General features: G+C 38.0%; 2 protein-coding genes across 8 annotated transcripts in view; both read left to right on the top strand.

Moving 5' to 3' along the window:
* The first annotated feature begins 23595 nt into the window (after positions 1 to 23595).
* On the top strand, positions 23596 to 94825 carry LOC115215865 (telomere-associated protein RIF1-like). 7 transcript variants are annotated; one of them, XM_036506100.1, is made up of 36 exons: positions 23596 to 23789; positions 28258 to 28386; positions 35540 to 35707; positions 35920 to 36061; positions 37639 to 37733; positions 39724 to 39913; positions 40627 to 40719; positions 40863 to 40995; positions 41885 to 42036; positions 43545 to 43617; positions 45227 to 45376; positions 46514 to 46618; positions 46752 to 46909; positions 47658 to 47741; positions 49490 to 49575; positions 50459 to 50639; positions 52198 to 52302; positions 53679 to 53831; positions 55289 to 55391; positions 56786 to 56934; positions 59172 to 59360; positions 61801 to 62003; positions 64886 to 64991; positions 67573 to 67743; positions 68817 to 68896; positions 69853 to 69906; positions 72413 to 72482; positions 73533 to 75911; positions 79315 to 79443; positions 80838 to 81016; positions 84358 to 84716; positions 89432 to 89515; positions 89621 to 89655; positions 89986 to 90451; positions 91317 to 91760; positions 94150 to 94825. In XM_036506100.1, the coding sequence occupies exons 2-36, from the start codon at positions 28274 to 28276 to the stop codon at positions 94581 to 94583; spliced, it is 7815 nt and encodes a 2604-aa protein (XP_036361993.1). In that variant the 5' UTR covers positions 23596 to 23789; positions 28258 to 28273; the 3' UTR covers positions 94584 to 94825. The 7 variants fall into 7 exon arrangements, with proteins under 7 accessions (XP_036361993.1, XP_036361989.1, XP_036361990.1 ...); XM_036506096.1 differs by having other exon boundaries at positions 89689 to 90451; XM_036506097.1 differs by having other exon boundaries at positions 89621 to 89733; positions 89866 to 90451.
* A 26990-nt stretch (positions 94826 to 121815) lies between these two features.
* LOC115215470 (organic cation transporter protein-like) overlaps positions 121816 to 140000 on the top strand; it is a 48937-nt gene continuing 30752 nt past the window's right edge. Inside the window, exons 1-3 of the mRNA XM_036506094.1 lie at positions 121816 to 121982; positions 131622 to 131844; positions 139947 to 140000. The exon at positions 139947 to 140000 is cut by the window's right edge and continues 50 nt beyond it. Of these exons, the coding sequence (XP_036361987.1) occupies positions 121840 to 121982; positions 131622 to 131844; positions 139947 to 140000 (420 nt within the window). The 5' untranslated portion in view covers positions 121816 to 121839. The remainder of the gene's footprint in view (positions 121983 to 131621; positions 131845 to 139946) is intronic.

The following is a 140000-nucleotide window of genomic DNA, read 5'->3' as shown; positions in this document are numbered from 1 at the left end:
AGTACCAGTAATGATAAGGCTGTTGACTGGGAGAACACAAACATGATTTAAACAGTTCTTTTCATTAAAAAATAATTAAGCATGTCTTTATTTCAATAAAATTTTTGGTTTTGTTAAACGAAGTTAAGGCAAAAAAAAAACTTCTTGAGAAACCAAATAGTCTTTCCTTCCTTCATGCCAAGTTTGAAGAAAATATCTCTTTTGCATCTTACTTTTTTGGTCTCTTAAATATGCTGCATTTTGTGGTATTATTTCAAGCCAGCCAGCTTTTTTTGCACAAACTGCATGTGCATTTTTCTCACATACGCATAGTATCAGTCGCAACAACTGATGTATTTGCACATACAAATGCACGTTCCCACGGCTTTATCGATCACATTCTCACCTGGAATCGATTTTTGTAATTTTTCGAAGACTTATACATGCTTAGATACCGTCAGTATCTACATATCAAATTTGAGCGCAATCGGATGGAGGATGCACAAGACCCTAGAAGACACACACACAGACAGACAGAATGGATTTTATATAATATATATATATATATGATTGATTGATTGATTGATTGATTCTAGTTTCAGCTTATGAGCTGTGGCCATGCTGGGGCACCGCCATTTAGTGTTGCTACTTGGTTTCACTTCATGGAGGCTTTCTAGCAACTGCTATTTGGTGCATGAGAGAGTTCGATGCAGCTGCCCTCATCTGCCCCTCCTGCCGTGAAGTTGGTTCATCTGGGACACCTGACAGGAAGAGATCCAGCTTCATTTTAAAGACATCTGTATCCACCCCATGCAGGTCTCTCAGGTCTTCGGGAGGATATTGAAGAGCTGTGGGCCTCGGAAGCCCAGGCTATCACAGAATCTTGTCCTACATCTTGATGGCAAGTTTGGAGTCCTAGGCACCACGCAGTGGCGCCCAGTTCTGGCATTTGCGTAACTCTCGATGCCAAAGTTCAGGACACTTCCCTCCAGGATCTTCCAGATGTATATTATGGCATATCTTTCCCGCCTACGCTCCAGGGAATATAATTTTAATCTCTTGAGTCTTTCCCAGTAGCTTACATTCTGCATAGAGGCTATCTTCTTTGTGTAGCTTCGTTGGATCGCCTCAAGTTCTGTGATCAACTTGACACTGGATGGTGACCATAGCTGAGAGCAATAGTCAAAGTGGCTTAGGACAAGTGTCTTCCAGAGGACCATCATGGTTTCTTGTTCTCTTGTTCTAAAGGTTCTAAGAATCCAGCCAGCCAGCCGTCTACATTTCATTGTCAGTTTAGCAACATGTACATGAAAGGTCGCGTCATCACTCATGTGAATACCCAGGTCATGCACTGATTGTGCCTCTGGGATTGCAATCCCTCCCGGTCCAGTGTATTCATTGGGTATTGCATTCAGTTTTGCATGCTGATAGTATAAAGCTTGAAACTTTCCAGCATTGAACTGCATGCTATTCTTTTCAGCCCACTTGTATATTTCGTCCAGCTCACATTGCAGGTGTTTAGTGTCCTCAGGGTTCTGTATTGCCTGTGAAACTTTTGTATCATCTGCATAACTTGTGATCGTGGCTCTCTGCGTGGCTGAGGGCATGTCTGAGAGGGCCATTATGAACAGTAGTGGTCCCAAAACAGTGCCCTGTGGAACACCGCTCACTATTTGCGTGCTAATGGAAGTGGCCCCATTGGCTACTACCACCTGACTTCTATTCTTCAGAAAGTTGTGAAGCCATTCTCCTAGTTTTCAACTATGCCAAGATCACGCAGTTTGTGACATATCATTCCATGATCGACTTTATCGAAGGCCTTTGCGAAGTCGAGATATATGACTTCCACATTTGAGTGGTTGAGCAGTTGTTTCAGCACCCAGTCATAGTGCTGCAGGAGCTGAGTTAAGCAGCTTCTTCCTGGTCGGAAACCATGTTGGGTGTCAGGCAGCAAGTTATTTTCTTCAAGGAAGGTGATTAGTTTCCTTCTGACTATTCGTTCCATGACCTTGCTGATGTGTGAGGTCAGAGAGATAGGTCTGTAGTTCTTGGCCTCCGCTCTGCTACCTCCTTTATGAATAGGGCATATTTTACCTTCCTTCAGTCCCCTTGGAAGTTTGCCAGCTGCAAGGAAGCTCTGAAAGAGGAACTGCAGTGGTCTTGCTAAGACTCTCTTACATACTTTTAGGAGGATTGCCGGGAATCCATCGGGGCCAATAGCTGAGTCTATTTTCATTTCATCTATAGCCTTTATTACATCGTCTTCCTTTATATCGATGTAATTTATCGTCGCCGCCTCTGATTCTATATCTGCAGTGGTAAAGAAGTCAGTTGGATTGCTGATTTGGAAATGCCCAAGGGGTGGAGTGAAAACACTCTTGAATTGTTCATTCAGTATTTCACTTACCCTCATTGGTTTTCCTGTGAGTGTGCCATCCTTTTCAAGGAGTGGCCCTATCCTACAGTGCACCGTAGCTGTTTCTTTGGCATACCTGTAGAAAGCTCTGGGGTTAGTTTTTATGTTGTCTATAGCCCAGGCTTCTTTGTCTGCTCTTTCCTTCTCATGGGAGAGTTGCAGACAATTTTCAATTTCCAACAGTTTTATTTTCAGGCGGGACTTTTCACTGCTTTCAATTTGTTTGTTTAGGCGATTTGAAATTTTTGTACGCCGTCTCATTAAAATTTTCCTCTCTCTGGGGATTTTGTTCTTGTGTACAGTGGCCTTTCTCTCTGGGACACATTTGTAGCATATGGCTTGCATTACAGACATGAATTGTTGAAGTATCATGTCGATGTCCGGCGAGGAGAGACATTCAGGCCAGTTTTGTTTGAGGATCTCTTTCTCAATTTGTTTCCAGTTTGCCTTATTGAAGTTCAAGCTGGAAAGATTCTGAGGGTTTCTTGTAGGCTGCATGTCCGTGCTCTCTTTTGACCCGTACATGGTCAGCTCTACCATGTTGTGATCTGAGAGTAGTGTCGGTGTCACTTTCACATTATTGATGAGATCCATATTATTTGTGAAGCAGAGATCCAGTGTGTTACCTGCTCTGGTTGGTTGCAGTATTACTTGCTCCATGTACAGGGTGTTGGTGAGGTTCAGGAGGGACCTCGCCTGTCCACGTTCACATCTTGTCATTCCTGGGAGAGAAAGGCCCTCGGGCCATCTGACATATATATATATATATGTATGTGTATATGCACATGTATGTATGTGTATACTGACACTGGCTTTGACCATTTCAAGTTCGACAACCCTTTGAGAGTACAGTTCTATATTTAAGAGATGAGGAATTATGTACATTATTTACATTTCATGGATATTTGTCCTCATCTTGTTTGTTGTTAACACAACGTTTCAGCTGATATACCCTCCAGCCTTCATCAGGTGTTTTGGGGAAATTTCAAACCTGGGTTCTCATTCCTAAGGTATTTTTCGAACCTGGGTTCTCATTCCTAAGGTATTTTTCGAAGTTGTTAATATTATTATTATTATTGAGTGAGAGAGCAGTGCATGCCATCAAAGTGACACTGGGGTAAAATATACGAAGCCTAGTATACCCATCATGACTACCCATCTGATAAGGGTACACTAGGCACATGCATCACAACCATATGTGCGCAACATGGTGATCTCATATCAAGATAAACAGCACATGACCTTGCAAGTGGGGCCCAGTTAGAATTTTCTTCTGGTCGAGTAGCCCATCCCGCTCAAATGGTCCCTGAATAAGGATTAAGGATGTGCAGTGAACCACCCATGTTTCCAAAGGTGAATTATCCAAACCTCCAAGAATTCCTTTCAATACATGGCTATGATGCTCCCCCACTACTTCTGCTCATGGTAAGAAATGCACATGTTGTCAGCCACTAAGGGACATGCTCAACTGGTTACGGTCAAACAACTGACAAGCAAATCTGTGGTATTAAGCAGAATATTTGCTGTAGCCCATCTTTTATACCATTATTATTATTATCATTGTTATTATTATTATTATTATTATTATTATTATTCAGGTCACTGCCTGGAATTGAACTCGTAATCTTGGGGTTAGTAGCCCGTGCTCTTAACCACTTTGGGCATATGGTGTAGTGATTAAGGGCGCGGGCTACTAACCCCAAAATTACGAGTTCGATTCCAGGCAGTGACCTGAATGATAATAATAATAATAATTATAATAATAATGATAACATCGAAAAATACCTTGGAATGAGAACCTAAGTTCGAAATTTCCCCAAGACACCTGAAGAAGGCTGGAGGGTATATCAGCCGAAACATGTTAACAACAAACAAGATGAGGACAAATATCCGTCTAATGTAAATAATGTAAATAATACCCTTTGAGAGGTTTTGTCTTTCATTCTGCAGAGTATCAATAATTCCTCATCCTCCTCCTCTTCTATTCCAAGCTAGCTTCGTCGGGTGTTGCCATTTCAGTTGCTGGCATCCTGACCATGCATGCATTTATTCTTAGCTTACATAAATACGAACAGCAAATCTTTGTTTATTATAGAGTTGACGTGACATATAAATACATGCACACATTATATATATATATATATATCATAAGTATATGTGTATCTGAGATTTGACTCAATAAACGTGTGTGTATGCATGTGTGTGCTTGCATGCATACTTGATATCAGGCAGAAACGTGTTTGTGTGTGTGTATGCATGTGAGAATTGATTTTATGGTTCCTATGTTCTGCATATATGTTCTGCAATGTTTGTGGTTAATACTAACCATCAGCTTTTAGACATTATACTTCAACTTATTGATTCAAAAGACTGCTTCCAAGTGTCTCTTCCAAATCTCACAGTTAATGGAATTCAAATATTCATTTATGCCAATAAATAGATAGAGAAAGAAAGAATGAAAGGAGGAAATTGGAAAAAATAAATAAAAATGTAAACTTCAGCCGTTTTCTGGAATTAATTTTCTTGTATTATGTTGTATATTCAATAGCTTACGAAAGTTCTACATTGGCAAAACTGGTGAATTCTTTCCATAGAATTGTGTGTGTGTATGTGTGTGTGTGTGTGTGTGTACATGTGTGTATATATGCATGTATGTATGTATATATGAGTGTATATATATATATATGTGTATATGTGTGTGCGTGTATATATAATTGTGTGTATATATATATTATTTTATTTTATAAGTGTTTGATTCAGTTCCATGCAACTTAAAATCTCACCAAACGGTTTGTTTGACAAGCCTGTGAAACTGAGTTGCATGGTACCCAAATCAAATTATCATTAAATAAATTATATATGTAACTTCTACCAAATGTGTTGAGTGCCACTTTCTTTTATTTGTCCCCTCACTTGTGTAAGTATATAGACAGGATGTTCAGGTTAAATCTGACAGTTTGCATAAAAGGAAAAGAAAACACATGATCCCATCCAAAAATAAAGTATTTGAAAAAATCAAAGATTTCAACTCGGTTGGCTCTCCTCATTACATAGGACTTGTATCAAATGTCACGATGTACCACAGTTCTTATTTCTTTACTGTCCACAAGGGGCTACACACAGAGGGGACAAACAAGGACAGACAAACGGGTTAAGTCAATTATATCAACCCCTGTGCATAACTGGTACTTATTTAATCGACCCCGAAAAGATGAAAGGCAAAGTCGACTTCAGAGGAATTTGGACTCAGAATGTAACGGCAGACGAAATACCTATTTATTTACTGCCCACAAGGGGCTACACACAGAGGGGACGAACAAAGACAGACAAATGGATTAAGTTAATTATATCAACCACCGTGCGTAACTGGTACTTATTTAATCGACCCCGAAAGGATGAAGGGCAAAGTTCACCCTGACACCCAAAGTTCTTTAGCAATGGATCTCATTGGTCGGGGTTTTCATCTTTTATTCTTTTATTTGTTTCAGTCATATGACAGAGTCCATGCTGGAGCACCGCCTTTAGTAGAGCAACTCAACCCCAAGACTTATGCTTTGTAAGCCTAGTACTTATTCTATCGGTCTCTTTTGCCGAACTGCTATATATATATATCTACGATGGGCTTCTTTCATTTTCTATCTACCAAATCCACTCACAAGGCTTTGGTCGGCCCAAGGCTATAGTAGAAGACACTTCCCCAAGGTGCCATGCAATAGGACTGAACTCAGAACCATGTGGTTGGTAAGCAAGCTATTTACCACACAGCCTCTCCTGTGCCTATAATTGACAATGTTTTGAACATGTCGTATAAATTCTGGTGTTCTTTTAATGTCTGAATATTGTGAATGTTGTTTTCTCTTTGATACAGGTGAAACATTACCATCACATGCCTCCAATTCTAACCAAACTTTGTGTACAAATGATCTTGCAACATTTAGAAAGTTGCCAATTTCTAAATCACTGTGGTTTGCACGTATAGCAACTATGACTGTTTTTTCATTTCTTGAGTCAGCATGATGTCTTGAAAGGGTTATCTGAAAAAAAAACAAAAAACAAATGATACATTAAATAATTTAAAGGTGTAATGAGCTAAAAACAAAATGTCCTCAAATACTCCTCAGGAGTGGCTGTGTGGTAAGTAGCTTGCTTACCAACCACATGGTTCCAGGTTCATCCCCACTACATGGCACCTTGGGCAAGTATCTTCTACTATAACCTCAGGCTGACCAAACTATAACACTCAGGCCTTGTGAGTGGATTTGGTAGACGGAAACTGGAAGAAGCCCGTCATATATATATATATATATATATCATCATCATCATCATCATTTAACGTCCGCTTTGATGATGATGATGATATATATATATATATATATATATGTATGTATGTGTGTGTATATGTTTGCTTGACAACCGATGGTGGTGTGTTTACGTCCCTGTAACTTACCGGTTCAGCAAAAGAGACCGATAGAATAAGTACTAGGCTTACAAAGAATAAGTCCTGGGGTCGATTTGCTTGACTAAAGGCAGTGCTCCGGCATGGCCACAGTCAAAATGACTGAAACAAGTAAAAGAGAATAAAAGAGAGTGCCCTGTATATTTAGATTCTTAAAGAAATTGGTCAGCTTTTTGATTCTGATGTCAACAGGCAACTCAAAGAATCTAAATATTTATTGAGAATTTACTGACAAGAAAAATACAAGTTCCAGTTTCAACTTGAAACAGAGATCAGCTACAGATTCATCAAAAAGGTGTATTTCTAGATACACAGCTTCTGATTAAAAGACAGGAGGATGTCAATGATGAAAATATTTTGATCGTAATTTTGCTGGATCAGGGCTGAGAATAAACAACAGCAGCAACAAATTAGAAGATAAGAAATAAAAATATGACATTCTGCTGTATATGTTTAAGTTTAGGAAGCATGTGGATTGGTGTAGGTTTCAGTTGAGGGAAACATAGCTTTCCAACCCTTCCACTGGTTTAGGGTTTCAATTTGTGTATAAGAAGTTGATAGTGAAATGGGTTTTACTGAATTTGTCGTGTGGGGGCTTCTAGATGTTGTTGAATTGTTTGTTTTAAGAGATGCAAGAAGCTGGAAAGTCTATTTAAATATAAACATACATACACACACATAGCATCAAAAGTGTTATCATTTTGATTGAAGATATTTTGAGGACATGTATGAGTGTATGTATCACAATATATATATATATATATATATATATATATATACAAGCACACACATACATGTATACATATGTGTGTATAATATGTGTATGTGTGTATATACATGTATATGTGTATATACAAATATGTGTGTGTGTGTGCATATGTGTGTATAGACGTGTGTGTATGTTTGCATGTGTATGTTTATGCATGCATACATGTGTGTGTGGGTGTGTGTATGTAGCATGCTCCTATACATTGGCATACCTGGGTGTCATGTTTGGCTTTTGTGAGCACGTGGTGGGTGTTGAAGAGAAATTCAGAGGGAGTCAGTGGGATGAACACTTGCTGTTTCTGTGTGTGTATATGTGAGTGTGTGTGTGTATGTATGTATACCTGTGTATTTAATTATCTACCTATGAATGTGTATACACATATATTGTTACGTATAATTATATATAACATATTTATGTTTAAAACAAAAGCTTATCTACCTACCTGCCCAATTATATAATACATTATTTCCTTATCTTCTTCTCTCCTTTCAATGCATGTATGTATACATATATACATGTATACATACATGCATACATGTATATATGCATATCACATACACATATACACACGAAAACTATTGTACTACATTAATGCTAAAGAAGTATATATATATATATATATATACACACACACATATAAAACATACATATATGTGTGTATATATTAAGGGTGCAATGGGTAAATTGTTGCCATTTTATATTTTTAATATTGCACATGTGCATTGCTTGTTGTTGATTCTGTCAACTACACAGTATAGTAGGGTCAGTTGGGCACTCTGTGTGAAAAACAGCACCATGGCACAATTCACTTTGCCAGAAATTTGGAAACGACTTTCTGTATTGCTTGGCATTCACACTGGAAGCTGCAATATGAACATTTCACAGTGTTTGGGTGTCAATTTGAGGACATGCACCAAGAGTGATAAAAATCAAACATCCACTCAACATCTTGGTGTTTGGAGGGATCACTAATGATGGAGACGTTATGCCTCCATTCATCTTACCACGCAGCCTCAGACTCAACATGAAGGCCTACATCAAGTGCTTGGAGGCGGTAGTGCTGCCCTGGGTCAAGAGGGTGGCTGCTGGAAGACCCTGTCTGGCAACACGACTCTGCACCATGCCACACAAGCAGGAGAACCCAGTCATATATATATATATACACACACACATACATACATATACGTACATACACACATACACACACATGCATACATATCTATAAATATGGTTGTCAGACGATTTCCTAGACCACATCACCCCTAACATCTGGCCAGCTAACTCCCCAGACTGCAACACCCTTGATTATTATGTGTGGGGTACAGTTGAGTGAGAGACCAACAAAAATTCCTTGTAACACCAAAGATGAACTGAAGGCAAGGATTATGGCAGTATTCACCAGTTTAAACAAGGAGACCGCCCAAAAGAGTTGCAGGAGATTCTGAAGTCGTCTGGAGGCTATTGATGAAGCCAATGGCGATTTTATTGAATAAATTTACTCTTTAGCATTCCAAGATATTTTTATGTAATTTTGGTAAATATATCTTTTAAAATGAGATGTGAGTGTTATTTTCATTTTTGCATAATTTAGATGACAATTTATTCATCGCACCTTAAATGCTGTTTTTACTGAGATCTCCCTTTTTAGTAGAAGAAATAGCTATAACCCTTTGACTGCTATTTCTAAATTCGGTATGTGGTAAGGCAACTCGTTGCTAAACCCTTATTGCTTAGTATTACTTATATATATTATATATATATATATAATATATATATATATTATATATATATATACACACACACACACACGTTTGTATATATATATATGTGTTTATGTATTTATATTTATAGATATGTATGCATGTGTGTGTATGTGTGTATGTACGTATATGTATGTATGTGTGTGTGTGTGTGTGTGTATATATATATATATATATATATATGCAATGTGTATATATACATATGTATGTATGTATGTGTACATATATGTGTGAGTGTATGTAATCTTGTATGTCTAAATGTGTATATGTCTTACACGTATAAACACATAAGTGTGATATGTATGCATGTTGTATCAGGATATCATGGTGAGTGACAGAGAGTAAGAAGTGAAGTTCCCACTGAACCAAATCTGTGACCCAGTTTCCCTTCTCAGTCGTAGCTCATTTTTTCCCTTCTGCTAATCCGTTAATAGGCCTGGGAAAAAGCCTGCTACAAAAAAACTATTTCTCTCTCCTTCCTACCTCTGAAGCCTTATTGAATAAATCACCAATAGATGGATAGTTCTGCCAATGAAAGTATTCTGCAGTCCTGCTTCTCTCCAACTCCACCTTGCCAAAATTTGGAGCATTATGTTAATACTGGTGAGGGTGAGTGGCCTGGTGGTTAAGATGCTGCACTCACAATTACTAGACTGTGGGTTCGATTCCTGGACCATGCAGTACATTCTGTTCTTGAGCAAAACACTTCATTTCATTTTGCTCCAAGCAACTCAGCTGCAATCGGGTCACCCTCCGGTGATGGACTAGCCTTCTGATCAGTGGCCGGGGGTGGAATGTTGGCCTGCTCACCTAGTTAGTGGGGTGGCATCATTCAAAAGCTAAAATGATGCAAAGTGCATTGTGACTAGTGATGTATAACAACAGGTGATAGTCTGGTCGATCAGGTGATCACATGATGCTCATACTAGAAATCCTCTTCCTGCACTTCATCCTCCTCCTCCTCATCATCATCTTTGTTATTGTCGTAATGATAATCATCATCATCATCATCATCATCATCAACAACATCATCATCATAATCATCATAAACATCATCATCATCATTATCACCATCTTCATCATTATCTTATGCCGGTATTTCCAGTGCTGAATGTGCCTGATTGTAAGATTGTGGTTTCAATTCCTTGGTAGTGTGCTTGTGTTCTTGAGCAAAACACTTCATTCCACATAGCTCCAGTCCACTCAGCTGATAAAAATGAGTCATCCTCCAACAGACTGGGGTGCCGTCCAAGGAAGTATACACACACCAGAGAAACTGAGAAACCAGCCCCATTCTCCTTATGGAGTGATGTGAACTAACCATTTCCAGTGCTGGCATGGGTTGGATAGGTTGTTACAATCTGAGCCAGATCTTATTTAGGGTCAGTGCCCTTTTCATCAAAACCATGTTCCTGTTTGTCATGCTGGGATAGAAACAGTTTAATAACCTTCTGTATATTCCAGGAATAAAGGCACTTCGAAATTCACAGCAATTACCAATTGCTGCCACCACTCTCATGGATACTGTGGAATTACTGTCCACACATCAATTTAACATGGCTGGCAATGTACAAACATTTCTTGGTTGTTTACTTCTGATGATGGGCTTTTGTGCCTGAAAGACATAGGAGTTAATTATATTCTTTTTGTTATCCCATTGTTAGAAGCTCTCCGCCTTCCCTATAACTTATTATCTGCATGTGATGACTTGTTGAGTATCAAAGATCCTGTTATCTAAATCATGAAGATTTGGTTTCATTTCGGTTTCCTGCCATTCCCACTTATTAACACTTATAGTGTTAATAAGAGCAAAGATGTCAAAGTCATTATGGCGCTAAACAACCAGTTATCAGATGAGTGGGTTGTATCTTGATTTTGATTCCCAGACTAGTCAGTGATGTTTTGTTCTAGAGCAAAACACTTTATTTCACGTTGCTCTGCAATCTTTTCAATATCCGATGTGTCCTCACTTTCTGCACTTCTATCAGCAATGTTGGTGCGATGGAAGGAAAGAGCGAATGTACAGTAAAAACATTTGATCCCTATAAACAAATCATCTGCAGATTGTTTGCTAAGAAATTGCAGAATTGTCTTTCTCAAACTTCACCTTACTGGCACCTGTGCCAGTGACATGTGTAAAAAGATTCGAGCAAGATCATTGCTAGTACCACCTGACTGGCCCAGTGCTGGTGGCATGTAAAAAGCACCCACTACACTCTTGGAGTGGTTGGTGTTAGGAAGGGCATCCAGCTGTAGAAACTCTGCCAGATCAAGATTTGAGCCTGGTGCAGCCATCTGGTTTGACTGCTCTCAGTCAAAATCGTCCAATCCATGCTAGCATGGAAAGCAGACGTTAAACGGTGATGATGATGATGATGAAACTCAGGAGACTACCAAGAGTCTTGTTACTAACGCTGTGCTGTATCTTTATCTGTGTCCAACATCTCAAGCTCTTGTTGATACGAGTCTACCAGTTATCATATTGGAGCTTTGCATCCTATTCCTACAGTGTCCAATATATTTTGCTCTTGCTGATACAAGAATACGAATACCAGAGTTACCACAAAGGCACACACACACAATGAGCTACATTGTAAAAATCAGCAAGCAATTTGAACTCTGAATATAAAGACGAGCAAAATGCCAGCAAGCATTTTGTCCAACCTGCTAACAGTTCTGCCAACTTGCCCCCCCTTTTTTTTACTTCTTTATTTATTGCAATAATGTATTTTGAATACAATATCCAAAGTCTGCTTTCAGATTAGTAAGGGGCAGCTGCTACTTCAATTACAATTATCATTATCAAGTTAACAGTTAACATTATCACATAACTGACAAAAATGGTAAAACTCCAGATTAGTTACCAAGAAAACAGCATTTAGATTTTGACTTTATATCTTTTCTGTTCTGTGCTCAAACCAATTTTATTGCAAGTACCAGTCATACACTGGGATCAATTCAGTTGCTGTTTACACTTTCTGCTACAAAAGTTAGTTTGTGTTTTACCTAAAGAAATAACTATTTCTATAAGAAGAGTGTTGTGGCTAGCATGAAGCATTTTGATAACAAAGGAATAACGAAGACAGATGGCATGTAATAATCTGAAGAGGAAACGGTTTAATAATAAGCTTTAGATAATCCAGACAGAAAGTCACATCATCAGAATTAAACAGTAATCACCCTTTGGTGCCACCATCAATGGCACGGACATTATGGAGTCACAGTCCACACAACAACCAACAGTGGAAGCACATGGTCTAGTGGTTAGAGCAGCAGACTCGCAGTCGAGGGATCGCAGGTTCAAATCTCAGACCAGGTGATGTGTGTGTTTATGAGCGAAACACCTAAGCTCCACGCGACTCCGGCAGAAGGTAATGGTGAACTTCTGCTGACTCTTTCGCCACAACTTTCTCTCACTCTTTCCTCCCTGCATCTTGCAGCTCACCTGCGACAGATTGGCGTCTCATCCAGATGGGGAACTTATACGCCAAGGAAACTGGGAAACCAGCCCTTATGAGCCAGGCATGGCTTGAGAAGGATCACAACAACCAACACAGCTCGTACAATACAGACTAACGTTTCTTGGGTCTTATCTTTTATCTTTTACTTGTTTCACTCATTAGGCTGCGACCATGCTGGGGCACCACCTGGAGGAATTTTAGTTGAATGAACTGATCCCAGCACTTTTTTTTTCAAGCCTAGTAATTATTCTATGGGGTCTCTTTTATGAAACCACTAAGTTAAGGGGACATAAACACACCAATGCTGGTTGTCAAGTGGTGGTGGGGAACAAACACACACACACATACAAGACAGGCTTCTTTCAGTTTCCATCTACCAAATCCACTCACGAGGCTTTAGTTGGTCTGAGGCTATAGTAAAAGATATTTGCCCAAGGTGTCATGAAGTGGGACTGAACCCAGAACCATGTGGTTGGAAAGCAAACTTCTTACCACACGACCTTAACTGCACCTGTTACTTCTCTTTACTTTGTTTACTCCTAACAACGAACCTTTTGTCCCTGAAATATACAAAGGTCAATAAACATTTTCCTACTCACATTGTAAGAAGCTCCCTGCCTTTACTATTATCCTTTGTATGCACATGATGACTCCCTAAGTAGATAGAGTATCATGGTGTTAAGCATCAATCACAGAGTAAAGCGCAAGATCCTGTTCAGTGTGCTGCCATTCCACATTCACTTATAATGAGAGCAGAGATGTCAAAGTCATTTTGATTCTAAATAACCAGTTATCAGACTGCTGGGCTGCATCCTGTTCTTTCCCTGTGGCATGTCCTTATCAGTGTCCAACATATTCTGCTCTTAATACAAGTATACCAGAGTTACCACTTCAATGTGGTATCAATCATTACTGTAACCAATGGCTCCACTGTGAACAACTCACTGACGTAAAATACTGGGTTTAAGTCATTCCACAGACAAAAGGTTTGTAGTGTACGCTTAGTTAAATTCCTCTCTCTTTCTGTTATATACACACAAATATGGACGTAGTAGATAACAGCTAACCTTCGGCCACCCTTTTGGACCCTGTTGTGTCCACTACTCTGATTGGTTGGTATTGGTGCAAGTTGTCTCTTGCTCTATTGCACACCAATATGCAACCCAACCAACCGCAGCCTTCTGATAAGGTCACATGAGACAGTCTCTTCTAAACCTCAGTTTGCACCGACTGCTCCCTATAAAACTTCAGCGACACATCAAGTTGATGTCTTTCAGTTCCAGACCTTTTGAGGTCTAGCCACTGACCACACAGGACACAGCCAGTTCCAGCAGCAACACAACAGCAGCCACATGGAGACTCATCAACTTCGTCCAGCAGCATTCAGGATCTCCATCTCTGTCGCCATCATCTTCTTAATGTCGTCAACATCATCTCTCTACGTACACAGCAATAAGCAACATTCACACAGGTTCCAACACAACACTGTTCGTGAATCACTTCACCATGGCTAACAGCAAATACAACCTGCGAGAAATCCTTGTACCAAGTGACCGGCAGCAGCATCGTAGCCACAACTTCTTGTACGACACGTACCGCACAGGCTCTGCTTCTTCGCCTCAACTTCTTGTTACAGCATTTTGACTATCATGTACCTTGACTACGAACTGGTATTTATCATCCTTGTGTCTGAACATTCTTCTAACGTCATGTTATAGACTCTTTCAATGCTTTGTACTTATCGCACACGCATACGTCCATGTTTGTACACACACTTTGTTCTCATGACGGCCTGTCTATTATCATGTATATATGACGCATACACACACGTTATCACCTAAATAAAATCTTTCTCTTAAACATTCTATTCGGTTGTGTCTCTCTTTTCCTTCTGGCACCTGTACTCATTCATCCTTTTCGTATTTATTATAGTCGACCGTGTGGTGTACTAAAGGAGCCACTCTCTTCACCTCTTCTTCGCACGGTCGTTTGCAGGTTACTAACAACAGACAGATGTTCAATACATAGAAACTAATTGTTTTATATGACTAAAGAATATATTAGAAGCACCATAGCCAAAGTATTATACAATATTATATATGTGTGTGTGTGTGTGTGTGTGTGTATGGAGGTAATGCAAGCAGAAACCAGAGGAACATAATAACCACACTCAAAATCAAATAGATACATATATTCTTCTACATTTATAAAACGTATATAAACATTCCAAATATAAAAATATGAAAATAAATATATTTGGAATGTTTATATCCGTTTTATAAATGTAGAAGAATATATGTATCTATTTGATTTTGAGTGTGGTTATTAATTATGTTCCTCTGGTTTCTGCTTGCATTGCCACCATTCTGATTATTAAGCAGAATATAGCTCACTTGGAGCGCTACAACTCCAGTCTGTATTTCATTTGCGAGTATTGTCAACATTAGCAATCTCAAAATAAAGCTGTGTATTTCATATGTATGTTATATATATATATGTACGTACATACACACACATATGTATATATATATACATACTTCTCATATACACACACGTATATATATCAGGACCATTTTTACTGTCCAATTCTCTATGCTTGCATGGCTCAAATCAAATTTTTCTATGGCTAGATGTGCAACCTATCACAAAGCTTCAGCTGATACATGTTACTACCAAGCCGTATTCATGAATGGGTGACAGATGGCTCTAAATTATAGGCCAAAAATTATTCTGTTTTGTGATTTGATGATTCAATCACTTCCCACTTTCTTTATCTATGACGAGCAAATCATTTGAGCAGATGGCATCTTAACAATGTCTCTCTCCTCCATTCTCTCCTGACAATACAGAAACAAGATATAGGCACTAAATCTAGATGAGTGTTTTTCAAGGTGAGACAAGATAATAAGATTATGCTGAGGTATGAAACTTCAGTTACAAGTGATAAAACTTGCAAAGAAGTTTGAATTAAAATTTCATTTCAATACACACACACACACTATGAAGCTATTGTTTCCCTTCTGACAAACTATATATATGCATACATTTGAGTTTCACTCATCATATGATGGGTAACTTATACATTAACACAGTGGTGTCTGAATATGGCAATCATTCAATAATTCAACACTCATCAAATTTTTAGGTGCTTAAACAAAAAGATTAAATGAATGTTAATTTTCAAAAGAGAAATATCTTCTATTGCATTATAAGAATTTAGAATTTCAAGATAATAGCTTGAAGAGTATTGGGTTTAAAAATCCTTTGGATGGGAAAAAGGTGAAGGTTGCTTGTGAGACAGGACAGACTTCAAGTGTTTTTCCAACACAATATTCTACATAATATTGTTTATAGCTTTACATATTTCAAGTTCCACTATTAAAAAAATTATCATTTATTCTGTCACTTATTCCTTCTACAATCCCTCCTCCTCCTGTTTCTCTCTCATTGTAAGTGTTTGTGTAGTGTTCTTTTGCTCCATGCTTCCCTCCAAGCCTAAAATGTTCATAAAGTGTATATATATATATATATACATATCATCATCATCATCATTGTTTAACGTCCGCTTTCCATGCTAGCATGGGTTGGACGAGTTTCACTGAGGGCTGGCGAACCAGATGGCTGCACCAGGCTCCAATCTTGATCTGGCAGAGTTTCTACAGCTGGATGCCCTTCTTAACGCGAACCACTCCGAGAGTGTAGTGGGTGCTTTTTACGTGCCACCGGCATGGAAGCCAGGTGGCTGCTCTGGCAACGATCACATTGGATGGTGCTCTTGGCACCCTACTAGCACGGGCACAAGTGCCAGTAAGTTGACGCTGGTAATGATCAGACTCAATTGGTGCTTTTTATGTGCCACTGGCACGGAAGCCGGTTAGCCGCTCTGTCAACGATCACACTTGTATGGTGCTCAGAGAGAGAGAGAGAGAAATGTTGGATTCAGCCTGAGAGAAATGCTGGACATAAGAAGCATCGGATGTGGCGTGCAGGAGAGACGTTTGCGTTGGTATGGTCATGTACAACAGATTGATGAGGAAAGATGTGTAAAGAAGTGCCATTCCCAAACTGTTGAAGGAATCCGGGGGAGAGGTAGACCCAGGAAGACATGGGATGAGGTGGTCAAGCATGACCTTCATACAGAGGTTGATGAAAGACTGAGACCTCTAGAGATATGCTGTGACTTTGAAGACCCGACAAATGAAGTGAGTTCATGGCTTGAAGGACGACCTGCCATGCTAACCTTGGATCGTAGGGCGACCTGCTGTGCTTGAGAAGACCTATTGAGTCAAGTACATCAACATCAAAATAAAAGTCAAATGGATGTTGTAGTTGTGATACCTGTGCCGGTGACACGGGCCTCACAGAGGAAATGATGAAAGACTGAGACCTCTGGAGATATGCTGTGACTGTGAAGACCCGACAAATGAAGTGAGTTCATGGCTCGCAGGACAACCTGCTGTGATAACCTTGGTTTGTAGAGTCACCCGCTATTCTTGAGGAGGCATATTGAGTCAAGTACGTCAACATCAAAATGAAAAGCAAATGGAAATTATAGTTAAGATACCAGTGCCAGTGGCACGTAAAAAGCACCCACTACACTCATGGAGTGGTTGACGTCAGGAAGGGCATCCAGCTGTAGAAACACTGCCAGATCAAACTGGTGCCTGGTGCAGCTTCCTAGCTTCCCAGGCCCCGGTAAAACCGTCCAACCCATGCTAGCATGGAAAATGGACAATAAACGATGATGATGATGATATATACATACACACACACACACACACATATATATATATATATATATATATATATATATATTGGCATTAAGAAGCACATCCAGTTGTAGAAATCATACCACAACAGACAGTTGGAGCGTGGATGGACAGCTCACTGCTCGTCAGCTCCATGTCAACTCATCCAACCCATGCCAGCATGGAGAGTAGACATTAAACGATGATGATGATGATCTCACACACACACACATCACAGTTATTACTGAAGGATTATCGATTTGTGCAAAATACTTTATAAACTCTCCGTTAATATGCCAGGCAAACAATATTTTTTAGATTAGTCAAGAACTTTGAGTATTCTTGTGGCAGCTTTTCAAACTTTGGTATACTTTTATTATTACACCCATTTTCAAATTTTGACAGGCAAACTTTCAGGATCGTTATCACTACTTCATGAAGAACAGAAATGGCATGAAATTGGGTTGACTGTTTCGTTCAATTTCTAGTATTCCTGAGTTTCATACCATGGAAATTACAGTTGTGAAAGAATATTTTGTTAAAAAAATTAAATTTTTTACATTTTGAAACTTTTAATCATCTGACACCCACCCACCTCACTCCGCTGCCCAGTTTTTGTGTGAAATATTTTCCGAAAATTGTTTTATTGTTATGTGGGTGCTGAGGTGGGGAGCAGGAGATTCCACGTGAAAAAATATGGAGATTACGATTCTAGAAAACGTAATTAAAAATTTCAGTTCTTTAAAAATATCAATGTTGATTGCTTATAGCACTTTTCCACTTCCAGTTTATGACCATAAACCAAACAAATACCCGCCAACTCAAATACAGTAAGTCATAAATTGACCGTTGAAAAACCTGTCACTAACCACACTTCATAAAAGCGTTTGAGGTTTTCGCTTAGTTAGTCAAAGTTATCTCCCTTGCAACAGAAGCCGTATCAAGAATTTAGCGAAGAAATTTTTGTTTGATTTTCATCAGAAAAGTTATATTTTAAATAAGAGTCATTCAACTACAGCCACATGAACACATACTGTCTATAACCCAAAGGCATTTTATGAAATTTAGGATGGCTAGAATCGCTGCATACCAATTTTGTTCTTCAATAAACATCGCTTTATTTTTCGTTTATCACGAAAAAAAGGGAACAGAAATTAAAGGAGTTCCGTAGTCCCTATTGTATTATTTTCCCCTTGACATGTAATATCTTCATCATGGTTACAACCTGTATCTATTATGGCCAGCTGAGATAAATTAAATACGAATTTCCACGCAAATACCTTTGTTACATTACGTAAATAGAAAGATTACAAAAAAAGATCCTTTAAACTGAGGTACCTAAATTTAAAATAATCTTCTGGTAATTTTTTAATCCTTGCTTTTCTATTGTTTATTTTCGTTGACGATGCCGTTCTTTACTTGTATTTCCAATATAAACCAAAATCGTTGCCATTAATTTAAATTATAAAGGCGGCGAGCCAGCAAAACCCTTAACACACCCAACAAAATGCTTACGGGCATTTCTTGCAACTCTATACGTTGAGTTCAAATTTTGCCGAGGTTGCCTTTGCGTTTCATTGTGAATCAGCCCTTGAGATTCAGTGTGGAAAATGACATCAATACACCAGATTTGAAATGTTTCACTAAACCTTAAAATTTCCTACAGGTGCAGCCAAACAGAAAAGAGGCACTATATGTATGAAGTTTGCAAACATGATGTAGATTTATTGTTGGAATATAGAATGCAGGTAACATCAAATAATGTTGCGTAATTACAATAATAATAATTTTCACTTTTTTCAAATTTCATTGTGCTTTCTTTTCTTCTTTCTCTTTTTTCTCTCCCCTTTTTCCTTTTCTTTGTCTTTCTTTTGTAAAAACTTGTTATGGGAGAATCGTGACTATTGTTTAAGATTTGTATTTCAATGTGATTTCGTATCATTCATTTATCATATATATGTGTTATTTCTTTATTGCCCACAAATGGCTAAACATAGAGGGAACAAACAAGGACAGACAAAGGGATTAAGTCGATTACATCGATCCCAGCGTGTAACTGGTGCTTAATTTATCGACCCCGAAAGGATGAAAGGCAAAGTCGACCTCGGCGGAATTTGAACTCAGAACGTAACGGGTGACGAAATACCGCTAAGCATTTCGCCCGGCGTGCTAACGTTTCTGCCAGCTTGCCGCCTTATCATATACATATGTGTTATCTGTTATGAGGAAGAAAGAGAGAGAGAGAGAGAGAGAGAGAGAGAGAGAGAGAGAGAGAGAGAGAAATTACGAGACAAACGATTTATGAAAACAATCCTTCGCTTCGTGTCAAAAACTTGGGATTGAAAGTAAACAGTGTCGTTATTTAAGTGTGTAAGCGCAGCATGGCTGATTGGTCAAATTCGCTTTGCCTCAACAAGGTCGCGGGTTTGATTCTAAGGCGTGGGGCAAATGTAATCTGTAATCATAAACTATTTAAAAGCCCATTGGTGGATTATGCATGTAATTCAGAAGGCATAGTTAATCACACACTGTGTCATGCTGATTCTGTTTGAGAATTACGTTAAAGATACGTATATCTGTGAAATGTTCAGCCACATAGACATTAATTTAAACAGTTGATCGAACGAATGAATCTTCGTTGTCAAGCGACGGAGATCCACCACTGCCATAAGTTACAGGTACACAACACAGTGACCTCCCTTGTATCGCTGAACGTTATATTTGCGTCATTTCAAGTGAGGTAACTCTGTAAAACCTTTCGTTGATGACTAAAACAAATAATTACATCATTATTGTTTTCCGCTCCTAAACAATCCAGTTATTATTCTATTATTTGAATTACTCACCTTCCTGCTCATTGATCCAGTGATGGTGTATTCCATAGATTCGTATACACATAACGGACGCTTTTCAGGCAGAATCAGCGTGATAGTGTGTGACAAGGCTGGCCTTTGGTCCATCAGTTACACTCATGAGACCCAAGTCGAGTGGACGATCTCTTAACTGACATTTAACTGACCGTTATCGTGACACTATTGTTTCTGCTCTAAGCAAAAAAATTCAATCACTATTAGGTAAGCACTATTGCTGCATAAAACATCAACAAAGTACTCGACCGTGTCTGACATGTGAGTGTCTTGGGTTCCCCCTGACACTAATGTTTTGGATCGTGGCTTCTTGTTGATCCCATTATCACAGCAACGGTTGATAGAATTCTTTCTGACTCACACTCAAGAATGGCGTGCCCCAATGTTAGGTTATAACCCCCTTTGCTCTTTCTCTTCAACTTGCCAGTCTAATTGTCGTCATTGCCGACAGCCCGGATGATGCTATCCTTATTCCACCTTCGTCATACATATATACATCTTAGATGCCCCCTGCAATACTTCCCCTTACAGAGCGAGACCTCTCGTGCTTCCTCCAATGGTGGCATGTCAATTGTTTCCTTTGTCAGGATGGAGTTATTTTTTATGGTCTTGTGTCGCTCCATAGGACTCAATACCCTGCACATATCAAGCAAACACTACCGCCCTTTCCCCTGAATACGAATAACTTGCAACTAGAACCCACAAGATAGCTTCAGGTGCTCGAACTCATGATCACCAAAAATGTCTCCCCACACTTTGGGTACAGGCTGTTTAGAGTCAGAAAATACTTTATCGCTACTATTTTGGCATCTATTCCTTAAAACCAGCTGGGTTTTTTTTTCATGTCACCGCCACCCACGCATTCCTGAATCCAGATGTCTCTCTGTATTCGTTTTATGTCCATTCCATTCTCAGGCCCCGCACTAACTGTTTCCTCATTTCTTATTCTCTGGATTTCTTTTTCCTGAACATGTTTTACTTGCAGCCATTGAATTGTAATCAATAAAACAGTGGCGTTAACTGCAGTTGGTCTCATTGCTAACTGGGATGTCGATATAACTCTTTCCTCTGGAACAAATAAGTGACATGGAAGGGAGCAGAGCGACTGCTCTCTGTTCCTATAGAATAGAGAGCAGTCACCATATTTCCTTCTATATCGCTAACTCTGATGAGCGTAAAGTTATATAATCGGTTTGTTACCTAACACTCCTTTGTATTCTTCACTCGAAACCGACTGGTAAGATCAGCTGTGATGGATGTTTAATACTATACATTTCGAATACTATATATATATATAAAATCAAAATAAGCAACAAGGCTATCGAGAGGTAATGCAGTACGATCATTTCAGGCAACTCCATTTAATTGAACAATGCAATCATTACATCAATTTAAATGCAGAGCAATCCTCAGCTGCATAAAGACATAGAATTTAATTAAAACAGATGGACACATTAGTATAATTTTACCTAAAGTCTCCAAGAAGGTGAGGAGATAGGAGTAGCTTCTAAGCTGAAGTGAAGACAGCATGTTCTTTGTCTATGTCCTTACCTTCTTGGAGGTTTTAGATAAAAGTATACTAATGTGTCCATCTGTTTTAATTTAATTAAATTCTATGCAGCCGAGGATTGCTCTGCATTTAAATTGATGTAATTGTTGCATTGTTCAATTAAGTGGAGTTGCTTGAAACGATTGTACTGTATTACCTCTGGATATCCTTGTTGCTTATTTTGATTTTAATCACCTTATTTTGAAATTGTATGAATAATACCGTACTAAATTCTGGTGCCTCAACTTAAGCAACATATTGATCTGAATCTTTCTATCTATCTGTATGTATGTGTGTGTGTGTATATGTCCGACGAACGGAAACATGAAGCTCCGAGTAACAGGTTTTGTTGAATTTCTGCTGCTTTTAAATAAAGTATGTATATATATATATATATATATATATATATATTATATATATATATATATATATATATATATATATATATATATATATGAATTTCTAATCTCCTTACTCAGCTATTGAGGGAACGTCTCTAAAAACCCCTTTCACTTCTATTTTCAAATAACCATTACAGCCTTTAGTTAACACCTAACTAGACTCACATCTTTTTTTCTCATAAGGATAAATAGGAAGCTCCTAGATCCTTTTCCACTATTTCCTTTCTCAAGTTCTTTGTAAAAATTTAATGTATTTATGTATGTATGTATGTATATGTATGTATGTATGTATGTATGTATGTACGTACGTATGTATTTGTGTATGTATGTATGTATGTATGTATGCATGCATGCATGTATGTCAGTGAATCGTATATATAGACAGAGATAGGCAGATAGATAGATAGAAAGAAAGTAATGTAAGTGATAAAACTTATTAGAAACATTTAACTGGGTGTAAACATAATCTGATATTGAACTCAATTTGTTCGATAAACTAAATAGTCGTGTTTATTGTATAAAAAGTTGACAGTCTAATCCAAGTTTTGCCGCAGGCAAACCCTTTCTCCATTCGACAGTCGTGAATAGCTCAGCTGTTAATTTTAAGTATATATGTCGTGTCTAGACACATCAAGTGTTGTGTCTGCTGTTACCGACTTTGTTTTCTTATAACTTGCTAAAAAAATGTCTTTTATTCTTTAATGGAATTTTGCAGATATGTTTTTGAAGTTATACACTTCGATTAGGTTGATAACATTAATTTTTTTTTTATATAGGAGGAATTTTGGATCATTCCTCCTCTTCCGAGTTTGTTTCCTCATAACTTTCTTTAAAATGCATATTTTTAAATGATATTTTGAAGAAATACGTTTTCGAGAGCGTAGATTATGTAATGCTGATGTTTCAAATATAGAAATCTAAAAAAAAATGTAAAAAACGCTAAAGCTACGTAAATTGTGGTAACAAAGGAGGAGTAGAGAATGATCTAAATCGCTTCTAAAAGTGGTCTTTCTAGATTCTAGATTCAGCGTAATCCGTTATCTATACTCCCGAAGTCGTATTTCTGAAACGTTTCATAAAAATAATATGCATTTAAAGAAAAATTATGAAAAAAGGAAGTCTAAGTAGTACGAAGCACTAAACTGCAGTTATGCCCTTTATATTAAACTGTTTACATATATTTGTGTATATATGTGTGACCGTCATTTATTAGTATATTTACTAGCACATGCGTAGATCGTAAGTCACCTGACAGATTCTGACCAATCAAATATTCAGTTTATTGGCGCTGAATATTGTTTTACCGCGAAAAGCAAGCATGGAAGTAATGTGACAAGTTATGTCGGTTTGTTCGTGTATAACGTTTGTATATTTAATTTACACGTAAGTTTTATGTTATCTTTTGTTATAATTAATTCTTAATTAGCAATTTTCATTATTGGTCATTCGACTTCTTCGCATTTTACTTAGATTACTCACTTGACTGTGTTTTTTTCCTATCCTTGTTAAGGCCGACCTTTGGTGTTATGTTTTGTTAAATGAATAGAAATTATTTTCTGAATCAACGAAAGTCTTTTATCTCTTCACTTCTATCATCTCAGATGGAAGCTGGAAATATAATTAACATCATATTAATATATATATGTAATGTTGCTTCTTCGAGCTTTGTTGAAAAGGAGTTTTAAATAATTGGAGATATTTTGTTGGGGAAAATTACTTTCAACAAATTGGGATAACTTTTGTTATTTACCAGAAAGTCGTAAAAACTAAATTTTTTGTAAACAGTATCGTGATTAATCTCTTTAAAATTGTTTTTTATATGTTCTCACCGTTATTTCCTATTATTTTTATTAAACATTTACGCATAAGGCATATTTAGTCATTTTTTACTTTAGGAGAAAATTTCAGCAATGCATTAAAAAAGTTTACTATTAAATATCGGTTGCAAAACTTTTGGGAGCATTTGTGCTTTTAGAATATAAAACTCTCAATAAACAAAACAAAAGATTTCTAAAGAATATTTCAGTAATATTTAATTTGGCGGACTTCAATATAATGTCTTCAACTGTTTATTTACTAATTAGGGTGTTTATAATGAAGCATTAATTGCCAAAAATTTAGACTCGGCTGATGTTTAGAACATTAAAATCCATTAAAGCTGATACACTTCAAAATATTCCCGAAAACTATTTATTGACTTTATATTTTATTTAATGTCTTCAATTATTTATTTACTACATAAAAAAAAAAAAAACGAAGCGGGAGAAGAAAATAAATATCTTTGTCACGAATGGTTAACTTATAGGTAGTTTAATGAATTGAGTTAAAATATCTTTTTTTAGATTTAGTATTTTCAATATTTGGTGGGGGTAATAAGGTGAAGGAAGGATATTTATGTACATGTTTTTTTATTTGGAACATTGGCGATTTCCCGCAATTTTTTATAAAAACGTATTTGTGTGTGTGTGTGTGTTTATGTATCCATATTTCTCTCATTTTTAAAATCCCTCCCAATTTGATAGCCATTTCTTCTGATACATTTATTTTCAACATTAATATTAATTCTCAAAAAGGTTATCGTTCCTCCGCAGCAGATTTTTTCCTGGGTTGTAGTCAGTGTCTGTATGCTAAAATTCAGGCAGTTCTAGGTGCCATCTTATTTTTGCGTATAAATCTCTCCGACCTTTCATTGTCCTGCAGTGGGTGTCATTCGCTGAATTTCCCGGAGGAGTTCTAGAAGCTCCACACCTACCACAGTTTTTTCATATATGTATGTTTTTCCTGATTTCTTTCTGCCATTGGACAGAAACAGATTTAGAGGAGAGAATGTTTTCACTTAGTCTAATTAAAAAATTAATGCCACTCGAACCACCCTAACTAGAGAAGGCACTGCATTACTGCTTAATAGTCTGTATTCATTACAAAGTTAAACCCTATTTTAGTACAAATTAATTCCTCTTATGAAGCTTGTTCTCGAGTTATCTTTTTCTTCATGCGAGACATTTTCACAGGGCAGAACAATGGTCTATTCTATGCAACTTTCCATCAAAACCCCAGCTATGTTTTGATATAGCGACGTAAAAGCTCTTGTCCATTTTTCTCTATTATAGCAGATTAAATCATTTACTTGGATCAGTGGATAGGATGTTTGCAATAATGCTGGTTTCAATCTTGTTTTCATTCATGTAGACCAAACTTGAAGTGAGCAGAATTACAATTTGAAAGAAAAAAAACAAACAAAAGTGTAGAATGATAGAATTACAGTAAAAAAGAAAAATATATAAATGCTTTTTTTTTACGTTTTTATTAATGGCTTAGTCTGACGAGGAAAGGCATTGTTTTGGAAACTGGTGAGAGAAAGGGAGAGAGAAACTATGGGTCCTGAGTTGTCCTCACATTGGAGTCTTGGTCTAAATTCTTCTAACAGAATGGACTCTAAATGGGAACTCAGAAGGAAGCAACGGGTGTTGAGAAAGGTTGATTTTTCTTGGAAAATTCTAACCATGTACAATACTTAATTTTTTAAACACCCCCAGCTGAGAAGTCTTTGCCTTTCAAGTGACTTGGGAACACCACTGGTGTTGGTGCCACATAAAAAGTACCCAGTGCACTCTGTAAAGTGGTTGGCGTCAGAAAGGGCATCCAACCGTAAAAACATCCAGTGCAGCTTTCCAGCTCCTGTCAGGTTGTCCAAGACATGCCAGCATAGAAGATGGATGTAAAATGATTTTCAAAAAAATACCTTTGTTGGAATTAGAATGTAATAAATTGTTATTAGTGATAAGCTAGAGTATAATGTAAAACTTTATCACTGCTTCTAATTCTAAGTGTGTGGTGGGGTGCTAGTCTAGAACGAGGTATATGCTTGGTGGTATAAAGAATTATGGCTAATAAGCCATTATGTAAAAATAGCAGCCGATGAAAGAGATCGTTCTACAAAAGCTTCATCACTACTACTTAAGATGATAGCCTTAAGATTACTCTGTTAAATCTAATGGTTATTTGACATTGTTTTGAATTTATCATACATTATTGTGTAGCTTCGAGATTTAACGATGTGATTGTTAATTTTTAGAATGATATTGTAGGGTAGGTATGAGAAGCTGGATTTGACTGCTTTGAGCATGAAATGGGTAAAATATTTTGGCTGGTCTAAGTGCTAAAGAGTTAAACTTATCTAAGTAAACGTTAGAGAAGATGGTAGCATCCTTAACCTGTTACAAGATTCTGAGATGGTTGGGAAGGAGATAATCTCAAACTGAAGACCAGACCCAAATGTTTGCAACAGTATAAATTCTATTAAAGAACATGTCAGGTGGTGGTTTATAAGCTGGGTGATTGGTTAAGTCTACCATGGTATGATTTGAGCTCTGTGTAAAGAGATGAAACCAATGTATTCCGTCCAACATTCTTACAGCTCTGCTGGTGACTGTCCTGGATTCGTACCTTTTTATTGGAAGGCATGGAGATGCGTGTGTGTTGCTGGAGTAGAATACTTTGAAACCAAATAGGGGACTGCATGAAGAGAGATGGAAACATCTTCAGTCCCCTACAGCTATTTTTCAGGGTCACTTTCAGTGCCACAAGATTTGCTTGTCATATATTAGCTTTTCCAGCCATGTCTGCTCCTATGAGAAACAATGTGCTGGAGGCAGAGGTGGATGAATGTCTTGGGTCGACACTATCATCACCTTTGATGGGCTGTCATGAGCAAGCAAGGAAAGAAAGTTGGAAGGCAAAATTGAACTCAAAGTGCAGAGAATGTGAACAGACACTGCCAAACATCCTGCCTGAGGTTCTTACATTTACACCAATCTGTTTTCCTGGATGGCACTTTATTTTTATCAACCCCCAGTAAAGATAAAAGGGCAATGTTGACCTTAGTGTAACTTGAACTCATTGCAGAGACTCAGAACAGTCTGTCAGTTGCCACCTGTAAACTGCACATCATCCCACTACTTTCTGTTCTCTTTTCTGAGCCATTCCTATATCTCCCTCCTTCCCCATCTCCATATTGGTATTTCAAATCTGCACCCCCCACCTTTGTACATCACTCAATACATTTTTACCTCCACCTGTTTACTCTCCCACCCACACTTTTATGAAAGCATCCACTTCTCTTCTCTCATCCCCTCCCATGATCCACAGTCCATGTTCTCTTTTGCACCTTGTACCTTGAGAGTTTTCTCTTGCACCTCATCACTACCTTCCTTTCATCTCCTTCAGCCATGTTATCTCCTCTGTTGCAAAACACCTGTACTTGTCCCTCTATCATACTTTCAGCCTTTCAATACCTATTTCTTTACTACCCACAAGGGGCTAAACACAGGGGACAAACAAGGACAGACAAACGGATTAAGTCGATTATATCGACCCCGGTGCGTAACTGGTACTTATTTAATTGACCCCGAAAGGATGAAAGTCAACCTCTGCGGAATTTGAACTCAGAATGTAATGGCTGATGAAATACGGCTACGCATTTCACCCGGCGTGCTAATGTTTCTGCCAGCTCGCTGCCTTTCAACACCTGGCATACAACCACCCATCTCCACCTTCCCCTCCTGGATACTTCCTCTTCGTAGAATTTTTTCCTTTTCCTTTTTTATGTTCTTTTGTGTCTTGCAAGTTACATAGCAACCACATTAGTGTTGGTGCACTGCAGGGTCTTGGAGGAGATAATGTTAGTTGAAGGCTACCAAACCTGCCACACACAGACAACTTCAGCTTTATAGAGATTTGCCAAGCTGTTGTGGCAGGTCTGCTCTGGTAATTTTTTGTTTTCTGTTGTGACATGAAGGATTTGTTTATTGTTTTTACTATTTATATAAATGCTTTTGTTTTTATTTTAAAGGTCATAATCTTCAACAATGCTTGTCACAAAAGCAAACGAGGAAATGAAATTAACGAATATACTCTCTGTTTTGCGATCACCTGATTGCACGACAAAAGCGAGATTAGAAACATACACCACATTCTCAGAGTAAGTAGACATTTTTCTTTCTTTGCATTATCATATTTTGTCACTAAAACCTACCTCCATGTACCAGTTCTGGTGTTTGACATTTTCTCTCAGCTACTTTCTAGTGTGAGGACATGTGACTTAGCAGTTAGGGTGTTGCACTCATGATCATAAGATTGTGGTTTCAATTCTTGGACCAGGCAGTGCACTGTGTTCTTGAACAAAAACTTCATTTCATATTTACTCTACTCCACTTGGCTGGTAAATATGAGTAATCCTTCAGCTAACTGGTGTTCTATTGCGGAGGAATATATATATGCCACAGAATCGGCCTTATGAGCCTATGACTTGGGAAGGAAGTTTTTGATCCTTTTTGATTTTCTAGGGTGCCAGTTCCATGTAAAAAGCACTCTGTACACTCTGTAAAGTGGTTGGCATTAGGAAGGGAATCTGGCCATATAAACCATGCCATAATGGGCAACTGGAACCTGGTGCAATTCTACAGCTTGCCACTTCCTGTCAAACCATCCAACCCATACTGGCATGGAAAACGGATGTTAAATGATGGTGGGGATGTTGGGTTGTAGGTGTATTTGTGTTCATTTTAATAAACATAATGTAGCGTAGTCATGTATATCGTTACCTGCGTCGCCTTACTGGCACTTGTGGTGACACGTGAAAAAACATTCAAGCGAAATTGTTGCCAGTGCTGCTGGACTGGCTCCTGTGCAGGTGGCACGTAAAAAGCATCATTTGAGAGTGGTTGTTGCCAGTACCGCCTGACTGGCCCTCATGCAGGTGGCATGTAAAAAGCACTCACTACACTCTCATAGTTGTTGGCGTTAGGAAGGGCATCAAGCTGTAGAAACACTGCCAGATCAGACTGGAGCCTGGTGCAGCCATCTGGTTCGCCAGTCTTCAGTCAAATCATCCAACCCATGCTAGCATGGGAAGCAGACATTAAACGATGATGATAATTCTATAACAGGACACCTGTACTTGTCCCGCCATCATACTTAAGCCCCTAACACCTGGATTAAAACTACTTCTCCATCTCAATCATGTCGTTTAGTGGAAGAGGAGTTTTTTCTTGCTGCAAGTTACTTGGCAGGGCTACTCATTACTGGCACAAAAAAGTGGTTGGTGTTTGGGAAGGCATCCAGCTATAGAAACATGCCAAGACTGGCATTGAAGCTTGACACAGCTCTGCTGGATCCTGCTGAACCAACCAACCCATACCAGCATGGGAAACAAACGTTAACTGATGTTAGTGGTTTTTATTTTACTGAAGGAAACAAAGCCTGTGTCTGTGGTGGGGCCTAACATAGTCATCATCATCCATTGATTCCAACTTGTGGTGGAGTTGGACATGATGATGGCATGCTACATGTCCTATTTCATCACCAATGACCTGAGGTCATCAACAGTCGTACCAGCAGTCCTTGATCAGAGACTTGACCATGGTTTTAGAAGGATGCCTATGGTTCACCTTTCCCAAAGGTTGGTTCCCGGATGATTTGGCTAATGGGCACTTTGGGTGTCACAAAGATGCTGTAGACAGGCATCTTGCTATCTTCTTGTCAACTGGAGGAGATCAGAAGATAGCAAGACGATTGGTTGCCATCTGCATATGTTTGAAACTGAAGGTCATTTGAAACCTCAACAAACTTAGCCATGGATGTAATGAGAATCGAAATTTAACATCTATGAAGAAGTGTTGTCTTGATTGCTGCCAGGAAGAATTGTCTGAAGAGGTTCAGGTATTCCACATATCAACAAGCACTTACCAGATGTCCCTCTACACCTTCATCTCTCTTTCTGAGATACTAGACTTAAGAAACTTAGTTGATTTGAGGATCTTTAACCATCTTTAGCAGCTATGCTGCATACTGTGAAGTCCGTCTCAGTATTGTGGTGTGACTTTAGTTTTCCCTTTTTGACAGAAGAGGTAACATGTTGCTGGGTTAACACTAGCAAGCATTCTAAGCAGCAGACCCTTATATCCTTTCTGAGACTCTGGCTCTTTGAAACAAATCTCATTTTAAAGCGATCATGTTGGAATTAATACTTTCCATCATAATTCCCATTAGGAATCGGTTGCATGTAACCTCAGGTGTTCATCCTAGCTGTCAACCATATTGCTCTCTCCCTACTGTAGGTGAGTTGGCAAAAATCATGGCTGTTGCCCCTCATTTACTGAAGGACTTAACAAAAAAAAAAAAGAAAGAAACCTCAGATAATGTGGTGTGTGTTTGTATTGTGTTATCTTAGGCAAGTGTCCTGGCCGATTAAAGTACAGATTTGATAGATGGAAAATGAGTGAAGCTCATCATTTTTTAACATCCGTTTTCCATGCTGGATTGGATTGGATCTGATGGGTTACAGGACTGCATCGTGCTCTTACATTCACTTACCAGCTGATATCTTACAGTATCATCTCTGTTATATTTTGATGGCGTGGTTTCTATGGTTAGATGCCCTTCCTAACACCAACCATGTCTGTCTCCCTGTCTTCACTTAATAGTTGTAAACACATGTTACCACCACAGAAGTGGTCTCACTCATTTTCAATCTTCCAAGGAAATGTGTGGCCCTGAGGAAATATTACCTGTTGGAAACCAAGGATTACCGACAGGGAAAGCATTCATTACGCCATAGAAAATCTGCCTCAGTGATCTCTTTGATTGCAGTTCTTATTAACTGGGGCTAAACAATTAATATATCATGCTTTAGATATTTTATTACTTTTCCAAAGTGTGGATTAGTTTGAAAATTGAAATAATTAAGGCAGATTACATGCTAGAAGTATAGTTGTAAAAGTATTAAACTTTTGTTTTTTCCCATATTGTTCTAAATCAATGGTTGCAGATTCCATCAGTTATATATTTCACTTACATAACTGGTGCTCTTTAAGAAAAGCATTAATACAACACATTTCCTCCTCTCTCATTGTTTTACTTTTATATTGTGCTTAGCACCACCCGATCGTGGCTGTTGCCAGCCTGGCCTGGCCTCCGTGCCGGTGGCACGTAAAAAGCACCCTCTACACTCACGGAGCGGTTGGTGTTAGGAAGGGCATCCAGCCGTAGAAACATTGCCAGATCAGACTGGGCCTGGTGCAGCCTTCTGGCTTTTCAGACCCAGTTGAACCGTCCAACCCATGCCAGCATGGAAAGCGGATGCTAAACGATGTTGATGATCTAGCTCTTGGGTTAATTGAAAAACTGTAGCCCCTCTTTAAAAAAAAGCAATAAACAAATCCTGTACAAAATGTGGTTACTCTACCATTAACACTTTAGCATTTGAACCAGAGCCATGACCGACTTAGTTTGTTTAAGGCACAAATTGTCCAGATCTGCCCTATCACACATACCCTACAATGTCATTCAAAAAAATAAACAATTATATCACTGAAATCTCAATGTTACAAGATAACGCATGATTAACTCAAAACCATGTACATAAGCTTTACATTCAACAGGATAATCTGAATGCGAAAAGTTTCAGACAGTTTTGTGATTTGAAGATCATCATCATTTAACGTCCGCATCCATGCTAGTATGGGTTGGACAGTTCGACCGGGGTCTGGGAAGCCAGGAGGCTGCACCAGGCACCAGTCTGATCTGGCAGTGTTTCTACAGCTGGATGCCCTTCCTAACGCCAACCACTCCGTGAGTGTAGTGGGTGCTTTTTATGTGCCACCAGCACAGGGGCCTGGTAACTATTTCTAGAAGGTTGACCAACTATGCAGAGGCTCCTTCCTTTGCTTGTAAGGAACAAATCTGGGGAACTACATTTATACATTATTAGTTGTAACAATTTCACTTAAACCCTTTTCAATTATACTATGAAAATTTTACTATTTCCTTTGTAAATTTATGCAGCTATATTCAAAATTTAAAAGCTGCTCAGAATAAATTTTGGTCTTAAAAATTAGTGATTTTTTAAAATAATACCCTGCATTGATCATCTTGATCATATCTTTCCAGTATTAAGTATCATTCAAGTATTGAACCAATTTTATTGACTTCTTTGCCTTATTTTTAAGTCCCAGCCAATAGTGGTAGAACTTTAAGACTGACTGTCCTCTCTCCTATGAAATGCATCAAGCTACTTGACCCTTTTGTTACTGTATTTTTGTTGAAATGCCTGTCTTTCAATTGCTAATTTCTTGTTGGTCACATGTCCTATAGATAATTAATGTTAGTCAAACTGACAAGTTTCCTGAACACTGATCATAAAAGTGCAATTTGTTCAGTGAAGTGGAAAGAAATCCAAATTATTTTTTCATGCTTAGGATTTTATTCCCTACTACCATCCAACTTTCCAATGATAGTGGCATTTCCACTCTTTTCATGGCCTCGAGATAAGGGAATGGCCTATAGATATATTGGTGAACTGCCAATACTCTGTTGAAACACTCTACTTTTAGTTCAATTAATTTTGAAAATAATGAATTTAGTAAAATAATTTCCATTATTAACTGCATTTGGAAGACAAATTATTAACTGGTGTTTGAAACAACACAGTTTTTGTTAGATTATAATTTAGATCACTTAAAACAAAATTCATATTGTAGAACCAGGCCAGTCTCGAGTGAAGTGGTATCGAAAATGTAGTATTTTACAAAGAAAAAATTCTGTTTGAACATGAGATTATGGATCGGAACTTAATAAATTATTCTTGCTTTCTGATGTTGGCATGAGGTCAAATTTTGTAGATGTCTCCATAACACTCCTTATATATCTGTCTTCAGTGTCTCTCAAGATTCCACTCAATCTTTTACTCCCTTCCTTTCCCTTTTGCCCCAGATCCCCTTTCACACAACCCACCCTACCACATTTTCAACTCTACCTCCCCCTCTTTCAATCCTCTTATACCCCCCCATTCCCTCCTCTTGCTATATTGCATCCTTCCACTAAGAACCGTAGATTACTCTTACCTGTTCTCTATCAGGTGTAGTTGCCATTTAGGCCATTGGCATGTTATGAGGCAATCTTCCTTAGTGCTGGAGCTATGGAAAAAGGTGGGGGCAGTACCCTCACAACCCTGTGAAGTGGTTGGTGTTAGAAAAAGACATCCAGCTGTTCAAGCAGACATTGGAGCCTGGGGCAATCCTCTGACATGTCATATTCTGTCTAACCATCCAACTCATGCCAGCATGGATGACAGACATTTATTGATAATGTGAATTTAAAGAGACCCTAGTAGTTGGCAAGTTCTTCCTTAAGGAAAAATAAAAGGAAAAGTTAACACTGCTTGGGTTTGGACAGGAAATTATGAAATCTGAATTTTATTGTTGTCAGTGTTGTTGCTCTCTCTCTCTTTACTCTTTTACTTGTTTCATGTGGCCATGCTGGGGTACCGCCTTTAGTCGAGCACATCGACCCCAGGACTTATTCTTTGTAAGCCTAGTACTTATTCCATCGGTCTCTTTTGCTGAACCGCTATGTTACGGGGGACATAAACACACTAACATCGGTTGTCAAGCAATGTTGGGGGGACAAACATATATACATATATATATATATGAATGTATATATATATATATATATATAATATATATATATATATATATATATATATATATATAGATATATATATATATATCTCTCATGATAAAAGGCAGATTTTCTCTGCCTGTTCCCATGTTTCTTTTTAATACAATTCTACAATATAGAATTTCTTCAATTGGAATTTACCTATGATTTTTCCGATTGGCATGTAAAGTTTTTTCAAAAATTCGAGAAAACTCAATATTTTACGATTTGCCTCTCTCATTTCAAGTGATTTACTCCTGCTATTACCACCACACTTTCTCCTACTTTCTCTTTGCAAGTGTGAAACTATTAAAGTGAAAGTATTATATAACAGGGATGAGCCATTAATAGTGGTCGTCCTTTTTGCTAGAGGAAGATCCGCTATGGTCTTATATGCTACACCACTGGTTTTCAATTCATATTAATCAAATTAATATTCAATTTTTCACCCTTATTATGTGTGTGTGTGTGTGTATTAGTAATTCGTATAAAATTGCATCAATGACTTGAACTTGAATAAGTGGTATCACATAAATGGGGATAAATTAAAAAGGTTTGTTGTTATTATTATTACTGTTTGACTATTGTATTCATGTTTGTTGGTTCCTCGTCAGGGAAATGTTGCGTTGCATTTGTTAAACAATTGTATACCGTAACCCTCCCCCTTTCGGAGAAGGGGCTTTGGTTATTGTTTAAAAATTGAATTGTGTCCCTGTTTGGGGAAATTGACAATATTTTCACCGTCTTTACAGAAGCATTTTTGTTAAAATGCCTTTGATAGAAGAAAGTCCAAAAATGAATTTCGCTGCAGCCGTACACTTCTATACAAGAGGGAGGACAAGATCCAATTGATCGAAATTGAAAGAGACGGGCCTACAATTCCAGTCTGTTATATATTTTGAGTATTGTTATCACTAGCGATATCAAGATATAACTTTGTATTTTATGTGTAGATGTATATATATATAGATATACATGTAATATGTACACATATATAAATGCATAATTTATCTACCCATACACACATACGCGCACACACACATACATAGGGGCAGGTGTGGCTGTGTGGTAACAAAGTACGTTCCAAACACATGGTCCTGAGTTCAGTCCCACACACCGCCTTCCACAACTATCAAATTCTTACAATTATGAGAACAATAAAAGGCTCTTTTCAAGGTAACCTCGCATTCAATTCTTACACCATTCTACGAGGGGGTAGGAACCCCTTTACACGGCTTTCTATACACTTACAAATACATTCATTCGTCGTAAACTTATATCAATATTTGCCTGAATAATCATCATAATTCAGTGCAATCATTAACAGTACTTTCAAGCAATTCAGCGCCGAGCATCGCCGGGCAATTCTGCTAGTATATATATATATATATATATATATATTATATATATATATATATATACACACATGCATATATACGACAGGCTTCTTTTAGTTTCCATCTACCAAATCCACTTAAAAGGCTTTAGTTGGCCCGAGGCTATAGTAGAAGACACTTGCCCAAGGTACCACGCAGTGGGACTGAACCTGGAACCATGTAGTTCGTAAGCAAGCTACTTAACACACAGCCACTCCTACACCTATGCTAATACTTTTTTTTCTACCTGTATTCTAGTAAACTGAAAATGGAGACTAACGACCTGGCTTTTGTCCAAGATGTTGCCAAGAGTAGCAAACAGGTGATCTCATTGATACAGTCGGATATTATGGGATCTTCATCAGAACTTACTGAGAGTGCATTACAAGTGCTAGGGCTCTGCCTACAGAATCAAACCATTATCAGGTAAGTTTTTTTTTTCTATTGTTCTCTTATTTTCCTCTCTCTTCTGCTTTCACTCATACTCTTCCAGCCTTCATTTTATTAACGATCTGTGCCCTGCCCCCTTCATTTATTAACTGCTTTCACTTTCGGAATCTAACTCTGGAAGCTAAAACTTGTAGCAACTTATGAAGGGAAATTTTTACTAGTCTTGTCTTTTGTCATCTTTTTTGCAGTTCCATGGGATTAAAAGACAGCAATGAAGTAATACGAAATCTCTGCCACTGTGCACTGGAAACAGAAGATAAAGTGGTTTGCACCCGTGCCCTTTGGTGTTTAGCTAATCAAGTCCTACAACCAGATATTGTCTGCAACCAAGTAAGCAGGGGTTTTTTTTTTGTTTACTTTTTTCTCTTTTGTTTCAGTCATTTGACTGTGGCCATGCTGGAGCACCGCCTTTGGTCAAGCAAATCAACCCCAGGACTTATTCTTTGTAAGCCTAGTACTTATTCTACCAGTCTCTTTTGCTGAACCGCTAAGTTATAGGGACGTAAACACACCAGCATTGGTTGTCAAGTGATGTTGGGAGGATAAACAGACACACAAATTAATACACGCTCACATATATATGATGTGCTTTTTTCAGTTTTTGTCTACCAAATCTACTCATAAAGCTTTGGTCAGCCTGAGGCTATGGTAGAAGACACCTGTCCAAGGTACCACACAGCCACTCCTACACATAGATATTGGTGCAAGCATTGCTGTATGATTAATAAGTTTGCCTCCCAGTGATGTAGTTTTGGGTTCATTCCTGCTGCATGACACCTTGGGCAAGTGTCTTATGTAATTCTGAACTGACCAAAACCTTGTGAATGGCTTTGGTAGATGGAAACTGAAATAAGACTTGTGTGTGTGCGCGCTTTTGCCTCCTTGTCAAATTGCATGATAGTTGTAAACAAGTGTCACAGTCATATAGCAGTGTCATTTGTTTCTATTCTCCGTGAAAACAGCCATGGGGACTTTATCTGGAAACAGGTGAGGATTGGTGACAGAAAGGGCATCTGGCCATAGAAAAATGTACCTCACCGAATTCCATCTGATCCATGCTTGCATGGGAAAAGTGGATGTTAAAACAATGGTGTTGATGATTATATGTATTTGTGGAACTCTACATAGATACATGCAGTAAACACATTAAAGCTTGATTTCTTTCAGGACCATTGTTTTAGGAGAATGTTGGAGACACAATAGCGATTAAGGATCCCCAACAAAAGACTTTGGTGATTTAGTGAAAATCTGAAATGCACACTCTGGTATATTATGATGGAACAGGTTTGAAGTACTTAGTTTGAAAGCAAGGAGAACATGATTGTTACTACTTATGCTTGAGTGGGTACTTGTGAATAGAAGAGGAGTTTGTGGGCTGAAAAACAATTTGGCAATTAATGTAGATGGGGAGAGAAACAGTAGTCACACTGAAATATTGTGTCATCTTCGTCTTTTCACTGCCTCCTTGAAAACACATAATGCAAGATAGCCATGTGTCTCCTCTACAACAAGAAACCTGTTCTGGCCCTTTCTTTCAGACTTTAACCTTTCATCCTTGAAACATCCTCGTTCCCTACTATACCCTCTCTCTCAATTGAAGGGTGGCTTAATTTTGTGAGTCAGTCCACATGGTGACTTCACTACTGCTGGTTCTACAAAAAAAAAAAAACACCCCATACACTCTGAAATGGTTGGTGTTAAGAAGGGCATCCAGCTATAGAGACCATTGGAGCATGACAATCCTTTCACAAATTGTATTCAGTGGAATCATCCAACTCATGTTAGCATGGAAGTTGGCCATTAAATAACATGATTTTTTCAGTTTAGGTGTACATATAACATTGTCGCTGATAATCTGTTCAGTTTTATTCCTATTCATGACTTTTTCTCCCTTTTATTTCTCCCAGATAAATCCTATCTTGGATGCCTTAGAACATTCATTCTCAAAGCCACTCTCTCAGTCTGTATTGGTCGAACACGAAGCTGTCAATTTAGTTGTAAGGTTTGTATGTTATGATTTTTTTATTCTTATTTTTTAACTGTTGTCCTCTTTAGTATTGCATTGGAATTTATAATTTTATTTCCTTTTATAGAACAAAATAGCCAATTTGATAGAGATGAATTTCTAAGGCTATGAAGTCCACGTACAAGTTTTAGTACAAGATCAAATGGATATGCTTACCCAGCTTACAAAATGCCTTTAACTATAGGCTCACACCAATTAATACTTGGTGAGTGGAATTGATAGATGGAGCCACATTGTGTGCTTGCAGGGTACAGTACTCGGCCCAATCCTGTTTCTCATCCTCATCTCTGATATAGATGAAGATACAACCAGCAACGTCTCATCCTTTGCTGATGACAACAGGGTCATGAGACAAATCAAAGACGAGGTGGATACAGAGGCCTTACAAAAGGACCTGACCACCATATATAAATGGCAGGCAACAAACATGTTGTTCAATGATAAGAAGTTTGAACTAATTCGCTACGGAACAGATCAAGATCTGAAAAATACAACAAACTACAGAAACCCATCAGGACAACAAATAATGGAAAAACAGTATGTGAAAGATTTAGGCATCCACATGGGAACCAGCCTAAAATTCAGAGAACACCTTGACTCAGTCTGTCTTACTGCAAGAAAGTACAGCAGGTGGATCTTGCGCACCTTCAAATCAAGAGATACCTCAACAATGAAAACCCTCTGGAACAGTATGATACTTCCGAGGATTGACTACTGTTCTCAGTTGTGGTCACCAACAACAAAGGGCCAACTATCTAAGATGGAATCGCTCCAAAGAAATTTTACCTCATACTTCTCAGAAACGAGGGACCTGGACTATTGGCAAAGACTCAAAACCTTGAGGATGTACTCAATAGAAAGAAGATTTGAGCGATACCGAATTATATACATTTGGAAAATGATAGAGCAAAAGGTGCCAAACTTTGGTATCAAAACCTACCACTCACTGCGCCACAGAAGACGCTGCCAGCTACCACCAATCAACAAAAAGGCTGGCCAGGCAGCAAAAACCCTGCGAGAATCAAGTCTGTTGGTTCGAGGAGCACAACTATTCAACTCCATTCCGGTACATGTCAGAAATCTATCAGGATGCAGTGTGGAATCATTCAAATTGCAGCTGGATAGATACTTAAGCACCATTAGAGATGAACCCCATCTCCCAGGATATACACGAGCACAAACTGACTCAAACTCGCTCCTACACATGTCAAAATTAAACAGAGAATACAACCTGGCAACCACACCAGACTCTGAGGGTGGAGTCTTCGACTTGGCCTGAGCATGGACTCAAATGAAATGAAATGCATGTAATTGTTAAGTCAATTCCTATGTGATTCTCTGAGTGAAATAGTGAAGTGTTGTTGATATTATTCGACCAGACATGTGCTTTTCAAAGATGTGGGATGGAGAAATCCCTAGTTTGAAAAACAGGTGAGGGTCAATAACAGAAAAGGCATCCACTGGTAAACTGCTGCCAAATAATTCCCCATCCAATTGCAAATATTGATTTTTTTTTTATAACAATACAAGCATGGATGTGTGGTTAAGAAGTTTGCTTTCCAACTACGTTGTTTTGGGTTCAATCCCACATCAGGATACTTTAGGTAAGTATTTCTTTCTTTAGCTTCGAGCTGATGAAAGGATTTGGTGGGCAGAAACTGAAAGAAGCCTGTTGTGTATATGTTGCATCTCTTTGTCTTGGCAGTGCACAATGGTTGTAAGTAAGCATCATTGTCGTACATTTTGTTTCCATGGAAACCTGTGACTATGGGGAAATAATTGCTTGAAAACATGTAAGAGTTGGTGACTGGAAGGGCATCCTATTGTAGAAAATCTGCCATGTAGGCCTAGAAAAGCGAGTAATTAAACCATGCTGATGTTGTCACTGAAAGTTCTTCTCAAGGCATTTCTCCCCCATTTTCCCACGGCTCTATTAAAGTAAAACTGTTTCTTTTTCTTTCGGCAGGTTGCTACAGCAAGTTCCAAAAAAGATGAATGAGAAAGCTATTAACTGGAGCCATCATGTGTATTCCTTATTGGGACATGGAGCTATTAGAATTCGTGAGAAAGCTCTTCAAGCCCTCAGCATAGCCCTGCCAGCCCTTCTTGTCAATCCAAATGGTTTAGTTGCTTCAATGGTTGCCGATGTCAAAACAGTAAGTATTATTTATTGCTTGTTAGGATTACATATTTTTGCCATATTTCTATTGAAATACACTGCTTTTGTTTCAATTCATCACCATCATCAACATTTAACATCCATTCTCCATGCTGGCACAAGTTGGATGGTTTGACAGGAGCTAGCTCCATTTTGTCTTTTGGTATGGTTTCTACAGCTGGATGCCTTTCCTGACACCAACCACTTTACTGTACGTACTGTGTAGCTTTTAATGTGCTACTGGCATGGGCACTTTTACCTGGCACCAGCACTCACAAGCCTGCCAAACTAGGGCCCTTCAGCTGAGAGAGGGATGTAGACAACATGCCTGCCTGTATGGATGGATGGATGGATGGCCATGATCCCAATTAGTTAATTTTGAAAAAATTGAATTTAATAAAACAACTTTGTTGTTATTAATCTTGTATTTGAAATGTGGTTTCAAGTTGTTATATAGCTTTGTGTCAACTCTCATTGAGCAGGAACATTGCTTTTTATTGTTCCCACAATTCCAATGACAAAAGGGGAAAGCTTTAAATTAAGTGTCTTTGAGTCTTATTCCTGTTCAAATTTCTAATTTTGCACTTTTGTTTTCCTTCTACTTTATTATTACGTTTTCATTATAATAAAGATATATATATTTTATTCTTTTTTATCTATTAACTGCAGATATATATTATCTTATTCTTTACTTCTAAAATTTCCTTCTAGAAAATGGCTTCTGAATTGAAAAAGCTATTTCAGAGCAGAAATGAAGTATACGTCTTGAGAGTATGGAGTCTGCTGGTTCAGTTATTAGGAACGGTAAATATTCTTTCTCTTTTATGTCTATTTTCATCTTTTCTCTCCTTTTTCATGAAGTGGATTAAAAATAAATCCCAACATATATTCCACCATTGGATTTCCAAGCCATAATTGGTGATTTAATTTTTTTCTCTCTTTTGCAGGAATTACATTGCGTCTTCATCAACCAACTCCTTCCAATTGTAGAGCTTGGCTTTAAGAGCCCTAACCCAAATATCAAATATGAAGCTTTTAGTGCCTGGAAATACCTTATTGAAAATTTTGCTTCAAACCCTGGTAAATTTTGACATTATTAATCTTTTTTCTGTTTTAAAATATCCATCTCATAAAGCAATTTAATAAAATATGCATTTTACCTTTTTTTTAATTAGCAGTTGCAATACTAATCCCACATGCAATACAGTCCGTTTTTTGCGTATGGACTCTTGTTTTCATAGTTTTGTGTTTAGGAATACATTCTCCTACACACGGTTTTATCTGTACACTTGCTCTTACACAGACACTTTTTTGTTTGTTCATCACAAGACAGGAATGGGCAGTGTTGCTATTGACCATTCTCTGCTAGTATTTTTGAAACAGAGCACAGATTACCTATTTCTTTGCTACCCACAAGGGGCTAAACACAGAGGGGAAAAACAAGTACAGACAAATGGATTAATCGATTAAATCGACCCCCAAAGGATGAAAGGCAAAGTTGACCTTGGCAGAATGTAGCGGCAGGCGAAATACTGCTAACGATTCTGCCAGCTTGCCGCCTTCAGAAGGAAACTTTTGCATAAAGGCAAATTAAATCTATAACAAGAATTCCATGCCAAGCTGTTTAGATTACTGAAGTTCTTTGCTAACTTATTCTTGCAAGCGTGCATTCCATCTGCTGACACAGACAAATATTAATTGCAGGTAGAGATACTGCATTTCATTATGCAACCACAATATACTGCCAAGTTTATTATAGGGCTTCTAAGCCAATACTGTGCCCCATCTATATTAGCATTGCTGTTGCATTTTAAAATTCTCTACAGATTAACTAGAGAAACTAGAGCCGGCAGTATCAGAAAAGTATATATTCACCTGCTACTAATTGTACTTAGAAAATTTTAAGTTTTAGTTTTACATTCAAAAGGTTGACTTTCTTTAATATTTTTTCCATTGTAAAATTTTGCAGCCATTATTGGGGACCAGAAGCGCATCAAACTTTTGATGCAAGTCTTCAAAATTAACAATGCCAAAACTGAGAACGTGGCCTTAAAGAAACTGGAAGTTTGGTGGTATTTTGTCAGAAAGTTGGACACCAAACTGTTGGGTAATTTTGATATGGTAAGTGAGGTAGCAAGTTTTTAATGTTCCTTTCTTCTCTCTACTTAGTACAAGAATATTGATTGTAAATGGTGCTGAATGACAGATGACTGATCTTATATAATGTTGTCATATCTTGAATATTTGTACTGAATAATATATATATATTATATTAAATTAGAGATAAGACCACTATTAGGCAAATCAGTGAAAATCATAAACCAATACATAGAAATAAAATTAATAAAAAATATATAAAAAATAATTTTTTTCATTATTTTTAAAATTAATTGAAACAAAAGCAGTGTATTGCAATGAAATATGCTAATAAAAGGGTTAAATGTACAAGCTAACAAGGGGAAGCTTTATACAGCTAGGAACCAGCAACTTGCAAGACTAATAACACCATGTATCAGACAATTTTGATAGCTAATTGTCAGACCTCCAACATCACAAATGAACTTGTCTATATATATATTTATACTATAAAATTGGATTTAATCCTAAATCTAATTTTTCCTTGTAAGTTTGGATTTACTCCCTAATATTATTATTATTATTAATTTATATATATATATATAAAGTTCATTTGTGATGTTGGTCTGACAATTAGCTATCAAAATTGTCTGATACATGGTGTTATTAGTCTTGTAAGTTGCTGGTTCCTAGCTGTGTAAAGCTTCCCCTTGTTAGCTTGTACATTTAACCCTTTTATTTGCATATTTCATTGCAATACACTGCTTTTGTTTCAATTAATTTTAAAAATAATGAAAAAAATTATCAAAATACCTCTGTCATTTTTAAGCTGGCTTTTTGGAACATAAATTACGAAATTTTGATGGCAGTTTTTAGATCACTTCAAAATAGAGAATTCATATAGAGCTAGAAGCTATCTCAGGTGGCTTGCTATCAAAAGCGTTAATAATTGTGAGTTCACACTCCTTGCAGATGATGTACTGCTACCTTTTAGATAGTTTAGTAATTACATTTTAAATTGTAATATTAATGTAAATATCCCACCTATGGGAAATTATTGGTTTTAGCCATTTCGCTGTAACGATGCTGGAGCACCATTTTTTTCCACTGGTTTCTGTCTTGTCTTGTATTGTTGGTATTAGTGGAGGTGCGTGGCTTAGTGGTTAGGGTATCAGCATCGTAAGATTGTGGTTTCGATTCCTGGACCGGGCGATGCGTTGTGTTCTTGAGCAAAACACTTCATTTCACGTTGCTCCAGTCCACTCAGCTGGCAAAAATGAGTAACGCTGCGATGGACTGGCGTCCCGTCCAGCAGGGGAACACATACACCATAGAAACCGGGAAACTGGGCCCATGAGCCTGGTTAGGCTTTAAAAGGGTGCATTATTTTTTCATATTGTTGGTATTATATTTAACTTGTAGATATTCTTTTTGGAGATCTGTATCCCATGCAGTAATTACCTTTTTTATTATTTTATTTTACAAATCTGAAAACATGTATCATTTCATTATTTCTTGAGATATATTTAGTTTTGAAATTTTCTTCCTACAAGGTTTGTACTCCTTTATTACGCTTTTGTGTTGGTGGAAAGTGGACCCAAGGAGCTCGTAACACACCTACACTAAGTGAGTATCATTTAACTTCTATATTTTTTATTCATCATCATCATCGTTTAACGTCCGCTTTCCATGCTAGCATAGGTTGGATGATTTGACTCGACTGGCAAACCAGAAGGCTGCACCAGGCTCCAATCCGATTTGGCAGAGTTTCTACAGCTGGATGCCTTTCTTAACGCCAACCACTTCGAGAGTGTAGTGGGTGCTTTTACGTGCCACCAGCATGAGGACCAGTCAGGTGGTACTGGCAACTGCCATGCTCAAATGGTGTTTTTTATGTGCCACCTGCACTGGAGCCAGTCCAGCAATGATCACGCTCAGATCGTGCTCTTAGAGTTCCACTAGCACGGATGCCAGCCATCGAATTTGATTTCAATTTCACTTGCCTCGATAGGTCTTTGCAAGCATTATTATATGTTTAAATAAAATGGTTAAGTATATAATGTGGTTACCTTGTTCTGGGTCATCGTATTCAAATTTACTGTAGGCAATTCTATGGTTTTTGAGTTCAGCATTAGATTTCAGGGATAGGTGCGAATTTTTAAGAGTCTTTCTTAGAAAAAGTCAAATGGGTCCAAGTTAGGGACTCTGTATTAGACAAGATATTTTTTTATTAGTGTAACCTTTTAGCATTTAAACTAATCAAATCTGGTTCAAAGTATTCTGTTTTATGTTCAAACTAGTCATATCTGGCCTCTCACACTTAACATACAATATCATTTTGAAAATGAATAATCACATCAAAATCTCAAAACTAAAAGATAATTCATAAATTCAAAATGATGTAAATAAACAAGCATTACTTTTCACAGTAATTATGAATGCTAAAGGGTTAAGACACATTTTGCCCTGAATCAGTAACGACTGACAAATATAGAAAACAATTAGTGGCAAACCTGATTTTTACCGTTGAGTTTTTTCATTTTGATTCCAATGTTTTGTGCCCTTGATTGGTCATAGAAAAAACATTAAATGTAAGGCTTGTAATAATAATAATAATGAAGCTATTGTATACAGTGCTCAGGTGCACCACAACTTGTCAAAAGTGCGTATAAAGCATATGCAGTAATGTACAAATGTCTGGAAAGCGAACAGTGTATGAGTCAGATACATGCTTGCATGTGTATGGAGGGGAGAAAATCAGGTGTAGTGTTGGCGAATCTCAGGAAGCATGGAAGTTTTGAAGGATGCAGTGCTCCGACAACTAACAACTGATGCCAGCAGTTTGTTCCATGCTTCAGCAACTCTTAGCGTGAAAAGATGTTTCCGAAAGTCATGGGAGATGTGCTGTTTTCTGACTTTGTAAATATGTCCACGAGTGTTAGACGGGTGGAGTTTGAAAAGGTGCTCAGAGTTAGTTTGTAAGATGGTTAATAATTTTATGGGTGTCTGCCAAGTCAGCTGCCAGACGTCGGAGTTTCAGTGTATCCATGCCCAGGGAAGTAAGGCGTTAGTTTTGAATTCTATTCAAAGTTAAAAAAAAAACTTGTCAACTCTTTGAACCTGAAGTATTCTGATAAGACTTGGATTAGCAAATTATTAATTTCAAATAAAACTATTTTGTTAATTAAAATTATGATTATAATAATCTTTATTTTTTTCGATTTATTTGTTAAAGGTTCAGTTAGTAGCAGCATCTCCCTTCCCAGTCAGGGAACTTTGTGGCCATCTTTTCCCTCTCTCCAACTGAAAGGGTTGGAGGCTATAGCACATCTTCTGCAGCTTCCTCCAGCACATGTTGATTACCCCACTATAAAATTTGATCTTGGTACGTATTAAAAAACTTCCATTTTTTATCATTTGTTACAAATTCTGTTATCTAAACCAGTTTATAAAATTTCATAATTGTTTAACTTCTCCTTGCCTCCATGTGTCAGATGGCATGCATTAACCCTTTCGTTACCAACCTGGCTGAAACCGGCTCTGTAGTACAAATGTCTTGTTTTCATAAGTTCTGAATTAAAATCTTCCACCAAACCTTAGTCACAATTTATGTTCCTAACACCAGCTGAATGATAACTAAGTTATTTTACTAAATTCTTTGTTATATTTAAAATTAATTGAAAAAAATACAGAGCATCTCAACAGAAATACAGTAACAAAAGGGTTAAGGCAGATTTTCTGTGGTCAGATGCCCTTCCTGTCAACAACTCTGTTTCCAAACAGGGTAAGGTCTCCCATGGCCTCACTTTTCATGAAAGATTACAAATGAACAACATAGCTCGTATGGTTGTGCTGCTCATTTTACAGCCATCATGAAATGTCAGAGCTGGCATGCACACACACACACACACACACACACACACACACACACACACAGTGGACTTCCTCCATCAAATACACTCATGACTCTGGGGCTGTAGTAGAGAAACTGCGTCCCAGACCACCCGGTTTGGAAGCAAGATTGTCACCCACACAGCAACATCTGCACCTATTAACAAATTTGTTTTCAACAGTGTTGCCATACATTAGATTTTATATAGTCACATATCCAACATGAGGTTCCTTGGGCTGAGTCTCAGGTACCAAGACATGTAAATGGTTACAGTATTGTAAAATCTCTATATATATAAACGGCAAAATGTCTGTCTGTCTGTGTGTGTGTGTGTGTGTGTGTGTGTATCCTTTATACAAATCCACAATTTTTCAGTTAGAGGGATCGCACTTTCTATGATTTCTATGGTCTGTTTCCAGTCATCTGTGTAAACATGTCTGGCAATGGGGGGAAAGCATTACCTTGCTTGGAAACAAGTGATGGTTGACTGCAAGAAGGGCATTTTGCATCTGACTCATGCAAACATGGAACAAAGGACACGAAAACGATGCTGATCTCTCATATTGATACCTAAATATTTAATTCATACCTCTATTTGCATTAATATATATTTTCTCTTTTCCCCTGCAGAACCTTTGAATTCTAACATTATAATGGGACCAGCACTATTTCTTAAACAATGCAGTGTTATTGCCTATAGTTTAGTGGAATTGGTATGTTCTGCAGATGCACCAGGTATGTATACATATATATATAATATATATATATATGTTCATATTTCACTTAATGTCCTCTTGCTCTTGTTTCAAGATACATTTTTTAACCTTTCTAAATTCTAATGATAATCCATTTGATATTATTTGATCAGATGATCTCGTCGTTTATATTTGGTCGCTGTTTGTGGAACACCTAAAACTTGGTCTGGAAGCTGGCCTCAAAACCGACACCAGGGATGCCCTATCTTCTTTTCTCTGTGACTTTTCAACTCTAATTCTCAGTCGACCAGCACCTTATTCAGTCAAATATGTAAGTCAATGATTCTTTTAATTTTCTTTTTCTTTTTTGCTTGTTCCAGTCATTTGACTGTGGCCATGCTGGGGCCCTGCCTTGAAGTATTGTTAGCCAAATAGATCAACTCTTTTAAGCCTGGTACTTGTTCTACCAGTCGTCTTCCAGAATGTATCTGTATTCATCCGGAATGAGTTGAGCTGGTTCCATCCAACAACTGTTCTGAATTTCAGTTGGAATACAAGTTCACTCCTGGTCCCTGGTTACATGCATACACACTTTGGGATGGTGTGACCAGTAGGAGCTCATCTTGTCATTGATTGTTGACCATCATAGAGGATTTGCTGTCCCAAGATTTTATCGGTCAGGCAATTTTGACGTCTTATGCAAATGGATGAGTTCTTTTGTTTGTTTCCATTTCACTTCAGCTGACTTGTATGTAAAGTTTTTGCAAAAATTCAACATTTACATTCCGTTTTACATAAGTAGTTTTACAGCTCGAAGCACTTTATGGTTAATAATCAGCCATGGAGTGGGAGCGGAAAAATCAGGCAAATGGCATAATGTAATTTGGTTGTTGGCTGCATGATTTGAACTTGAAACCTTGTGGTTACTTGTTCAGTCTTCAATCTTGTAGACATTGTCTCATTTTTGTATTTTATATTGATTATTGTATGAATTTCATGTTGCCTTGGCTTATCAATATTTGGTCTTTTTATTTAAAAAAAAATTTGTTTCATGATTTTCTTTATCTTCTTTGTTGCAGAAATTATTCCTTGCTGTTACCAAACTCCCCAAAAAGATACTTTGTTCAACAGCCTATAACATTAGCAGTGGAGAAAAAATCCATGTAAGTTTTTCTTTTATAATCTGTTATTTTCTTTTTAATAATCACTAAGATTTGGTCTTCAAAATTTCATTGCTGACTAATATTATTTATTACTAGCAGTATTGCCCGGTATTGCTCGGGTTTGTTTCAACACTTTACAATTGGAATTTTTGAAAAGTAAAAATTTTGCATTATGTAGCTTGTTATTCTCTTTAAGTGAACATTATTCTGGTTGAAATACACCGAAAAATGGCGAAGACAACAGTAAAAAATCGTAAAAAATAGGGATTTTCATAGAAAAAAAAAAAGCACCTTTGTGATGTAAATAATTTTTGGTGTTAACATGGTCCGATTTGAATTTTTTCTTCTACGGAAGGAAGAGCAAGCCTTCTTCTATCATACTCTCAATTTTGGTCAACTTGCGCTGCAGGGTCTAGGAGGAGATAGTGTTAGTTGAAGGCTACCAAACCTGCCATACACAGACAACTTCAGCTTTATATATATATATATATATAGATTTAATACCTAAATTAGAGATATATTTTCTTACCATTTTAAATTGATTTCCATTCGTTCATTTGCATTTGTCATATTGATGAAAATGAGTGATTGTTTGTGTTGGCAATAATGGCTATCAATTTCATTTAGGTTTACCAGTTAAAACTGATTTCTTTGTTTCTTATTGCAAGTAAAAATAATCCGCATTCACTGGGATTCATACAGGTTATTAGAATATTGGTTGTTCACTTGCAAAATATGTATTATTTTTATTAGTTACTATCACTATGACCCAGCAACGCCGGGTCATATTGCTAGTGCATGCATATACAGCTGCATGCATGCGCACATACATGCAAGTACTGTCCAAATCTCCGACCAATCACATATAGCTAGCTGGCATTCAATTGGCGTATCAAGTTTCGGGCATTTTGATTGAGTTTTGGATATAAAATTCACAAAAAAGTCACTTCTATTGATTTTTTAATGGCTTTGCGGGGTGACTGGGGAAATGTAAAGATGTGCACGACCATCCTTGGACGGTTTTGAATGACCATAGAAAGTGCGAGCCCTCTAACTGGAAAATTGTGGATTTGTATAAAGGACACACACACAGACATTTTGCCATTTATATATATATAGAGAGAGATTAACATTTTGCAGTTTTGGTAACCATTATTGTGTAGTTAAAATGTTTTTAGATGGTCATTGCCTGGATAGAATTTACATAAAGCTGGCTTCCATATATCGAGCTGAGCTAGTCTTTATTCATTAAATCTACCCATATAATGTCCACCAGCATTTGCTGGTTCAACATAGTTATTGATATGGTCAGAGCAAATTTGCTTCCCCTAGTTGAGCGCTTCCGGAATGATTGGCTGGCTTTGAACCTGTACATATATACACATCAAAGGGCTTCTTTCAGTGTTTATTTACCCTACTAACTCACAAAAGCTTTGGTTGGCCAAAACTTATGGTAAAAAAACACTTGTTTAAGATGCTATGCAGCAGGACTGAACCCTCAACCACAAAGCCACATTGGAATGTGTGTCTAATATCTTTTGTATTTGATGGTAAATATTATCTCCTTCCAGTTCCAGTCAAGCCTTCTAACCCATGCCAGTTTGGAAAAACGGATGTTAAATGATATTTTGAGAGAAACCCACAGTAGTAGTAGTAGTAGTAGTAACAGTAATCCTCTGTGTGTGTGTGTGTAATTGAATTATTTTATCTGATTTCTCATTTTGCTGTTTCTCTTTTGTTGTGTCCAGGGTACTCCAGCTCTGTTTTTAACTGAACTCTTACTGACGCCATCAATGCTAAAGGAAGGAGTTTCTCAAGAGAAGTACACAGAAAAGTTCTTATACCTTTTTATTTGAAATTGTCTTTGCCCCCCCCCCCATCCCACTTCCAATCATTTTTCTACATATTGAAATCTTAAGGGATTAAGACTAGGATTAGTAAAAATATTAACAGTACTATTACTGCCTTACTATTACTACTATACCAACTTTTAAAGAAAATTAAACAATGATGTTATGGAGATGTACTTGTATAGCAAGTGACCTGATCTGAGATCGTGCGCTGGAACGAAAACAATTGCAGTGTGGAAGGTGTTTATAAGCCATTTGAAAGATGTAGCACAAAGTTTTGTCAGTGAACAGGTCGGGGTCTCAAAGCGATGAAAATATTTTGACAAATTAAATTTAAATGTTGAGGTGAATCTAACGGTTTTGTGTGTTTCTTAAAAGGCTTATAAACACCTTCCACGCTGCAATTGTAAACAATGATGATATCTGGCCTAATTATTCCTGTTTTATGTTCAAACTGGCCAGGTCCAGCCTCTCACACCTAGCCTACAATGCTATTCTGAAATTGAAGTCACATGTATGAAATTTCAAAGCTATGAAATAATGCATGATTAACTTGAAACTGTGAATAAGTGAGCAATTCATTTGATGGAGTCATCTGAATGCTAAAGGATTAACCTAATCTTCTAGTAGAGCATGTATCAAGGTTTTGGTCCCTTGAATTATATACAGCTTCTTTTCAACAGTTTCCATCTCTCCCATTTCACTCACTGTTGTGGGGTCAATATGAGGTTTATAATAGAAAGCTACAGTGCTGTGCAGTGCAATTAAGCCTGAAGACACCTGAACTTTGTATAAATTCATTAACCATGCCTGCCCTCATTAAATTACACAATGTTGCTAAGACTTCATTCTCTCTTTCTCTTTCAGTTACCTGACATTATTTGTGAGTATGATTGAGCTGGGAATGGCCAATCCATCTGGAGTTCTTGAATACTGTCAGGCTGTGATTCAAATCCTAGATCTTCATGCTACCTATGTTGAACAGAAAGAGCAGCTGTGGCGTTTGTGGTCTTGCTTAGTTAATCCTCTCTTGGACTACATTTCAAAGGTAATTACTTGTTTACCCAACACATTACACACTTCTTGTTTACCTACAGGCCAGTTCTGATTGAATAGACCCATAGTCAAAAAACCTTTCAGCCCTGACTATCCTGTCTTTGTATATCAGAGACTACACTGTCCAATGTTCCTCCATCCTCCTACATTTTTTTTTTGTCTGTAAGTTAGTAATCTGTTTGTTCACTTTTCCATGTTAATATGATTTTAACCCTTTCATTAATGTATTTGAGATGCTCTGTGTTTTTTTCAATTATTTTAAATATTACAAATAATTTAGTAAAATAACTTTATCATTAAGCTAGTGTCAGGAACATGAATTGTGATGATTTGGTGGAAGATTTTAATTCAAAACTTATGAAAACAAGACATTTATACTACAGAGCCAGAGCTAGTTTCAGCCAGGTTGGTAACGAAAGGGTTAATGGGAATTGATTTTGGAGCAAGATTTTATGACTGGTTGCTTTTCCTGTTGCCACTCCCCAAAATGCTCTCACCAGACATAATTTCACTGTTTCACCAAAATGCTATAGTGAAATATCAACATTCATTCATGCATGTGTAGACACAATGTATGATTGGCTTAATACAGTTTTCATTCACTGAATTTCCTCACAAGGCACTGGTCTGCCTGGGACAGTAATAGATGATGTCCAAGGTGCCGTGCAAACTTGTTAACCACTCAACCATTCTTTCACTGTGTGGGGTTATTAACTTGAATGTCTGGAACATGGAATTTTGATGGAAAGTTTTAACTTAGGTCACCTTAAAACTGGAAGTTTGTATCCGAGAACCAGGCGTAACCCCTCAGATGGGTTGGTTCACACTACTATCATTGGATGATGTGGTCAGTGATTTACTGTAATCAAATAAAATATGACTTGATGGTCTTGGTTGGAATGCCTTTGAATATAGATCTGTTTAAGCATTTTGTTATATTTCTGATGAGATACACTGCCTTTGCATCAATCTTGAAATCAACGAAAAGTTTTGTAAAATAACTCATGTCATTATTATTAAGCTGGTGTTTGGAACAAATTCTCCTGAAATTTTGGTGGAAGGTTTTAATTTAGATCCCTTTAAAATGGGAAGATTGCATCATAAAATTAGCAGTGTCAGGAGGGTCAGTATCAAAAGGGCTCACCTTTTTGTTATGTTTCTGTTAAGATACATTACCATTATTTCATTTAATTTTGAAAATAACAAAGAATTTTGTAAAATAAGACACAAGTTAAATTCTGAGGGAAGGTTTTAATTTCAATCATTTTTAACCCCTTAGCATTTAAACTGCCCATATCCTGCCAAAATATTCTACCTGTTGTATCTTGAAACTGGTCGTATCCCACCTTTCACACCTGCCCTACAGTGTCATTTTAAAAATCATCACATCATTGGAATCTCGAATTTATTGAATAATGCCTGGTTAATTTTAAAGTGATGTGAATACATAAGCAGTATATTTGACAGTCATCTGAATGCTAAAGGATTAAACAGGGACAGTTTTGGACAGATTGCCATCAAAACAATGTTTATTTTCTTTTATTCCACAGAACAATGAGATTAATCAAGGAGATGCTTTAGAACACAACTTCACCTGTCTTTATCGTTCATTATTTTTTCCTGTCAAATGGTTGTTTGGCAACCAGTTATTTGCTGTAAGTTCTTTTTCTTTTTATATCTCCCTCTGCTTTCATCATTTGTGAAATAATAAAGCTAATTTCATTACAGTACAGCTGCTTCTCGTGATCCAGCTCCAAAATTTTAATCTGAACAAAGCTGCAATAACCTGTAAACAGTTTACTGCTCAGCAGGTTTTACATACAATACGCACTTTGTTTGTGGCGACATTTTGTTGATTTGCCTGCTAAAGTATTAGTATTGTTTAAAGCAGTTCCCCATTGTAAGACCTCGTGTTCTTTTTCTTTCATCATCATCGTTTAACATCTGCTTTCCATGCTAGCATGGGTTGGACAATTTGTCTGAGGGCTGGCGAACCAGATGGCTGCACCAGGCTCCAATCTAGATCTGGCAGAGTTTCTACAACTGGATGCCCTTCCTAACGCCAATCACTCTGAGAGTGTAGTGGGTGCTTTTTATGTGCCACCAGCATGGGGCCAGTCAGGCGGTACTGGCAATGACCTCGCTTGAATCTTTTTACACATGCCACTGGCACAAGTGCCAGTAAGGCAACGTTGGTAACGATCACGCTTCAATGGAGCCCTTTTACGTGCCACCGGCACGGAGCCAGCTGGCTGCTCTGGCAACGATCACGCTTTATTTTTCCTAAAGGTGATTTGCCACGGAGTGTTGAAAATGTCTGCTTGTGTATTGCTTACAAGTTCAAGTCCATTAATAGTTTTTTTGAGATTATGAGCAAAGCTCTTTATTTTACATATCTTTTACTTGTTTCAGTCGTTAGACTGTGGTCATGCTGGGGCATTGCCTTGCAGAACTTTTAGTCAAATGAATTGACCCCAGTACTTTTTTTTGTTTTTCGTTAAGTCTGAAACCTATTCCATCAGTTTATTTTGCTGAACCACTAAGTTACACGGATGTAAACACAACACTGGTTGTCAAGCAGTGATGAGGACCTCTTCAGACACACACCCATACATGCATGTATCTTTCAGTTTCTCACTACCAAATCCACTCACAAGGCCTTGCTTGGCCTAAGGCTATTGTTGAAGACATTTGCCCATGGTGCCATGTTGTGGGACTGAACCTGGAACTATGTGATTGGGAAACAAACTTCTTACCACACAGCCACAAACTTTTTATTTTAACATTTTGGGATCTTCCTAAATTATTTGGTACTTGCTAAGAAAGGAGACAAAAATGCTTGTATCCATCTTATCTGAGATGAATAATCATCTCTGGTCTACTTCATAACCTGAAAACCAGGTAAAAGCATTAACTCTCTTGCACCTGTCGTTCATAGGTAGAAGACTCAATCCATTTTAATTTCATCCTCTGTCTTTTTCTGATTACATTTTATCCTTTCACTGCTATTTTTTCCCCTTTCTTTACACAGACTGTCAACAAGACCCTGATGAAGACCTGGTCAAACATCTATCGGACATTCGCTAATCTTGCTGCCCTTGTTGTCAATGCTGCTCCTAATGTCACCTGTGAACATTTGAGCCACCTCATTGTGACGGACCTTCACTTGCCTACTGGTAGTCAGGTAAATTCCTTTTCACTAATGTTTGGTTACTTAGGGACATTATCAAATGGAATCCATTTTCAAACTTGTTTCTCCCGTCAGTGGGATTCACCGAAGTATATTTTCTACAGCTGGAAGCTCTTCCTGTCAACAACCCTCACCTGTTTCCAAACGGTAATATTTCCTTATGGCGAATAATAATAATATTCAAGGCGGCGAGCTGGCAGAAACGTTAGTATGCCAGGCGAAATGCTTAGCGGTATTTCGTCTGCCGCTACGTTCTGAGTTCAAATTCCGCCAAGGTCGACTTTGCCTTTCATCCTTTCGGGGTTAATAAATTAAGTACCAGTTACACACTGGGGTCGATGTAATTGACTTAATCCGTTTGTCCTTGTTCGTCCCCTCTGTGTTTAGCCCCTTGTGGGTAGTAAAGAAATAGGTAATATTTCCTTATGGCAGGATATGTTTTCATGGAAGACAAATGAATGACACTCATCTATATCTGTGATGCCAAGACAAGGAGACAAACATACACATGATGGGCTTCTTTCAGTTTCCATGTACCACATCCATTCAGTGCTTTGGTTGACCTTCAGCTATAGTAGTGAGGTGAAACTCAAAACTACATGATTCGGAAGTGAACTGCTTAACTGCACTTTAGGGGGCATAGCAGCTGAATTCTCTTAAGCCTTGAATAATATAGTTGTGGAAAATTAAATCAGAAAGCAGAACCAAAATCGAAGTCGATCAACATCAATGGAAATTGCAGCTGTGATACCAGTGCCGGTGACAAGTAAGCGAACCATCCAAACGTGGCCATTGCCAGCGCCGCCCCGACTGGCCCCCGTGCTGGTGGCACGTAAAAAGCACCGTCCGTCCGTGGCTGTTTGCCAGCCCTGTCTGGCACCTGTGCGGGTGGCATGTAAAAAGCACCCACTACACTCACGGAGTGGTTGGCGTTAGGAAGGGCATCCAGCCGTAGAAAAACTACCAGATCAGACTGGGCCTGATGCAGCCTTCTGGCTTCCCAGACCCCAGTTGAACCGTCCAATCCATGCTAGCATGGAAAGCGGACGCTAAATGATGAGGATGATGATATACATTAAGACAAGATGCTCAGAACTGGAATGCTTTTATTCATAGGCCCTGCTTGATCCAAGCTGACCTGAGGTTAAACAATGACCGCCTCATCATCACTGTCTTGTGTACTCGCATAAGCTGAACCATTCAACAGGAATTGGTTTGTGAGAAGACTGCAAAACCCCATTGTCTGCTTTCACTTGGTTGCCACAGCTCGATGTCCTTGCTCACACCAACCACTTTACAGAGTGTACTGCATGCTTTTTTTTTCCCCCTTCAAAATTATCTCTGTATGAGACTAAATATAAAACCATGCAGAATTGATAAAAAAATTGCATGTTCCAAAATATTTATGTATGAGGAAACGGTTCTATTCTAATTTCTCTGGTTTTCTTCAGAAACTAAAGACTGACACCTTGTTTCTTGAGCAACTAACTATGATTTGTGGAACCTTGCTAAGTTTTGTGGATTTTTCCCCTCACAGCCGAAATACTTCTTTTGGTAAGTTCTTTGTTTTTCTTTTTCTATTTGCTCATATTGTTTTTAATTTTATATTGATTTAAAAAAAAAAGTTGAATTTTTTCTAAATTATTGATAATTAATGTTCTGACATAAGCTTGGTGTTAATTTAGAAGGAATAGCTTGGTGAGTGTGACATTAAGCTATCAACTAGCAGTTTGTGAGTTCCAGTATATATATACACATATATATATATATATATACATGTATGTATGTATGTAATGGACTCCCTTGTTGAAGTTGATGTGTGGATGTTCAGTTTTTGCTGAACAACCTGCCCAAATGATTTGTTTATAGTGAACAAACGTATGTACTGTACATTGGCTCACTCTCTCCATCAAATTAAACGTTACCTGAACAGGTACACTGTGTGCCATGTGTCAAGTGTTGAAGTGATCGCTGAGTAATGCAAAATGAAGTGTTTTGCTTAAGAACACAACACACCAGCCAGTCTAGCGATTGAAACCACGATCTCACAATAGTGACTGCAACACCCCAGCCACTAGGCCATGTGCCCTCACTATATGATGAATAAGATATTTGATCCTTGACAATCAAAGTGCCTGCTATATATATAGATGTGTGTGTGTGTGTACACACTCTGCAGGCACTTTGGTTGTCACAGGGTTAAATATTTTATTCATCATGCCTTTCAATTTACGAATCTATCCATTGGGAAATATTGTACCAGAAGGTTAATAAATAATCACTTGACATGTTAATTAAGGGGTGGGGGAACAGTGGAGATTTCTTTCTCTCTTTGTCTGTCTTACTCTCTCTCTTTCTCTTTCTCTCTCTCTGATAAAATAATATATGAAAATTAGACGAAGTCCCTGTGGATCTCCTTAGGTTTGCAAAGAGAATAAAGATATATTTTGCTAATTTGATTGCAAACTGCTAAGTCCCTCACCCCATGAGAGGGTCTTTCTAATACTAGCTTCCCAAATGAATTATAAGTAAAACTGGTTTCAGTCCAGGAATACAACAAAGACTAGGAGTAAGAAAAATTTATTCTCATGGCATCATTTGTCCAACCTCACAGTTGTTAGATTTTGTTATACTGAAAATCTTCTTTTTTCTGTCAGTATTCTGATAAGAAGTATTAAAAGAATGTTCCTCCTCTCTGTTCCAGTAAGTATCTGGCTAAAAGAGATTCAGTATTGTTCAGACAAAATATTTTGAGTTCAAATTCTACCCTGATCCACACCACTTTCATGCTTCCTCAGTAAAAAATGTAATTATCAGTTGATGTAGCAAAAATTGGGAAAGGAATGTCAATGGAATTGGCTATTCCTTGCTCCAGTATGTTCACATTTTTGTGATTGAACCTGTAAAAGAATTTAAGAATTGTTGAAATTTAAAAATTTATTTTGCAGCTCTTGGCAGTCCTGGAAAATGGGGTGGCAAACGAAAGCAGAATCCTTTGAAAAATCTGAATTCTGTTATTGATTTGGTTGTGCTTGTCACCAATTCTGTCTTTGAGCAGATCAACAGAGAAGAATATGAAAGTAGTGTTGACAAACAGGTACAAACGTTTTTTTCCTTTTTCTGCAATTTTCCTGTTTTGCACATTACTTAGCAACCATACCTGTGCTGGCGGTACAAGAGAATCAGCCAGTGCATTCTGTAAAGTGGTTACTGTTAGGAAGCGCATTCAGCCGTAGGAACCCTACCAAAGTAGATATTGGAGCTTGCCTCGTCCTGTCAGGCCCTCCTACTCATGCTCACAATGAGAATAGATGCTGAATAATGGTAATTTAGTTGTTACATAATCTTTGAATGAGATTTCTTTTCTACTATAAGATTTTAATGCAGTTGGTATCACTAAACATTACAGAAAAAAAGAAACTGGCTTAAGGACAGGCTTCAACCCACTCTGGCTATTATAGCTTTCTGGGTGACCAGGTTATCAGAATTACACTACACAACTCCTTCCTGGTTTGTTGGGATTCTGTGGGAAATAAATATTCACTGAGACTGTTGTTCAGTTTTATATTTAAAATAGCCAACAGAACCTCTTCAGTTTGGTTTTCGTGTTTGTCCTCACCTATCATCATGAACGTTGGGTGTGAACTCAAGGGTCTGAAATAGAGTTGCTACAAAAGGGTCTCTTGAGTAATGTTTTTAATAGGGTGTACAGCTTGGAGCTCAGGAGTCTCCAGGTTGAATTGCTCCTTCTCCAGTCAAGAATCATATTTCTGGTACTGTGGTCATGTGATTAGAATGTCAGAGGAAAGAATCACAAGATGGATTCTTCAGGCCGAGCCAACCAGTAGGAGACTTTGATGTACACCAAGAATGAGGTGGCTGGATTATATCTACTGTCTCAATCAATCATACATGGGAATCCAGGTGGAAAGTGTAATGATGGTTATTCCTGATAGGACCCTATGGAGGACTCTATCCCTATGGTCATCCCTTGAATAGTGGTGGGGAATATGAATGGAATATATTGTCCTAATGATGATTAATGTGTCATGGAATTATTTCTTGTTGAAAACTTTAAACAAGATAGTTCATTGTGTTGGACATTAGTAGTTCATCAAAATATTTTGTGGGAAGAAACTGAAATTTTCAGTTAAAATAGAACGGATTTATTGTATCTTGCCAAGGCTTTTAGTGCTTAATAACTAATTGAATACCTTGTGGAAATAAAATAATACAGTTGAAATAGCAGAAATAAATTGTATCTTGCTAGCACCAAGTGATTATGAAATAGTGAAATAGCTTATGGAGATTAAAACTTGTTGAAATAGAAAATGATTTATTAACCCATTTCTTACTCTGTTTCTGCTTTTGTTTCTGTTAATTTCGAAAAAAAAAATGAATTTAGTAAAATAACTTTCTCATTATTAAGCTGGTATTTGGAATATAAATTTATAGGCGTAGGAGTGGCTGTGTGGTAAGTAGCTTGCTTACAAACCACATGGTTTCGGGTTCAGTCCCATTGCGTGGCACCTTGGATAAGTGTCTTCTACTATAGCCTTGGGCCAACCAAAGCCTTGTGAGTGGATTTCGTAGACGGAAACTGAAAGAAGCCCATCGTATATATGTATGTTTGTGTGTCTGTGTTTGTCCCCCGCAACATCGCTTGACAACTGATGCTGGTGTGTTTACTAAGCTTACAAAGAATAAGTCCTGGGGTCGATTTGCTCGACTAAAGGCGGTGCTCCAGCATGGCCACAGTCAAAATGGCTGAAACAAGTAAAAGAGTAAAGAGTTAACATGTAATTTTGATGTAAAATTTTAATTTAAATGGTTTTAAAACAGTAAGTTTGTATCCTAGAACCAGGGGGGGGGTTTCAAGCATGTTGGCATCAGAAGGGTTAAAAGCTAATTTGAGAAGCTGGAATAGCTGGCATTTGATAGTGTAATCAGTAAAGTGACTGACACAGTGACAGATATGTAACTCCAGATCTGTTACTGATCCGGTTTCTTTTTACTTCCGTAATCCATTTGATACAAACTTTCCTAAAATCACTCTTGGCTCCATGATACAAACTTTCCGTTCCTGTTTTAAAGTGATCAAAATATTCTTCCATCGAAAGTTTGTGGTGATTTTCATTTCAAATGCTGTCTTAATAAGGACAGAAATTATTTTTAATAAGTTCATTATTTTCAAAATTGATTGAATCAAAGGCAAATATATTTCAACAGAAATAGGGTTAAATGAGTGTTTATAATGATATCTAATGTTAAATTCTTTTTGTTGCTGATTTTAATCATTTAAATTTTATTTTTAAATGTTATTTTAATTTTCAGACTGTAAATTTTGCTTCACTCCAATCAGCTGCCCGACACCTTATTGGAATCATGACTACTCTGTTCTCGGAAATAACCTCTCCAAATTCAGTTCCTTTACTCTTAGAAAAAACTTCCAAGGCTGTTAGCAGCTTGTTTGTTCTTGCTAAAGCCACTTATAAAGTATTTCCTTCAAGCTCACTCCCAAAGGTAACCCTTTCTGTTTTCTTTTTTTCTCGTGTCTATTATTTTGAGGCTGAGCCAGTTAACCGCTTAACCATTTTAACAATTTTATAGAATTCTGCCAAGTCTCATCTTAACATATTTACTTGGATATAATGCAATCTTAACCGCTTTGATACAAACACCTGACACCACCCCTCATTCTATGATACAAACCTCTTTAGAGTGATTCGAATTAAAAACCCTCCATTGAAATTTCGCTTAATGTCAGTGTTCATAATCGACAGAGTGTAAGTACCTTGAGAGAAAAGTTGGACCTAAGAAGCATCAGTTGTTGTGTGCAAGAGAGACGTTTGCGCTGGTATGGTCATGTGACGAGAATGGCTGAAGATAGTTGTGCAAAAGTGCCACACCCTGGCAGTTGAGGGGACCTGTGGAAGAGGTAGACCCAGGAAAACCTGGGTCGAGGTGGTGAAGCACGATCTTCGAACTTTAGGTCTCACCAAGGAAATGACCAGAGACCGAAACCTATGGAAGTATGCTGTGTGTGAGAAAACCTGGCAAGACCAGTGAGAACAGTCAAAATCAAAATCAAACCAAATCAATTCATATATCAGAAAGCATAACCAAATTGAGGTCGATCAACACCAGTGGGAATTGCAGCTGTGGTTAAGCGAACCATCCGATCGTGGTCGTTGCCGGCGCCGCCCCGTCTAGCCTCCGTGTTGGTGGCACGTAAAAGCACCATCCGTTCGTGTCCGTTGCCAGCCCCGCCTGGCCCCCGTGCCGGTGACACGTAAAAGCACCATCCGTTTGTGGCCGTTTGCCAGCTCTGTCTGGCCCCCGTGTTGGTGGCACGTAAAAGCACCATCCGTTCGTGTCCGTTGCCAGTCTCGCCTGACCCCACGTGCCGGTGACACGTAAAAGCACCATCCGTTCGTGGCCGTTTGCCAGCTCTGTCTGGCACCTGTGCGGGTGGCACGTAAAAAGCACCCACTGCACTCACGGAGTGGTTGGTGTTAGGAAGGGCATCCAGCTGTAGAAACACTGCCAGATCTGACTGGGCCTGATGAAGCCTTCCAGCTTCACAGACCCCAGTTGAACCGTCCAACCCATGCTAGCATGGAAAACGGACGCTAAATGATGATGATTTGTTCCAAAACCCAGCTCAATAATGACATTTTATTAAATTCTTATTTTCAAAATTAATTGAAACAAAGGCAATAAGTTAATGGGTCAAATAAACTTGAGCACCTCCTCCCCTCGTTTTTAACACCCACTTTTCCAAGCTTGCATGACTCAGAATTCCTCTTGTTGAATGAATGCCCTTCCTGTCACCAACCCTCGATCTGTTACCATGCAAGCTAATAATCTCAGTCTATCAAACAGTGAACAGTTTGGACATAGTCGTGAGCCTCTTTTGTTTGCAAAAATTGTGCAAAATGTCAAGACATACCAAGAATCCCAAACATGCCTCTGTAGTTGACTAAGCATAGAATATTGCTTGTATTTATTGGCAAATTCTTTTCTTATAGAACACTGAAATGCTTAAAGAAAACCAATCATGTTCTTTATCTTCTTAATCTTTTATACTTGAGTTATCATCATCATCGTTTAACGTCCGCTTTCCATGCTAGCATGGGTTTGACGGTTTGACTGAGGGCTGGCGAACCAGATGGCTGCACCAGGCTCCAGTCTTGATCTGGCAGGGTTTCTACAGTTGGATGCCCTTCCTAACGCCAATAACTCTTAGAGTGTAGTGGGTGCTTTTACATGCCACCGGCACGGGTGCCAGTCAGGTGGTACTGGCAACGACCTTGCTCAAATCTTTTTACACATGCCAACAGCACAGGTGCCAGCAAGGTGATGCTGGTAATGATCCCGCTTGAATGGTACCTCCTACATGCTAGCAGCATGGAAGCCAGTTAGCCGCTCTGGCAATGATCACGCTCAGATGGTGCTCTTAGCACCCTACTAGCACAGGGCTCAAGTGCCAGTAAGGCAACGCTGGTAACGATCACACTCGAATGGTGCCTTTTATGTGTTTTACTGGCACAGAAGCCGGTTAGCCGCTCTGTCAACGATCACGCTCGTATGGTGCTCATGCCTGTCATCGAATTTCCCAAAATTGGTTTGGATGCTCTTAATTAAATTTCTCACATTATACATAATCACCAACGATCATTAAGAGCGTCTTGCACTTCCTTGTCCTTCACCAACCCACCCCTGGCTCTTCTATTACTGTTGTTGGCCTGAGCAGCCACCTCAGGTACTTGCACCCATCAAGATGAGGCTCAGTCACTTGCTACAGATTAATTACTTGCGTATCAGTTAATGCTGATAACGACACAAGTAGATAGAGAGTAATTGTGGTGATGGGAATTTCTTTATGCTGTTATATAATTAATTTCATTTTAGAAGAAAATAAATGATTCAAATATTTTTTTTTCCCATTCCAATGTTTTAGCATGACAAATTATGGCAAGATGTTATCAACAGTATACAGAATACCTATAAAGGTATGTATGATACAGACTTTCTGAATGTTTTGGCACCACTACTGGAAGTAAACTTTCTTCACCCACGGAGATTCATCAAAAATCAAACAGTTCAGTTATGGAAGGCCACTTTCAGCCAAACTCCTTCACTAGCTTATACAGATTCTCTACGGTAAGTGTTTTTGGAATTTAATTAGTTTTCTTAGAATTGGATATAAGCCATCTTGTTTCTTGTGTTTTTGTTTAGCCCCGGGTCAGTCTCGCTCCAGCTGACTTACAATCAAAAGCAGACCTGCCATGATGATCCTCCCTAACCCTCTTTCTACACCTCATGTGCCTTGTTAGTAAAAGACAATGGGGTGAGGTTTACTCTTTTACTTGTTTCAGTCATTTGACTGTGGCCATGCTGGAGCACCGCCTTTAGTCGAGCAAATCGACCCCAGGACTTATTCTTTGTAAGCCTAGTACTTATTCTATCGGTCTCTTTTGCCGAGCCGCTAAGTTACGGCAACGTAGACACACAAGCATCGGTTGTCAAGTGATGCTGGGGGGACACACACACAAGCATATACATATACATATATACGGCGGGCTTCTTTCAGTTTCCGTCTACAAAATCCACTCACAAGGCTTTGGTCGGCCCAAGGCTATAGTAGAAGACACTTGCCCAAGGTGCCACGCAGTGGGACTGAACCCGGAACCATGTGGTTGGTAAACAAGCTACTTACTACACAGCCACTCCTACGCCTGGGTTTGACTATAATTTTTAACAAATTGTGTTTCCATAAAGAGGCTGCTTCCATGACTCCTCTTATTTCATGTAAACACTGGTGGATAGCAGAATCAGCTGAGTGTCAGACTAAATGGCTTTCTTAATATTTAGTTCTAAGTTCAAATCCTGGCTTGGTCAACTTTGCTTTCATCTTCCTGGGGCTGGTTTGATGCTTTCTCTTTCTCAAAATGTCTTTTGCTTAAATTGAAAATATTCTTGTATACACCACCACATCATTATTATTGCCTTTCATCCTTCTGGACTTTAAAATATCGGTCAAGTCCTGTGTTTGTTATGAACTGATTGTTCCTTTTCTTCAAATTTTTGGTCTTGCTCTTGTCTTCAAGCTGGCAGAATCGTTAGCACACCAGACAACAATGCTTAGTGGCATTTCATCTATCTTAACCCTTTCGTTACTATATTTCTGACCAAAATACACCCCTTATGTGTTTCAATTAATTTCTAACATAATCATAAATTTAGTCTGGTTTCATTAAACAACTATAGCTTTTTTATTTATCAATATATTGTTATTTTTGGAAGATAATTTAATGAAATGTTCTCAACCAATTCTATACTATAATTGCAGGTAGATACAGGTAAATTCAACAAAATATAAAATTATTAAAATTTTTGTTCAAACATCGCTATAGAAAATGGGTTATTAGCTAATATTCAATTGGGTATACAACAAAATTTTACTATAGAATTTGTTATTCTGGGTAACTTTCTGATACCCATAATAATATTTATGGCAAAATAGGCCTTAATTTCATTTAAGGTTGTGGGAAACCACAAACTATCCCTTCTTTCGCTTTGTTTACATTTAGCGTAACGGTTCATTTCTGCCATAATTTTCTGATACCCATAATAATATTTATGGGTAACTTTCTGATACCCATAATAATATTTATGGGTAACTTTCTGATACCCATAATAATATTTATGGCAAAATAGGCCTTAATTTCATTTAAGGTTTCCTTTCTTTCGCTTTGTTTACATTTAGTGTAACGGTTCGTTTCCGCCGTAATGATTTCAAATAGGCTCATTCGAAAAAGTAAAAAGAAATAGTCTAAGGCTTTACTCTCCTGGGAAAGACTGTGGCTTGGTCCAGTTTCTTCAGAAAAATCACTGAAAGAAACAGTTTTTAAATTTTCACTCCATTCAGGTGCCAATTCATTTTCTTTATCGCTGTCCGCTGTCGGAGCTCTCTGATTCACAGCTTTCATTTTCGGAAAATGAAACATCGGATTCATTATCAAATACCACGTGCTTTTTTTTTTCAGTCATAGAGTTAGATTTATCAAGGTCTTCAGTAGAAAAGCCTTCGAATTCTGACTCGCTGCTTGATATAATGAAATTTGTATCCATTTTTTGTCAGAATTACAAATTTTGAAAACACATTAGGAACAAATTTTGGAAAAAAATTTCCCAAAATTCACGGAATTAAAATTACACTTCGATCGTTGTACAAAACTGTAGATGAACTGTTTACGAAGCATAATCACGTGTTTTCACGAATGTACTAAAGAGATTTGCTCTGATATTCTCATTTAAATATGAATAGGTAAATACGGGCGGCTTAGTCACATTAACCAAAATTTTTTTCGAGCGGCTTTGGGCAGTTTGGTAACAAAAGGGTTAACATTCTGAGTTCAAATTCCACCTAGGTTCACTTTGCCTTTCAACCATTTGGGGTTGATGTAACTGACTTACCCACTACCCTAAAATGGCTGGCCTTGTGCCAAAATTTGAAATTATTGTTATTAGGTCAATTAGCTGACAGGATCATTAACATGTTGGAGAAACTGCTTAGCAATATTTCTTTTGTGCTCTGCTCTTCACATTCTGTGTTCATATTCCACTGAGATTGATTTTGCATTTCATATTTTATTTTTGTGGTTGGTCAACCAGTCAACTACTTGGCTCAGTGGTATTGATTTAACCCTTTCCTGAAATTTGTTGGCTCTTTACATTTTGAGTTCAATTTCCCACGAGCTGGGTTGAGGATTTTGACTAACTCTGTCCCCTCAAAATTGCTGACCTTTGCCTAAATCAGAAACCATTATTGTTGTTAAGGTTGTAAGCTGGCAGAATTGTTAGCTTGCTGGGCAAAATGCTTAGTGGCTTTTCATATATCTTTACTTTCTGAGTTCAAATTCTCTGATGGTCACCTTTGCCATACATCCTTTTGGGGTTGGTATAATTGACTCACTCCTTCCTCTGAAGTTGCTGACTTTGACAGAATTTGAAACTATTATTATTATTATTTTGTTCTGCAGTCGTGCTTTAGCCAAAGTGAAAGAGAAAATGGTAATCAGATTGCCAGGCTGGATAAGCACAGAAATTCATGTGATTGAAGAAACACCTACCAGTCAGTATAGTCAGGTAAGCTCTTTATTCTTATTTCTTCATGCGTTTCTTCAACATCGGTGTTTCCATTCTTGTATGGCTTAGATGGTGATGTGTTTATGGCAAGAATTTTATGGCTGAAGGCTTCCTGATGCCAAGAAATACCTCTTTATGGAAGACTGTGAGCTGGCAGAAATGTTAGAATGCCGGGGGAAATGCTTAGCCATATTTCGTCTGCAGCTACATTCTGAGTTCAAATTCCGCTGAGGTCGACTTTGCCTTTCATCCTTTTGGGGTCGATTAAATAAGTACCAGTTATGCACTGGGGTTGATATAATCGACTTAATCCGCTTGTCTGTTGTTTGTCCCCTCTGTGTGTAGCCCCTTGTGGGTAGTAAAGAAATAAGAAATACCCCTTTATCATGTAGGGTATTTGGGATTGTTTATTTTAGAGGAATTTCAAAATGCAGAGCTAATGGATGATGTTGACAGGGAAATGTCAGCAACTGTCACCGTTTGTGACTGTAATAGTGCAAACATTGGCTCTGGTGCATACTTGCACATGCATACAGATGAAAGGCTTCTTGCCAGTCTCTTTTTACTAAATTCTCTCACAATATATTGGTTGGCCTTGGGCTATAAGTAGAAAACACTTGCTCCAGTAGTCGTGCTGTAGAACTGGACTTGGAGCCCAAACAGCCATGGCCTCTACCTCTCAATACATATTCTTTACATTCTGGACATTAAGAGCATTATGTATTGTACTGAGTTCAAGTGGGCTTTGGCCACACTTGTTCTTAATTTTGATGTGTGTGTGTGTGTGTGTGTCTAAATGTAATTATATGTATGCATGTGTGTCATCATCATCATCATTTAACATCTGCTTTCCATGCTAGCATGGGTTGGACTATTTGACTGAGGTCTGGAAAACCAGATGGCTGTACCGGCCTCCAATCTTGATCTGGCAGAGTTTCTACAGCTGGATGCCCTTCCTAACACCAACCACTCCGAGAGTGTAGTGGGTGCTTTTTATGTGCCACTGGCACAAGGGACAGTCAGGCGGTCCTGGCAACGGCCATGCTCAAATGTTTTTTTCACATGGGCTATTTAACTTATGTACCCACTTAGTTCCCTCCCCACCAAAATTTCAGGCCTTATGCTTTCAGTAAAAGATTATTATTATTAAAATGGTAAGCTGGCGGAATTGTTAGTATTTGTCCTGCTTTTCAGGTCCTGAGTTCATTTTTTGGCGGGTAAATAAAATACCAGCTAAATACTTCAATCAATGTAATTGACTAGTCTCCCCCCATAAAATTGCCGGCCTTGTACCAAAATTAGAAACAGCAATCATTACTGAGGTAGTGGAGCTAGCAGAATCATAAGCTCATCAGACGAAATGTTTGGTGGCATTTCTCCTGAGTTCAAATGCCACCAAACTTAAGTTTGCATTTTATCCTTTCAATATCAATAAAATTAAGGACCAGTCAAGTGCTGAGGTTGATGTAATTAATTCAACACTTCCTCCTAAAACTGCTGGTTTAGTGTTAAAATTTGAAACAATTATTATTATGGTGGTGAGCTGGCAGAATCATTAACACACTGGGCAAAATGCTTTTGTCCATCTTTACATTCTGAGTTCAAATTCCACCAAGGTTGATTTTTACCTTTCATCCTTTCAGGGTCAATAAAATGCCAGTGAAACCCTGGGGCCAGTGTAATCGGCTAGTCTACTCCCCTTATATTTCAGGCCTTGTGCCCCTTTACTAGAAAGGATTATAATTGTTAAGGGCAATGGGTTGGCATGCTGGGCAAAATGCTTGTCAACTTTGCCTTTTGTCCCTTTTTGGGATTGATAAAATAAGTACCAGGTGAATGCTGGGGTTGATGTAATTGACTTACCCTCTCCTCCAACATTACTGGCTGCAAAAGTTTGAAACCATTATTATTGTTATATAGTTTTATGAATATCTAATGGCTGAATATGTAGAACATTGAATAAAATACTTAGTAGCATTTGGTTATTATGACTTCAAACCCTACACAGGTTCACTTTGTCTTTAATTCCTCACTGAGTTAATAAAATATCTACTGGTGTTGATGTAATGACTTATAACTTCAAGGCACTGCTCCAGTATGGTTGCAATCTATTGAATGAAAGAAGTAAAAGATTAAAAAATCTTCTAGAAAAGTTACTAGTGAATTGAAACGTTCTGTAAGCCAGGAATTCTTGGGCAGGCAAAGCATTTCTTGGTTGCAGACAGAACTAGTGAGGATGTGTGGCTCAGTGGTCAAGGTGTTGCACTTGCAACCATAAGATCATGGTTTCAATCCCTGGGTTGGGAAACTTCTTTTCATGTTGCTCTAGTTCATTCTGCTGTAAATGACTGATCCTGCAATGGAATGGCATCCCATTTCAGAGGGACTATTGTAACCTCAGTCACTCATATTCTATGCAAAGTGGGTGATCTGACCCTCGTGTCCTGGAACTCAAAGGCAGTAATGTCCAGGGTTGATGATGTTGGCACGCAACAAGCTGTCTTCATGATTTGAACATATAACCAATTATGCAAAGTCCAGCTACCTTAACCGTATCTTACATATTTGGTTTTAATTTCAGGCAAGTTCCCAGGTATCTGACGAAGTTGTTCCTGCTCCGGTCTCTCCAAATAAAATGCATGGGAGTCTGTTAAAGAATATCCCTTCTCCGAAAAAACCAAGTATTCTTTGTAAACACAAGCCTGTAGCCAGTGTGATAAAAAGGTTATCAATTGGTGATATGAAAGATCAGGTAAAATTATATATTTTTGAATAACTTTTATATAAAAACTCTCTTAATATTTCCTTTTATTTTTTGATCACCATTAACGTTGTTTTAATAGCAATTTTTCCATACTTGCATGGGTTGGACAGAATTTATTGAATCAAATTTCTACAAGTAGCCAGGTGCCCTTTTTGTTGCTAGTCCTCACCTGTCACCAAGCAAGGTAATATTTCCCCATGGCCAGATGTATTTTCAGGGATTGGAAATGGACACAGCTTGTATGACCACGACATGCCTTTAATCTGCATGGGCACCAAACCATATGTACATACACACTTCTTAATTTTCTTCAGTAGGCTTTTCGGTCTTGCATTTGCTGAGAATAATTCAATCAATGTAATTGACTAGTCCCCCCCCCCCAATAAAATTGCTGGCCTTGTGCTAAAATTAGAAACAACAATCATCACTGAGGTAGTGGAGCTAGCAGAATCATAAGATCATCAGACAAAATGTTTGGTGGCATTTCTTCTGAGTTCAAATGCCACTAAACTTAAGTTTGCATTTTATCCTTTCAATATCAATAAAATTAAGGGCCAGTCAAGTGCTGAGGTTGATGTAATTGATTCAACACTTCCTCCTAAAACTGCTGGTTTAGTGTTAAAATTTGAAAGTCATCATCATCATCATCATTATTATTAAGGTGGTGAGCTGGCAGAACTCATTAGCACACTGGGCAAAATACTTTTGTCCATCTTTACATTCTGAGTTCAAATTCCACCAAGGTTGATTTTTGCCTTTCCTCCTTTCAGGGTCAATAAAGTATAAGTGGAGCACTGCGACCAGTGTAATTGACTAGTCTCCCCTCCCCTTATATTTCAGGCTTTGTGCCTTTACTAGAAAGGATTATTATTGTTAAGGGCAATATTAAGATATTAAGCTTGTTTGTGATTTTGGTAGGATTTAATCCACAATCTCAATTGGACCTTATTCTGGTAAGCTTGTTGTAGTTTTTGGAATTTTAATATTAAGAAGTTTATTCATTGTATTAAATTTATTTCTGTGACCTGCAATTAACATCGTTTTTGATTTCTACTTTGAAGGATTTTGTGGTTATTGAACCTCCTCAGAATAAAAGACGAATCCTTACTCAACACCAGAAGGAAGTCCTGAAAGAGAGAAAGTAAATAATTTCAGTTCATTTTATTTTGTATTTTTTTGCGAGATTCAGAAGAATCTCCCTTGTTCTACAAGTGAGCCAAGACAGAAATTGTGCAGTGTTAGTGAGAGTATTGGTGTGTGTGCATGAAACCTGCCAAGTCAAATTGTTGTGTGCTACCACAACAATTTAATTTAGATGGTTCTTGTGGGAAGAAATGGTGTGGTAAGCGCTGCGGATGCACTGCTTTGCAGACATCATGACACGGAACAAAAATAAATGGCAATGTTTTGTTCTGCAGACTTGTCCAACATAACCAAATCTGTAAAAACCAACTAATTATATTGATTGCTAGACCAGTGTGTGCTACAACTGATGGAATTAAACTGCTCATGAATATGCCAGACAATAAGCCAAGGGCATGAGGAACACAACATTTAATATGAATGATTTCCTTGAGAAAAGTGTCAAATATTCTGGTGAAATTTTGAACATTTTTTTTTTTTTTAATGTTCTTACTGGTGTTTGAGGCAACTTTAAAGGTAGGCTTTATACCTACTTAGATAAAATTAATATTGATGTCATGGGAAATAAATGGACACATCAGATTGTTAGATTTCAAAACTAATTCATAATCACATATGTTTTAGAACAACCGGAAGTCTTTTGACAGGAGTTTCTTTTTTATTAAAGTGGGCTGAACTTTGTTTCTCACATCGAGTACCGAGTTCCTGTTTTGCACTCCCAAACAACTCTATTTAAATTAGAATTCTATGCAATTCAAGACTCAGCCATAGTTGTAGTTACATGCATTTGGCACAGGACTTAAGATATCACAAAATGAAAAAAAATAGATATATCAAATAGATTTAAATGGTCGTTGACATACTGAAAGTCTCGTACCACTGCTAAAGTAATTAGATCCATCCTACCACCTTTTTCCTTATTTTTATCTATTTGCTTATTTATTCTTGTCACAGGTATTGTCTTCCTGCCATGTATAACAGCCTTGACCAGTCTCAAGATTCCATGTAGTGAGTATTTTTCTGGAAATGCTTTAATCTGCAGCAAAGTGCTTATTTTTGTAAGATGACCTGTTGTATTTCTAGTAAGAGGTTTGCTTCCCAATCACACTGTTCCGAGTTCAATCCCACTGCATGGCACCTTGGGCCGAGCAAAGCCTTGTGAGTGGATCTGGTACACAGAAATTGAAAGAAACTTGTCTTATATGTATATACGTGTGTGTTTGTCCCCTACCATCGCTTAACAACTGGTGTTGGTGTGTTGACATCCCTGTAACTTAGCAGTTTGACTGATAAAGTAATGGGGTCAATTCATGCTACTAAAAATTCTTAATTATAGTCTAATGAGTAAAACAAGTCAAAGGCTAAAAGGTAAAAATTCCTTTTATGTATATCCTGAAATTCTGTCTTGTGGGAGTATTAAGAGACTTTTCTATCTCCAAGATATAAAAAAAAAAAGTAAAAGTTCTGGTAACCATGGATTACCACAGTAAATGCATTGCAATATTTCATTCCACAGTGCCTTTTTGCTCTCAGATTCTTCTGCTGGTATTAATGTCTTTTTAGGGTGGATTAAATGCAAGTTTTTAGTAATATATTTTTGCTTGAGAAGACCTTGAAAGCCAAGTGAGACCGTAACTGTGGCCTGTGCCAGTGTCGTATAAACAGCCCATTTAAGAGTACTCTTCAATCATTGGACAATAAACTGATGCCAGTACCACTTTCCTGGCGCGTAAAAAGCACAATTCAAGCATGGTTGATGCCAGTCGTACTGGACTGGCTCCCGTGCCATGGCACATAAAATGCACTATTTTAATGTGGTCGATGCCAGTGCTGCCTGACTGGTTCTCATGCCGGTGGCACATAAAATGCACTATTCGAGCATGGTCGATGCCAGTACCGCCTGGCTGGCCCTCATGCCAGTGGCATGTAAAAAACACCCACGACACTCTCGGAGTGGTTAGCATGAGGAAGGGCATCCAGCTGTAGAAACCATACCAGATCAGATTGGAGCCTGATGTAGCCTTCTGGCTTGCCAGCATGGAAAGTGGACATTAAACAATGATGATGATTGGAATTCTCTAAGTACATGGTTTCAGGCTCAGTCCCACTGTGTGACACCATCAGCAAGTGTCTACCACTATAGCTTTGTGAGTAGATTTGGTAGGCAAAAGCTGAACAAAGTCCCTCATATTCTCATTTAGCACTCTTTTTTACCTGTGCTAACATGACTTGGACAGTTTGACAAGAACAGACAAGTCTCTGCTAGGTTCCAAGTCTGCTTTGGCATTGTTTCTACAGCTTTGATGCCCTTTCTAACACTTAAGTCTACATCATCATTTAACCCCAAACTGAATGAGTTGAATGGTTGTGATAGGGTCCCTATGGGGCAAAGAACTCTGTCATATGCTGGAGCAGTGCTCCTCAACCTTTTTTCACCTATGGACCTCTTTGGTTCCTATTTTACTCCAATGGAGCCTTGTAGCTATTTGATGTTTTAAAAAATCTTATATTTTTATAATTAAATATTAATAGGAATTGTATTAAAATTGAAAATATTTGGTGCATTGTAGAGGTATAACCAATTTATTTCCCAAATCTTATGGCCTCCTGTTGAGAACCACTACTCAAGACTCTGATTTGGTATGGTTTCTATGGCTGGATGCCCTTATTAATACCAACAACTTTGTGTATGTTTATAGTTTATAGAAAAACAAAAGACGAAGACAGGTGTATGAACAACAAGCAAGTGTATTAGTTTGACACTCGGGGGAAATGAAGTCTTTTATGTTTCAAGCTTGTGCTCTTCAACAGAAAGGAATAAGAGAAATTAAACAGAAAAAGAATATGCAGACACATGAGGTGCTTGGCCTAGTAGTTAGGCTCATGATCTTTAGATCGTAATTTCAGTTCCTAGGCCAGGTGGTGCTTTATGTATTAGTTAAACAATTCATCTGTTTGTTCTTTGATCACTTTGATGCGTATGCATGGTAACTGTGCACCCTAACATGCAACAGCAATTTGATGTAGGGTAATGTACAGCTCAGATATTTGTGCAGGTCATTTGGTGAAAGCTGGACGCTCATGTTGTCTTTGATGGGAGAGTCCATCACACATGCACACAATGTGTGTTTTCGCGAGGTGGGGCAGGGTGTATCTGTGTCTCCTATTGCAGTTGTAAATGAGCATCTCCGTCATACAAATGGTTTTCATTTGTAGTCTTTTGTGAAACATATATCTGGCAATGGGGAAATATTACCTTACTTGAAAACGGGTTAGTGTTGGCAACAAGATCGGTACTGGAAGGTTATAGAAAAATCTCTCACAAATAGCTTCAAACATGAGAAAAATGAAAATTTAAAAATGAAACAATTTATGTTGTGAATGAAAGTAACCTGTGGAATTTTCAACCCAGAAAGGGCTGGGGTTTTCTTGTTTTATCCCTTCTCCCTTTTCTGTCTTGGTTTCCTCATTAAATATACAAATTGTACAACTTGTGTTTTCTCTTCTACTTCAGTTCAAATCACATGATCACTTCACCAGTCATGAGTTTCAGTTCTGACGAGACTTCATCTCAGTATAATTTGGTAAGTTCCTTTTTACTGAAAATTCTACAACATTCTATGTCTGGAAGAATTTTATGATTAATACAAATGACAACCAGACTGATCTTTATGCTTCACTTCCATCAACAACAAACATTTCCAAGGAAGGAGTCTCAACATCATCACTCAATTTGCTAGAAATACCAGCCATGTTACCCCCAAATATGCAATGATTTTTGAAGGAAGCATATGTGAGATAATGTAGTCATGGATATACAAGACAGGATGGTCACAACTGGAATGTTTTAATCATAGGTCTACGTAATCAGAGTTGACTCGGGGCTAAATAACTACTGTCACTATTTGTCGGCCCAACTACATAGCTTTGAGTTTTTGAGTTCAGTCTTACTGCATTGCAGTTTGGAGCAAGTTCTAATATTGTCCCTGGTCAACCAAAGTTTTGCGAGTGGATTTGGTAGATGAAACCTGGAAGATGCCCATCCTATATATATATATATATATAAAGCACCAACCGATCGTGGCTGTTGCCAGCCTCGCCTGGCACGTAAAAAGCACCCACTACTCTCACAAATAGCTTCAAACATGAGAAGGACATCCAGCTGTAGAAACACTGCCAGATCAGACTGGGCCTGGTGCAGCCTCCTGGCTTCCCAAACCCCAGTCGAACCGTCCAACCCATGCTTAGCATGGAAAGCGAACGTTAAACGATGATGATTTGTCTCCTTGTCTCAATGTTGTGTGATAGTTGTAAATGAATGTGCATGTTATACAAGTGGTGTCTTTATTTGCAATCTCCTGTCAGGATTGGCAACAGGAAGGGAAATCTGGTCATAGAAAATCTACCTCATTGTATGGAAAGTGGATGTAGAAGTGATGCGGGTTGCTCTTTAAGCTTCTATTGTAGGTTTTTAAAAAAATTTTTATTATTTTTTTAAAACTAAAATGTTGCAAGTTAAAAGCTGTTCTCTCACCACTCATCCATGTGATAATAAAAATAGTTTTATTTTTGTGTTTCTATTTTTCGTGTGTGTAGTTTCTTGTTTCTAAAGTCCTGTTAAATTCTGTTTCCAGATTGCTACAAATAAATCAAATCAAGAAAACTATGGCAAGTCCACTAAGAGGGTTACATTTGCTAAAGACACGAAACTCCCTGAACTGTCCCCTGCAGTTAGCTGTGAAAAAGTCCCTGAATGTGCTGAAAAACCCCAAAACATTGGAGTGAAATTAGAACCATACACTAAAATACAACCATCTTCAAGCCCTGCTAAAACCAAGCTCACCAAAAACAAAGAACCAGTCAGTATCAAACCTGGAAAAACGTCAAAGAATGTTTCAGAAGATCAGCCAACATCTCTACAGAATTGGCTTTGCACTAGTCAGTCTTTGAAGGTTCCTTCTGTTCCTCTTCTCATGGAGCCTCATGTAACCTCAATTGTTGCTCAAGACTCTCTTACAAATGATAGTTTGTTGGCCGAACAAGGCCAGCCTTCAGACAGACCAGTGCAAAGTAACTTATTTGTTGAAGAAACTCAGTCCCCAATCAAGATGTGCTCTGACCATCAGTCTACAGGTGAATCTGTCTTGGAAACACCTGTCAAAACTTTGACAAGAGAAGTTAACACTAGCGTCAATATCAGGCGATTGTCCTTTGATCTTGCAGAGAATGCTGATTCTAACAGTGCCATTAGCTCTTCTGGTGGTTTTGAATTGAAAGAGGCAAGTGAGGTTGAACTTGCCACAAAGGAGGAGCAATTGGAAGTAATTCCTAAGCAAAATAATTCCAAAGATATTTCAAATAAAAAGACTTCTGGAAAGGCTGTTTGCCAAAGTGAATTATTTCTACCAAGCGAAAGTGAGAGTATTCCTGACTCTGAAAATGTGATACCTAATCAAAATACGGCTGCTATATCACAGAAACGAAAATTAGATTCAAATGAAAGAATATCAGAAATCAAGAAACCAAATTTGGAAAAAAATATTTCTGTTAATGTCCAGAATGATAATAACCAGGTTGTTTGTGACAAGGACAAAATAACTGATCGCCCTTGTGGTACTATTAGTCCTTCCAAACAGCTTCACAAAGCAGATGTTTTACCAGTGTCTAAACCTATTACAGGATCTCGTAAAAGGAAACCATTGAAGGTTACTAAAATTGTCCAAAATACTGATCGTCGAATCTCACCTGTTAGGACACGCTCATGCGTAAAGATTCTTCGTGCACGAAAAAAAGCGACTCAAAACTCAGAAAATCCTGCAAATAAATCCACTTCCAGAAGGAAAATTGGAAAAGAAACCAAAGCTCGAAAAGTTCTGAATGTGTCTGAAAAAGCCAAGAGCCCGGCACACAAACAAAATAGTAATGTAAAGAAACTGACATATGTTGAGAAAAATGCGAAAGACAGCATGAAAATTTCTGAAACTCAAGATAAAACCTACTGTGAAACTATTACTGCTGTGGACAATGGTGATTCCATTAATAGTTGTCCTTTTGGAGAAACGGAAAGGTTCTCTTGTGACCAGGAAATGCCAACTGTTGTTGAGCAGGGAAAAAATGCTGTGTCAGGTGTGATTGAAGAGGAAGCTGAATCAGTTAAATCAGATGTTGTTGAGCCTGAGCATAAAAGAGACAGCTTTGACTCAGATTTAGGTGATGAAGTTGAATTAAATTTAGAAGAGAGAAAGGAGTTGGATTTAGTTCAAGAAGAAAAAAGAAAGATCAAACAAGATAAACAGGATGTTGAGCCAGATTTGACTGAGGAAGAGGAACTAAAACTAGACAATGTTGTGGAGGGTGCACAGTCAGTCACAGTGAAGTCTAATGCTTCAGAGATCATGATGGCTGATGAAGGTTCAAGCCTAACAGCAATATCTGAAAAGTTTGAGGGAGATGATGATGATAATTGTGGGGGCCTGAAGCAGGATTCACAAAATGAGACCCAAAGTGATGCCAGTCCATCAATGACTGTTTGTGAAACTGAGAGCTCAGTGCTTCAGCCAGCAGCTATTGTGGATTCTGAAGTAAATGAGAACTTTGTAGACCAAGAATCCGAGAATAAACCTGTTTTGTCCAAAGTGGTTGATACACCAAAGAAATCTCTTCGGTTACGTTCTGGTAATCGAGGATTTCCATCCAAGTTTTCTGATAGTTTTGTTTATGGTATTAAGGTTTCAAACTGCTCTATGTCTGGTGCCAAAAAAAGTGCAACTCCAAAGTCTGTGATGAAAACTTCTCCAAATCATGGGAACACAAATGTTGATGGTGATGATTACACCTCTGCTACAACAGACATTTTTTCCTCTGAAAAGCAGTTCTTATCCTCCTCACTCTGTGATACTCCTGAAAGTTGTCCTTCTGCTACCTGTTCCCCTTCATCTGTTTATTCACCAACAACAGGTATTCTAAAGAAGAGACTACAGAATAATGGTGAAACACCATCACCACCAAATAAGGTAAGTTTACTTACAGACTGATTTTTGCTACGTAAAAAGCACAAAGCCCATTCTGCTGAATGTTTGTTGTTAGGAAGGACACACAGCTGTAAAAACCTTGCCAAAACTGACCTCTCCTGTGCTTGTGCCACATAAAAAGCACCAAGTCCACTCTGCTGAGTGGTTGGTGTTAGGAAGGGCATCCAGCTGTAAAAATCCTGCCAAAACAGTCACAGAAGTCTGGTGCAGGCTTCTACCTGGCTGGCTCTTGTGAAACCATCCCACCCATGCTAAACAATGATGATGGTGAATAAATTGGTTGAATTCTGCTTTTGCTCACTGAAATATATTAGAATTTCTGTAATCCCTTTGATAGTAACTCGCTTAAACCTGCTCTTAGTTCTATGATGCAAGCTTCTTGTTTTTAAGGCGTTTCATTAGAATTCCTTGTTAATTTATGTTCTAGACATCAATTTAATAATGACCAAGTTATTTTATTAAATACTTCGTTACTTTCAAAATTGGTTGAAACAAAAGACTATCTCAACAGAAATATGCTAGCGAAAGAGTTAATAAACATCAGTGAAGAAAAATGCAATTGACTACAGGTACAAAACTAAAAACAACAATTTCATTTGTCTGTCGTTTCAACTCTTGGTTCCTTGTTGGAAATACATCTTAGTGGCAACGCCAGGTTGCCACACATCAGTTTTTTTTTAGTTGAAGAATTATTTTCAACTATTATTGAAACAAAACTGAATTTTCCAGTGATAAAGGCACATGCATGGCTTATTTGGTTAAATTAGCAACTCAACCACATTTTAGGTTTGGTTCCACTGCATGGGACCATGCGCAAGAGTCTTTTGCTAGAAGCCTGGGCTGACCAAATCCTTGTGATGGAAACTGAACAGAACTGTCACAAATGAGTAAACACACACACACGACAATCAGAGAATTTAAGCAGGCTTGTTCTTGGCATTTCCTCAGTCAATACTCAGTGCCTTTGAAGCTGAAGAGAATAAGAGATCCTTACTTAAAAAATGAAGTCATTGAGCTGTTAAACATTGCCTCAACGACCTATCCATCTAACCCATGCTAGCGTAGGAAAATGGTTGTAAAAACAAAGGAACGGGTTGAATTTAGCTGTGAATAGATATTTTAATTTGCATATGGATTAGATTTGGCACCAGCTCCCCCTCATCATCCTCACCCACTGCTCTAACATGTCATGTAGCTCCTCGTCAGCTCTAGCCCCTTCTTTCAGACTTTTATCCTTTTATAAAATTGCTTCCTTGAAGGCTCAAAGCTACTGGATAATCCGATGATAGAAATACCAGCAACAAACATTCTTGAGCGCTACTGGTAACATGTAACCCAGTACAACTTGTTGCATGGTCTGGTAGTCAGCAACTAACCTGGCAACCCCATCAAGCTTGCTTGGTAAGGAGGGTGATTGCTGGACACCCTGAAGGACGAAAAATAAGGCCTTTCAAAAGGTGGAAGAGTTCACAAGCAGTCAATAGCCATCCAATAATATGTGGACATGTGTATGTATGCATGTATGTATGTGCAGGGATGTGGAAATACCTGGGTCGGTGTCCAGGCACATGGTTGGCCCACATGCATACACACATACAACAGGCTTCTTTCAGTTTCTGTTTACCAAATCTGCTCACAAGGCTTTTAGTGACCTAAGGTTCAAAAATGTTTCTCAGTATAGGCGTAGGAGTGACTGTGTGGCAAGTAGTTTACTTACCAACCACATGGTTCCAGGTTCAGTCCCACTGCGTGGCACCTTGGGCAACTTGACATCATGGTGCTCCCATATCCCAGAGCCTGCAACCCATATTGGTGCTGGATATCTTGCTCTGACTTGTCACTGGATCATGTCAGTAGGGTGGGGAAGATCTGTGAGGTGCTGTAGAAGCCTTATTGGACCTTAAACTTTAGGTTGTGCAATCGCTGGCAATTCGGTGCCCCGTCATGTAAGAGGGTGATGAGCATGGAAGCTATGGATGTGAACTTGAGTGAAGCCAACATATTTGCACATGTGACAGGTTTTTCCTAGTTTCTGCTTACCAAGTCCACTCACCAGGCTTTGGTTGGCCCTGCCCAAAGTGCTGTGCAATGGGACTGAACCAAAGATCACATTGGCTGGGAAGTGAACTTCTCAACTATGTAGCCGTATCTGCACCGATACACACACCCACACCACCACAACCTTTAAAATGTAAAGCAGGAGGATCACAGCTGCAATGCTTTTGAATAGAACTGATTTGACGTTAATCAAATATCATTTTATTCACTTACTTTTATGTTTGCACTTTCATCGCCTTCAAAGAATTCTCCATTTGAAGCAATGCAGATATACTTTCCACTATTCAGAGCAATGTAATGCCTTGTAACACCTCCGTCGTTTTTTACCTTCTTCACCTCTCTACACTTTCGAATTCCATAGCACCAACTTTTGTCATCTATGATGACCTTCAAAATAAGGTCCAGATCAACTTCCAACTGTTCTTTCAGTTCACAACATGCATTCAGTTGTGACTGCTTTTGATTTTCTGTGAGCAAGTGAGGCACAAATTTTGCTGCAACTCTTTTCATTCACAATTCTTTGCTCAAAATTTGTTGGCAGGAACTCCAGAAGCCACCAATTGTATCAACGAGTTTAATTGTTCAGTGACAGTCCTCCAAGATTAATTCATGAATGTTTGTGATTTCATTCGTTTGGGAGGTCAACGGTTGTCCTGAACAAGGTTGGTCTTCAAGTAACAAGTGACCATTCTTAAAGCATGGAAACCACTCATAAACTTGTTTTGCTCATGGCAGCATCCTTGTAAGCTGTTTGAAGTATGACAACTGTTTCAGCTGCAGTTTTCCTCAGCAGAAAACAGTATTTCATGGAAGCATGCTGTTCCTATGTTTCAGCCATTGCAAAAAATTGACGAACAGGGGAGAAGCACTGCAAAACAAAGGTGCACCACGTGGCAGTGCAACATCACCCAATGGCGCCAGTCAGCAAACTGATGCCTAAGGGTTGCATCAAGTGGCTTCTAACATCTCTGGTTACTTTTGGGTACCCCTTCGTACACTTGATAAGCCCAGTCTTAGTCTCACCTTTTGAATAGGCTCACGGGGAATTGGTTGATCTACTAGAAACTGCAACCAAATTCCCTTCATATAACAAACACCTTATTGCTTCAAATAAGGAAGTGTACATTGGAGAGTTTAGTAGTTCTTCCTGTGCAAAAAGATGAGGTGGTCAAGGCTAGAGTGTCTTACTTTTCGAAATAGAAGCAGCAATGTTTTTATAGGTCCTCTTTACATCAAACAACTTGTAATGGTTGTATAGCTTTTAAAAGCTTTTTAGTTATTAAAGTAGGTTAATTATAATTAATATGCAAATGTCTTTATGTTGCAGCAACGAAGAGTGTCGTTTGCTGATCCAATATTTGAGGAGAAAACTCTACCATCCCCCATGTCACAAAAGAGGCGGCTCACACCTTGCAGTTCCAGATCATCACGCCGTAGTCTTCTTTCCAATTACAAGGTTTGTCTTTTCTAATTTATTTACTGATTTCAGTCATTGTCCTACAGCCTGAGCAGGATTTGAACCCTATATGTAATGAACATTGCCAAATACTGCAAGTTATTTGGTCTGTTTTTGTTAAACATTAAAGTCCAGTAGCAGCATTTCTGCTCTTCCTGCAGCAAGTAATGATTTTTCTCTCAACAGTAGAAATGGCCAATTTGTGTGTGATGGTATATTTTGATTGAAGTAACTTCAGTTTTTGCCCAGCATTTTTCTTCAACTTGAAGCAATGTTTGCCAGCCATTTTTGTCCCATACTCCCATTTTACTTTTTTTTTTTAAAAAAAAGCTCCCCACTCTTTCATGGGTCTTGTCTTGCGAGTTACTTGGTGACCTCAGTGGTGCTGGTGCTACCAAAAAAAAAAAAAAAAAGACCCCAATTTTACTCTGTAAAGTGGTCAGCATTAGGAAGGGCACCCATCTGTAAAAACCCTTCCAAAAGAGATAGTGGAAACTAATGCGGCCTTCAGGCTAATTGGATCTTGTCAGACCATCCAACCTGTGTACCATGATGGAATATGGACATTAAATGATGATTACGTGTGTGTGCATATATATATATATATATGTATATATATATATATATATTAATTTTTAATTAAAACTTTGTTGCAAGTTTTAGTCATCTGTTACTTACACCCCATTCTGAAGTAAGTCATAACCTCGACTTAAGAAACCCTGGAGGGGTGGAAAATAATGATATCTCAAAACCAGATTTTAATTTGGAACATAAAAGAGCAGAACTAAATGTCGACAGCATTTGATCATCAGATGTCATCGCTCCTGCCTTGTTCTGCTTCATCATCATCACAGTTTCGACATCCACTTTTCCATGCTTGTCATCAATGCACATCTGTTTCCGTGCAAGCTATTAACACCCAAGTGTATCAAACACCAAATAGCCACTTAATAGCTCTTTGCACCTGGCTTTCAATGCATGCAAACATGGCTTTATGATTAAGAAGTTTATTTTACCTTCATGTGGCTCCAGGTTCAATCCCACTGTGACTCAATCTAAAACTTTGCAAAATTCCTTAGATGAATGGGATGGGGGTTGGAAGCATTGGTTGGATTGTGTTTGTTTTTACACCACTCCCTGGCTTTTGAAGGTCTACCTCAGCTTCATGCATTCACACCAGGCCTGATGGTAGCCTTGCAATTTCAGCCTATTTCTCCAGTTCCCTCCATTAGTCTTGGAGGTCTTGTTAAAACGGTCATAGGTGCTGCCTTTCTTCAGCTACTTGCCCCTCCTTGAAGCCATTCACATCTCCACATGCAGTACTTTGTTTTATTCAGTTTACCATCATTTTTGTAATTTCTTATGCAACTCAAATGTTTTTTCTTTCTATATAGAAAAGAGATTCTATCTCTAACAGCATCTCTGGCAGCAACAACAGCCCTGGTAGTTCTCAGAGTAGCTACAGCAGCACCCAAGAATCTCAACTCAGTAGCACTGGACCAGTATTTGCAGAGCTTGTATCATGTCAAGAACCTATCAGCCTGATTCTTCCACAGCTTACTTCCTCCATGTGGTAAGTTGCTTCCTGAAAAGGTTTCTCACTTTATTGAATACATCACGATGTGTATATTGTAATATATATATAGACTGTGTATTCTGTCTTGGTTAGTATTGTGGTAATAACTGCTTTCAGTTTTCCCTTTTGACAGAAGACACTAACATGCTGCTAGGTGAACACATGCAAGCATGATAACCAGATCCTTGTGTCCTTAATCTCCCTAATCTAGACAAGCTTGCAAACATCATGACCTTTTGTGCGTATAGTTTTATCAATTGAAATTGAAATCGATCAAAAAATCAATGGAAATTGTAGTTGTGATACCAGTGCTGGTGGCACCTAAAAGAACCATCCGAATGTGGCTGTTGCCAGCCCCGCCTCGACTGGCCTCCGTGCCAGTGGCATGTAAAAAGCACCAACCGATCGTGGCTGTTGCCAGCCTCCTCTGGCACCTGTGCTGGTGGCACATAAAAAGCACCCACTACACTCACGGAGTGGTTGGCATTAGGAAGGGCATCCAGCTGTAGAAACACTGCCAGATCAGACTAGAGCCTGGTGCAGCCTCCTGGCTTCCTAGAACCCGGTCGAACCGTCCAACCCATGCTAGCACAGAAAACAGACGTTAAGCTTCAGGCTAACCAACATTTTGAAATTGGATTTAGTAGGTAGAGAAGCGTGTTGTGTGTGTGCTTCCTTGTGAAAACCTGTTTGGTTACGGAGAGATATTTTGCTTGGAAACAAGTGAGGATAGGTGACAAGAAGAGCATCTGGCTGTAAAAAAACCCAAGACAAGCACAGAAAAGAGGACATTAAAATGATGCTGATGATAGGCATAACTCACTCATATGCACACGTGTGTATATATGTACAAACATGGAATGACCCTAGTTTTAGCATTTTGTCTTGAAAATTTATCAAGGGACACAGAGCTCTCTGAGAATGTTGGTGGTAGATCATCAATGTTTCAATATCGTTTGGTCTCCTCGGTTTTAAATACTCTTGAGCATTCTGAGCTAAGCCAAAAAATTATGTTCCATCATCATTCAATGCCTGTTTTCCATGCTGGCATGGGTTGGGCAGTTCTGACTGAAAACTGGTAAACTGCACCAGGTTCCGATCTGATTTGGTAAGGTTCTATGTCTGGATGCCCTTCCTAATGTCAACCACTCTGAGAGTGTAGTGGGTATTTTTTACATGCCATTGACCTGACACCAGCATTGGCCACAAATAGTCTTGGCTTGACAAGGTTCATGCAAGCACAGTATATTACCAAAGGTCTCGGTCACTTGTCACTGCCTCCATGAGGCCCAATGCTCAAATGGTGCTTTTTACATGCAACCAGCACGGGTGCTAGTCAGATGGCACTGGCATTGGCCACGACTATGATTTCACTCGGCTCAACAGGTCTTCCTAAGCACACCATATCACCCAACGTTTGAGGGGTGCTTTTTACATGCCAGTTACGTGACACTGGCATTGGCCATACCTACAATTTCACTTGGTTTGACAGGTTTTCTCAAGCACAGCATATTTCCAAAGGTTTTGTTCACTTGTCATTGTCTCCGTGAAGCCCAACATTCGAAGATTGTGCTTCACCATTTCGTCCCATGTCTTCCTGGGTCTACCTCATCCACAGGTTCCCTCCACCATTAGTGTGATATTTCTTCACACAGCTGTCCTCGACCATACACATCACATGACCATACTAGCTCAGTCCCTCTTGCACACCACATCTCATCTCTCTTATGCCCAACTTTTCTTTCAAGACCCACTGTCATACATACACATCCAGCAAAGCATACTGGCTTCATTTCTTACAAGCCTATGCATGTCCTCAGCAGTCACAGCATATGTTTCACTGCCATGTAGCATGACTGTTCGCTCACGGCAAGCTGGCAGAAACGTTAGCACGCTGGGCGAAATGCTTAGCGGTATTTCGTCTGCTGCTACGTTCTGAGTTCAAATTCTGCCAAGGTCGACTTTGCCTTCATTCTTTTGAGGTCGATTAAATAAGTATCAGTCATGCACTGGGGTCAATATAATTGACTTAATCCATTTGTCTGTCCTTGTTTGTCCCCTCTGTGTTTAGCCCCTTGTGGGTAGTAAAGAAATAGGCATCATAGTCTGCTTTTCACCCTGAGTGAAAGGACCTTTACTACCATCACAAGTAGGAACCCCCTGAATTTTGCCCAGCCTTTTCTTATTTCAATATAGAAATCAGAAAACAAAACGTTTTGTGATTTATACGAAAGCCAGCCAGGTTAGTATTACTCTATGCACCGAAGGACATTTGATTAAAATACCAGTGCATATCATCAAATAACATTTATACAAACATGTCTGGCTGTAATGTTTTGTTTCAGACTTTTGTGTTAAAATGCACAGGGCTTGCTCAATGCCATTGACAACAACCACTCATATTGCTGTCAACAACCACCTGCCAGTTTTCCCTCCAACTCAAGGTGAAACATTATCTATATGAAGACACTCTTACCACCTGCCTATTGACTGTGTAACACGTGGTAGGATTTTCTGCTGCACTTTGTGTTACTAACTTTTGATGAATTCCAACTTTGTAGCTGCAGGCTGGTTGTGTGCTCAAAATGTTTTCTTCTCAATGACCATATGGTTTCGGGTTTTTGTTGATTTGTTTCCATGATAAGGAATTCTTTCTATGGGCACGAAAATGAATTTTTTTGGCGGGGGTGGTTGTAAGTAGAGTTTATCATGGAGGATATTTAAGTTCTTGTACAGTGGGACCTTGGATGTCCTCTACTACAATCTTGGGCCAACTAAAGCCTTAGGACTGGATTTCGGGGATGGAAATGAAAAGAAACCTGTTCTGCTTGCATGAGTGTGTGAACACACACTCACTTGTGTCACCTTACTTTGACATCATGGGATAATTATAAATACCTATTTCTTTACTGCCCACAAGGGGCTAAACACAGAGGGGACAAACGGATTTAGTCGATTATATCGACCCCAGTGCGTAACTGGTACTTATTTAATCGACCCTGAAATGATGAAAGGCAAAGTCAACCTCGGCAGAATTTGAACTCAGAACGTAACGGCTACGCATTTCACCCTGTATGCTAACGTTTCTGCCAGCTCGCTGCCTTATAAATACCATCATACAAGTGGGGTTCCTCATTTCCAATCTTCCGTGAAAACTTGTCTGACCACGGGGCAACATCACCTTGCTTGGGAACAGGTGAGGCTTAGTAACAAGTATGCCGTAGTAAACCTGCCTTAATAAATTCATCTGACCCATGCAAGCATGAGGAAATGGCTGTTAAAATAATGTTGGTGATACATATATTTAAATGCTTTATTTGATTGTTCTTTCTCATTAGGTTTCGTGGTCTGAGTCAACTTCTTAAAGCAAGAAAGCTCCATACTGTTGGTGATTTAGCTTCACTTTCTGAATATGATATCCATAATTTACCTGTGAGATCTCCTAAAGTACCTCATGTGAAGAAAATCCTGGCTAACTTTAAGAAACAGCTCGATACTAAAAAGGACAAGGCTTCTTGCAGTCTCCTGAACACATCTGCTGGTGAAATAATGGCTGCTGCAATGGCAGCTGCCTCCACTGCTGTTGTCTCAGACTTGAAGAATGATCCATCGAAAGGAAATTGCAATTCAGTTGATGGCAAGAATGTCCCAAGCAATGAAATGAAATCATTGGAACTTGAAAATCCAGTTGGCCAAGGTAGGTTACATTATTAGTCAAACTTGGAGGTTGTGTATTTGTTTACAAGGTGTTGTCAGTTGTAATGCAACCTCTGCCGTTTGTGCCTAAAACGATTGTGTTGCTTTGCTGTGCTGTAATCTCTCCTTCAACTCTCTCAGCATCTAGCTGCAATTACTGCAGGAGACAATGTCAAGTACCTTTTACTAGCACTATGACCCGGCAATGCTGGGTCATAGTGCTAGTGCATGCATATACAGCCGCGTGCATGCACACATACACGCAAGTACTGTCCAAATTGGCGTATCAAGTTTCGGGCATTTTGATTGGGTTTTGGATAGAAAATTCGCAAAAAAGCCACTCTATCGATTTTTTTTTTTTTAATGGCTTTGCGAAATGTAAAGTTGTGGATGACCATAGAAAGTGTGAGCCCTCTAACTGAAAAATTGTGGATTTATATAAAGGACATGCGCGCGCACACACACAGACATTTTGCTGTTTTTATATATATACTAGCAGTATCGCCCGGCGTTGCTCAGGTTTGTTTCGACCCGCTGGAATTGTAATTTTGAAAAGTAAAAATTTTGTGAACATTTTTCTGGTCGAAATACACCGAAAAGTGGCGACACAGCAGTGAAAAAATCGTAAAAAATAGGGATTTTCATAGAAAAAAAAGCATCTTTTTGATGTAAATAATTTTTGGTGTTAACATGGTCCGATTTGAATTTTATGTTCTACGGAAGGAAGAGCAACCCTTCTTCTACCATACTCTCAATTTTGGTCAACTTGCGCTGCAGGGTCTCGGAGGAGATAGTGTTAGTTGAAGGTTACCATTCTAGGTGCCTGAGTAACAACCTCGCGGATTTACAGATAAATGAATTAATTACTATTTTACAGAATAAAATTAAATAATTCTTGAAAATTAATTAATATTAATATTTTTTGAACAAAGTAAATAATTTTTAAAACTTAAATAATAATTTTTTTTTACAAACGTGAACGGGGAAAAGGGGGTGGCGAATTCGATTTACATACCTAAATTTTTTCTTTTTCATGACATTGTAGCAAAATAGTAGTGAATTATATAAATACCAGCAGTACATTTTTTTTTCTGGGGTATTTTTTTTCAACCTCGTCACATATTTGCCCCTTTCAATTTAAACAAAGTCTTAATTAAGCAATTACGGCAGCTTAGCAATGCTTTCAATACAGGCGTGACATCTGTATCTCAATTGTTCAAAACCCTTCGAATTTTTTCGCACGTGATGATATCATAGTGAAAACTTTCAATTACGCGCGCTTAGAAGTACGCTCGCAAATTAATACTACCAAAATTTTGAAGTTCGCGCTCCGCTTGTGTGTGTGTGTGCGTGCTTTAGGTGTACGTAGGTATGTGTTTTTGTGTGTGTGTGTCACTGAAGCCATACATACATATATACATACATACATAACCTCTCTCTCTTTTCTCTCTCAGTCACTCACTACAAAAAGTGAATAAAAAAAGTTCAGTTATTTCTGTCTTTCATTCTGTCTGTCTCTTTACACACACTAACAAAAGCACTTCACTTACACACCACACTTTCTGTGTCGCACAACCCATCAAACACACACACACACACACACTCACGCATGCACACATGTACATCAATGCTTTCGGAGTGAAATGTTAAAATATTGAGTTTTCTCGAATTTTGTCTTAATTGGGGGTGAAATTGAAAGAAATATATTATGGCATGACCGAATGGAGTACTTTGAAAAATCTTAGGTAAACTCTAATTGAAGAAATTGTGTGAGGAGTAAATCGTTATGTATTTATTTGTTTCTGTTTGCTGTGTTTTTTTATTTTTTGAGTAGTGGTTTAAATACTTTCAGTTTAGGCTTCCTCAAATCACTCTGTTGCTATTTACTTTCATTTTATTCGTTGCACACTGTGCGTGTGGTGTAAACCACATTAAGAAAAGCATTTGACATACACATCAGAATGTGAGTTTTCTGTAAATTTTGCTTAATTGGAGTTTAAATTTTAAAAACTGGACCTGGCATGACCCGATGCATTCTACTCTTAAAAATGCTAGGTAAATTGTAATTGAAGAAATCCTATATTGTAGATTTCTATAAGTTACAAAGGGAGGCAGATAAAATCTGCCTTTTATAATAAGATCATCATCGTTTAACGTCTGTTTTCCGTGCTAGCACGGGCTGGACGGTTTGACCGGGGTCTGGGAAGCCAGGGGCTGCTCCTGGCTCCAGTCTGATCTGGCAGAGTTTCTACGGCTGGATGCCCTTCCTAACGCCAACCACTCCGCGAGTGTAGTGGGTGCTTTTTACGTGCCACCTGCACAGGTGCCAGGGGGGGTCCTGCATCGGTCACGATCGGTTCAAGCTTTTAACGTGCCAGCGGCACGGAAGCCAGCCAAGGCGGCGCTGGCATCGGCCACGTTCGGATGGTGCTTTTTGGGGGTGCAGGTAATATAGGGAAGCACCAGTGGGGAGGGTTGGGGTAAGGAGGAACGATGACAGCTAGGGTTGGTGCAGGTTCGTAGGAATAAAACATAGGACATCACGAGTGGGGGAGGGGACTGGAAGGAGATAGCCGGTTGAGGCAGTGACAGATTCAAAAACAGGAGGAAACGTAAGATAGGTGGGGCGGTTGATGAGCTGCGGCGCTAGCTGCTTGTCTTGGTGGGGGGGGTAATACACAGTGAAAGCATGTGGGGGAGGGCATATCCGGTGTAGATGGTGTGAACAATGTTCACCGGTATTGGTGGTGGGGGTCGGAAAGGGCGGGCGCACCGCGAATGATGAAGATTGAATTGAAGGTACTTTAAAGAAACGAACGAACGAATGGCGGAAATGGCGATGTTTTAGGGTAGCATAGAGAAAGAAAAGGAAGGCAAAGCTCGTTGGTGTATAAGTTCAAACATTTAAACAGAAGGCAAATGTATGTATGTATGAAGAAGATGAGAGAAACTTAGCTTGCTATAGACATCGCTGTGAATCGGAGAAGAGTGATAGGGGTGGGAAGAGAAGGTGCATATAAATAGAATGACCGGAAGACTGATTTGGGGAAGAAGGAAGTTTGGTTGGGGGGGGTAATAATGGCGATTTTGGGTTTCAAGGCACCGCGAATGATGAAGATTGAATTGAAGGTACTTTAAAGAAACGAACGAACGAATGGCGGAAATGGCGATGTTTTAGGGTAGCATAGAGAAAGAAAAGGAAGGCAAAGCTCGTTGGTGTATAAGTTCAAACATTTAAACAGAAGGCAAATGTATGTATGTATGAAGAAGATGAGAGAAACTTAGCTTGCTATAGACATCGCTGTGAATCATATATATATATATATATATATATATATATATATATATATATATATATATATAATATAGAGAGAGAGAGATTACCTTGTACATTTCAAAAGGGACAGTCTACAATACACAAGCAGTCTTCAAGTTTTGCCTTGACAATTCATTATAAGTAAATATATTTTGTACATACTCAGGCATGGCCATGCAGTTAAGAAGCTTGTTTCCTAGTTCAGTCCCATTGCATGGCACCTTAGACAATTGTCTTCCGTAGCTCTGGGCCTTGTATGTGTTAACTGAGGACAGAAACTGAAAGCAGTGGTCGTTTCCAGCCGTCTGTGAAACGGTCTGGCCGAGGGAGAATAATATTTTAGTTGGGAAAATGGGTTGGTGACAGGAAGAGCATCAACCTCCACATGAAAAACAAATAGATGTTAAATTATGATGCTGATGAGATATGTTTCCACACAAACATCATCATCAAACAGTCTCCTTTATTTCTAATCTTCCATTTTTACATGCTTTGTGATGTGACACATTACCTAACTTAGAGTCAAGGACATCTGGCCTTAGAAAAATCTGCTTCAAAGAATTCCATCTAATCCACACAAACATGGCAAATCATCATCATCATCGTTTAACGTCCGTTTTCCGCGCTAGCACGGGTTGGACGGTTCGACCGGGGTCTGGGAAGCCAGAGGCTGCACCAGGCTCCAGTCTGATCTGGCAGAGTTTCTACAGCTGGATGCCCTTCCTAACGCCAACCACTCCGCGAGTGTAGTGGGTGCTTTTTACGTGCCACCTGCAAAGTGGACATTAAAACAACAATAATGATAGTATAACACCAACAATATATTTCTACTGTTACTAACATCAGCAGACAATGTAAATAGACTTCACTGTAACAGTGAAGTCCTGGTGTGTTCTTGGATGTATATTCAACTGGCAGTATCGCCCGACGTTGTTCGGGTTTGTTTCGACCCTTTAGAATTGGAATTTTTGAAAAGTAAAAATTTTGCATTATGTTGCTTGTTATTCTCTTCAAGTGAACATTTTTCTGGTTGAAATACACCAAAAAATAGGGATTTTCATAGAAAAAAAGCGTTTTTTGATGTAAATAATTTTTGGTGTTAACATGGTCCGATTTGAATTTTTTCTTCTACAGAAGGAAGAACAAGCCTTCTTCTATCATACTCTCAATTTTGGTCAACTTGCGCTGCAGGGTCTCGGAGGAGATAGTGTTAGTTGAAGGCTACCAAACCTGCCATACACAGACAGTTTCAGCTTTTTATATATATATAGAGATTGGTTAACATAATAGTGTTGATTTAGTGAAGCCTATATCTTTTAGTGATGTTTAGTTTCTATTGTCTCATAGTAAACACATTGAAGTGTCCCTCACTCACTGTATTGTATTTCATTTTTCTTTAGTTCTCTCCTCTGAAGCAGAAGAGAAGACCATAGCTACTCCAGCTGCACAAACCGTTGTAGATAGAGAATCTTCCTTGCTTGAAAGTAAGTAATGTTTTGTGTTTGTCTGTGTCTCGGTGTTCTATCAATGATTCTTTGGTATATTGGTTTGCACTAACACTTGAATTTTTTTTCTTTATTTTAAATCAGCCACATCCACTGAGCCACAAGAGAAAACCAAAGCTCAATCTGCTGAGGTAGAAGATAAAACCACAGAGCCATCTGCTGAGGCACAAGATAAAACCACAGAGCCATCTGCTGAGGCACAAGATAAAACCACAGAGCCATCTGCTGAGCTGCAAGATAAAACGAAAGCTCAATCTGCTGAGCCACAAGAGAAAATCAAAGCTCAATCTGCTGAGGCACAAGATAAAACTACAGAGCCATCTGCTGAGGCACAAGATAAAACTACAGAGCCATCTGCTGAGGCACAAGATAAAACCACAGAGCCATCTGCTGAGCTGCAAGATAAAATGAAAGCTCAATCTGCTGAGGCACAAGATAAAACTACAGAGCCATCTGCTGAGGCACAAGATAAAACTACAGAGCCATCTGCTGAGGCACAAGATAAAACCACAGAGCCATCTGCTGAGCTGCAAGATAAAATGAAAGCTCAATCTGCTGAGCCGCAAGATAAAATCAAAGCTCAATCTGCTGAGGCACAAGATAAAACCAAGGCTCAATCTGCTGAGGCACAAGATAAAACCAAGGCTCAATCTGCTGAGGCACAAGATAAAACCAAGGCTCAATCTGCTGAGGCACAAGATAAAACCAAGGCTCAATCTGCTGAGGCACAAGATAAAACTACAGAGCCATCTGCTGAGCTGCAAGATAAAACCAAAGCTCAATCTGCTGAGCCACAAGAGAAATGCACAGAAGTAAAGACCTCTGCTCCATCCTCTGATGCTGGAGAGAAAACTGGAGGCCCATCCTTTGTAGCAGCACAAATTAATGAAGAAAAAGAATCTTTCTTGCAAGAAAGTAAGTTGTTGGTTTTTTTTTTTTTTTTTTTTTTAATCTTCAGATTTAGTTTTAAATTTGCATCGCTTGAAACAGGAAATTTGTACTATAGAAGCTAGGGTTGTCTTTGATGGACTGATATCACGTGTTAGTTGGGTTGTGAACAGGGATTATTAAAGAAAAATGAAATGACTTTTTCTCTACTTCATGTGATGACACTTTCGACAAAAACTGAAAATAACTTGAAAAATTGCTGTAAATAAAAAAGGACTGGAAACAAAACCAAAAACGTTCAGTCACCAGACCTTCAGCATTATCATTTGATGTTTGTAGTTAATGAAAGGTGAGAGGGCCCAGCATGATATAGGTGTGATAAAGTAATTTTGTAAACAGATATCCCTCAATAAGTAATTAACTATATTAATTTTTAGGGATTTTGGAATCGAAAATTGTGATGTTCACACCTTTTTGAAAAAAAATTAAGTGGAATAGTGACAACTAGAAATCTGACCTGATTTCATTGAGATCTTAGCATTCTTGCCAGCAAAGAACCTAAATAATACACAAATTGAGGGTTTATTTTGTGTTCGTGTGTGTGCTTATATATATATTTGTATATATATATATATGTGTGTGTGTGTATGTATGTATATATATATATATATATATATATATATATACACACACACATACAGACATGCATGTTTCTCTCCTTGTTTTTTCTGTGTCTCTTTCTGTAGAAGAGCGTAGGCTCGAAACGTAAAAGACTTTTCTATTCCTGAGCGTTATACTAATACATCTGTTTGTTTTGTACACCACTTGTCTTCGTCTTTTGTTTTTTTCGTAAACTCTCCCTTTATATATATATATTTTAATTTTTTAATAGTGCCAGAACTTGACTCACCACATTCTTCAATAAAGTTAGACATTGAAGAAGCTAGTGTATTGCAGAATGAGAAAGAAGAGAAAGAAGTTTCTGCCACCATCACCACCACTACTACTACCACCGTCCACCAAAGAGCACCAACTCCAGATTCCGAATCCCAATTAACACTACCTCCAAGCTGTGAAGTTGCCCAGGGAAGGCCTTGTGATCAGCAAGATGTTTCTCCAGCTCTTACAAGCACTTCAGTCCCCGTTATAGTCAACCCGGAAGCTTCTAGTACACCTGTGAAATCTCCTAAAGTTTGTACAGATGAAAATGTAGAAAATGCTTCACTCAGTGCATCCGTAGAAGTTTCCTGCTCTCCAATAAAACCAGTTTCCTTGGAAACGAATCACAGTGAAGATGAGCAAGACGAAGATCTGTTTGAAGAGGAAGACGAGAAAGGTAATTTGTTATAATAATTTAGACCCAGACCAGCTCTGGGTGGAGACTTAGGATCAAAAGCATTTCAGCCATAGCTATTCTGTCTATACCATCACCACCACCTATACATGTATATATATATATATTTGCATACACACACACAGAGTAGAACCTCAGTTTTCAAACAACTTTGATTACGAGTAAATCGTATTTTGTCTCTTGTCTTATATTCATTTAATACAGTTGTACCTCGATTTATGAATGCCTCTGATCACAAGTAAATCGTGCTTTATTTTATCTCTCTCTCTGTCTCTCTATGTATGTGCATATATGTGTATATATATATGAAGTGCAATTTATTTGTGATTAGAGTTTGAAAACTGAGGTACTACTGTATACATATATTTTTCCCCCAAGTAGTCAGTCTCTTTTGCTTTGAGCGGGGTTAGGATGTTGTTGATAAACACTACATTTCTCACTAATAAACACCATCTTCCTACTTCCATTTTCCATTATTATATTCCCCCCCCCCCTCTATCATTCAGTCAAATGTTTGATTTTAGATCACATGGCTGTATAAACATATTGTTTTCGACAGTACGGTTCTGTACTATATAGTTTAATAACTAGAATTAATTAGTCAGTGAGATGGAACATAATATAAGAACTTTCATATTAAATTGGTGTTGAAAGTGGACTGCAACAGAGTTTGTACTTAGAACATAAAGATGGTTGAAATATCGCTAAACGTTTCGCCCAGCTCAGTAAGGATTCAACCAGTGTTTAGATCATAAATTAATCGGTAAATTTGATGCAAGGTTTTAATTTGGATCACTTTAAGACAGGATGATTGTATCATGGAACTTGGAGCAGTCTCAGACAGGTTGATATCAAAAATAATGAAGATAGAATGAGTTTTTTTTTTTTGTCTTTTTTGGTTACCACTTTGTTTCCTGTTCATAAGAATTGTCTGGTAATGAACAATTTTTTTTCTTATCCTTCCTTCCTTACATTTTCTAATTTCATATCTTCAGAGTTGATGGCTGAAGTAACAGGCTAACTCTACTTTTTTTTTTTTATTATTCTAAGAGACTGTGTTAATTTTGACTGACTTAGGTGGAATAGTAAAAGGGGAGGTTTCAGGTTACATATCAAATTATAGTAGATTCCACCAAGTTCAATGGGGAGATAAATCTGATCATGTTTTGGTCTTATGATCTCATCATTTCTTGCCAAAGTGTTGATGGAAGGAGCAGTAAGTTAATGCACAAAATTGTAAAAGGCCATTGACCAATATGGTTATGTAATAACACAATGGCTTTGGTTTATTATAAGTTTAGTTCAATGATACTCAGACAGCATGCATGATATTATAGAGCCCCCCCCCCTTGTTATTAAAGAGTAGATAAAATACTGTTTGCTCCTTTTTCAGTAATCAACCCGCATCGTATGAGAAACGGGTTGGTTAACGTTGTTTGGAGTCATCCCTTTTGTTTCTTTGACCAGGGAATAATGTTCGCTAGTATTTTAGTATTTTTCCTTATTGTGTTTATCTTACTGTTGAAATCATTATGCATAGCTCTCAGGGGCCAAATAGCTCAAGAGATACCATCTGTAAGAAAAAACAATAGTTAAGTTGATGTTTCTATGATTAATAAGGCAGCGAGCTGGCAGAATTGTTACTAAGCTGGACCAAATGCTAAGCAGCATTCCTTCCAACTTCACACTCTGAGTTCAGGATATTACCTGTCATCCTTCCAGCATTGATAAAATGAATACCAGTTGTGTAATAGGGCTCAGTGTCATCAATTAGCCCCTATCTCAAAATTGTTGGCCTTGTACCACAATTTCAAACCGGTATGTTTAATAAGGGAACTAAAACTAAATTATTCAGTGAGGAAATGTAACATTAAAGGCACAGGAGTGGCTGTGTGGTAAGTAGCTTGCTTACCAACCACATGGTTCCGGGTTCAGTCCCACTGCATGGCATCTTGGGCAAGTGTCTTCTGCTATAGCCTCGGGCCAACCAATGCCTTGTGAGTGGATTTGGTAAACAGAAACTGAAAGAAGCCTGTCGTATATATGTTTGTGTGTCTGTGTTTGTCTCCCTAGCATTGCTTGACAACCGATGCTGGTGTGTTTACATCCCTGTCACTTAGCGGTTCGGCAAAAAAAGACTGATAGAATAAGTACCGGGGTTACAAAGAATAAGTCCCGGGGTCAATTTGGTTGACTAAAGGCGGTGCTCCAGCATGGCCACAGTCAAATGACTGAAACAAGTAAATGTGTAAATTAAATGAAAAAAAATATTTGATTATAAATATTGTTGAAGTGGGATTCCCATCTTTAGTTGTTTTTCTATCCAACCACCTCTAATTGCATGTTATGCATTTACGATTTATTTTCACAGATGTCAGTACTGTTGAGGAGGATGTTAACTCTGTCTTGGAACATTCCAGTGCTCTGCTTCAAGAAGTCCATAAACTTTCTTTATCGGTTCAAGAACTGGAGAAAACATCCAACTCTTTGAAATTTCTCCGAGATGATTTCACTGCTGATGAACATTGCCAAGGGACAGAGGGTTTCGATGTCAGCCACCTTCTGCCATTACAGTCAGACAAAAATAACAGATTACAGCAGTCTAAACTGCTCAGAGACATTTCTGTACAGAAAGATGTAGAACTCTTACCAACATTAAAGCTTTTGTTAGAAAGATTCACTTCCAGAGAAATCAGGCAATTAAATTATTCCGAAATCCTCCAAGCCCATTCGCTTTTGCAGCATCTTTTAAAGTCCACCATGGAAGCTGCCATTCCAGATACATGTAATCAACAGAAAGACTGAAGCTGAGAACAACTTGAAACACTGAAATCTTCCTCCTACATCCTCACCCCTACACTTTCTTTCTCTCTCTTTCTATTCAAACCAAACATTTTTAAAGCTGAGTTTACATCCATGACTGTATTATTTTTTTTTTCATCAACAATGATAATAATAATAATATAATCTACATTAAACTTCTAATGTCATTGTAGAAAGGCAGAATGTAACAATTTTCCAGTCTTTCTTGGCTCTATTTTTAAAAATCAAAAACAAAAACCTATTACAGTCAGTATTTTATATGAAATTTTAATGTTTGAAATCAGAAAGGTGCTATTTTATATTCTTTAGCCAATGAAGCAAAGCAGATGACTTAAAACAAGGAATTATTGCTAAACCAGAATTTTTCATGCTTTGCTTTTTGAGCTTCTGATCAGGGTAATATGGGAGTGATAGAATTGTACTCCTCTCTTTAAATGTACCCCTGGTATTGTACCCAGTCAGAAATCATCATTGTTTAACATCCAGCTTCCATGCTAGCATCGGTTAGATGGTTTGACAGGAGCTGACCAGGTAGAAGACTACTCCAGGTGACTGTGTCTGTTTTAGCAGGGTTTTGTTATGGCTGGATGCCCTTCCTAACACCAATCACTCTGCATAATGGACTTAGTGCTTTTTATATGGCACCCGCATTTGCAGGGTCAGCGAGTAACTTGCAAGACAAGGAATTTTGAAGTAGAGAATTTTGTATCAGATAATGAAAGGTTAGAGTGTAAGAGAGGTCTTGCTATAGATGATATCTATCTATCTATCTATCTCTCTCTCATCGTATAACATCCGTTTTCCATGCTAGCATGGGTTGGACAGTTCAACCAGGGTCTGGGAAGTCAGAAGGCTGCACCAGGCTCCAGTCTGATCTGGCAGTGTTTCTACAGCTTGATGCCCATCCTAACGCCAACCACTCCGTGAGTGTAGTGGGTGCTTTTTATGTGCCACTGGCACAGATGCCGGGGGAGGCTGGTAACGGCCACGATCAGTTGGTGCTATTTACGTTCTTCCAGCATGGAAACCAGTCAAGGCGGCGCTGGCATCGGCCATGTACGGATGGTGCATTTTATGTGCCACCGGCACAGGTATCACAACTACAATTTCCATTTGATTTTTTGATGTTGATGTACTTGACTCAATAGGTCTCCTCAAGCACAGCAGGTCACCTTACGATCCAAGGTAAGCACAGCAGGCCGTCCTGCGAGCCAAAGGTACTTTGGATGGGCTGGGGCTACTATGTGAAGCTAGTGCAGGAAACAGCCATGAACTCAGGTTATTTGTGGGTCTTTGCAGTCACATCTCCAGAGATCTCGGTCTATCGTCATTGCCTCTGTGAGACTCAATGTTCGATGGTCATGCTTGACCACCTCATTCCATGTCTTCCTGGGTCTACCTCTACTCCGGATTCCTTCAACTGTTTGGCAGTGGCACTTCTTCACACAGCTCTCCTCATCCATCCGTAGTACATGACCACAGCAGTGCAAACATCTCTCTTGCATGCCACATCCTATGCTTATGTCCAGCATTTCTCTCAGGGCATTTACACTCTGTCGTGTATGCACATTGACATTACACAACCAGCAGATCATGCTAGCTTTATTTCTTTCAAGCCTACGCATGTCCTCTGCAGTCACAGCCCATGTTTCACTACCGTGAAGCATGGCAGTTCGCACACATGCGTCGTGCAATCTACCTTTCACTCTGAGGGGGAGACCCTTTGTCACCTGTAGGGGTAGGAGCTTTCTAAACTTTGTCCAGGCTATTCTTATTCTAGTGATAAGTTTTAAGGTGGCTGTCTGGCTTCTTGAAGTCAGTGTTTCAGATTAAATGGTTCACAGTAGCCTGGTTCCCTCATCGTTTCGGGTGCCAATACCATGACCACCGTGTACCCCAGTGAAGATACCCGATTCCCACCCAACATGCCCATTAAAGTCTCCAGTCACAAAGATGAGGTCAATACCACTCGTCTTTGAGGTAGCCTGTAGAAGGGTATCATAAAAGTGATCCTTCTGATAATTTGGTAGCCCCACATGTGGGGGCATGGGTGGCATCATTGACTTCCATTTTCCATGCTGGCATGGCTGTTCAGACTCCAATCGTCTATTTTGACATGGTTTCTACAGCTGGATGCTTTTTATGTGACACCAGCAATAGGATGCGGAATGTAAATACAGAGAAGTGATAAAAGCTCAACAATATATTGTAGATTCAGTCAAGAAATTAATGTTTCTACTTACTCGCAGACTAGAGTGTCTCTCTTCAAATAGATGTTGATTTAATAGTATAAATAATAGTCTTTGAGTAACCCCCAAGACCATTCTGGAGTGATATGCTGGTGACTGATGCTATCAACATAAAAATAATGACCTGGCTGTGTGATAAAGAAGTTTGTTTTACAATGATGTGCTTTTGGTTTCAATTCTAATGCACAGTGCATTTAACAGGGGACATCTACTAAAACCTCAGGCCAACCAAAATCTTGTGTTTTGTAGTTGGAGAAAGAAGCCCATAATGTGTGTGTTTTGGCATTGTATGATAATTGTAAGCAAGCATCACTGGTGCAAGTGCTGCCATCTGTTTCCAATCTTGTGTAAAAAAAAAAAATTTTTTTCTGCCCATGGGGAAATATCTTGAAAAAGCTGCAGGGTGGCGATAGGAAGAGTATCCAGCTGTAGAGAAGAACTGTCCTGATGAATTCTGATACCTGTAAGCTTCATTCATTTTGTGAGTAGTAGTGTATATAGGTGGCCTGACAATGAAGGAGTGATGCGAAAGCTGAAAAATCTTCCATGCATTAATAACTGCTTAAAAGACTGACAATTTTGTCTGTTGTCCTTGTGAGCATTTACTGACATATTTGTTACCATAATTTTACTCAAGAAAAAATTAAATTAGATATCACAGATATCAAGAATAAGTAAATATTTCTTTTAAGTCTGCCCTGCACCATCACCTTTTATATCTAACCATTAAAATGTTAGGTGCCATGATTTTTACTTTTTTGTTTGCTTGATTACTCGAGTGTTTCAGAAAGTACAGAAAGCTAGAAAACTCAAATTACAAGTTGAAACAAATAGTATACATGGGTAGAATCCTTTCCTTTTACTCTCCCTAATCTATACATTTTGCTTGTAGTTATCCAACAAAGTAAGAGACAAATCGGGTTTGAGTATTGTGGGGAACACCACTGAAGAAGAAGTGTTATGGTTTTTAGTTTCTGTAATAAGTACTGGGTGTATATTAGCATTGATTCATGGGTCTTGCAGTGACAAAAACTTTGGTTAATGATGTTTAAGGCAACTGAGTCGGCAGAAATAATACCATACTAAATTCCTTGCAAAGACAAAATGCACTGAATTCCCCGTATTTTATGCTGAGAAAGGTGATAGAGAAGTTCCCAACCATAATGGTTCCTGTCAGTCTCAGCGTGTGACCCATTTGGCAAGAGTTTTCTTCGATAAGCCCTGGTCCAACAATGTCGTATGGGTGGATTCGGTAGACAGAAACTGAAAGATCAAACAAGTGCCACTGTCATACACGCAATGTCAGCCATTATCTCTATATTCTGTAAAAGGAGAAGAGTTGCCTTGCTTGGGAACAGATGACCATTGGTGATAACATTTGATAAAATGGACTTTAAAAAACAATGATGGTAGAGAGTTATGTACATAGAGCTGAAATGTTAATGGATGAGATCATCGTTTAACGTCCGCTTTCCAGGCTAGCATGGGTTGGACGGTTCGACCGGGGTCTGGGAAGCCAGGAGGCTGCACCAGGCTCCAGTCTGATGTGGCAGAGTTTCTACAGCTGGATGCCCTTCCTAACACCAACCACTCCGTGAGTGTAGTGGGTGCTTTTTACGTGCCAGGGGAGGCTGGCAACGGCCACATTCAAATGGTTCTTTTACGTGCCACCAGCACTGGTATCACAACTGCTTTTGGTGTTCGATTCTTTTCTGGTTCTATTTCTAATGAGTGCCCGTTTGTTTCAATTAATTTCCAAAAAATGGTTAGTTTGAAGAGATTTAATATCAAAGCAACCACCTTTTTGTATATATTAGTATCTCTTAAGCATGGGGGTTTGAACTAGAACTTAAGGTCCTTACATGATGTGAGGATGGACGGTTTTAGTATAGGTGCAGGGATGGTTGTGAGTGGTTAGGAAGCTTGCTTCTCAATCCCAAGTTCATTTCTCACTGTGGCATCTTCGGAAGCTGTTTTCTATAACCGTGGGTCAACCAAAGCTTTTCGAAAGGCTTTGGTAGTAAGGAATTGAAAGGGGTCACTTTATAGATGTGTAATTCTGGGTGGGTTTGTCCCAACATCACTCAGTGGTTGCTCAGGAGTGTCACTGTTGTACAAGCAGTGCCATTTGTTTCCAGCATTACCTTTGTAGACATAAAAGGCATCTGCCTCAACAAAATCCGTTGGACCTATGCAAGTATGGAAGAGTAGACAATATGATGATGACTAATTGAACACCTTTAAAATAATTATTTTTTAACAAAAGAACCAGAAGCTATTTCAAGCAAGTTAGTCCATCAAAAGAATTTAGTTTTATCGCCAGTGCCTCTGGACTGGCTCCTGTGCAGGTGGCACGTAAAAACACCCACTACACTCATGGAGTGGGTGGCGTTAGGAAGGGCATCCAGCTGTAGAAACTCTGCCAGATCAGATTGGAGTCTAATTTGCCAGACCTCAGTCAAATCGTCCAACCCATGCTAGCATGGAAAGCAGACGTTAAATGATGACATTACTTTGTGAAATACCGTTTCATGATTTTGCATTGAAATGCCATGGGATAAGTGGCAGGTGTGTGTGTTGATAAAAATATTAACATCATAGGAAAAGCTTTGTAATTAATGTTAGAGACAAATGTAATTAAAATTAAAAAAATTTTTTTTGTATCTTAGTTCAAGCAATCAAGTTTATTATTTGCCATGTATGTTCCCATTTAATTATTACTGTCTTTGATTTTCTTTTCAGTCTCAGCTTTGCAGTTAAACTTGTTTCTGGCAATATTATAAATTGTTTCTTTTAAACCAACAGACATGTTTGAGCCAGTGTTCCTTATCTGCCAGTAATTGTAAACTGCATGCTTTTGCTAACAGAAGAATGAAGCGAGACGGCAATGATTATCTCCTCCCCCTCCATCTTCTTTTGTTGTATATATATTATATTACATATATATCTATAAATCACGTATGCTCTGTTTTATAAGGTGGTGTGAGGAAGTCAAAAAAGGAAATTTAAATGTATTTCTAATATTTCCTTATATTTAAAGAAATGACAATATCACCTTTTCTTTATAATTTTTTTTTTATATGTATTATTGATTTAAGGCTGCTGATATTATATTAATTAATATTAAGAAAAAATTAAATTCTGACCCCAACTTTGACATTTGTTTTGTGTTATCTTTTACACTTGTTTCTGTCATGTTGGTGTACTGCTGGAAGGGTTTGGTCAAACAAGACAATCGACCCCAGCACTTATCTTTGAAGTCTGGCACTTATTCTATCAGACACTGGTAAGTTGTTGGGAAGTAAACAAACCAACACTGGTTATCAAACGGGGAAGTGGAGACAAGTATATTTCTGTGTCTGTAAACATACATACATATGCACACGCACCAGCATAGCCTTACTGGCACCTGTGCCGGTGGCATGTGTAAAAGATTCGAGCGAGGTCGTTGACTGGCCCCGTGCCGGTAGCACGTAAAAGCACCCACTACACTCTCGGAGTGGTTGGCGTTAGGAAGGCCATCCAGCTGTAGAAACTCTGCCAGATCAGATTGAGCCTGGTGCAGCCATCTGGTTCGCCAGCCCTCAGTCAAAATCGTCCAACCCATGCTAGCATGGAAAGCGGACGTTAAACGATGATGATGACACACACATACACGATGGGGTTTCACACAGTTTCTGTGGTAGAGGCCACTGGCCCAGATAGCTGCACTGTGGCACTCAACTTTTGACCACATGACCTACCTTTTTTTTTCTCTCTGTCTCTCTACCTCAAAATTCTATACAGTTACGATGTCTCATTGATGTCTTACCAACTTTAACATTTAGACCACCAATGAAGTGCGAGTTTGCCTGGTCTGAGCCTCCTCTTCTGGAAATGATAGATTTTGTCGAACAGACATATATGATCAGAAACATTCCAACTCTGACTGTAAAATCAAGAAAAGGCAGGAAGATTGTGAGAAAATATGGACTCCCAACAAGAGAAGAACTAATCTCAGCAAAAGAAACGCTTAAACAAAAAGTTCAAGCAAAAGCTCAGAGAATACGCAGATTTGAGAAAAGAATCAAATTCTACGAACAAAATAAGCTGTTATAACTCCAATGCCAAATCATTTTACAGGGAAAGAAAAAAAACCTTTTGAAAATCCACCTCTAATGGAAGAAGTTGAAAACTTTTGGAAAGAGATCTGGAGTGATGAGAAACCATACAATGAAGATGCCTACAAAAATCTACAAGAACAGGTATGGGAAGACATCTCAATCGCCGACCTAAGGAGGGCACTAACGAAGGCTCATAAGTGGAAATCCCCTGGTATTGATAGAGTACCAAATTTCTCGCTCTCATCACTCGTCCGCACACAAAATGTTAGTAATACTATTTAATGGTATTATGAAAGACCCGGAAAAAACTCCCCATTGGATGGCAAATGGTATTACTTACCTCCTCCCCCAAAATAACGAAACGAAAGACCCAAAAAACTACCAGCCTATAACATGTTTCTCTACTACCTATAAGGTTTTGACATCTATTCTAGTAGAGAAAACATGTTTATGGAAGGGAATAACCTTTTTCCCACTGAACAAAAAGGATGCTGATGAGGCTCATATGAATGTAAAGATCAGCTCCTAATTAATCGCATGATCCTTGAGAACTACCATAACAAGCGCAGAAATCTCTTCATGGATTGATTATAAAAAACCTTTGACAGCATACCACATTCGTTGATTCTGAAATCGCTGGACATTTTCAAAATTTCTCCTGTGATTTCAGATTTTTTAAAGTATAATATGTCACTATGGAACACGAAGCTCCAATTATATCATTCTAATGGAGTATTGCGCTCAAACAATATTAGCATAAACTGGCATTTTCCAAGGTGACTCACTTTCACCACTAATTTTCCGCATAGCACTAATACCACTCTCAAGTGAACTGAATAGAACAGGATATGGCTACAAAATTGACAACAGAAAAATAAGCCATTTATTTTATATGGATGACTTAAAGCTATATGGCAAAGATGATGAAGAGCTTGAAGGATTATTACATACAGTGAAAGGATTCAGTGATGATATCGGGATGGAGTTTGGCCTCGAAAAGTGTGCCAAAGCCACTTTTAAGAAAGGGAAATTGATAAAGTCAGGTTCAATCGAATTAGATGTCGAAATAGTAATAAAGGAACTTGAGCAGGAACAAACCTATAAATACCTAGGAATAAATGAAGGCTCTGGTATCCAGCATGAAAGAGAAGGTTAGGAAGGAATGTTATAGAAGAGTTCGAGCAATCCTGAATTCTGAGCTGAATGCATATAATAAGGTGTTAGCCATAAATTCCTTAGCAGTCTCAGTTGTTCTTTATAGATTCAATGTGCTTATCTGGAATACCAGTGAAATAATGCAAATTGACAGAAAAATCTGCAAGCTACTGACTTGTAATAAGATGCACCATCCAAAGGCAGACGTGGCTCGTCTTTACCTTCCCAGGGCTCAGGGAGGTCGAGGTTTGATCCAGCTTGAACTTACACACAAAACCACCACAATCAGACTGGCCAAATACCTTGAAGCAACCAACGATTGGATGCTAAAACTTGTTGAAAAACATGAAAGACCGAAAAAACTTCACTCTATTCTCGAAGAGAGCAAAAAATGCGCTTATGATCTCTTAGATACCTACCAGATTGATCAGGCTGAAGGAAATGCGCCAACTGCTGCTGCAAGGAAAATAAAATTAATTGCAAAGGTTGGCGTTAGGAATGGCATGTAGCTGTAGAAACTCTGCCAGATCAAGATTGGAGCTTGGTGCAGCCATCTGGTTCGCCAGCCCTCAGTCAAAATCGTCCAACCCATGCTAGCATGGAAAGTAGACATTAAATGATGATGATGATGAAAAGCACATGACAAATTAGCTAGCAGATGGGAACAGAAACTTCTCCATGGCAAGTATGTGGCCCGTAGCAAACAAGCTGATGTCGACCAGAAACACACGCACCAATGGTTACGAAGCTCAGGGCTAAAAGCGGAGAGTGAAGGTTTCATATTAGCTGCTCAAGACCAAAGCTTATTAACCCGTAACTACCAAGCCAATGTGATAAAAAATGGAGCTGACCCAAAATGCCGATTCTGTAACGATGAGATTGAAACTATAGACCACCTAATCTCAGGGAGTAGAGTCTTAGCACCTGTAGAATATAAAGCAAGACATGACAGAGTCGGCCAATATTTTTACTAGACAATATGTCAGCATTATAAAATCAAAACCGCTGGCAAATGGTATAAACACCATCCTGAAGCTGTGACTGAGGGAGAAAATGTGTCGATTCTATGGGACTTCCCCGTACATACCGACAAAACTATAAAAGCTAATAAGCCGGATATTATTATAAAAGATCAGACAAAAAAGATGTGTTTATTAATTAACATGAGTATTACTTGAGATCACAATATAGCGGCGAAAGAATTTGACAAGATTAGTAAATATAAAGACCTGCTAATAGAAATTGAAAAAATGTGGCATCTCAAGGCGACTACAGTACCAGTGATTGTAGGATCTCTAGGAATGATAAAAAAAGGCACTGAAACCTATTTGAAAATGATTCCAGGCTTACCATCCCTACAGGAAGTGCAAAAATCGTGTTAACTGGAACGGCTCATGTACTGAGAAGAGCATTATCGCTGTGAAAACAACATCCATTCATGAATTTATTTGTTTATTAATTTTTTAAATACATATTTCACCTGTGAATTTGCGTTTGTAATCTGGGAATGTATACAATGAGTTTCTCTGCCCAAGGTGTACGGAAAACACTCGGCAAGAAACGGAAGAAAATTTGTAGAAAGAAGGAAATAATAATAATACACACTGTTTTTAATCGCTTTTCCTTCTTCTTTTGCAGAGTTGGTGGTAAGGCATCACCAACAGCAGCAAATTCTAACTTTTTCCGTCGTTCGTTGTCAATCACTGCTTGAATTATTTTAATTAAAAGAAATACTGTTCATATTAGGGTTTCTTTCAATAAAGAACACATCTATATTTCGTTTGTGATTTAAAATGAGATGAATAATAAAAACCTGACTTTATCTCTTATCTCTTATGATAATCTCTTATTATAAAAGGCAGATTTTATCTGCCTCCCTTTGTCTCTTATAGAAATCTACAATATAGGATTTCTTCAATTACAATTTACCTAGCATTTTTAAGAGTAGAATGCATCGGGTCGTGCCAGGTCCAGTTTTTAAAATTTCAACCCCAATTAAGCAAAATTTAGAGAAAACTCACATTGTGGTGTGTAAGTGAAGTGCTTTTCTTAGTGTGGGCTACAGCACACACACACGCACACACACAAAAACGGAGCGATCTGCTTCACTCACGCTATCACCCTAATTTCTACTCCTTTCTCTTTGCAAGTGTGCAACGATTAAAGTGAAACTATTTATATAAAACGGATCACTCATGCTATCACCCTAATTTCTCCCACTTTCTCTTTGCAAGTGTACCTTAAACCACTACTCAAAAAAAAAACACACACACACAGCAAACAGAAACAAATAAATACATAACGATTTACTCCTCACACAATTTCTTCAATTAGAGTTTACCTATGATTTTTCAAATTACTTCCATTCGGTCATGCCATACAAAATTTCTTTCAATTTCACCCCCAATTAAGACAAAATTCGAGAAAACTCAATATTTTAACATTTCACTTCGAAGCCTTTACTCTGCATATTATTCCCACTTCCTCTTTACACACATAGACACGCAAATATATAAATAAAATTGTAAGCTAACGTGTGTGCGTGTGTGTGTGTGTGTGTGTGTGCGTGTGTGTGTGTGTGTGTGCGTGTGTGTGTATGACGGTGCGTGTGTGTGTGTGTGATCGCCCAAAAGTGTATATAGATATTTAAATGTATTTATATATTCATCTATGCACACATGTATGTATAATGTGTGTGTATATATTTCCATAGAGGTAACTATTCACGCCATACAAAGTTATTTAGGACGAATATAAGATCTAAAGTATATCCAAGTAGCAGAAAGATCGCCCAAAAGTGTATATAGATATTTAAATGTATTTATATATTCATCTATACACACATGTATGTATAATGTGTGTGTATATATTTCCATAGACGTAACCATTCACTCCATACAAAGTTTTTTAGGACGAAAATAACATCTAAAGTTATCTCTAAGAAGCAGAAAGATCGCCCAAAAGTGTATATAGATATTTAAATGTATTTATATATTCATCTATACACACATGTATGTATAATGTGCGTGTATATATTTCCTTAGAGGTAACCATTCAATCCATACAAAGTTTTTTAGGACGAAAATCTTTATATATAAAAGAAAGGTTGTGTGTCTGTCTACTCCGATTTAGATTCCTAACTACTCCCACATTTTGCGATGCAGTTTAACCAAAACCGAGTATCTTATAGTCGTGATTCATATCGAGCCCTTCTGGGTATTAGCGTGCGTCTACGATGAGTCTACGATTTTACAAATACTTTACCATCATTTTCTTCCATTTTAATGCATATTTTTTTTAATAAAGGGAAGTAACTCTCAAACTTCACACCAATATGCGTGCTCATATGCGACGTAATATCACATCAGCAGCATTTCCTCACACCCTCCTTGCACTTGGCGAAGGCAAATTACCAGGGGATGAAAATGGTAATATTGCCATCGATTCCATTTGTACCATTGTTAAGACGCCTTCTGATCTCAGAGATGCAGTGTTCCAAGATCTACAAGCTAATTATCAGAATATGGATTGGATTGGCCAAAAGGCTATACTGGTCCCGAGGAATAAAACTGTTCACCATATTAATGATGAAATGCTAAAACTCATTCCTGGGGAAGTCTATGTATATCAGTCTATCAATACAACTCCTGACCCACAGGACGTCATCAACTATCCAATAGAGGTACTCAATTCCTTTGAGCACCCCGGACTAACACCACACATTCTCAAACTTAAAGTTGGTGCCCCTATAATGCTCATCAGAAATTCGGTTCCCCCAAAACAATGCAATGGCACACGTTTGATCGTTAAGTCCTTATCTCCCACCGTAAACGTATATCAATATTTGCCTGAATAATCATCATAATTCAGTACTTTCAAGCAATTCAGCCCCGAGCAACGCCGGGCAATTCTGCTAGTTTTATGATAAAAGGCAGATTTTCTCTGCCTCCCAAATCGTTCGTTTTTTATACAATTGTACAATATAGAATTTCTTCAATTGGAATTTACCTATGATTTTTCGAAGTAGATTCCATTAGGTCATGCCATGTAAAGTTTTTTCAATTTCACCCCCAATTAAGCAAAAATTCGAGAAAACTCAATATTTTACGATTTCTCTCTCTCTATTCAAGTGCTTCACTCCTTCCATTACCACCACACTTTCTCTTTGCAAGTGTGCAACAATTAAAGTGAAAGTATTTATATAACAGGGATGAGCCATTAATACTGGTTATCCTTTTTGCTAGAGGAAGATCCGCTATGGTCTTATATGCTATATCACTGGTTTTCAATTCATATTAATCAAATTAATATTCGATTTTTCACCCTTATTATGTGTGTGTGTGTATTAGCAATTCGTATATAATTACATCAATGACTTGAACTTGAATAAGTGGTTTCACATAAATGGGGATAAATTAAAAAGGTTTGTTATTATTATTACTGTTTGACTATTGTAATCACGTTTGTTGGTTCCTCGTCAGGGAAACGTTGTTGTGTGGCATTTGTTAAATAATTGTAAACCGTAACCCTCCTCCTTTCGGAGAAGGGGCTTTGGTTATTGTTTAAAAATTGAATTGTGTCCCTGTTTTGGGAAATTGACAATATTTTCACCGTCTTTACGGAAGCATTTTTGTTAAAATGCCTTCGATAGAAGAAAGTCCAAAAATGAATTTCGCTGCAGCCGTACACTTCCATACAAGAGGGAGGACAAGATCCAATTGATCGAAATTGCAAGAGACGGGCCTACAATTCCAGTCTGTTATATATTTTGAGTATTGTTATCACTAGCGATATCAAGATATAACTTTGTATTTTGTATTTTATGTGTAGATGTATATAGATATAGATGTACATGTAATATGTACACATATATACACACATATATACATGCATAATATATCTACCCATACACACATACGCACACACACACACACATACATAGGGGCAGGTGTGGCTGTGTGGTAACAAACTACGTTCCAAACACATGGTCCTGGGTTCAGTCCCACTGTGTGGTGACTTGGCATGTGTCTTCTGCTGTAGCTTCAGACCAACAAAAGCCTTCTCAGTGGATTTTGTACATATATACAGGCATACATACATATATATACATGCATGTTCTATATCTTATAAATTACCCATATTTACTAACCCATGCTTCATTCCCCTCTTGCCTACATAGGGCATCCATTCTCTTTTAACACAGCATGAAGTTTTGTAACAGCACATCCGCTGCCATTTGTAGAAATCGAAGAGACCCTATTCACCTGCGAACGTTTTACACCGCCTTCCACAACTATCAAATTCTTACAATTATGAGAACAATAACATGGCTCTTTTCAAGGCAACCTCGCATTCAATTCTTACATCATTCTACGAGGGGGTAGGAACCCCTTTACACGGCTTTCTATACACTTACAAATACATTCATTCGCCGTAAACTTATATCAATATTTGCCTGAATAATCATCATAATTCAGTGCAATCATTAACAGTACTTTCAAGCAATTCAGCCCCGAGCATCGCCGGGCAATTCTGCTAGTACCAAATAAAAATGAGAATTAAATTAAAAACAGAAAACTAAAGATATTTCTTCAACAAATCTCAAATGACACATGAAGAGGTAAAAAAACCTCACATCAAGTTATTTCTTAAAACAGGGATTCAAGTAGGAGCACTAATCAACTGTTGAATGCTTCGTTAGTTTACAAAACTAGAAAACTGTTTTGTTCGAAGGTTACAACAAATGATGACGTTCAGGCTGAATATCAACCAGATGAATCTCTCGTCAGTTTAGAAGATGTAATGATCCTATATAACGGTGCGCGCGCGCGCACCGTCCATTTCTATTTCGCGCGCGCGCGAAGCACCGGAAGTAGGACCCTTTTGCCTACGTGGCAGTTAGCCGAGGCAAGGGGATCGTAGGACGTTGACCACTAGCGTCCAGCAGCAGTCATTGACTTGAGACAAAGCGACCGAGGGCAACGGACGTATATTTTCTCGCTGTCCATTTTTGATAGCAGTCGGCCGAAGGCTTTAACCAAATTGTTGCAGACAACATCATCTTCCTCTTTCCGGACGCCATCTTTGACCAGTGTCGTTAGCATTTGGACACTGTAAATTCTACAGCGATATAGTTCAGCTCTGACACATCTATACCAAAGGGATACCCAGATATACCAATTATCTGTTACTGTCATAAGAGAATAAAGTAGATATATATATTTTACGTCTGCGTCTTGTTGTTTCTGACTGGTAGAATCTGGATTATTAAAGCAACGGAAAGTGATTGCTTCTCGCATCCCCAAAAGGTCCAGAGAAGATATTCACTTTCGTTACAAAGAGATTGCAAAGGTTATGGGCCTGCCTCTTTTTATTTAACTAAATTGTATTAAAATCAAGTAAGCTTTAGTGGAAAGTACTTTGGCAAACTCTTGGTAGCCTAATCGGTCTTGGATAATTCCGATATAGAGCTCCAAATTGATTGGTTGCATCAACATTACAAACAAGGCAACTAATTTGTTGGAGAGGAATTAACGTCACTAAATGACTGACACTGGTTTTATCAATCTTTGATGGACAGAAGGAAAGGTCAATAAGGTCAATCCAATGAGGTTTATCATCATCATCATCATCATTTCACATCCGTTTTTCTCGCTGGCATTGGTTGGACAGTTTGATAGGAGCTGCACCAGATTCCATTGTCCGTTTTAGCATGGTTTCTACAGATGGGTGCCCTTTCTAACGCCAACCACTTTACACAATGTACTGTGTGCCTTTTATATGGCACCAGTGCTTCTTACGTGGCACTGACATTAATCCTTTTTATGTGGCAACAAAAAGAGTTGTTAAATTAATACGGAGAAGTTGCACTTACTGAATAAAATATTGAATAAGTAATATTCTACAAATGTTAAACAGTCAGGCTCTAAGAGGAGAGAGAGAGGGGGGAAAGTGTGTTTGTGTAAAAACCCTTTAATAAATTAACACCAACAGTTTATAATACTAACTTATATAGTTTTGAAACCTGATAAAACGAAAATCAATCGGTTTCAAGTTCCAAAAGAAAGAAATTATATATCTGTCATGTATTGGATCAAGATTTATATAATTTAAGGGTGGAGCCACCGGCAAATAAGATTGCGTATCAGTGATAAAGTACAATCAGGTAATTAGAAAAGTTATTAAGGGAGGTAACTGCGTTGAATCCTTTATTATAAGAAGCAAAGGGAGGTAAATAACATAGCTTTCCAAATGGAATTTTAACTAAACGTCACTTTACAACTGGTCAACTAGATCAATAGCACAAAATATATTGATTCCAATTACTTCTTTAATCAGTTATGACTGTTTTAAATATCCTTAGTCGATGCAAAAGAGAGGGTCAGGGTCATGTACCTTAAATGTATTCACAAACTGGGAAAAAATGTTGTTGGTGAAACCATCCTGGGGTTTTTACCAAAGTTCCACAACCCGATGATAGGCATCCTGAAAATAGAAAACATTAAAAAAGGTAAATAAAAAAAACGCATATAGGTGAAATTTATAACTCGAAATAATTAACATGCCTGCTAATTACAGAGTCAAAGCAAAATATCCATTTCTTCTCTCAATGTATCTACCAAAACTTGTGTTCCATTTCTGATCTTAATATATAATCTCTTAACTTCTATTCCTAAAAGAGGTGGAAATGGTTTTTATTCTAAACTTTATACCAAATCAGTATTTCTGGCATTTTATTAATCCTGCAGAAATAAAAGATGGATTTTTAACTAAACTTGGAACTTTGAAGGACTCAACATTTAATTCATAAGGGCAACAGAGGATGGAACTGGCTGGTTAACGAAATGATTCATGTCTCCATAGGAATCTATGAAGACAGAATGGACAGTGAGGCCATGAAAAGTGGTCCTGGTGAGTCATAAATCGAAGCAATAATGTGACAAGCATCACCACACATAAACATCAGGAGATGCATCTACAGATGCTGGTTATATTAAAATAATAATAATTCTTTCTATAGTTCTATATTTAAGAGATGAGGAATTATGTACATTATTTACATTTGACGGATATTTGTCCTCATCTTGTTTGTTGATAACAACATTTCGGCTGATATACCCTCCAGTCTTCATCAGGTGTCTTGGGGAAATGTCAAACCTGGTTTAGCTATGGGTTTGCCATTATCACTGGTAATAGCCAATATATACATGGAATACTTTAAGAATTTGGCTTTATGATCAACACCACTAAAACCAACCCTATGGCTGCGATATGTTGATGACACCTTTATACTCTGGCGCTACCAGGAAGATATCCAAGTGCTGTTAGATTATGTGCACTCAATGAAGCCATCCATACAGTTCACAATGGAAAAGGAAAAAGACAATCAGCTAGCATTCCTGGACGTATGAATAACACGCATCAAACATAGATTCAGGACATCCGAATACTGTAAGCCGACCTTCACTGGACGATACTTCAACTTCAATTCCCACTATCCATACAGTGTAAAGAGAGGGATTGCTCAGTGCCTAAAACATCGAGCAAAGAATATAAGTAGCAATCATGAAGAAATGGTCAAGCTCAATAACAATTTATTCAGCAACAACTACATCCAAAAACATACTCTCCACTCCAATTATGAAGAAAAGAGAGGATGAAACCGATAAACTGTCCACAGTCTGTCTACCCTATGTGAAAGGCCCCTCCAAAAAGACACAAAAGATATGCAGCCCTTACGATGCCTGGACAGTATTCAAGAGTAATACAACACTTTGTAAATATCTCCTTCGAGTAAAACCACCAACAGAAATGAATATGACCAAAGACTGCGTGTATTCCATCCCATGCAGCTGTGGTAGGTCATACAAAGGAGAAACATGCCGCCCCCTCAAAATAGGTTTAGACGAACATCGCAAAGCTGTGACATGAGGAGATATTGATAAATTGGGTATAGCTGATTATGTATGAAAAAAACTGAGACCGCCTCCCCCTGTGCGATGAAGTTAAAATAACAGACAGAGTACACCACTGTAAAATATGAAAACTAAAAGAAACAGCACATATGCTAGGACACAACAACCTCCTAAGCAGACGGAGTGCATATATGAATAGCATATGGGAAGCAGTATTAATAATAATAATAATAATAATAATAATAATGGAAACCCCAAAATGGCAGAAATTCAAAAGATAGCGCTCATGGGAACTGCTCATATCCTAGGCAAAATACTTTCTATGTAATCTTAAGTTTTAAAGCAAACATAATTTTCTTAGAACAACACTATATACAAAACCAAATATATGGCACCCTAGGCATAACGCCAGCATGAACTTCCAACTCGTTGTCTCTTGATGTCTCTGGGTGAGACTTAGAGCCAACTTGTACAAATGTAAAGCAAAAGTCAAACATAGAATAATAATAATAATAATAATAATAATAATAATAATAATAATAATAATAATAATAATAAAGGAGTATTAAAACAACAAACTCAGCATCTGAGCAACTTTGGACCCCCATAACAACTGAAGAGGTCACCCAGGCACTGCAAAGACTAAGCAACTGGAAGGCACCTGGGCATGACAAGATCCCCAACTTCTGGTTGAAATATCTAACAGGAATGCACAAAAAGCTGGCTGAAAATTATAACAACATACTGGCAGAGCCAGAGACAATGCCTGAATGGCTCACGAAGGGGAAAACCATCTTAATTCCCAAATCAAATGAGACAGCAAAACCAGAAAACTACAGACCTATAACTTGTCTCCCTATAATGTACAAAGCATTTACTGCAGTAATATCGCAAAGATTGAGCAAGCACCTGGACGAAAACAACCTGTTTCCAGAAGAGCAGAAAGGATGCTGCAAAGGCTAATATGGCTGTAAAGATCAACTAATGATCAATAAAGCCATAACTGAAGACAGCCACAGAAAGAAGAAAGGCCTCAGTATGGCCTGGATCGACTACAAAAAGGCGTTTGATAGCATCCCCCACACATGGATCCTTGAAACACTAGCCATGAACAAAGTAGCACCAACAATTATAAAATACATAGGACACTCTATGAATAAATGGCAAACTGTGCTACAGCTCCAAACAAAAGAGGGACTTGTGAAAACCAAAGCCATCCCCATAAGAAGAGGAATATTCCAGTGAGATATGCTCTCTCCGCTCCTTTTCTGCTTGGCACTGTCACCTCTATCGGATATGCTAAACAGAACTGGATGTGGATATAAATGTTACGGCAAAACGATCAGCCACCTTTTATATATGGATGACCTAAAACTATACGCTACAAATGACAAACAGCTGGAAACACTACTAAAGACAGTTCATGGATTTACCAAAGAAATAGATATGAAATTTGGATTAGAGAAATGCGCCAAAGTAACCATGAAAAGAGGAAAACTAGTTAAGAGTAGCAACATCACACTAGATAAAACCAATGAAATAAAAGAATTAGACCAAAGCCAAACTTACAAATACTTAGGAATCCATGAACTAGATAAGACACAACACACACAAATGAAAGAGAAAATAAAAAAAGAATATTATAGACGAGTTAGATCAATACTGAAAACAGAGCTCAATGCTAAAAACAAGATAATAGGTATCAACACTTTAGCTGTCCCAGTTATAAGTTACAGCTACAATATCCTTAACTGGACACTAAATGAACTGACCAAAATAGATAGGAAAACAAGAAAAATAATGACAGGATCTAGGATGCATCACCCAAAATCTGACATAAAAAGGCTATATATACAACGTATAGAAGGTGGTAGAGGCCTTATACAGCTGGAAAACTACTATAAAATAGCCACCATAGGACTGCAAAAATATCTACTTCAGAAGGAAGGAAAACTGATACAAATAGCAGCAAAACACGAGCAAAACAAAAAACTGTTCTCAGTATTTAAGGAAGCTGACAAATACAAACAAGAAATCATACCACCTAACAAATATGAAGAAGAAGAAGAAGAAGATGAAGAAACAACAAAAGCTATAAAACAAATGAAATCCAAACTAAAAATAGAACAGCAACGAACCATGATAAAACGATGGCAAGAAAAGCCCCTTCATGGTAAATACTGGACTAAACTAAATGCAAAAGAAATAGACAAAGAAAAATCCCAGCAATGGTTGAGAAGCTCGGGAATCAAAGCAGAGACAGAGGGATTTTTAATTGCAGCACAAGACCAAAGCCTCCCCACCAGAAATTACCAAAAACATATAATGAAAAGAAATATAACAAGTAACTGCAGAATATGTGGAAATGGACAAGAAACAATAAATCATATTATCTCTGGCTGCCCAGTCCTGGCTAAGAAGGAATATATTCACAGACACGGCAGAGTTGGGACCTATATACACTGGAAACTATGCCAACATTATGGAATAACAACAGAAAAAAGATGGTATAGGTACACACCAGAAAAGGTCACAGAAAACGAGAAAGCAACCATACTCTGGGATATGCCTATACACACAGATAGAGAAATTAAGGCCAACAGACCAGATATAGTTGTCAGAGATCATGAAGAAAAAAAATGTTTTCTAATTGATGTATCAATACCGGCAGATGACAACGTATCTCTAAAAGAAACGGAGAAACTTTCAAAATACAAAGACCTGGAAACAGAGGTAACCAGAATGTGGAATCTAAAAACAGAAACAATTCCTATCATAATAGGTGCATTAGGCATGATAAAAAATATTCAGACAAATACATAACAAAAACACCAGGACTTACAAACACATATAACATACAGAAAATTGCACTACTAGGCACTGCACACATCCTACGCAGAACACTTTCCATACAATAACCATCAGAGCATCACAACAAATCACAGTACATACCCAAGGCACACAGAGCTGCGCTCGGTAGCGAAGTGAAAGCACGATATAAAAAATATACTACTGAATAATAATAATAATAATGATAATGATGATGATGATGATGATGATGATGATGATGATGATGATGATGATGATGATGATGATGATATCTTGGTATAAAAGATGGGCTACAGCAAATATTCTGTTCAATACCACAGATTTGCTTGTCAGTTGTTTGATCCTAACCAGTTGAGCATGTCCATTAGTGGCTGACGATATGTGCATCTCTGATCATGAGCAGAAGTAGTGGGGGAGCATCATAGCCATGTGTTGAGAGAGATTCTTTGGGGTTTGGATAATTCACCTTTGGAAACATGGGTGGTTCTTTCAACATCCTTAAGCAATCCTTATTTAGGGACCTTGTGAGCGGGATGGGCTACTCGACCAGAAGAAATTTCTAACTGGACCCCACCTGCAAGGTCAGGTGCTGTTTATCTTGATATGAGATCACCATGTCGCCCACATGTGGTTGTGATGCATGTGCCTAGTGTACCCTTATCAGACGGGTAGTCATGGTGGGTATATTGGGCTTCGTATATTTTACCCCATTGTCACTTTGATGGCAAGCACTGCTCCCTCACTCAATAATAATAATAATAATAATAATAATAATAATAATAATAATAATGACGACGGAATAAGGCATTCAGTGAAGAAGGAAAGGATCAGGAGAGAATGTTATCGAAGAGTAAGAGCAGTACTCAAGACAGAGCTGAATGCAAGAAACAGGATCGAAGCGATCAATGCATTAGCCATACCAGTCGTGACTTACAGTTTCAATATCGTTAACTGGTCAATTACTGAAATATGTAATCTTGACAGAAAAATACGAAAACTGTTGACAATGCATAGAATGCACCACCCTAAGGCAGATACAGAACGACTTTATCTGCCAAGAAAAGAGGGAGGCCTTGAACTTTTACAACTGGCATTAACAATGAAGATTGCTACAATTGGCCTAGACACCTACCCGAAAATCTCTGAGGACTGGATGTTAAAACTTGTCTAAAAACATGAAAACAAGAAAGCATCATACTCAGTAATAAAACAGGCAAAGGAATATCTAAGTGAATTCCGAATACAACAAATTTCGGAATTAGACATACATCTCACTCCTCTGGAACTTCACCATTCAAACTGACAGAAAGATAGATGCGAATAGGCCAGACATCATAGTAAAAGACTTCAGACAAAAAACATGCCTCCTCATTGATATGACTGATAATGATAATAATGATAATAATAATAATAATAATAATAATAATAATAATAATAATAATAATAATAATAATGACGGAATAAGGCATTTAGTGAAGAAGGAAAGGATCAGGAGAGAATGTTATCGCAGAGTAAGAGCAATACTCAAGACAGAGCTGAATGCGAGAAACAGGATCTAAGTGATCAATGCTTTAGCCATACCAGTCGTCTTTGGAAACTAAAAGGAAAACTAAATCAGTATACCAAATCGCTTGTCCTATGGTCAATCTGGAAGCGCGTCCCTCAGGGAAGAGCCAGCCTGAGATCGAAAAGTCATCAACTAGCACAAACTCTTCTCCGAATACGGACATGGATGGTCACTTGAACGGGAAATTCCCCAACTCGAGCCCTCCAAGTTCACCACCACAACCACCACAGAAAGAAAAATGTAAGCGGAACAAATGGACCCGAGAAGAGTATAAAGAAGTAATATACACTTATTACTATGCATTAGGTAGGCCATCTCAAGAGAGACACACCGCAAACTCTTACAGTATATGGAGAACACGGAATCAAGACAGTAGACCCTATTTGGACGAGAACAAATTGGCAAATGTGAGGAGGGATATCCTTAGAAATAACAGACTCACAGACAGTGAAATAAGCGCGATCAAGCACGCAACGGAAAATGACACAAATATAAGACACAAAGGAAATGAAGAATCAGATGAACAGAATAGCCCGCCACGAGGCTTAATTGAAAGACTGCCATCTGACCAAAGCACGCAAAGGCCTGAAGATACAAGAAATTCTATTGAACCTGTTAAAGATAGTCAGGAAAATGATAAAACAACAGTAACTGAAGATCTCGCATTTGCTGAAGAACACAGAGAGTCTATGGCAGAAATGAGGCAGAAAATCCTGAATACGCTTGAAGTTGTAAGACATACAAGTATGAATGATAGAGAACCACTTCATAAACTCTCAAATACAAACCAAAATAAAAAACAAATCAAAATTGGCAACTATGTAACAAATGAAATAATACAAGAATTAAAACCTGATTTTACTGAGTTAAATGAAATTATTTACGCTTCTGCTAGGGCAATTGAAACCAGCTGTATGCCCCCGAAAAAACAAAGAAAACCAAACCTGGGAAGAAATCAAACCTGGAGAAGTAAAATTGAAAAAGAGATTGAGTTTATGAGAGGGGAAATATCAATATTAAATGAACTAATATGTGAAAATGATGTAAGATCCAGAACAGGAAGAAAGATGAAGAGAAAATTTGGATCCTCACCAAGAGAAGAACTGATATCAATAAAAGAAACGCTGAAACAAAAAGTCCAAGCAAAAGCTCAAAGAATACGAAGATTTGAGAAGAGAAACAAGTTTTACAAGCAAAATAAGCTGTTCACATCCAATGCCAAGAAATTCTACAGAGAAATAGGGAAGGAGAAAGTAACCATCAAAGACCCCCCTCCCATGGAAGAAGTTCAAAACTTTTGGAAAAGGATTTGGAGTGACGAGAAGACGTACAACATAAATGCAGACTGGATTATACAAACAGAAGGATCTTACCAAAATTTACAACAACAAGCATGGGAAGACATCACAATAGCAGACATAAGAAAAGCACTCACAAAGGCCCATAATTGGAAATCCCCCGGTAAAGATAGGGTGCCGAATTTCTGGCTCTCATCGCTCCCATGCGCACACGGTAAGCTAGTTCAGCTGCTCAATGGAATTATGAGAGACTCAAAGAAAACGCCTGAATGGTTAGCAAGTGGTATTACTTACCTACTCCCAAAGAATAACGAAACCAAACTTCCCAAAAACTATCGGCCTATAACCTGTTTATCTACCACGTATAAAATCCTAGCATCTATCCTGGCGGAGAAAACATATGCATTCATGGAGAAGAACGATATTTTCCCCATTGAACAAAAAGGGTGCCGCCGAGGCTCATACGGATGCAAAGATCAACTGCTAATTAATCGTATGATCCTTGAGAACTGTCACAACAAGCGCAGAAATCTCAGCTCCGCATGGATTGACTACAAAAAGGCCTTCGACAGTATACCGCATTCATGGATCTTGAAATTGCTGGACATCTTCAAAATTTCCCCTGTGATTTCAAGCTTCCTGAAGCATAATATGTCGTTGTGGAATACGAATCTCCAATTATACCACTCTAATGGAATACTTGCCTCAGAGAATATAAACATCAACTGTGGCATTTTTCAAGGTGACTCACTTTCACCTCTAATATTCTGCATAGCCCTAATACCCCTTACAAGTGAATTAAACAGAACAGGGTATGGGTATAAAATTATCAATAAAAAAATAAGCCATCTATTTTATATGGATGACTTAAAACTTTATGGTAAAGACGATAATGAACTTGAAGGCCTATTGCGCACTGTGAAAGAATTCAGTGATGACATCGGGATGGAGTTTGGGCTTGAGAAGTGTGCCAAGGCCACTTTCCAGAAAGGGAAAGTGAAGACCACAAATTCAGTCGTGTTAGATGTTGACACAGTCATAAGAGAGCTTGAACAAGAACAAACATACAAATATTTAGGGATAAATGAAGGCTCTGGTATTCAGCATGCAAGCATGAAAGAGAAGATCAGGAAGGAATATTATAGGAGAGTTCGAGCAGTCCTGAAATCTGAACTAAATGCACGTAACAAGGTGTTAGCTATAAATTCTTTAGCAGTTCCAGTTGTTACTTATAGCTACAATGTGTTGAACTGGAATATGAGTGAAGTAAAGAATATAGATAGGAAAATACGCAAGCTGCTGAGTTGTAATAGGATGCACCACCCAAAGGCAGACGTAGATCGCCTTTACCTTCCCAGAGCCCAAGGAGGTCGAGGCCTGATCCAATTTGAACTAGCTTACAAAACAACCACAATTGGACTGGCCAAATATCTTGAAATAACGAATGACTGGATGCAACAGCAACAGCAACAGCAACAGGACCTCCGTAATGCCATGATGGACCGTGAAGTCTGGCGTAGCATGGTAAATTCCATTGTCTCGACCACGGTCGAACAATGATGATGATGGATGCTAAAGCTCGTGGAAAACCACGAGAGACGAAAGAAGCTTCATTCTATCATTAAGGAAAGCAAAAAATTTGCTATTGATCTCGTGCAGGATACCCAAACTGAACAACCCGAGGGAAGTACGGCAACTATTGTTGCAAAGAGGGTGAAAATAATGGCAACGAAAAGAGCGCACGAGCAATTGGCTGATAGGTGGGAGGAGAAACCTCTGCATGGCAAATATGTGGACCGTAGCAAACAAGCTGATGTTGACCAGAAGCAAACCCATCAGTGGCTACGGAGCTCAGGGCTAAAAGCAGAGAGCGAAGGTGTCATCCTGGCTGCTCAAGATCAAAGCCTATTAACTCGGAACTACCAGGTCAATGTGATGAAAAATGGAGCAGACCCAAAATGCCGATTCTGCAACGACATGATTGAAACAGTGGACCACCTAATCTCTTGATGTAAAGTCTTAGTACCAGTGGAGTATAAATTAAGACATGACAGAGTTGGCCAATATCTCCACTGGCTAATAAGTCGGCATTACAATATCAAAACTGCCGACAAGTGGTATAATCACCACCCTGAAGCTGTAACTGAAGGAGAAAATGTAACGATTCTGTGAGACTTTCCAGTACATACAGACCGAACCATCAAAGCCAATAAACCGGATATTGTTGTGAAAGACCAAAACAATAAAGTTTGCTTATTGATCGACATGAGCATCCCCTTTGATCATAATATCTCGGCGAAAGAATTTGACAAGCTCAGAAAATATAAAGACCTGCTCATTGAAATTGAGAAAATGTGGCATCTCAAGGCGGTTACAATACCAGTGATCGTAGGAGCACTAGGAATGATCAAGAAGGGAACAGAATATTATATGAGAATGATCCCTGGCTTACCATCCCTGCAAGAAGTGCAAAAGATTGTCTTAACTGGTACATCACACGTATTGAGAAGAGCATTGTCGATGTGAGAACTATTACTACCCATGTATTTTAATTTAACTTTATTTCTATCAAAAAAAAAAACAACAAACAAACAAAAAATGAACGAACTAGTGAGTTTAGTTTAATGGCCTACCAATGTATACTATGAGTTTCTTTGCCCTAGGAGTCGGGAAGACACTCGGCAAGAAATGGAAGCAAATTTGAAAGAATAAGAAAAACCCATAAATAATAATAATAATAATAATAATAATAATAATAATGATGATGATGATGATGATGATGGGCGGTTCGTTCAACCTCCTTAAACAATCCTTTTCTCTAAATTGAATAAATTTTAGATCTATATTTTAGATCTATATTTTTTCCTCTAATCCAACGTGTCAAAGTACATAATATCTCAAAAAGTCTTCATGTGAACGTGACCTGGGTGTTATTGCCGACAGTGATTTGCGTTGGACAAAACACATCGCTAAAATTGTCAAGAAGGCTGAGGGTGTCTTGGCATCACTCACCAAATCCTTTGTGAGCTGCTCTCCGGCTATCTATCTGCGGCTTTATATAGCTATGGTAAGACCTCACCTGGAATTTGCATCACCGGTCTGGAACCCCTATCTTACCCAAGATATCAATCGTCTGGAAGCTGTTCAGCGACGTGCAACCAAAAGAATACCCTCCATCAGGCATTTGCCATATCCTGAACGCCTTACTTCCCTGGGCATGGACACATTGAAACTCCGACGTCTGGCAGCTGACTTGGCAGACACCCATAAAATTATCAACCATCGTACAAACCATTATCAACCATCGTACAAACAATAACTCTGAGCACCTTTTCAAACTCCACCCATCTAACACTCGTGGATATATTTACAAAGTAAGAAAACAGCAGAGCTCCCATGACTTCAGGAAACATTTTTTCACGCTGAGAGTTGCTGAAGCATGGAACAAACTCCCGGCATCAGTTGTTAGTTGTCGGAGCACTGCATCCTTCAAAACTTCCATGCTTCCTGAGATTCACCAACACTACACTTGATTTTCTCCCCTCCATACACACACAAGCATGTATCTGACTCATACATTGTTCGCTTTCCAGACATTTCTACATTACTGCATGTACTTTATATGCACTTTCTGACAAGTTGTGGTGCACCTGAGCACTGTATACAATAATTTCATTATTATTATTACTCGGAACTTATAAGCTGATTGTTGTGTTGATGTGCATTCGTTTTATAAGGTCTCCGCATTCTCTGTGAGGCTCATTGTGACCACTTGATACTGACCTAGTTCTCCTAATACCAAATCTGTTCATTGTAGTGTGACAATCCTCTTCCCTACATAAATTCCTTTATATGAAACTCTGACATCTCTTTCACCCCATTTCTATAAATAGAAAATCTTTGTTGTCCCCTTTCATTTGTTCTTTCTTCTCAGAACCTGAATTTTAGTCAATCAGTTGATGGGCTCCACTACCTCAAATGTTCTTAAAGGAAGGGGTGGTGCTTCCTGCTGTGTGACCCTGGTGACTGGAGGTGGGGGGGGGGGCAATCGTTTCGTTTAGCAAATCGGCCATTGTAGATGAATCAAGGAGCGGTTCATACTGTTGTTGTTGCCGCTGAGGTTGTTGTTGAGGTTGTTGTTGATGCTGCTGAAGTTGTTGTCGTTGTTGCTGTAGCTGTTGTTGTTGTTGTTGCCGCTGAGTTTGTTGTTGAGGTTGTTGTGATTGTTGCGCCGGTGATGCGTTCGAAGCGAAGACACATCTCAGTTTATCGAAGTGTTTATTTATTAATTTAAAAGCAACTTCGATTTGCTTTAATTTATTTTGTATCTGCTGTTCAGATCGAGTTTGCAAATGGTGAACTGTTCGTTTAGCAATTTCGTTCAGACACGAAGCACCAATGCTTTCTGCTTGGGTAAGGCAATACCATGTGTTGATAAGAACGTCGATTTCATTATCAGACCAGTTTTTGTTGGATTTTTGGTAGCTAGCCATTCTGGTGGATATGTTTTATTAAATTTTATTTTGTTCGTTTGTTTTGTTGATTATTTTTTTTTTAAGGAGAAGTATGTAGAATAGATTGTACAGAACGTTTGCTGTAATACTGAGAAATTTGTATTTGAATTATGAGCTTGCAGTTATTTTATCTCCCCCCACCTTTTTTTTTCTAATTTTTAATGTGTGGGCGATCCTTTAGTTATCAAAAGGTGTTGACGAAGTGTATATATAAATATATATATATTTATTTAAATACACACACACACACACTCACAAACACACACACACACAAAGAAATTAATGCATTCTGTGCACTGCACACGTTCAAGTAGTGTAACAGACTTACTATAACTTTCTTAAACACACACATGCATACACACACATATATATACCCACACATACATACACATACACTATTTCTCTCTTTGTCTTTTTCCCTCTCCCTCTCACTCCCATTCAACACCCGATCATAAATAGTTGTCTTTCATTCACATTTCCCCCTCTTCCCCCTCTTCTATGTATGTACGCAAGCATGAAAGGAGATAGACATTCTTGCAAGCAGAGGCAAACACATTTAGAAATTGCTTGAAGCAGACGACACATTTGTTCTGAGAGGTCTGTTCATCATGGACTACGAAGAAGTGATTGGGACAATTGGAGGATGTGGACTTTATCAGAAATTGACGCTAGCTTTCCTTTTCTCTGCAACCATTATGGATGGTTTACAAATTGGAAGCATGATATTTATTGTACCTGACTTAAATTACAGGTAAGTTTATAATAATGATTTCTTATTATTATTATGTATTCCAGGTGGGTGGTTGAAATGGTGGTGCTTCAAGACAAAAATTCTTTGAAACAATTTTTTCCTTTGTTGTTTGGGGTTAAAAACCTTTCCATCGCTGTTTTTATTATTGCGTGCGGAACAGATCCATAAGCATTGGCAAGATCTAGCCAAACAATATACAGGTTTTTCTTCATTTGTTTTGCACAGGTGATGGCTTCCCAGATGGAAAATGCGTGTTCTATGCACTTAGGGATTCCAGGGATTCCTGCTTTTTGAATCGCTTCATTAACGTACCCGTTATGCTTATGATTCGTCTAGCAATTATTCCGAACATGATTTTCCCGTCAGTATTTAGTAGTGAAATCGGTTTAAATTGGCCTAACGTTTTTGCCTCTTTTTCTTTAGGTAGATAGATACCTTCGGCTACACACCATCGCTCCGCTACATCTTTCTTCTTCCACATTTCTCTTATCAGTGCAAACAGCTGCAAGCGTAATTTCAGGCAATATTTATATACCTTGTAGCTCACTCCATTGTTCCCTGGTGCACTTTTTGCTCTTGCTTTCCTTATGAACTCATCCATTTCTTTCCGTTTGATGTCACTCGAATCAAATGGTACCCTTGGTTCAGGTGGTTTCTTCAGTCCGTGCATTTCTGGGAGTACTTCATTTCTGTCAGAGTCGCTGTATGTCTCTTTCAGATGTTGTTCGAGCTCTTCTCTCGTGCAATCCAATTTTCCACTTTTACTTTCAGTAAATAGATGTTTCGCATATTGATAGGGATTGTTCACAACGCTACGATAGTTTTTTTCTCTCTCCTTTCTTCTGCTCCTCATTCTTTGTCTTCTTAGCAGATCTCGATGCCTCTTTTTTATCTCTTCATATAGCTGCTTTAGCCCTTCTCTTTCCTCCTCCTTTTCACCCCTCCATCTGGTTCTTCTCTTCTCGAATCTTTGCGATCCGTCTTTCTCTCCTCGTTGATCCGCTTTTTGCCGTTGATTCTACCTTCCCTGTTGTTTCCAGTCCAAATCTTTTCTCTCCCTCCTGGTAGATTGTATTAGCCAGGTTTTCGAGCTTTTGTTCATCGTCGCCTTTGAATTTGGTGGCCATTCTTGCTACCTCGTCGTCAAATTTTTTATAACTCGCTGCATCATTTGCTTTCGGCCACTTAACCTTTGTCCTCTTCACACCTATCAGTCTTTTTGACTGTTCCAATTCAACTGTGGAATGAACCTTGCTATGGTTATTTTCCGGGGGTTCTGGCCACATGTCTTATGGTTTATCAACCCGCGTTGTTGAATTACTTTCTTCTGGCACACCTTCCCTTGGTGGATTCTCAGCCCAAGGTAACTTAGCAAACACCTTTCCGCAGCAGCTGAACTCCTCATCTACCATTCCTATACCGTTTCCTTTCTCATTATCCTTTTCCGGTCCAAGTCCATTTCGTTTTTTCCGTCCCTATTTGATCCTTTATTGTTCACAAAGCTACGATAGTTTTTTTCTCTCTCCTTTCTTCTGCTCCTCATTCTTTGTCCCGGGGTCCGGGATCATGGGGGCATGATTTCCCATGTTTTTTCGTTGCAATTTTACCCCGGATCGGTCTGCAAGCCCATTTGATCCTTCGTTACGCTGTCGTACTGTCAAGCGTCTCTCCGCTTTGTCATCCCTCTTTCTGGATTGTCAGCGAGTCTTTCCCTGCAGTCAGTATTGTGGCAGAAATATTTAGTCACTACATCCAATGTCACGATTGGCTAGAATAAAAAAAATTCTTACCAATCGGGACGCCGCTGAGAGCTGACCTGCAGAGATTCTAGCTTTTGGAGCGGTCGCTCTGAACCGATTTTAGGCTAATAAAGCACCACATTTCAAGCACCTAAGGCAGAGCTTTTAGACAGAGCACACACTGTGCTAAAAGCTTCCACACAGAGTGCTGGGAGAGCACGCACAGAGAACACTAAAGGAATGGTCTAGCTGAAGAGATGACCGGTTCACTTGACCGCTGAATAAATCTGGAAGCTAAAGGATAGTCCCAGGATTAATTCCAAGCAATGTGAATAAATCTGGAAGCTACGGGATAATCCCATTATTAATTCAAAGCAATGTGAATAAATCTGGAAGCAACAGGATAATCCCAGGATTAATTCCAAGCAATGTAAATAAATCTGGAAGCGACAGGATAATCCCAGAATTAATTCAACTATCCGCTGAGTCCATTGTGAAGATCACTCCTCCACCTACATTTAGCCGTGAAGAGCAGGAAGTTATCTGTATGTTGGTCATAGGGAAAGGGGTAGTGAGGTAGAGAGGACTGAATGGGCTGAAGACAGACATATTCCTCTATGGTCAAGTCCTAATCAGCTTTTGCTTGCTTCACTAGAAAAAGAAAAGATGAGTAGGAGAGAGAAAACACTGCCTCTGAGCAAATTTGTTGCAAAGTACACGTTTTATATTCAGTTTTGGACGCTGGTAGCTTGGAATTTTTCAGCATTAAGCTGCATAGTATAGTCCTCAGCCCATCTGTATATTGAGTCCAACTCCTGTTGCAAGTGTGCACCATCGCTGGGGTTCAGTATTTTCTGCGAGACATTCATATCGTCTGCGTAGGCTGGCAAGGGTGGCTATTCGGGTAGCTGATGGCATATCTGAGAGGGTCACTATGAAAAGCAGTTGTCACAAGACAGCGCCCTGTGGAACATCACTCACTATTTGTGTTTTCTTTGATGTGGCTCCATCGGCCACTACTGCCTGACTTCTATCGTCCAGAAAGTCATGTAAACACTCTCCAAGTTTTCCAGCTATCCCGAGATCATGAGGCTTGTGGCATATCATACCATGATCCACTTTATCAAATACTTTTGCAAAGGCAAGGTATATTACGTCCGCATTTGAGTTGTTGAGTAACTGTCATAGTGCTGTAAGAGCTGGGTCAGGTAGCTCCTACATGGTTTTTATCAAGGAATGTGATTAGTTTCCCTCTGACTATCCATTCCATGACTTTAGTGACGTGTGAAGTCAGAGAGAGGCCTTTAGTTTTCAGCATCTGCTCTGCTTCCTCCTTTATGGATTGGGCATATTATTCCCTCTTTCAGTTTGTTTGGCAGCCTGCCATTTGTGAGAAAGTTCTGGAAGAGAATCTGTAGTGGTTTCGTCAGGGCACGCTTACACGATTTGAGGAGGATTGTTCAACCAGCAGTTGAGTTTGGATCCACCTCATTTATGGCTAGTATTATATCTTCGTCACTAATGTTGATATAATCCATCGTAACTGCCTCGCTGGTTATAGATGAGACAGCAAAGAAATCCATTGGTTCGTTCACTTGTCTGTGTTCTAACGGGATGGTAAAGACACTTTAGAACTGGTCATTCAGTACCTCACTGATCTTCGTTGGACTATCTGTGAGGGAGACATCCTTTTGGAAGTTGGGTCCTATTTTTCAGAGTAATGATGCTGTTTCTTTGGTATAATGAAAGAAGACCTTTGGGTTTGACTTAATGTTTTTTATAACCCAGGCTTCTTTTTCCGCCCTCTCTCCCTCACATAGGATTGTTGCAGGCATTTTTCAATCTCCATCAGTGTTGTTTTTAGGTGACACCTTTCACTACTTTTGGAATGTTGGTTGAAGTGATTTGTAACATTCGTCCGTCGTCTCATGAAGATCTTTTCCCTTGGAATCTTGTTCCTTTTTGTGTTGGCCTTGCGCTCTAGGATATATTTCTGGCATATGGTTTGCATAACAGACATGAAATATTCTAGTTTCATGCCAACATCTGGTGTGGAGAAACATTTCGGCCAGTCCTGTCTGAAGATATCTTTTCGGATCGATTTCCAGTCTGCTTTGTGGAAGTTCAGATTGGAGAGTTTTCGCGTGCTTCCTTTAGGCTGAATGTCTCTGGTTACTTTCGGCCCAAACATAGACAGCTCTATTATGTTGTGATCCGAAACTAATGTCGGCGTCGCTTTCACATCATGAACGATGTCAATATTGTTTGTGAAGCAGAGATCCAGAATGTTATTCGCCCTAGTTGGTCTGAGTGCGACTTGTTGCATAAATAGGGCATTGGTGAGGTTTAGCAGGGGCTCCATTGTGCTTGTTTGCAATGAGTCATTCCTGAGAGCATGAGGCCTTCAGGTCATTTGACATTGGGGAAGTTGAAATCATCCATAAGAAATACGCTCACATGGTGTTCCAGTTTCATGAGGATTTCTTTAATTCTTGTGAGGCAATCTTCAAACTTGCCTATGTGGTTTGGAGCATCCGGTGGGCGATAAGTATTGCATATGACTATATCATGTTGTTTTATGTATAAAATTAGATTGTCACATACTGAATTTGAGTGTGACAGTAAGACCTGTGGTGTGAGATCTTCACGGATGTATACAGCAACCCCACCATAGCTCCTTTCCCTTCTGTCTGTTCGCAGTGTGGTATGTTTTGGTACGTGTACTTCTGCATTCTCTAAATCAGGGCTCAAATGAGTTTCTACAAGTGCTATACATAGGGCTTGATTGCATGCAGCAAGGTCTCTCAGGAAAAGAAATTTGCTATTGTTGTTGTGATTCAATAGGTCCCCAATATTTAGTAAAAATATTGGCGTAACAACTGTGCAGGCGTTAGAGGAGGCCATCCCGTGTCGATTGTGGTGGTCTAGCATTATTATTATTATTATTATTATTATTATTACTATTATTATTATTATTGTTATTGTTATTGTTATTGTTATTGTTATTGTTATTATTATTATTATTAGTAGTAGTAGTAGTATTATTTTTATTATTATTATTATTATTATTATTAGTAGTAGTAGTATTATTATTATCATTATTATTATTATTATTATTATTATTATTATTATATTATTATTATTGTTATTATTATTATTGTTATTGTAATTGTTATTATTATTATTATTGTTGTTGTTGTTGTTGTTGTTATTATTATTATTATTGTTGTTGTTGTTGTTGTTGTTGTTATTATTATTATTATTATTATTATTATTATTATTATGTTTTTTCCTTCTTTCTTCAAATTTTCTTCCGTTTCTCGCCGAGTGTTTTCCATACACCTAGGACAGAGAAGGGCATTGTATGCATTCCCAGATTACACGCGCAAATTCACAGATAACACATGTATTTAGAAATTAATAAATAAATAAATTCATGAATGGATGTTATTTTCACAGCGATAATACTCTTCTCAGTACATGAGCCGTTCCAGTTAATACGATTTTTTGCACTTCCTGTAGGGATGGTAAGCCTGGAATCATTTTCAAATAGGTTTCAGTGCCTTTTTTTTATCATTCCTAGAGATCCTACAATCACTGGTACTGTAGTCGCCTTGAGATGCCACATTTTTTCAATTTCCATTAGCAGGTCTTTATATTTACTAATCTTGTCAAATTCTTTCGCCGCTATATTGTGATCACAGGGAATACTCATGTCAATTAATAAACTATTATTATTATTATTTATTATTATTATTATTATTCAGTAGTTTTGTTTTTATAGCGTGCTTTCCCCTATCACTACCGAGCGCAGCTCTGTGTGCCTTGGGTATGTGCTGTAATTTGTTGTGATTCTCTGATGGTTATTGTATGGAAAGTGTTCTGCGTAGGATGTGTGCAGTGCCTAGTAGTGCAATTTTCTGTATGTTATATGTGTTTGTAAGTCCTGGTGTTTTTGTTATGTATTTGTCTGAATATTTTTTTATCATGCCTAATGCACCTACTATGATAGGAATTGTTTCTGTTTTCAGATTCCACATTCTAGTTACCTCTATTTCCAGGTCTTTGTATTTTGAGAGTTTCTCCATTTCTTTTAGAGACACGTTGTCATCTGCCGGTATTGATACATCAATTAGAAAGCATTTTTTTCCTTCATGATCTCTGACAACTATATCTGGTCTGTTGGCCTTAATTTCTCTATCTGTGTGTATCGGCATATCCCAGAGTATGGTTGCTTTCTCGTTTTCTGTGACCTTTCCTGGTGTGTGCCTATACCATCTTTTTTCTGTTGTTATTCCATAATGTTGGCATAGCTTCCAGTGTATGTAGGTTCCAACTCTGTCATGTCTGTGAATATATTCCTTCTTCTTCTTCTTCTTCTTCTTCTTCTTCTTCTTCTTCTTCTTCTTCTTCTTCTTCTTCTTCTTCTTCTTCTTATTTCTTCTTCTTTTCTCTTCTTCTTCTTCTTCTTTCTTCTTCTTCTTCTTTTTTTCTTCTTATTATTATTATCATTATTATTATTATCATTATCATTATCATTATTCATTATCATATATTATCATTATTATTATTATTATTATTATTATTATTATTATTAGATGGTGGGAAATTGACAATTATTCATTTTACAAGAGTGACCGAAAATAAGGAAATCGTTTTGAGGATTTGGGGTCCATAACAGCAGCATGAAGTTTCACAGGTGAAGGGGGGACATAGCTGAGCAGTAAAGACAACATGAAAACATGCTTTTCAAAGTGAATTACAAATTCAGCAATGAGATATACCCTATATACCCGATATACACGGAAGAAAAAAATTAAGACGAGAGAATATCATAAAACACTTGCTTGATCAAGTGCCAATAAGGTTTTCAATAAGTTGCCATGGTAACATTACTAAAATAGAAACAGACTCCAAGGACATTGGGGATTTTGCTAATTTGGTCAGGGACCCAGGTACAGTTGGGTACATGAAACTTTGGTGTGAGATCTGGAAGAAGATTAAAGTGATAAGTACTCTGCCCCACTCTAGAGGAAATAAAATTTAGTATTTAGTATTTCTTGAATTTATTGCTACATTGCTAATTTATGACATACCAATGACTTCTCACTTGGTACACATACACTCATTGCCTAGTGTCTTCACTGTCTCGTTTTTATATTATTCTCTGCATGTTTTGTGACACTTTTATATGCATTTTATTTCTATGGGTGAATGGATTTTCATAGCAGTAATAGAGAAAGTATTATCATTGCTTTTACTGGATTTGAATTTAAGCCATTCATTTTCATTTCTTTTAAACAACGGATTGCAATTTTATTGACATATTTTTACAGGAAGAAAAGAAACGAAAGTACATTAAAAGCGTAAAAAAATTAAATTATCAAACAAAAATACCCATAACTACTTCACTAAGGAAAGAAAAGACAAAAAGGTGGGGGGAGATTAAGTTGACGTACACAACCCTCTTAAATATGACTGTGAAGGAAGAAAAAGATGAAGATTAAACAGATTGTGGTTGGGACATTGGAGAGAGTATGAAAAGATATTGAGAGGAACATAGAGGAAATGGGAATAGAGTGCTTGTTAGAGCTGTTGCAAAAAGCTTGGCCCGGTTAGAAATATGTGGAATGTACTGGATAGCCGAAGACAACGAATATCATCAGCACCAGCAGCAGCTTTCTCTATGATCTTCTCTTTAATTTGTGGATGAAGTCATTGTTTTAATGTTTCATAAAAACCGTTGTATTATTATTTTTAAAAGGGTGTCATGTTTGACCCAATAGAGATGCATTCTGTGACATCCTGAGTTCAAATACAGTGGAGGTACACCTTGTTTTTCATATTGTTCGCATCAACAAAAAATCCCTCATTCACCAAATACCAGATATGGAGAAGGTTTCAAGTAATGAAAGTGTAGTAAAGTCGACAGCTGTGCTCCAGCATGGCCACATCTATCAAGCTGAAACTCGTAAAGAGAAAAAAGAGTAATGGTAATTCTTAAGATTATTCTTTACTTTTAATCTTTTACTTGTTCCATTCAATGGACTGCAGTCATGCTGGGACACCACCTTAAGGGGTATAGTTTATTGAGTATTGGTTTGTACTTTTGTATGAAAGTATTTTTTGTTTATCTGTGCTTCGTTTGTGGTATTCGCCGAACATAGGTAGAGTGGGAAACCTGGAATTCTTTTTTTTTTTTGGGGGGGGGGGCATATTTTTTACACATATGTCTATGTGACCACTCAGTGGAATCTGCCTAGTACTGGGGTCTCGTATTTGTTGTCGGTGAATGGTGAGTCTGTTTCTTAGCATAAGCGTTGTTTGACCTATGTAATCTTCATTACATTCTTAACATTTGATAGCGTATATTAAATAACTCGAAGAAAATGTAAAATGATTTTTTTACGGTAAAAGTCTGTTCTGATTTGAAACTGTATTTTGTGTCTTCAATACAGTTGAAGCAGGTCCCGCAGCTGGGCGGCCACACTTTTTAACTATTGGTGTAGGAATTATGGAAGGTAATTTAGTACTTGTGAGGAACTTTTTGAGGGAGTCTGATTGTCTTTTACTTTTGATTATTTTGTGTATTTCGAATGGGTCTTGTTTCATTCTTGGGTGTTGTTTCAGAAGTGGGATGCTCTGGTGGATAATATTGTAGACCGCTGTGTTTCTTGGGTTGTGTGCTTTTAATAATAGGTGAAGTATTGGCTGCATCTCTACGAAAAGTACATCCTATCAGACATGTGTACCCCATCTTGACTCCAACATCTGTCCCCCATCTTCGTCTCTCTCTCCACCAATAACCTGGAATCCGACAGAGAGTTTGACCAAAACATACACTAACGCACCCACAAACAAACACGCACGCTCAAACATGGCCTACCCAATAGACTGCTTTCCATCGCCAACAATATAAACTCGCACACACGCTGTACCCTACACACACCGCATGCAAACATACAGGCCGCAACAATAGAGAGCAGTCACCATATTTCTTCTATATCAGCTACCTCTGATGAGCGCAAGATTACATAATCGGATTGTTACTTAACACTCCACTGAAACCCTAGCGTGAAACTGTTGTTAAGATCCGCTATAATCGATATATAATACTGTACAATTCGATTAATATACCCACTCTATTGATAGATATTCGAGTGCATTATTTTCCTGACTCATGGACTCTTAGACGACTTACACACACGCACAAACGCACTCACAAACACACACATATATTTATAGGTATATGTATGTGGGAGCTCTTTGTTTCTCTGGTTGTCCCCACCGCTACCGCCACTTGTCAACCGGTGTTGGTGTGTTTACGTCCCCGTAACTTAATGATTCAGCAAAAACCTCCAATAGAATAAGTACCTGATTTAAAATGAAATCAATCCTGGAGTCCATTCATTTGACTAAAAGTTCTCCAAAGCTGTGCCCCAGCATGGCCACATTCTAATGACTGAACCAATTAAAAAATAAAAAGTATATATATCTATCTTATATATATACACACATATACATACACATATATGTACAAATATATATACATACACATAAATATACACACACGCACACTCATACATATATACACGCATATATGATGGGTTTCTTTCAGTTTCCATTCATGAAATTCACTCACGAAGCTTTGGTCAGCCATGTGGCCCTAGTAGAAAGCACTTGCCCAAGGTGCTGCTGAGTGGGACTGAACCTAAGACGAAATGGTTGAGAAGTAAGCTTCTTATCCAGATAAACAAACTTGTGTCTAAATTATAACATTTGAATACAAAGAAACAGAAAAAGGAAAAGAAAGTAAAAAGTGGGGGAAGGGTAACGCTACAGAAGATGTAATTAAATTTAAATGAAAAATCAAAGAAACCTATTTTGTATATTTTCCTAGGTGTGCTATTCCTGGTTACAACAATGACACGTATAAAATCCAAAGTGAAATCCATGAAGAACTGATCAACGAATATATTCCAAAGAGTGAGGATGAAGGGGAGGTGGTTTATGAAAAATGTTTGATATATTCCAATACCACAGAAAATGGAAATCGAACGACACAGAAGTGCAGCTCTTGGGTGTATGATAAAACCAACACACACACCTCAATCACCAGTCAGGTAAGGTTATTTTGCAAGTCACTTCGCACATCTAAGCTAAAATGTCTATCTGTCTATCTGCCAACCAAGCTATTTTGCACCCACCTACCAATTCCTCTATCGATCTATCTATCTATCAATCTATCTATGTATCTCTCTCTCTCTCTCTCTCTCTCTCTCTCTCTATATATATATATATATATATATATATATATATATATATATATATATAATGTATGTATACAGCACAGTCACACACACAAACACACACGCGCGCGCACACCACACATATACATATATATTGATTGCTCTTACTGCCTGTCTATCTAGCTCTGAAGCCAGTTATCTACCTGTCTGTCCATCTCCCTACCTATCTCCTGTCTACTTTTAAATCTACCTCTATGTCCACAAGCCTTTTATACATCCTTAGACTTTTAAAACTTTTATATCATCCATGAACCATTAAAGCCTTTATATCCGTGATCCTTTAATCCGTGACCCTTTATATCTGTGATCCTTTATATCCCCTCAACCAATTACAGAAACTTAAACCTCCTTCTACTCTGCTCCCTTTTTTATATTCTATATCGTTTCCCTTTATGTTATTTCATTTCACTTCCCCTCTATATTGTATCTTATCCTGCTTTATTTTATTTTACGTCTAGTCATCTAGCACTCCGCCAGTCGTACGAACAGCATTACCCTGTTATCTTACTGAAATATATGAGTGTATATATAGAAGTATATAAGTGTGTGTGTATGTGTGTGTGTGTGTGTGTGTGTGTGTTTACATACATACATACATACATACATACATACATACATACATACATACATACATACATACATACAAATATATATATATATGGTATATTTTGATCTATGAGTTCACTAAAGGCAACAACGCAACGTAAAGGGTGAAGAGTATTAATGCTGTATATGGGGATTGGACAATAAGCGTAAGCCAGTGTCAACGATGGTTCCGGAAATTCCTACCCGGAAACCACAGCCTAGAAGACGAGCTTCGCCCTGGGAGATCTGTAGAGCTCGACGAGGACGTCCTGCAAACTTTGGTGGAACAAAATCCCATCGTAACTGTTGAGGAACTACGAGAAGTCATAATTTATCTGCACTTTCGCTAAAACATTTTTGTTATTGTCATACTGCCTTCTGCGCATCGTGGTTTATAGTTGGTACTATTTGCGGTCACGTGATCAAAGTTTGATCCTTATAGCGCCATTTTTCTTTCTGGTTTTACAGTGTAAGCATGGCCGCTCTACTAGGCATGTGCACCAAAGAAGAACAAAGACTAGTGATCCGAGAGATGGTAATGGTAAACCGCTTCAGCAACACCATCTCTCGTGCTAGCTGAATCTTCTCGTCAGTGGTGGAGGTTGACGGTGTTCTGTTCTCTCTTCGTACATCACGCTTTTCTGATCACTTTTAAGCTTCTCGGGCCACTCATACACACTTCTACGCGGTAGTGCACTGTCTCTGTATTATGCTAAAAACCGCCAATGAATTTCAGCACTTGACACACCTTTGGACTAGAGAAATCGGTTCACTGCTCTTTGGGGTCTTTTCGGTGCATATTGCTTGTCAAGCGGTCATACTCACACTGTAAAGCCAGAAAGAAAAATGGCGCGATCAGGATCAATCTTCGATCATGTGACCACAACAGTACCAACTATAGGCATGCATGTGCAGAAAGCAGTGTGGCAATAATAAAGATATGTTATGGCGAAAGTGTGGATAAGTTTTTGATTTCCACTCATAGCAAAGAAACTTGGATTTGGACATTCATTCACCGACACCTGTGTGCCATCGGGAAAATCAGCAAATTGGGTCAATGAGTTCCACACAAACTTTCCGATTCTAATCGCGCGCAGAGAGTGAATGTATGCTCTTCTTTGTATGACCTTTTTTTCGACCGAATAGTGACTGGTGACGAGAAATGAGTTCTCTATAAAAATGTCAAACGCCGAAGACAGTGGGTAGGGATAGGAGAAACACCGGAACCCCATGCTAAAGAAGGCTTTCGCCTATGAGAGGTGTTGTTATTTGTTTGATGGGATATGAAAGGTTTAGTCTACTTTGAACATTTAAACCCAAACCAAACGATAATAAAGGAGATCTACTGCGAGCAGCTTGAGCGTCTTAAGTAAGCGCTAGAAGAAAAACAACTATCTTTGGTTTCAAGACGAAAGGTGTTCTTCCATCAGGATAATGCTCAGCCATATACAGCGAGGATGGCATTCCAAAGGCTAAAGTAGTTTGAATGGGAAAATATGCCCCATCCACCAATTCCCTAGACATTGCCTCATCTGATTATCGTTTATTCCGCAGTCTTTAAAATCTTTTGGACGGAAAAAATATGTATTCTGTAGATGAGGTCAGAACATTACTGAAGCAGTATTTTTCGTCACGGATAAATGAATTTTGGAAGAGGGGCCTTGCAAGTCTACCAGATAGATTGAAGACCATTTTGGGAAATGAAGGACAGTATGTTTTAGATTAAAAAAGAAATTTGTTTATCTTAATTTTGAAAATCAAAAGAAGTATAAGAAAAACGCATCATATATATAATATATATATATATATATATATATATATATATATATATATATATATATATATATATATATATATATATATATATATATATATATATATATATATATTCTTAACCATATTCTTAAATATGTGACCGCGTGTGTATCGTTGGTGATTTTCTTCTCCGACTTTCCTTCCTTGGACTTATCTTTCTATATTTCTGATGACGAGCTCCGCTCGAAACGTTAAATCCTCCTTCTTTCTTTCCTTTCATGAGCGTCCAATAACACTACACTTGTTCCACGTCCTCGCGTTATTGTGTTTTCTCTTTATTCATGTTTGGATTAACTATATAACAATATATATATATATATATATAATGTAATAAATAAAATATATGCATACATACATATATGTACGTACCTACATCTACATGTATATATACATGCATATATATATATATATGTATATATATATATATATATATATATATATATATATATATATATATATATATATATATATATATATCAGTAAAGGCACCACAAATAAACGTAGAACACAACGAGAAACGAAAACATAAAAACAACTAGGAAACGGACTTTTTTTAACAACGAAAAAACAGAGTACAAGGCAAACAATACAAGGAATATTCCCCTTCATCAGCTGTCCCTGGATCGACTCAATGCGTGTTTCGAAGGTAAGGACAGAACACGATCCGCCGATCCAGTCCTTCCTGCAGAGGAATTAAATACAATTTCTTTGCAGAGGGGTAAAAACAAGGAAAGAAAAAAATGTGACAAGAACAGGACGTAAAAGCAATACAAATAAAATATAATTACAAATAAAAATACAAATACAAAAAAATAGAGTACACATAAAGAATAAAAACAGGACAAAGAAACCAACATTAAGGGCTGCTTTTTAAGCCTAGACGATGGATAAATTCAGAGCGCAAAAAAAGTGATGTTGACTTGTAGAAAGCTGCCAGTGAAAGGAAGTTCGGCAGTGAGAGAGATGAGGAGGAGTGAGAGAGAGAGAGAGAGAGAGAGAGAGAGAGAGGCAAGGAGAAAGACAGACAGAAAGGAAGGAATATATATATATATATATATATATATATATATATATATATATATATATATATACATACATATATATCATTCGACTACGTATAACCTATCTTTATAAAATACTTATTATTACTATTATCATCACATTTATCAAAAACATTTTTACGATCTATTTCGCAAAGTGACTAACTAATATCTTGAAATTTACTTTCAGATATATTTACTTTCAGATATACTAATAATAATTAAATAAATGTACATATCTAAATTATCATTAACAAATAAAAAAAAATATAAAATCAATAAAATTTCTTAAATAAAAAAGTTTATTTATCTCTCAAAAAGCGTGTCATTAACTAAAACTTCAAAACGGAAAATGCCTTTTTAAGCATTTATAAAAACTCGTGGAATTACGTTATTAACAGAAATAGAACAAACAGATAGAAATATACACTTTATCAATGAAAACTACGAATATATTTTAGCTTTAATAGATAAAGAGAATAAAGTCACTAATAGAGAATAGAATCACGATACACAGTAATATCTTTCACTATAAAACTAAAATTTAGAATTTAGAATTAACTACGATAAATTATATTCACAACTCTATAAATTAAAATAATTTATATAACTACTATTTACTGTACATTCTCTAATAATCTTGACTTATATTCAAACCACCTACAGAAGTGCAATCACAACACTACTACAATTAATTAATTAATTTATTTAATTTATTTCATATATATAAATATGGTTACGTTGGAGCCAAATCTTTATTTAAATAAAACAACTTTTAGACACATTCAATATTAATTCAGTACTAATTCAATCAGTATCTATATTATACCTACTAATTGATAAACTTAAGTTAATTTAAAAAACTATAATGTAATTAATATTCATTAATAAATAATATTAATTAATTAAATAAACATCTAAATAAATCTAATTCGAAATATATAATATAAACACATTTTGATTAATATATTAAAAATAATTAAAAACTATAAACTTTACTGTCATTTATAACAAAGATATATGTTAAAATAATAAATTAAACTTATATAATTAAAGTAATTTATATTTAGATCAAATATTTCGCTCATTAATTGAATAAATAAAGTACATATCATTATAAATAAATAGTACATAAAGAAAAGAAAATTTTACTACATATTCAAAATTGTTTATTTAACGTTACTAAAACTATTACCAAAAATATATATATATACTTAATCCTATAAAATTTAGTAGACATATAATAAGCATAATAATAATAACAATATCAACCACAAAAAAACAAAATAACTATCTTTTAATCTATATTCATTAAATAAATTATATATTTAGTAATAAAATAAACATCTAAATATAATCTAACACTAAGTATTTAAAAAAACCTTTACTAACTCTTATTGACTTATATTCAAACCACCTACAGAAGTGCAATCACAACACTACTACAATTAATTAATCAATTTATTTAATTATTTATTTATTTAATAATAAATATTAATTTAGAGTTATTAAATTATGTAATATACAATATAAAATCACATGCTAAATTAATACTAGTACAAAATATAACTACAATTTAGAAACAAAAATAGGGTTTAAATATAGTCGCTATTTATATAAAAATGTATTATATAAGTAAGGTAATTTGGGTCTACATTTAATTTTACGCTCGTTAAATGAATTAACTCATTTATCATGATTATTAAATAACATTTCTCTAAATTCACTAGAACATAAAAAGCAGGAATTACTACCTATACTATATGATTTATATATATATACTATATATATACTACACACACACACACACACACACACATATATATATATATATATATATGAATGTATACACACACAATATATATATATATGAATGTATACACACACACAAATATATATATATATATATGTGTGTGTGTGTGTGTGTGTGAGTGTGTGTATGTATAAACACACACACACAAATATATATATAGATATATATATATATATATATATATTATATATATATATATATATATATATATAGAAAGAGAGAGAGAGAGAGAGAGAAAGAGAGAAAATTAGATTTAGAATGAAAGAAGATTTAGAAAGCTTGTTTCAGGGTAAATCCAAGGGAATTGTGCCTACAGAGCACGTTCCCCACTTATGACGACCAGACCTCATCAGCGTTACTGAACGTTTGTGGTTGGATCTACATCCGGAATTCCGAGATGCGCGTAGGGTATATTTTAAATGATTAATGCATAAGACGGTAACTAGAAGCTTTCTATATTTCTGACGAAGAGCTCCGCTCGAAACGTTTCAACAATCATTTCGGTTTCATTAAGCACTGCTCCCTAGTGAACGTGAGACGATGTAGTCACATCAGATGCAACGCACAGTGCAAAATAACCTCATCAGGTGACGTAACATACTTCAAACTTTACCAGATTTACATTTCGTTTCCGCTCCAGGTTATATGGTGGTGGTGAGATGCTAGCAGTTCAGACACATTTGGTTGAGGAATTTGTGCAGAGGAAAAAAATTTTAAAAATGAAACCATGAAGAATGTAATGGAAATAGGGATGGGGAGGGGATTTATAGTTTTGGTCAAGAAGTCGTTGCTAAAAATGAAAAAAATAACAAATAAAAAATAAATACAAAGAATCTAATGGAAATGAAGTGGGGTGTGGAGGGGTGTTTGTGGCATTAGATAGAACGGCTTAGCGTGTGTACACCTTTGATTGTTGGCTAAGGCAGTCAAGCGCAACGGCATGGTCATACGCACACATCGATATATGTATATATATATATATATATATATATATATATATATATATATATATATATATATATATATATATATATATTATATATATATACACACATACGCATGTAGACATTTACACCTATATACATATGTTCATATATGTATGTGTGTGTGTCTCTATCTCTATATATATATACATGTATGTATGCATATACAGATATATGCCTAAACACATGCATACATGAACACACACACATGCACACACAGCGTACACACGTACATAAATATTTTTTGTGTCCATAGCTTTTGAACCTGATCGCGCCATTTCTCTCTCTCTCCCCTCTCTCTCTCTCTCGGTCTCTTCCCTCCACTCTCTCTTCTACATATTCTGTTTCATTTTTTGAACAATGTTAGTTGAGTATTTTCTATGTCTGCGAGGCAGATGCTGTAAGAGGCAGTGCACTACTTTACAAAAAACAGTTTAGTTCATTTATGTTCTTTATTACATTTGCTCAATTAGCTTATATACACTTTATGTACACTTATATATACACTTTATATACAATAAGCTTATATACACTTTAGCTTTCCCTACCACACGGAAGATTCTTTGTGTGGCTGTTTTCGCAGTGGTCACTAGATCAGCTTCTTGACAATATACAACATTCTGGGACTGGCTGCTGACACTCGTCCTTTGATTAGTGTCCCAACAATATAATAAGTTCTGGGGTTCCATTGATAGAGACTTCTACAAAAGTACATCTCTAAGGCGCAATGTATGCTGGGACTGGATATTGATTGTGGTTCCAAGACATTGTCGCCATATGAAATGTTCTGGCAATGATTATTGCTAATTTTTCCAATATAACTCCTGGGTCAGTAAAGATTCTGAGACTAATTCTTGAAAACAATCTTTACAACAAAGTCCCTCTACATAAAAGATTCTGGATTAACTTCCAACAGCGGTTTAAGTGCAGGAATGAAATTTGTCTAGGAGTGCAAACCCAGATCCAAAATACTTTACAAAATGAGTTCAGTCTTTTTTCAATCTTAATATTGAAACAAACACAGTTATAATAATATTTATTGTTATTATCATTGAGAGGGCAGTGCCTGCCATCAAAGTAACATTGGGGTAACATATACAAAGCCCAGTACACCCATCATGACTACCCGTCTGATAAGGGCAAACTTGGCACATGCATCACAACCATATGTGCGCGACATGGTGATCTCATATCAAGATAAACAGCACATGACCTTGCAGGTGGAGCCCAGTTAGTATTTTCTTCTGGTCGAGTAACCCATCCCGCTCAAAAGGTCCCTGAATAAGCGTTGTTTAAGGATGTTGAACGAAACACCCATGTTTCCAGAGGTGAAATATTCAAACCCCAAAGAATCCCTCTCAACACATGGCTATGATGCTCCTCCACTACTTCTGCTCGTTTAAAGCGTTTTCATTGCTCCTGCACCACCAAATTTTAGTGGCTGTACTCGCACTGTTCCCGAGCCAATGAACTGTGGTACCTTTGACAGTGACTCCTTCCCTATTATACAATCGATTCTGAGACTGTCACACGACCGTTGTTCCTACAACAAAGTCATTAGAATACACACTGACTATGGAAGGGGTCTCCAAGAAACACTGTTTCTACAATTCGGAAACAAAATTATTATCAAAATTATAAAATGTATGCATTAAATAATTTTCATATTTCTCATCGCAGCTGAATCTCGTTTGCGATGATGCGATTCTGGCAAGGCACACCATTACCATTTTC

This window comes from Octopus sinensis, linkage group LG9 (assembly GCF_006345805.1).
Source record: "Octopus sinensis linkage group LG9, ASM634580v1, whole genome shotgun sequence".
Classification (NCBI taxonomy): domain Eukaryota; kingdom Metazoa; phylum Mollusca; class Cephalopoda; order Octopoda; family Octopodidae; genus Octopus; species Octopus sinensis.
Note: the sequence above shows the minus strand (reverse complement) of the source record. Positions and strands in the feature narration are given on the sequence as shown.

Excerpts from the sequence above, each read along its gene's own strand:
- LOC115215865 (XM_029785210.2), top strand. The coding sequence starts at position 28,274 with ATGCTTGTCACAAAAGCAAACGAGGAAATGAAATTAACGAATATACTC. Across the intron at positions 56,935-59,171 it reads AAAGTAGTGTTGACAAACAG|ACTGTAAATTTTGCTTCACT; the intron begins GTACAAACGTTT and ends TTTAATTTTCAG. Across the intron at positions 75,912-79,314 it reads CACCATCACCACCAAATAAG|CAACGAAGAGTGTCGTTTGC; the intron begins GTAAGTTTACTT and ends TTTATGTTGCAG.